The 144179-nt window shown below is 46.4% G+C and overlaps 1 protein-coding gene across 1 annotated transcript; it reads left to right on the plus strand.

Moving 5' to 3' along the window:
- The first annotated feature begins 13706 nt into the window (after positions 1-13706).
- On the plus strand, positions 13707-83669 carry LOC137429376 (tudor domain-containing protein 7B-like). Its single transcript, XM_078781021.1, has 16 exons — positions 13707-14366; positions 15011-15125; positions 38585-38816; positions 41147-41226; positions 48467-48675; positions 52818-53908; positions 54809-54992; positions 58534-58645; positions 59318-59520; positions 65145-65279; positions 66735-66818; positions 68738-68869; positions 74025-74132; positions 76080-76462; positions 77867-78027; positions 82668-83669. The coding sequence occupies exons 1-16, from the start codon at positions 14166-14168 to the stop codon at positions 82895-82897; spliced, it is 3660 nt and encodes a 1219-aa protein (XP_078637147.1). The 5' UTR covers positions 13707-14165; the 3' UTR covers positions 82898-83669.
- The last annotated feature ends 60510 nt before the right edge of the window (positions 83670-144179 follow it).

The raw sequence follows: 144179 nt of genomic DNA on the forward strand, positions 1-144179 counted from the left end.
CGCCCCCTGGCGCCGGGCCTGGGCAAACCCCCTGGGTTAATAGATATATATTGCTGACCGATAAACGGGTTTTCAGAGTGCCTGAGTGTTTGATTTCATTAAAGCAACTCGGATGAATTCTAGCTTTTTGTCGCGTCCATTCTTCCGATCGACGTGGGAGCCCCAGCTCCTTCATTGGTGACCTATCGACATGGACACGGCAGTCGCCCTTAAACTGCCTACCTTCTGGGAGGCTCACGCGGCGGTTTGGTTCGCACAGGCGGAGTCCCTTTTCGCCCTGCGAGGCATCACGGCCGACGACACCCGCTTCCACCATGTGGTAGCTGCGCTCGGGTCGGCTACCGCGGCCCGCGCCCTGAGCCTCCTCGAAAGCCCGCCAGCCGCTGACAAATACGGCGCGATTAGGAAGCTTCTCCTCGATGCTTTCGCCCTCCCATCGGCGGAACGCGCACGGCGCCTGCTCGATCTGCCTGAGTTCGGCGACACGCGCCCTTCCGTGCGAATGGACTACATGCTTTCACTGCTCGGCGAGCACTCTCCGGCATTCCTGTTCCGGGAGCTGTTCCTCCGTCATCTGCCTAACCCGGTACGCCTCGCCCTGGCAAGCACGACGATCACAGATCCCCGGGCCCTTGCCAGAGAAGCCGACAAGATCTCCGCCGCAGGACGGCGCATCGCAGCGGCGACATGGGACCCACCGCCGTCCGACGCAACAACCATGGCGCCCGAGCACCCGGCACGGTCGACGGCCGAACTGCCGACGCAATTGGCGGCCGCTCTACCGTGCCGACCACCTCCAGCACGACGACCGAGGCCTCCACCCGACCAAGCGTGGTGTTACTATCATGCCAGGTTCGGACAAAAGGCCCGGACATGCCGACCCCCGTGCACCTTCGGCAGGCCGGGAAACGGCCGGGCCGGCATTCATTACCAGCCATGAGCGCCGGCCACACGGGCAACTTACTGTTCATCACGGATAAAGCGTCCGGACGGTGCTTCCTGTGCGACACCGGCACCCAACTGAGCGTCATACCCGCCTCTGACCAGGACAGGCAATCCGCGGTTTGCGGCCCCTCCTTAGTTGCGGCCAACGGATCGACTATCCGCACCTTCGGCCCGCGCAACGTCACCCTCTGCTTCGGCGGCCAACGCTTTGCTTGGACGTTTGTAACCGCCAATGTGCCCGTGGCTCTGCTAGGCGCCGACTTCCTCTGCGCACACGGACTGCTGGTGGACGTCCAACGGCGTCGTTTAATCAACGCTGAAACCTTCAGCTCCCTGGTATGCACATTGAGCAGCTCCGCGCCGACCGAGCTGGCATGCACCGTCCCGGCGGCGAACGAGTTTGCTCGCCTGCTCACGGAGTTCCCGGCCCTCACGCGGCCGACGTTTTCGGCCGTCGCAGTACGGCATGGGATCGAGCACCACATACCAACCACGGGTCCGCCGGTCTACGCCAGGGCCCGCCGCCTCGACCCAGCCAAGCTCGCCGTAGCGAAGGCCGAATTCGACGCGTTGGAGCACCTCGGCATCGTGCGGCGCTCCGATAGCGCGTGGGCCTCGCCACTGCACATCGTGCCAAAGCCGGGGGGTGGATGGCGCCCATGTGGCGACTACCGCCGTCTGAATGACGCTACCACCCCCGACAGGTACCCGATCCCGCATATCCAAGACTTCTCCGCCCGTCTGGCGGGACGGGTCATTTTTTCGAAAATTGATCTCATACGGGGATATCACCAGGTACCTGTCAGGGCGGCCGACGTCCCTAAAACGGCAGTCATCACGCCGTTCGGCTTATTCGAATTCTTGCGGATGCCGTTTGGTCTCAAGAACGCGGCTCAGGCGTTCCAGCGCTTGATGGACGGCGTGCTGCGTGACCTGCCGTTCCTTTTCGTTTACCTGGACGACATCCTCGTCGCCAGCACGTCCCGGGCCGAGCACCTCCTCCACCTCCGAACACTGTTCGAGCGCCTCAGCGAGCACGGCCTCATCGTCAACCCGGCCAAATGCCACTTCGGCACGACGGCCGTTGATTTTTTGGGCCACCACATCACCAAGAACGGGGCCGTGCCGCTGCCAACCAAGGTCGAGGCCATCACCACGTTCCCGCGTCCCCGCACCATAAAGGCCCTGCAGGAATTCCTGGGAATGGTGAATTTTTATCACTGCTTCGTGCCCCGCGCTGCTCACCTCATGCGGCCCCTCTACGACGCCCTCCGGGGCAAGCCGGCCAAGCACGACATCGCCTGGTCCGCAGCAATGGATGCGGCCTTCCAACGCTCAAAGCGGGCCCTCGCCGACGCAACACTGCTCGCTCACCCGGTGCTCAACGCTCCCATCGCCCTCACCACGGATGCCTCCGACTACGCGGTGGGCGCCGTACATGAGCAATGGGTGAACGGGGTTTGGCAGCCACTCGCTTTTTTCAGCCGGCAGCTCCGGCCGAACGAGCTCAAATACAGCACGTTTGACCGGGAGCTCCTCGGTCTACACCTGGCCGTCTGCCATTTCCGCCACCTCCTGGAGGGCCGACCTTTCACGGCGTTCGTCGACCACAAGCCGTTGATTTACGCCATGGCCAAGGTCACGGAGCCATGGTCGGCCCGCCAACAGCGCCACCTCTCCGCCGTGTCGGAGTTTACCACGGACATCCGGCACGTCGCCGGCAAAAACAACGCCGTGGCCGACTGTCTTTCCCGGGCCAGCGCGAACGCGGTCCACCTGGGCGTGGATTTTGCGCTTATGGCGGCGGACCAAACCACCGACACCATGGTGCAAGCCCTCCGGGCGGCGGACACGGGCCTCCGCCTGGCCGACATCCCCTGCGCGGACACTGTCCTGCTCTGCGACGTCTCCCAAGGCCAGCCTCGCCCCATCGTGCCCGTCACCTGGCAACGCCGCATCTTCGCCTCCCTCCACGGCCTTTCCCACCCGGGCCGGAAAGCTTCCCAGAAGCTGGTGTCGGCGCGTTTCGTCTGGCACGGCCTTCGTCGGGACGTCCGCGATTGGACCAGCGCCTGCACGGCCTGCCAACGGGCCAAGGTCCACCGACACACCCAGGCCCCGCTGGCACCTTTCACCGTGCCCGAACGACGTTTCGACCACGTCAACGTGGATCTGGTGGGCCCCCTCCCCCCGTCACGGGGGTTCACACACCTGCTCACCATGGTGGACAGGACCACCAGGTGGCCGGAGGCCGTTCCCCTCGTCTCCACCACCACCGCCGACGTGGCGCAGTCTTTCATCGCCACCTGGGTTGCCCGCTTCGGTGCACCGGCGGACATCTCGTCAGACCGCGGACCACAGTTCACCTCCGAGCTGTGGGGCGCGGTCGCCCGCAACCTGGGGGTCAAGCTCCACCGTACTACGGCCTACCACCCCCAAGCAAACGGGTTGTGCGAGCGATTCCACCGCTCCATGAAGGCCGCGCTCATGGCCGGCCTTCAAGACGGCGGTTGGGCTGACCGGCTGCCGTGGGTCCTTTTGGGCCTTCGCACGGCCCCCAAGGAGGACCTCCAGGCATCCACCGCCGAGCTGGTCTATGGCCAGGTGCTACGCGTCCCGGGCGAATTCGTGCCCGACGCTACCAGTCCCTGGTCCGCAGCTCACCAGCGCTCGGACCTCCAGGAGGCCGCCCGACGGTTTGCCCCCGTGCCGACATCCCACCACGGTGACCCCCAGTCCTACGTCCCCCCAGCACTCCGCACAGCGGAGTATGTTTTTGTGCGTCACGACGCACATCGGTGGCCACTCCAGCCGCCGTACGACGGACCCTTCCGGGTGCTACAACGGGACGACAAGTCGTTCGTCATCGACATCGGCGGCAGGTCGGACCGGATTACAGTGGACCGCCTCAAGCCGGCGCACGTGGACGTCGACCACCCACCACGGGTGGCCCTTCCGCCGCGGCGAGGCCGCCCCCCGTCCACGGGGCCCCCCACTCGACCGCCCACCACCTCACCGGACCCCCTCCCACGACCCGCCAGGGGTCGCTTCGGCCGGGTCATCAGGACCCCCCTCAAGTTGACCCTGCCGGTGCAAGTGGATTCTGGGGGGACGTGTGTAGCGGCTGCCGCTGGGGTTTCACAATCGCCTTGCACCTATCAAGGACGCGGAGCGATCACCATGCCGGGCTCGTCCAGGACGCCCGGGCAGGCCCGCGCTCAACTTGCCAGGCCTCGGTCGGGACGCCCGGGCATGCCCGGGCATGCCCGGGCAGGCTCGCCCTCAACTTGCCAGGCCGCAGCCAGGATGCTGGGCCACGCCCCCTGGCGCCGGGCCTGGGCAAACCCCCTGGGTTAATAGATATATATTGCTGACCGATAAACGGGTTTTCAGAGTGCCTGAGTGTTTGATTTCATTAAAGCAACTCGGATGAATTCTAGCTTTTTGTCGCGTCCATTCTTCCGATCGACGTGGGAGCCCCAGCTCCTTCAATACATACATACATACATACATACATACATACACACAGAGATTACTGGAATTATAGATAGATAACCAAAGGACTAGGAGACGGATTTCTTCCAAGGGCAGTATGTTCCTCAATGCAGAACGAGAGTATTCAAAGCAGGTGCAGCACGCACCACGAGGGAAAAGCACCACCAACTCACCAAGGTCAGCCACACTTCCGTCTCCTCTTCGCGCCAAAAACCAACGACGGCAGTAACTCATCGTAAATGCGTAAATTCAAACGACCGTTAGTTGGCAGTGTTTGTTTATCAATAATAATAATAACTATTGTGCTTACACGTCCATGAATCGTAATCCCTTATGCAAACGGAGGTGGACACTTCGAGACCTGGGAACACAATGATAAATACATTAAGATGTCGGAAGAATCCACTGGTACAAGCACCACCCTCTGAAACCTGCATATGAAGATAACGACAACGACAACGACACTCACACACACACTACATACACACACTACATACACACACACACACACACACACACACACACACACACACACACACACACACACACACGCATAAACACATACTACATAAACACACACACACACATTACATACTACATACACTCACACATAAACTACATACACTCACACACACACTACATACACACACACACACAGACACACACACACACACACACACACACACACACACACACACACACACACACACACACACACACACACACACTCACGCATAAACACATACTACATACACTCACACACAAACTACATACACTCACACACACACTACACACACACACACACACACACACACACACACACACACACACACACACACACACACACACACACACACGCATAAACACATACTACTTAAACACACACACACATTACATACTACATACACTCACACACAAACTACATACACTCACACACACACTACATACACACATACATATACACACACACATATACATATACACACACACACACACACACACACACACACACACACACACACACACACACTACATACACTCACACACAAACTACATACACTCACACACACACACACACACACACACACACACACACACACTACATCACTACATACACTCACACAGTCACACACACACACACACACACACACTACATAGCCTACACACATACATACACGCACACACACACGAACGCTGGACATACATCCAATATATTAAAGCACGCGGTGCCACGCACGTGACTTGCTACCAAGGATGAAGCGGACAACGTGGTAAGTTTATACTTCTTTATTCCAAAGAGGTCACTGTAGCACTGGCCCGCTCTGGCTGCGCACCCGGTGTATATCCTGAGGCCACGCCTACCCCTCGGGCGTGGCCGCCGCCCACTTGGTTACCGGAATGATGTCACCACACCAGTGGGCTTTCGTGTACGCCACACGCGCCCCCCCAGAATTCCCGCGCACCTGGAGGGCCAGTTTGCGGGGCAAACGGATGACCCGGCCGAAGCGCCCTCTGGCGACCGGCGGCGTCTGGGGTGCAGGGATGCCAGGTGGGATGCCCCCGGCTGTACCCGGGATGGGTGCCGGACCGGGGGGCGGCGTGCCTGCGGTGCTGGGCGGTGCCGGGGGTCCGCCCGCAGGGGGGCGGCCCCGACGCGGGGGCCGAGCCACCGGCGGTGGGTGGTCCACGTCGAGGTGGGCCGGCTTGAAGCGGTCTATGGAGACCCGGTCAGGAGTGCCGCCGATGTCCAGGGTGAAATATTTCACCCTGGTCTCCAGCACGGGGAAAGGCCCGTCGTACGGGGGCCGCAGTGGTGTCCGGTGGGCGTTGTGCCGGACGAAGACGTACTCAGCGGTGCGAAGCTCCAGGGCAACGTGTGGAGGAGGGTGCCCGTGGTGCGCCGTCGGCACCGGGGTGAACCTCCGGGCGGTCTCCTGCAGCGCAGAACGCTCCTGCGCCGTGGACCAAGGTGCCGTGGGGTCGGGGAGGAACTCGCCCGGCACCCGCAGCGGTTGTCCAAAGACCAACTCCGCCGCGGTTGTGCGCAGGTCCTCCTTGGGCGCCGTCCGGAGGCCCAGCAGGACCCAGGGGAGCCTGTCGACCCAGCCACCGTCGCGGAGGGTGGCCCGGAGCGCGGCCTTCAATGAGCGGTGGAATCGCTCGCACAGGCCGTTGGCCTGGGGGTGGTAGGCCGTGGTTCGGTGCAGCTGGACCCCGAGCCCCCGCGCGACCGCGGCCCAGAGCTCCGAGGTGAACTGGGGGCCGCGGTCAGACGAGATGTCCGAGGGGGCGCCGAACCGGGCGACCCAGGTGGCGATGAACGCCTGCGCGACGTCTGCCGCCGTCGTCGCCGCCAAAGGCACGGCCTCCGGCCACCGGGTGGTGCGGTCCACCATGGTGAGGACATGGGTGAAACCCCGCGAGAGGGGCAGAGGTCCCACCAGGTCCACGTGAATGTGGTCGAACCGACGTTCCGGCACCGTAAACGGGGCCAAGGGGGTCTGGGTGTGTCGGTGCACCTTTGCGCGCTGGCACGCGAGGCACGTACTGGTCCAGCCGCGGACGGCCTTCCGGAGGCCATGCCAGACAAACTTGTCGGCGACCAACCGCTGGGAGGCCCTCGTGCCCGGGTGGGACAGGCCGTGGATGGCATCAAAAACCTGGCGCTGCCAGGCTGCGGGCACGATGGGGCGAGGCCGCCCGAGGGAGACGTCGCAAACGAGGGCCGTGCCCGCGCTGTCGAAGGGCACCTCGGTGACGCGGAGGCCCGTGACAGCGGTACGCAGGGCCTGGACCCCGGGGTCGGCGGCCTGGTCCGCTGCCATCTGGGCATAGTCGATGCCAAGGTGGACTGCGTGGGCGACGGCCCGGGAAAGGCAATCGGCCACCGGGTTGTCCTTTCCCGCGACGTGCCGGATGTCCGTCGTGTACTCGGACACGGCCTCGAGGTGACGCTGTTGCCGGGTCGACCACGGCTCGGAGGCCTTGCCCATCGCGAAAACCAGCGGCTTGTGGTCGACGAAGGCCGTGAACGCACGGGCCTCGAGCAGATGGCGGAAGTGCCTGACCGCCAGGTGAAGCCCAAGCAACTCGCGGTCGAAGGTGCTGTAATGGCGTTCGGGCGGGCGTAGCTGCCGGCTGAAGAACGCCAGCGGTTGCCAAGCTCCATGCACCCATTGCTTGTACACCGCGCCCACCGCGTAGTCCGAGGCGTCGGAGTTGAGGGCGATCGGTGCATCGAGCGCCGGGTGCGCGAGCATGGTGGCGTTGGCCAAGGCGAGCTTCGCGCCCGAGAACGCCGCGTCCATCTGCTCGGTCCAGGTAACGTCAGCTTTGCCCGGCTTCCCTCGAAGGGCCTCGTGTAAGGGGCGCAGGAGCTGGGCGATGCGGGGCAGGAACCAATGGTAAAAGTTTACCATGCCCAGGAACTCCTGGAGCCCCTTGATCGTGCGGGGGCGCGGAAACCCCTTCACCGCCTCCACCTTGGCCGGTAGGGAGACGGCCCCGTGCCTGGTGACGCGGTGCCCCAAAAAGTCAATTTCAGCGACACCGAACCGGCACTTGGCGGGGTTCACGATCAGGCCGTGCTGGCCCAGACGTTCGAAGAGCGTGCGGAGATGGTGAAGGTGCTCTTCGCGTTACGCGCTGGCGACGAGGATGTCGTCCAGGTATACGTACAAAAAATCCAAGCCGCGCAAGACGCTGTCCATGAGGCGCTGGAACGCCTGAGCCGCATTTTTCAAACAGAAGGGCATCCGAAGGAATTCGAAAAGCCCGAATGGCGTGATGACAGCCGTCTTCGGGATGTCCTCCGGCCTGACAGGGACCTGATGGTAGCCGCGTACGAGGTCCACCTTTGAAAAGAAGGATATCCCCGCCAACCGGGCGGAGAAGTCCTGGATGTGGGGGATGGGGTAGCGGTCGGGGGTGGTCGCGTCGTTGAGGCGCTGGTAGTCCCCGCACGGTCGCCATCCCCCGCCGGGCTTGGGCACGATGTGGAGCGGGGACGCCCACGTCCTCTCGGAGCGCCGCACGATGCCGAGCCGCTCCAGCGTAGCGAACCCCGCTTTAGCTCCGGCGAGCTTCGTCGGCTCGAGGCGGCGTGCCCGGGCGTAGACCGGTGGCCCGGCGGTGGGGATGTGGTGTTCCACCCCGTGCTTGACGGTCCCCGCCGAGAAGGTGGGCCGCGTGAGGGCCGGGAAACCCACGAGGAGGCGGGCGAATTCGTCCGCTGCCGGAAGCGTACAGATGAACCTGGCCGGAACGGAACCGCTCAGCAAGCCGCTCGGCGAGCCGCTCGGTGAGCCGCTCTGTGAGCTGCTCAACGAGGTGGGCAGCGCACACGCGAGCGAGCTGAACGTCTCAGCCTGGACCAGCCTTCTGCGCTTTACATCGACCAGTAATCCATTAGCACATAAGAAGTCCGCGCCCAGCAGTGCCATGGGCACGTCGGCCGTAACGAACGACCAACGGAAAACCTGACCTCCGAACCGCAGGGAGAGACAGCGTTTTCCGTACGTGCGTATAGACGTACCATTGGCCGCAAGCAGCGTGGCACCTCGGCCCTCACCTGCGCCTGCGCCGCCGTGTCGCACAGGTAACGACGCCCGGGCAAGGTGTCCGTTATGTATAGAAGGCTGTTTGAATTGCCGACGCTCACCGTTGCCACCGAGTGCCGGTTCGCCCGTTTCCCGACCTGCCGAATGAGCACGGCGGGCGACACTGCCGAGCCTCGTGGCCGAACTTGGCGTGGAAGAAACACCAGGCGGGCAGCTGCGGCGTCGGAGGCCGCGGTTTTCTTTGCGGCGGCGGCGGTGGTGGTGGGCGGGGCGTGGCGGCGGACACGAGGTGCGGTGCATCGGGGAAAGCCTCGGGAGCCTCGGGAGCGGCAACCGCGCCAAGACTCGCCTGCGTGTCCAAAGCCGCGTAGTATTTGTCGGCCTCAGCAGCGAGCGCACGGGGTTCCGTTAACGCGGAATCAGCCAAAGCGAGGCGGACTCGTGCTGGCAGCTGGCGTCGAAACAACGCCCGGAATAGAGCGTTCGGGGTTTCGTCGCCCATGAGCGCCAGCATATGGTCCATACGGACCGACGGTCACGTGTCCCCCATCTCGGGGAGGTCCAAGAGGCGATCGGCCCGTGCGTCCACCGTAAGGCCGAACGTGGCGAGGAGGAGACGCTTGACCGCCTCGTACTTGCCGTCGGCAGGTGGATCCCTTAGGACCGATACGATGCGGGTGGCCGTGCCGGGCCCGAGGGCGGCGACCACATGGCAGTACATGGTCTCGTCCACCGTGATGCCTCGAAGTCGGAACTGGGCTTCCGCCTGCAGGAACCAAACTTCGGCTTGTGACTCCCAGAATTTGGGGAGCTTGATGGAGACCGCGTTGGTAGCCATTGTTGCGGCGGTTTCGGGTAGTCAGCGACGGCTGACTCGAATGTCGGAGGTCACCAATAAAGCACGCGGTGCTACGCGCGTGACTTGCTACCAAGGAGGAAGCGGACAACGCGGTAAGTTATAGTTCTTTATTCCAAAGAGGTCACTGTAGCACTGGCCCGCTCCGGGCTGCGCGCCCGGTGTATACCCTGAGGCCACGCCTACCCCTCGGGCGTGGCTGCCGCCCACTTGGTGCGCGGAATGATGTCACCACGCCAGTGGGCTTTCGTGTACGCCACAATATTACATTAATAAATGAACAAATTAAACTCAAGAACACTAAACTTGATGAAGAAAATGGCGCGCGTTGTGAACGGTCGCACATCGACGGAAACGTTGTGTGAATTTAAATACAGATTACTGTTACTATAGCGACCCATGGGTCCCCCAAGCGAGACCAGCAGCAGAATCTCCTTGCTCCAGCTGGTGACGTCACCGGCGGACAACCTCGCGCCGGGGTGGCTGGTCACGTGACAACCAAAGCGTGCCGCGCGTGCTGTTGTAATCCTTTGCACCTGTCGGTCACGTGACCAAGGCGTGGCTTTCGGTTTCGGTTATGCTTTCTGGTTTTGGATATACTAGGGCATGCCCGTACTATATATATATCTAAAAGTATATTCCCCCCCCCTCTATTTACATGCAATGGTTTGGTCCAAAGCGAACGGCTTGCGAGTACGGTGACAATCCCCCCCCCCTCTATTTACATGAAATGGTTTGGTCCAAAGCGAACGGCTTGCGAGTACGGTGACAATCCCCCCCCCCCCTCTATTTACATGAAATGGTTTGGTCCAAAGCGAACGGCTTGCGAGTCCGGTGACAACCCCCCCCCTCTATTTACATGAAATGGTTTGGTCCAAAGCTAACGGCTTGCGGACGCGGAGTTTGGTAAAGAAATTGCGATCGCGTGCACAAATGCGCAGGAAAGCGAATGAATCGCAAATTAGTTTAAAAACATAGTTTAACGCCCGAGCGAGTTTAACGCAATCGCAAATCGCATCGCAAAGCGAAAGAATCGCAAATTAGTTGTAATTAGTTTTAAAACATAGTTTAATGCCAACATAGCGCCAACATAGTTTGCCGACGGGAAATAAATGAATACGCTCTCAAATGTGCCATCCGAGGCAGAGTGTGTTCGCCACGTTCGGCATACGCGATAGCTCGCTGCTCTCTGATTGGTTGAATCGTTTTTTGGACATAGCTCGGTAAGTAATTGTCCGATTAATATGAAACCTTGAAAAGGCACATCCTCGGGTCCCCAGCAATATACCTGGCAAGTTTCAAGTATATCGGACCGGTAGTTGTCGAGAAACAGCGGTCGCATACACACACACACACACACACACACACACACACACACACACACACACACACACACACACACACACAGACAGAGATTAGTGGAATTATAGATAGACTAGGGCATGCCCGTACTATATATAAGCTAGGACGTGCCCGTACGTGGGTGCCCGTTCCTTGCCAAAAAAAAAAAAAAAAAAAAATTTGTGTAGGGGTGTGTGTGTGTAAACATCCTAGGGCGTGCCCGTACGTGGGTGCAAAAAAACATGCGTGCAAACAACAACAACAAAAAAAAACTTTGAAACCACGTGGCAGTAACGACCACAGAACCCCCCCCCCCCTCTATTTACATGAATGGTTTGGTCCATTCGCAACGACCACAGAACCCCCCCCCCCTCTATTTACATGCAATGGTTTGGTCCATTCGCAACGCCAAAGCGAACGGCGAACGGCTAAATCGCCATAGGTCGGTAAGTACTTGTCCGATTAATTTCAAACCTTGAAAAGGCACATCCTCGGGTCCCCAGCAATATACCTGGCAAGTTTAAAGTATATCGGACCCGTGGTTGTCGAGAAACAGCGGTCACAGACAAACGTACAAACGTACAAACGTACAAACAAACACACAGAGATTACTGGAATTATAGATAGATTACTGTTACTATAGCGACCCATGGGTCCCCCAAGCGAGACCAGCAGCAGAATCTCCTTGCTCCAGCTGGTGACGTCACCGGCGGACAACCTCGCGCCGGGGTGGCTGGTCACGTGACAACCAAAGCGTGCCGCGCGTGCTGTTGTAATCCTTTGCACCTGTCGGTCACGTGACCAAGGCGTGGCTTTCGGTTTCGGTTATGCTTTCTGGTTTTGGATATACTAGGGCATGCCCGTACTATATATATATATTTAAAAGTATATTCCCCCCCCTCTATTTACATGCAATGGTTTGGTCCAAAGCGAACGGCTTGCGAGTACGGTGACAATCCCCCCCCTCTATTTACATGAAATGGTTTGGTCCAAAGCGAACGGCTTGCGAGTACGGTGACAATCCCCCCCCCCTCTCTATTTACATGAAATGGTTTGGTCCAAAGCGAACGGCTTGCGAGTACGGTGACAATCCCCCCCCCCCCTCTATTTACATGAAATGGTTTGGTCCAAAGCTAACGGCTTACGGACGCGGAGTTTGGTAAAGAAATCGCCATCGCGTGCACAAATGCGCAGGAAAGCGAATGAATCGCAAATTAGTTTAAAAACATAGTTTAACGCCCGAGCGAGTTTAACGCAATCGCAAATCGCATCGCAAAGCGAAAGAATCGCAAATTAGTTGTAATTAGTTTTAAAACATAGTTTAATGCCAACATAGCGCCAACATAGTTTGCCGACGGGAAATAAATGAATACGCTCTCAAATGTGCCATCCGAGGCAGAGTGTGTTCGCCACGTTCGGCACACGCGATAGCTCGCTGCTCTCTGATTGGTTGAATCGTTTTTTGGACATAGCTCGGTAAGTAATTGTCCGATTAATATGAAACCTTGAAAAGGCACATCCTCGGGTCCCCAGCAATATACCTGGCAAGTTTCAAGTATATCGGACCGGTAGTTGTCGAGAAACAGCGGTCGCATACACACACACACACACACACACACACACACACACACACACACACACACACACACACACACACACAGACAGAGATTAGTGGAATTATAGATAGATATGCAGCCCGATAAACGGGCTTTTTAGAGAGTTCCCGAGTTGGTTTTTACAATAAACATCTTCTCGGACGAGTTTGTGTCTTGCCCGTCACTTCGTCCGTCTCAAGCAAGAGCCCAGCTCTTCATTACTGTATTTAAAATATTTCCCGCTCTGATAAAAACACCAGATAATTGTTATTAAAATCGATGCTTTATTCCGATTAACAGTTTGGGTTGTTTAACGAACGTTTGTAAAGTGAAATCCCGTTACTGGTTTATCGTAACATACGATTCAAATACGAACACGTGATCTTTCACAAATTTGTCTCAACGGGACACGACATTTATCATGAACTTTTTAAAATCACATTTTCCACAAATACAGTGCAGTATTATCATTGTGTTGTGTTGTGTTGTGTGGCGAAACCTTGTGAAGAAGAAGAATTACAAAAAAATCGTAACCAACGTTTACCAGAAAAAAGTATTTAAAATTTTACATTCCAACATCGACCGGACTCCAACGTTAATTTAAAAATAATTTTGCGTTCTGTATGAGGTTAATTATAATTAGGTATAGAGGAAGGGGCGGGGAAAATTCGGATGGTTATATAAGGTGGATGCAGGGGCCGTTTGCGACTTTGCGTCCTTTTGCGTCATTCGTTCTTTGCGATTGTGGTATTTCGGTATCGTTCGTTTTTATTTGTTCTAGTCAGTACTTGTCCGCTCTTATTTGTTCTAGTCAGTTATTGTCCGCTCTTATTTGTTCTTGTCCGCTCTTATTTGTTCTTGTCCGTTCTTATTTGTTCGAGTCGTTTTTATTTGTTCGAGTTCGTTCTTGTCCGTTCTTATTTCATTTGTTCTTGTCCGTTCTTATTTGTTCTTGTCCGTTCTTATTTGTTCTAGTCAGTTCTTGTCCGCTCTTATTTGTTGTAGTCAGTTCTTGTCCGCTCTTATTTGTTCGAGTCAGTTCTTGTCCGCTCTTATTTGTTCTTGTCCGTTCTTATTTGTTCTTGTCCGTTCTTATTTGTTCTTGTCCGCTCTTATTTGTTCTTGTCCGCTCTTATTTGTTCTTGTCCGTTTTTATTTGTTCTTGTCCGTTCTTATTTGTTCTTGTCAGCTCTTATTTGTTCTTGTCCGCTCTTATTTGTTCTTGTCCGTTTTTATTTGTTCTTGTCCGTTCTTATTTGTTCTTGTCCGCTCTTATTTGTTCTTGTCCGCTCGTTCTCGTTCGTTCGGTTGTTGCGATTGGGCTATTTCGTTCCCGTTCGTTGCGATTTCTGAGGAGTGAGGTGGAAGAAAGACATGGAAGTCCAAGTCGTCAAACTCTTACAGACTGTCTTGGCTACAAATCCGCTGGGGGTCCTGCTGGACCAACTTCAGGAGGAGTACCACAAGTTGACGGCAAAATCCATCCCGTACAAGAGTCTGGGATTCGACAACCTGAGGGCTTTCTTGGAGACCCGGCCCGACGTGGTGTCCATTCGCTTGGACAAATACCGACAGGTTGGACTTCCATTACCGTACATTACTTATTTTATTACAATTGATTCCCAAATTTTGATTATTTTAGTTGTACTTTTGTAACGTTTTCTTTTTCGTCGATCGCGTTGTTTTATCGAACACCTTCGGTCTCATCTGACTGACCTTTTTTTCTTTTTTTCCGCCATTGCGACGCAACACTAACAGGTGCAACAAGCAACGTACTGTTTCGTTTGTGGAATTATTTGATTGTATAAATATAATACTTTATTATTTGTGTATGGAGGACTATATGCAATAAAGTTAACGTTTTGCCGCAAAAATAGCAAATTTTAAATTGCTTTGAATTTGTAACAAATTCGAATTTTATGAGCCTCGACTTTGTATACCAAGAAAGTCTGGTGTATTGCTCCAAAATGGCGCCTTTGAACGTTTGTGTATTGCGGTTGATTTGTCTTGTCGTTGTTCAGTGAGTGGGGCGAACAAGTCGGGCGGGAAAGGCAAATTCGGACATTCATTCATTTACCTCAGTCGATCTACGTTCGTTCGTTCATTCTCATTCATTTACTCGATGCAACTTTCGCATCACAAATTGTTATTGTTATTATTATTATTATTATATTCACTCTGATTTGGAATCAAAATTCGTGCTGCTGCTTTTGTTGCAGGTTAAATGTTACGGTGCCATGTCGGTGGAAACTCAACACCTGACAAACATGATGTTGAAGCAGAAGAAGGTTTCATTAAAACATGCTAGCAAAAGAATGCTCGTCGCCAATCGAGGTTTGTTGAAATTTTTTGATTCCTTTATTGTTAAATTTGAGATTGAGGTTATTTATACCCTGTTTGTGCTCAACATTGACCCAGAATAATTGATCAAGGTTTAATATTGTTTGAATGAACTGTTCAATTTTCACCTTTACAGAACACCACCACAAACCTATATTTCCTGCACCTGTAACATGTATACCTGTGCTGTGGTGTATTCACATGTAATGTGTAAACAGGTCATTTGCTCGCATGTGCAGTGTGGGCCCATGTATGTGCAGTGTGGACCCATGTTGATTCACATGTGCAGTGTGGACCCATGTTAGTGCAGTGTGGGCCCATGTTGCTTCACATGTGCCGTGTGAACCCATGTTGCTTCACATGTGCCGTGTGGACCCATGTTGCTTCACATGTGCCGTGTCGCCTGCTCGCGTGTACCGTTCTGTGTGCTGTGTGGCCTGTTCGCGTGTACCGTTCTGTGTGCTGTGTGGCCTGCTCGCGTGTACCGTTCTGTGTGCTGTGTGGCCTGCTCGTGTGTACCGTTCTGTGTGCTGTGTGGCCTGCTCGCGTGTACCGTTCTGTGTGCTGTGTGGCCTGCTCGCGTGTACCGTTCTGTGTGCTGTGTGGCCTGCTCGCGTGTACCGTTGTGTGTGCTGTGTGGCCTGCTCGTGTGTACCGTTCTGTGTGCCGTGTGGTCTGCTCGCGTGTACCGTTCTGTGTGCCGTGTCGCCTGCTCGCGTGTGCCGTTCTGTGTGCTGTGTGGCCTACTCGCGTGTACCGTTCTGTGTGCTGTGTGGCCTGCTCGCGTGTACCGTTCTGTGTGCCGTGTCGCCTGCTCGCGTGTGCCGTTCTGTGTGCTGTGTGGCCTGCTCGCGTGTGCCGTTCTGTGTGCTGTGTGGCCTGCTCACGTGTACCGTTCTGTGTGCCGTGTGGTCTGCTCGCGTGTACCGTTCTGTGTGCCGTGTGGTCTGCTCGCGTGTACCGTTCTGTGTGCCGTGTGGTCTGCTCGCGTGTACCGTTCTGTGTGCCGTGTGGTCTGCTCGCGTGTACCGTTCTGTGTGCCGTGGCGCCTGCTCGCGTGTACCGTTCTGTGTGCCGTGTGGTCTGCTCGCGTTTACCGTTCTGTGTGCCGTGTGGTCTGTTCGTGTGTGCTGTTCTGTGTGCCGTGTGGTCTGCTCGCGTGTACCGTTCTGTGTGCCGTGTGGTCTGTTCGTGTGTGCTGTTCTGTGTGCCGTGTGGTCTGCTCGCGTGTACCGTTCTGTGTGCCGTGTGGTCTGCGCGCGTGTGCCGTTCTGTGTGCCGTGTCGCCTGCTCGCGTGTACCGTTCTGTGTGCCGTGTGGTCTGCTCGCGTGTGCCGTGTGGTCTGCTCGCGTGTACCGTTCTGTGTGCCGTGTGGTCTGCTCGCGTGTACCGTTCTGTGTGCCGTGTGGTCTGCTCGCGTGTACCGTTCTGTGTGCTGTGTGGCCTGCTCGCGTGTGCCGTTCTGTGTGCCGTGTGGTCTGCTCGCGTGTACCGTTCTGTGTGCCGTGTGGTCTGCTCGCGTGTGCTGTGGTAATGAGAGCTTGCGCATGCTATCATGTTTAAACCTTTGCAACCTGCTTATTATCTGTATTTGGCTCACCCAAATACAACAAACGTCTTTATGGATATATCTGCCCCATTCAAGATGAATATACAAGCTACTGTACTGTAAAATACTCATTACAGTTACTGTACATTATCGTGCATTTAATCGAGTTTGTTGTTGTACACCGCTCCTTTCCTATGCCATCTCCAGGCATTGCAAATCGTCATTGCCGGGCACCAAAGGGGGCTCGGCAGTGACGCACGCTGAAAGAGAGTACTCAGTTTTCACTCTGGTTTCTTTCTTGTTGTACACCGCTCCTTTCCTATGCCATCTCCAGGCATTGCAAATCGTCATTGCCGGGCACCAAAGGGGGCTCGGCAGTGACGCACGCTGAAAGAGAGTACTCAGTTTTCACTCTGGTTTCTTGCTTTCTTGTTTTCTTGCTTTCTTGTTTGTTTGTCCGGACGATATCTCAGCCATCCTTTGAGCTAGGAAGCTGAAATTTCGGCACAATAGTGAGCAAGTCCGTTGTCAAAAACGGTATTTTTTTTTTGATTAATCAATAAATTGAGGAGTTATTTAATTATTAGCGATTAATTAAGTACTTATTTAATTAATCAAATTTCCTTTCTCTTCTGACCATTAACTCAGGCACCTTTTGAGTTAGGAAGCTGATATTTGGACATGCCAATGACCAGGTGATTTGGCTGCAAAGGATATTTTTGATTTATTAATGAATCACTTAATCGATAAATTATTTAATTATTCGATTAATTACAAATTTTTTTTTTTTTTTAAAGTTACAGATTCTGATGAAATAGTGGTAGTTTATGTGTTCTCTGACCAAATGGATTAATAATTTAATTTTTTTATGATTATTATTTATTTATTTTCATTATTAATCATTTATTTATTTTCTTTCTCATTTGGCCAATATCTCAGGCACCTTTTGAGTTGGGAAGCTAATATTTGGACATGAGTGACCAAGTGATGTGGCTATCAAGGATATTTTTGATTTATTGATTAATCATTTCATCTATTAATTATTTATTGATTAATCGATTAATTATTTATTGAGTAATCAATTAATTATTTAATTATTTATAAATGACTTTTTTAATTAAATTTCTAAAAGATACATCTTCGGATGAAGCACTAGTGGTTTAGTTATGCGATTAGCCAATTGATTATGAAAATATTTTGTGATAATCTTTTATTGATTTTAATTATACAATTAATCAATCAATTAGTGTACACCTCTCCCTCCCAATGCAGCCTCAATGAGCTGCACTGCGGTATTGCCGGGCGCCGGAGGCGTCCCGGCAATGCCGCGCTGCAGCATATTTAATTATTTGGCATGGGGCGGTGTGTACCTTGAATGTATTTGTACTTGTTTATTTACTTATTTGCTTTATTTTTCTCTATGTTCAACTTGAGTGTGAATGCAATTGGGTTTATTTATTTATTTTAAACAGTGTAGTCCGTCGTGCAAAGCCATCTAGAAAGAACAGTGTTTGTCTGTCTGCATGGATGTGTGTGTCCCTCTCAAATGTACACCAATCAGACCTGAGTATCTGGTCACATGCCGGGTGATGTGACGTGATTACATCTGTCATTACGGCGTGCGATGGCTGACTCCACACACTGCCCTTTCGATTTCTATGCCGTCAAGGCCGAACATATCCTTTAACCTGCCATGTATCACAATCACCATGCTCTACCTTTACGTTTTTCATTGTGAAACGCAAACGACGATTGTTAAAATGACCAACAAATATCGAAAGCATCGGCGTTACGGGTCTTCCAACAACGACACATGACGTATCAGCGACACATGACGTATCAGCGTTAGACCATGCCTTCAGGCCGCTTTAGACAAATTAGCCCAGATTTCCTAATACAGTCGTATTGTTTTCGTAATACTAATACTGTAGTATTGTTTTCATAATACTAATGCTGTAGTATTGTTTTCGTAATACTAATACTGTAGTATTGTTTTCGTAATACTAACATTGTTAATAATAATGTAGTAAATATATTCGTAACACTGCAATCCCTTTGTCATGACTAAGGTCACTGGATTGAAGTGGTGTATGGTTCGTTCATTGTTGGCTCGAAACATTTAGATTTAGAATAAACCAGTGTCTCGATGCAATCTCTTCACTTCCATGGTGACAAACAGCTTAGAGACTTGGAGTACTTTAAAAAAAAAATTAATCCTTATATTATATGCTAACAGGTACCTCCACTCAGGTCATACTATCCTCAACTAAAGTATCAAACAAGCCCGGCTATGACACTTTGACCTGTCTTGTTCCACACCGCTCCTTTCCTATGCCATCTCCAGGCGCTGCATAACGTCATTGCCGGGCACTGAAGGGGGCTCGGCAATGACGCGTGCTGAAAGGGAGTACAGTACTCAGTTTTCACTCTGGTTGTTTGTTGTACACCGCTCCTTTCCTATGCCATCTCCAGGCGCTGCATGACATCATTGCCGGGCACTGAAGGGGGCTCGGCAATGACGCGTGCTGAAAGGGAGTACAGTACTCAGTTTTCACTCTGGTTGTTTGTTGTACACCGCTCCCTTCCTATGCCATCTCCAGGCGCTGCATGACATCATTGCCGGGCACCGAAGGGGGCTCACCAATGACGCGTGCTGAAAGGGAGTACTCGGTTTTCACTTTGGTTTCTTGTTTGTTTGTTTGGGCGATATCTCAGCATCCTTTGAGTCAGGAAGCTGAAATTTCGGCACAATGGTGAACAGGTATTTGTCAAAAACTGTATTTTTTGTTTTTTGATTTATCAATTAATTGATTCGTTATTTAATTATTATCAATTAATTAAGTACTTATACATTTCCTTTCTCTTCTGGCCATTATCTCAGGCACCTTTTGAGCTCAGAAGCTAATATTTGGACATGAGTGACCAAGTGATGTGGCCATCAAGGATATTTTTCATTTATTGATTAATCAATTAATCGATTAATTATTTAATTATTCGATTAATTACTAAAAAAAATAAAATAATCAGTTACAGATTCTGATGAAATGGTGGTGGTTTATGTGTTCTGTGACCGAATTGATTAATACTTAAATTTTTTAATGATTGTTATTTATTTATTTTCATTATTAATCATTTATTTATTTTCTTTCTCATTTGGCCAATATCTCAGGCACCTTTTGAGCTGGGAAGCTCATATTTGGACATGACAGTGACCAAGTGATGTGGGTATCAAGGATATTTTTGATTTATTGATTAATCATTTAATCGATTTATTATTTATTGATTAATCGATTAATTATTTATTGATTAATCAATTAATTATTTAATTTTTTATTAATGACTTTTTAAATTAAATTTCTAAAAGATCCATCTTCGGATGAAGCACTAGTAGGCCTCAAGCTGACACCGTGTATCGTTCAATCCCGTTCCGAGGTCAGAGAAACTAAAAAATAATCACTGGTAATCTGAGTACGTGCCGAGTTGTAGCACATACAAAAAGTTTAACTAACAGATCCTGCCAGTTTGAAAGTTTTCCACGCGTTTATGTCGCACTACTTTGTCTTGCATCGAAGGCACTAATTTTGAATCTAGGCCTATCAGAACACTTGCTTGGGTCACATGACAAACAAAATGGTGGCGCCCATGTCGCGCTGAATGTTTAGTCATGGCCTCGGGAAAATCGCGTTTAAAGTGCTTCATGCACTTTGAACACGTCGTGAATGACATAACTTCGCCGTTTACGCCTCTTAGATGGAGTAAATATCGTGAATGCCTGCAGACGTGGCTGCAATTGGACGGTGAGTGTCACAATCTTGCCAACAGACACCAGCATCTGGTCAACATCGACTTCACCAACACCTCCACGAGTCTATGATACACCTCAAGGAGTATAGGATCTACCTCCACGAGTCGAGGATACACCTCCACGAGTCTAGGATCTACCTCCACGAGTCTAGGATCTACCTCCACGAGTCTAGGTTCTACCTACACTGCTAATTATACCCCAAGTTATTGTGCAGGGTGGGACGAAATGAGCTCTGTTGTACAATGTCTGCATCGGTGGGTGATATTGGATATGCGTCTGCCTGCGTTCAATGTCAACCCACTGTTTCCGTTTGATCTCGATTAAAGGTCACATGACAGAGGTAAAACCTCAGATGTTTCAAACTCGAGTTATGATCTGCAAAAATATTTTCAAAGGGCACATGTCCTGTTACACCCAAAAATTTAATCTGTCCATCTTTGCACGGCAGGCCATTGTGGTGTCAAATTTGGTTGTTGTTGTATCACTTCGGACAGTTCTCTCGAACAAGCCCGTGACACAAAGACAGCGGATCGATCTCCCAGAAACGACCCAGAGATCCCCCACATCTAGGATGGTGTGACCCACCTTCACGAAGTCAGGGCCACGTCAGAGTTGGAGAAAGAGAGAAACAGGGACAAGAGGGAGAGGGACGGTCCATGGGGACCAATCGGCACTCTGACCCTAATAAAGTGCTGACCTGACGAATCCGGGCAGCAGGACAGAATGGGGAAGATTTTGTCCCCGAATTGTATTGGGGGGAGGAGGGGGAAGGGTTCGACCACCATGAAGAAGCATCCGCGATATTTACTGTGAAGTTTGATTGAAATCCCTTCTCTCGTCCACAAGTTGTGGTAACCAAGATTTTAAATTAAAGGCCATGGTCACATGACCATGGTCCCTTTGACCTTTTCAACCCAAAATCTAACCAGTTCATCTTTGCATTACAGTTCATACCAATTTTGTTATCATACCAATTATTACAGTTCATACCAATAAGCCAATCCCATAAGCGGTTATTCTGGAAACGAAAGTCTGGTACGGACCGACAACCGGACGGACAACCGTCCTGCGGAGGCATAAAAACGTGCACTGTATACTAATTTTAATAATAAAATACTCACGATCGATCACCTTACTGTTCTACCTGAGCTAAATAATTGCTGATTAATTCTACCTGAGATTTTTCAAGTATATTGCTTGATCTTGTGCGTTATTCTGTCTGTTTGTCTGTCTGTTTTTCTGTCTGTCTGTTTTTCTGTCTGTCTGTTTTTCTGTCTGTTTGTTTGTCTGTCTGTCTGTCTGTCTGTCTGTTTGTCTGTCTGTCTGTCAGTCAGGTGCCTACAGGTCACAATTTTCAACCGATCTTCATGAAATTTCACCAAATGGTAGAGTTGATCATAAGCAAGAAGCTTATTGTTTTTGGGATCAAAAGGTCAATAGGTCAATAGGTCAACATAGGCCAAAGTAGTGCTGTTAGCTAGATTCAAAATCCCGTCTCGGAACCGTCTCGATAAATTTTCAATTTTCATAACGGGATCTCGGTTCGGCTCGGTTCCCGGCAAAGTAAAAAAAAAAAAAAAAAAAATAAATAAATAAATAATAAGGCTTCAAAAATAAGGGAATTTCATTACAATATATAAACAACAATGAAAAAAATTCATTTCTGATGTTGAGTACTTAAATTCCGACAGCTTCCATTTACCGGGATGAAATAAAATACACCGCCAACATGCACATGATCGGCCACCGACGGGACCGGGTTATCTCATTACAGTTTGTATTGTCGTGTAATTTCTTGCTCGGAATGTCAGAGAGAGGGAGAAAATGTTTCTGCCCAGGCATATTCGAGTCCCGGTTGGAGTTTCATTATCATTTTGTGAGTTGTGATCGCCAAGGGGCTCGCTCCCCCCCCCCCCCCCCCCCACCTCCTTATTTTGACTCTGTGACTAAAGTAAACGTAATCAACTTATCAGGCCTAAAGTGGAGATAAGATAACCAAAATACTTTCACATTCAAACCGTCATACCAAACCCCGAGGGATTCTTACAATTTATAGATTTAGCGTTGCAATTAAACATAAACGTTCATCAAAAACTCATTTCATAAAACTACATAATGTATTGTACTTGTATTAATACATTGTGTGTAGAATTATCCATTATAAACGTGTTTTTAATCTAAATAAACATCGTCCCTCCATTCACGGGGCTCGAGCGAGTCCCTCGATATTAATGTGCAAAAGACCCTAGCAACCACATTCCGTAACTCGTCTCCAAGGATTGACACGTGACCGCAGCGAGGCGGGGTGAGGCGGAGTGATACAGCGGAAGGATTCAACGGTTTAAATAAAGCAGCGACGCGGCGGATTTTCATTGGGACCCTTATCCTGATTTCGTTACTTCCGCCACCAAAGGTGGATGGAGGTTATGTTTTCACTCCTGTCTGTTTGTCCGTTTGTTTGTGAACACAATATCTCAAAAAGTTGTGGACGGATTCGGACGAAATTTTGTGGAGATGCAGCGTGTGTGACAAGGACGACATGATTAGATGTTGGTGAAGATCCGGATTCGGAATTCGCATTCGTTTGCAGTGCATTGTTTGTTGACGAGGGTAAAATCCTGGAACAGTGAGTTTACTTTATCTATCATCGTTTGTGTCAGTTCAGCTGCACTTGCGAAAAATGATGCTTGTGCAGAAGCAGAGTAATGAAAGCAAGGCTCAATAAATGCCTCTATTATGGAAAATATCTGCAAGAAGTTGGAATTTTAACCGGGATTTTTTTACCGAGAAATTGCGTCAGTCACTTTATCTCGGGACCGTCCCGAGACCGTCTCGAAAGCCGAAACCGCCGGGATTTCGTCCCAGTCTCGGCTCGGTTGACAGCCCTAGGCCAAAGTTCACCAACTTTGTCGAATTTCTAAAATCCTCAATTTTCATCCGATTGCCTTGAAATTTTAAGAAGATTTGTGCTACTTGAGCCCGTGGACATTCAGAATTTTCGCATACATCGAAGCCTGTATCTTTGTGTATTGGAATTGACACGACGGTGAATAAACTATCATGCGCTTTACTTCAGGTGTGTGCCTTATTATTATTTATGGATTGATACTTATTGTATCAATGGATTATCATGTATTCATCGGATTCATACCGCCGACCATAATACCAAGCTTCCCTACTCGACATTCACGATGCTATCCCTGGTCATCATGCGGTCCCCATATGCATCTGGAGGCATTTTTAGTGTCGCCCCCTTCATCCGTTGTTTTCCAGGCAACCACAAAACGTCGTCAATAAGCAGTATCCCTTCCATATGCCAAGCTTACCCATTTTCGAGAGGATATCTCTGATGGTTTCGAAAATATTTTGGGTTAATTTCGGAGAAATTCATTGAATTTTACAGTAGGTATGTACGACAAAAGTACATTTTTTACATTTCCGCTGTATGATGCATGCGTAAGTAAGAGCCTTCGAAACTGACAGGGCCACAGAACCATGGGAGGTCTGTGCCAAGCATAAATTCCTAGGCTGAATTATATGTACTAATGGAGATTCCACGCCGCAAAGTCGGCACCGCAACTAAAAATCCTCCTTTTTGACTCTACCTGACCTAGTTTGACGTGGCCGTTCACGGAAACTGGCAGGATTTCAGAGTTAAACTTTTAACACAAGGTCAGGCATGTTACATACAATAAGAAAATGCATGGAAATCGTAGTCCCACGATTTCGGAACGAAACTCATTTTTTTGGCACTATTTCAGGCCTTGAGGCCTATAGTGGTTTAGTTATGCTATTAGCCAATTGATTAAGAAAATATTTTGTGATAATCTTTTATTGATTTGAATTGTACACCGCTCCTTTCCTATGCCATCTCCAGGCATTGCAAATCGTCATTGCCGGGCACCAAAGGGGGCTCGGCAGTGACGCACGCTGAAAGAGAGTACTCAGTTTTCACTCTGGTTTCTTTCTTGTTTTCTTTCTTGCTTTCTTGCTTTCTTGCTTTCTTGCTTTCTTGTTTGTTTGTCCGGACGATATCTCAGCCATCCTTTAAGCTAGGAAGCTGAAATTTCGGCACAATAGTGAGCAAGTCCTTTGTCAAAAACGGTATTTTTTTTTTGGATTAATCAATAAATTGAGGAGTTATTTAATTATTAGCGATTAATTAAGATCTCGCGAGATCTCGATCGGGGCGGTCACGGATTTTCGAAGCTGTTCCACGATCTTCACGCACGCTCGAAGCTAAGTCATTGTCACATTTGTATTCTTGTCTAAACTGTTTATCTTCCGTGTGTGTACCTTTTAAGTGTCCCTCGGTAGTTTTATCGGGGTTAATCTTTCATACCTGTAAAAAATAGTCGAGTATCTCGTGCCGCGCGCGGCCACGCGGTCTAGTTGTTGAAGCTTCCGACCTGGAGGCTTGGTTTCTCTCCGGGCATCCAAAGTGGTTATTTTTTCATTCGTGTGTTTGTCAAATTTCAACTCGTTACTTTATCGTCCATGCTTTATTGTACACCGCTCCTTTCCTATGCCATCTCCAGGCATTGCAAATCGTCATTGCCGGGCACCAAAGGGGGCTCGGCAGTGACGCACGCTGAAAGAGAGTACTCAGTTTTCACTCTGGTTTCTTGTTTTCTTGTTTTCTTGTTTTTCTTTCTTGGTTGTCCGGACGATATCTCAGCCATCCTTTGAGCTAGAAAGCTGAAATTTCGGCACAAGAGTGAGCAAGTCCTTTGTCAAAAACGGTATTTTTTTTATTTTGATTAATCAATAAATTGAGGAGTTATTTAATTATTAGCGATTAATTCAGTACTTATTTAATTAATCAAATTTCCCTTCTCTTCTGACCATTAACTCAGGCACCTTTTGAGTTAGGAAGCTGATATTTGGACATGCCAATGACCAGGTGATTTGGCTGCAAAGGATATTTTTGATTTATTAGTTAATCAATTAATCGATAAATTATTTAATTATTCGATTAATGACAAAAAAGTTTTTTTTTAAAGTTACAGATTCTGATGAAATAGTGGTAGTTTATGTGTTCTCTGACCAAATTGATTAATAATTTAATGTTTTTATGATTATTATTTATTTATTTTAATTATTAATCATTTATTTATTTTCTTTCTCATTTGGCCAATATCTCAGGCACCTTTTGAGCTGGGAAGCTAATATTTGGACATGAGTGACCAAGTGATGTGGCTATCAAGGATATTTTTGATTTATTGATTAATCATTTCATCTATTAATTATTTATTGATTAATCGATTAATTATTTATTGAATAATCAATTAATTATTTAATTTTTTATAAATGACTTATTTAATTAAATTTCTAAAAGATACATCTTCAGATGAAGCACTAGTGGTTTAGTTATGCGATTAGCCAATTGATTATGAAAATATTTTTTGATAATCTTTTATTGATTTTAATTATACAATTAATCAATCAATTAGTGTACACCTCTCCCTCCCAATGCAGCCTCAATGAGCTGCACTGCTGTATTGCCGGGCGGCGGAGGCGCCCCGGCAATGCCGCGCTGCAGCATATTTAATTATTTGGCATGGGGCGGTGTACTTTGAATGTATGTGTACTTGTTGTTTGTTTATAGTTAGTTTTGGTTTGAATTTCCTGTAACTCGTAATTAATTAATCCTGTTCTGCGCCTCGTGTGCGGCCTTGTACCCCTGTCGGTGTTTGTTAACTTAAGTCCCCTACATCGTGTTTTGCTTGGCTCTCAGTTTTTCCCTTCTACACTGAACGTAATACTCTGTCTAACGTTTTAAATCCCCACCCCACCCCACCCCCCCCCCCAAAAAAAAACAAACAAAAAAACATTTATTTTTCCTTTCTCCACGTGTGCCGTTGTCTCATCCTGTACTTTCTGTCCAGGTGTATCGCGGTGCTTTTCGCCCCGCCCCCATTATCTCCTTGCCATCCACCTTTTGCCCTGTTCACGTGACTCGTGGTGGTCCCTCTCGGCCCTCCCCCCGTTGGTATTTTGTGCATATAAGATTGTTCACGGTTCTGTTTAAATATTATTTTAAATATGTTTAACCTTTCCCCTTCAGTGGTTTATTCAGTGGTATATTACAACACGCTGTTTTTCTTCCTATTTAAAAGGCTTTTCTCAATTTCCTCTCCAACTCATTCCACGTCAAAAAAAAGAAATTCAATATCTTATACGTCTCCCTCACTACATGGTCTAAATTCACATTCATTCCATCCCTCCTCCATCGTTCTGAATCGGATTGCTAACTTGAAAATCACAACAAACCCAATTTGTTATCAATGTTCATCTTTCATTAATCATCCACTTTCTAAACTCCCCTCTTGCCCCTCCCCTCTTGCCCCTCCCCTCCAAATCCCCCCCCTTGCACCTACACTCCTAAACTCCCCCCTTTCCCCCCCACTCTTAAACTCCCCCCTTGCCCCTTCACTCCTGAACTCCCCCCCTGCCCTTCCCCTCCTAAAGTCCCCCCTTGCCCCTCCCCTCCAAATCCCCCCCCTTGCCCCTCCACTCCTGAACTCCCCCCTTGCCCTTCCCCTCATAAACTCCTCCCTTGCCCCTCCCCTCCAAATCCCCCCCCTTGCCCCTACACTCCTAAACTCCCCCCTTGCCCCTCCACTACTAGACTCCCCCCTTGCCCCTCCCCTCCTAAACTCCCCCCTTGCCCCTCCCCTCCTAAACTCCCGCCTCACTCCTCCCCTTCAAAACTCCCCCCCAACTCCTCCCATTCAAATCTCCCCCCATACCATTCCTCTCAAATTCTCCCTCCTCCCCCCTCCTCAAAGTTGCCTCCTCCCCACCTCGTCTCCCTTCTATCTCATGCCTCCACCCCCCCCAACCTTCTACTGTCCCATGCCCCCCCTCAAACAACCCCTCACTCTGCCTCATCCCTTCACCACCAAACCTTTCATCCTCCTCATCCTTCCTTTTCTTGGAACTCTTCTGTAATCTCTGACACACTATCAACTGCTCTCCCTACCTCCCCCTCTCATCCTTCATCTTACCCTACTCCTCCCCTCCCCTGTCCTGTACCCGATGCTCCCCCTCTCTCTTCTTTAACGGTATGGACCTCAAACATCCGGGGCCTTCGCTCAAACCTGACTGATCTCTCCATACAGGTTGCTTCTGACAATCCAGACTTGATCTGCTTAACAGAGACTTTCCTCCTTCAAGATGTCTCTGATTCCTCAATATCTCTTCCTGGTTACTCCCTCTTCCGGTATGATAGACGTGAGCCTCGTCCTGGTGGTGGGGTGGCTATCTTTATCAAAAACTCTCTTCCTCATTCTCCTTGCACTGCCCTCTCTCCTCCTCACCCTCAGGAGTACCTCTGGCTACGGCTTCCTCTCCGCTCCCACCTTTTGTTCATATGTGTTCAGTACCATCCCCCAAACAGTGATGACTCAATTTACATTTCACTCTCTGACAACATGGACCAACTTCTATCCACTCATCCCAACTCTCTCTTCCTCATATGTGGTGACTTCAACTCTCATCATGCCACCTGGTTGGGTGTGGGTTCCTCTCTCACCAGTCATGGCACCTCAGCAAAGGACTTCTGTGACTCACTGGGATTGACACAATCTGTCAATTTCCCGACCCGGATCTCAGCCAATGGAGTTTCTTCTCTTCTAGACTTGGTTATGACAAACTTCCCTGCTAATGTCTGCTGCTCTTCTTCTGCTCCAATCGGTTCTTCTGATCATGTGCTTGTCAAAGTGGACATCTCTCTGGCCATTCTCAGAGAGCCTCCTCAGCGTCGAAGAGTCTGGCATTTCACTCAGGCCGACTGGGACGGGCTTCAAGCAGCCATCAATCGTCTGGATTGGTCTCCCATCTCCACTGCCTCTGACATCAATTCTTCCTGGGAATTCTTCCAAAGCAAACTGATCTCTCTCATGCACAGATTTATCCCATCTCGTCTTCAGTTGTCTTACCCTTCCTCCCGTCCATGGTACACCGAATCTTGTGGTGAGGCAGTTGCCCTGAAACAACTTGCCTTTGCCTCTTGGAAGGCTAATCCAACTGAAGGCAATCTCAGTTCCTTCCACCAAGCTCGGAACAAGTGTGTGTCTACCCTCAGGAGTGCCAGGAAGCACTATCTCTCCTCACTCAAGAACGAACTCTCAAACCTGTCTCCTTCCTCCAAATCCTGGTGGCGTCTGGTCAAATCCGTTTCTGGTGTTTGTTCCCCCTCCATCCCCTCCCTTACCTCAAATGGCCACACAGTTGACATCACACGTGACAAAGCCGAATGCCTCAACTCTGTGTTTGCCTCAAAATCTTTAGTCCCAAACCCATCTCTCTCTGTTCCCACCTTTCCCAGTCGAACCCAACTGCTCCTGGACTCTGTGTCCTTCTCTCCTGACAAGGTGGAGGAGTTTTTGTCTAACCTCGACTCTGATTCTGCAACTGGACCAGACGGCATCAGCCCACGGGTCCTAAAATCCTGCTCTGCCACTCTATCTCACCCTCTCTCTGTTCTTTTCACCCTATCTTTTGCTCAAGATCATCTGCCAGCATCCTGGAAATCAGCAAACATTACCGCTTTTCACAAAAAAGGTGCAAAAACAGATCCTTTTAACTACAGACCAATCAGCCTGCTCCCAATTATCAGCAAAGTCATGGAATCCATCATTGCTTCGGATATGAAATCTTTCCTCTTCTCCAATGGCTTGATCTCTGATCATCAATTTGGATTCAGACCAGGTCACTCTACTCTGGACATGCTGCTTCTCCTGTCTCAACAATGGATGGAGGTCCTCAATGCCAAACAGGAAATTAGAGCTGTCTCCCTCGACATATCACGTGCCTTCGATACGGTCTGGCACCCAGCTCTGCTCACCAAACTCTACTCCTATGGTATCCATGGAAATCTCCATGCATGGCTTGCGGACTTCCTCTCTGGTCGTAGTCAACGTGTGGCCCTGAATGGATTTCTCTCATCTCCCCTTCCTGTTCAGGCTGGAGTTCCCCAAGGCAGTGTGCTGGGCCCTGTGCTTTTTCTGGTCTTTATCAATGATCTCTCCCTGGTGTTGGGCTAGCGGCTAGGGTGTCAGCTTAGGATCCTAGGATCCTGGGTTCGAAACCCGGTCGATCGCTGAATTAACGCCAGGGGGGTTGACTCAGCCTGTCATCCTTCCGAGGTCGGCTAATTGAGTACCAGTTCACTGGTAATTCCCTGCTTGTCGTTAAAGGCGGCAAAAAGGGTTGGCGTCAGGAAGGGCATCCGGCCGTAAAACATTGCTTCAAAAAGGGGACCGAAAAACAACAACTACCACGGTTCCCGAAAAAGGCCAACCCCCGCTTGCGGGGAAAAATGGCCTCTAAAGGTGGTTTATTTTTTATTTTTATCAATGATCTCTCCAACTCTCTGGAAAATCCTCTCTATCTCTTTGCTGATGACTCCACTCTCTGCCGCTCCATTCCTCTTCCCTCAGATCGGCAGTCTGCAGCCTCCTCACTCTCTGAAGACCTGGACAAAATCACAGACTGGTCAAACAAGTGGAACATGTCTTTCAATCCTGACAAATCTCACACTCTTACTATGTCTCTCCGAAAAGATCGACTGGACAACCCTCCCATCTACTTTCTCAACAATCCTCTCCAAGAAGTTCTGTCGCTCAAGCTTTTGGGTCTCACTATCTGCCATGATCTTTCTTGGGAAAACCACATTTCCAAGCTGGCCTGCAAAGCCAGTCGCCGACTGGGCATCCTCCGTCGTGCGAAGTCCTTCCTAGGCACACCTGAGCTCCTCACCACATACAAGGCTTTCATCCGCAGCTCAATGGAATACTGTTCTCCCCTATGGGCTGGTGCTCCTGCCTCACACCTAGCTCGGCTTCACGCTGTTGAAACCAAAGCTTTCAGAATCATTGGAATCTCCCGCGATGAAGCTATCTCTGAGGGCCTTTCACTCACTCACCGCAGGCAGGTAGGTGGTCTTTCTGTCTTCTACCGACTCCTCTCCGGCCTTGCTCCCCCAGCTCTCTCTGTGCTCTGTCCCCCAAATATTCCTACAGGTCGCACAAGATCTGCCAGCAAGCCTCTGATGGTTAAACTGCCAAAATCTCGACTCTCTGCTCACCTTCACTCCTTCATTCCTCTTTTCTCCCACCTCTGGAACAAACTCCCACACTCCCTTCAATCCCACTCCTCCCTCCAGGTCTTTAAAACAGCTGTTCACCACCATCTCTTATCTTCCCCCATCCAAAACCTTGATCTTTTCTACCCCCGCTAATTCACCCCAGATCCACCTTGTTTGAAATTCCAACTTCTTTCCTGGAAGTCCTGGCAGTGTCCATATGTTTTATACCTCTCCCACCGCCCCCTTCCCATGCCCCCCCCCCCCAAAGCCCTCGCCCTCTCTCAGATCTCTCGATGTCTCCATGTCTCTCGGTCCCTGCTCTCAAATGTTGTGTTTGTGTCCTTCCCCCTCTCTCCCTATCTTGTCTACCGCTCCCGATGTTATATGTTTTATGTGTCAGTTTGTCTTTCTGTGTGATTAATGTTCGCTCTTTCACGAGCCTCGATCTTGTATACAAAAAAATAAATAAATAAAATAAAGTACTTATTTAATTAATCAAATTTCCTTTCTCTTCTGACCATTAACTCAGGCACCTTTTGAGTTAGGAAGCTGATATTTGGACATGCCAATGACCAGGTGATTTGGCTGCAAAGGATATTTTTGATTTATTAATTAATCAATTAATCGATTAATTATTTAATTATTTGATTAATGACCAAAATCTTCTTTTTTTTTTTTAAGTTACAGATTCTGATGAAATAGTGGTAGTTTATGTGTTCTGTGACCAAATTGATTAATAATTTAATTTTTTAATGATTATTATTTATTTATTTTCATTATTAATCATTTATTTATTTTCTTTCTCATTTGGCCAATATCTCAGGCACCTTTTGAGCTGGGAAGCTAATATTTGGACATGAGTGACCAAGTGATGTGGCTATCAAGGATATTTTTGATTTATTGATTAATCATTTCATCTATTAATTATTTATTGATTAATCGATTAATTATTTATTGAGTAATCAATTAATTATTGAATTTTTTATAAATGACTTATTTAATTAAATTTCTAAAAGATACATCTTCGGATGAAGCACTAGTGGTTTAGTTATGCGATTAGCCAATTGATTATGAAAATATTTTGTGATAATCTTTTATTGATTTTAATTATACAATTAATCAATCAATTAGTGTACACCTCTCCCTCCCAATGCAGCCTCTATGAGCTGCACTGCGGTATTGCCGGGCGCCAAAGGCCGCGCTGCAGCATATTTAATTATTTGGCATGGGGCGGTGTACTTTGAATGTATTTGTACTTGTTATACAATTAATCAATCAATTAGGGTACACCTCTCCCTCCCAATGCAGCCTCTATGAGCTGCACTGCGGTATTGCCGGGCGCCAAAGGCCGCGCTGTAGGATATTTAATTATTTGGCATGGGGGCGGTGTACTCTGAATGTATGTGCACTTGTTTTTTTTCTTGTTTGTTTGTTGTACACCGCACCTTTCCTATGCCATCTCCAGGCATTGCAAATCGTCATTGCCGGGCACCAAAGGGGGCTCGGCAGTGACGCGCGCTGAAAGGGAGTACTCAGTTTTCACTCTGGTTGTTTGTTTGTTTTCTTGCTTTCTTGTTTGTTTGTTTGTTTGTCCGGGCGATATCTCAGCCATCCTTTGAGATAGGAAGCTGAAATTTTGGCACAATAGTGAGCAAGTCCTTTGTCAAAAACGTTATTTTTTGTTTTTTGATCAATCAATAAATTGAGGAGTTATTTAATTATTAGCGATTAATTAAGTACTTATTTAATTAATCAAATTTCCTTTCTCTTCTGACCATTAACTCAGGCACCTTTTGAGTTAGGAAGCTGATATTTGGACATGCCAATGACCACGTGCTTTGGCTGCAAAGGCTATTTTTGATTTATTAATTAATCAATTAATCAATTAATGGATTAATTATTTAATTATTCGATTAATGACTAAATTTTTTTTTTTTTTAAAGTTACAGATTCTGATGAAATGGTGGTGGTTTGTGTGTTCTCTGACCGAATTGATTGATAATTTAATTTTTTTATGATTATTATTTATTTATTTTCATTATGAATCATTTATTTATTTTCTTTCTCATTTGGCCAATATCTCAGGCACCTTTTGAGCTGGGAAGCTAATATTTGGACATGACAGTGACCAAGTGATGTGGCTATCAAGGATATTTTTGATTTATTGATAAATCATTTAATCGATTAATTATTTATTGATTAATCGATTAATTATTTATTGATTAATCAATTAATTATTTCATTTTTTATTAATGACTTATTTAATTAAATTTCTAAAAGATACATCTTCGGATGAAGCACTCGTGGTTTAGTTATGCTATTAGCCAATTGATTATGAAAATATTTTGTGATAATCTTTTATTGATTTTAATTATACAATTAATCAATCAATTAGTGTACACCTCTCCCTCCCAATGCAGCCTCTATGAGCTGCACTGCGGTATTGCCGGGCGCCAGAGGCGCCCCGGCAATGCCGCGCTGTAGGATATTTAATTATTTGGCATGGGGGCGGTGTACTTTGAATGTATCTGTACTTGTTTGTTTGTTTGTTTGTCCGGGCGATATCTCAGCCATCCTTTGAGCTAGGAAGCTGAAATTCCAGCACAATAGTGGGCAAGTACTTTGTCAAAAACGGTATTTTTTTTTTTGATTAATCAATTAATTGAGGAGTTATTTAATTATTACTGATTAATTAAGTACTTATTTAATTAATTAAATTTCCTTTCTCTTCTGATCATTAACTCAGGTACCTTTTGAGTTAGGAAGCTTATAATTGGACACGCCCATGACCACGTGATTTGGCTGCAAAGGCTATTTTTGATTTATTAATTAATCGATTAATTATTCGATTAATTACTTTAAAAAAACATTTTTCCCAGTTACAGATTCTGATGAAATGGTGGTGGTTTTTGTATTCTGTGACCGAATTGATTAATAATTAAATTTTTAATGATTATTATTTATTTATTTTCATTATTAATCATTTATTTATTTTCTTTCTCATTTGGCCAATATCTCCGGCACCTTTTGAGCTGGGAAGCTAATATTTGGACATGACGGTGACCAAGTGATGTGGCTATCAAGGATATTTTTCATTTATTGATTAATCATTTAATCGATTAATTATTTATTTATTGATTAATTAATTTTTGTTTTTTTATTAATGACTTATTTAATTACATTTTTAAAAGATACATCTTCGGATGAAGCACTAGTGGTTTAGTTATGCTTTTAGCCAATTGATTAAGAAAATATTTTGTGATAATCTTTTATTGATTTTAATTATACAATTAATCAAGCAATTATTGTACACCTCTCCTTCCCAATGCAGTCTCTGAGCTGCACTGTAGGATATTTAATTATTTGGCATGGGGAGGTAGAGGTACTTTGAATGTATCTTTACTTGTTTTTTGTTTTTTTTGGCTGTCTGTGAACAAGATATCTCAAAGCTGTGGATGAAATTTGGCAGAGAGGTAGTGTGTGTGACAAGGACGAAAAGATTAGATTTTGGTGAAGATCCGGATTTGGATCCGGTTTGTAGAATTTTTAAAAGTTATTCTACAGCATTGGGAGATGGGGCCAAAAATGATTTTTAGCAAGATATCACAAAAAGTTAGACAGATGTGGACGAAACTTGGTGGAGAGGTTGGGTGTCTGACCAGGATTCGATTTTGGAGAAGATCTGAATATGGATTTGGATACGAGAATTATTTATTTTTCAAGTGATTCTTCACCATTGAGAGATGGGGTGAAAAGCGATATATGAACATGATGTAAAAAAGTTATGGACGAGTTATGACTAAACTTGGCGGACGAATTGGTTTGGTGACGAGAACAAGCCGATTAGATTTTGATTCAGGTCCGAATCCAGATCCGGCCTATCAGTGGGATAGAAACCATAATCTGTTCAGCCTGGCGGAGATATGCGCTCTACCGAGTGCCGTTCTAGTTCATGTATTTAATTATGTGTCTTTGGCTGAAGTATTTGTGCCTGATTGAGGGGAATTGCCCTGGATTCGCACAAATGAATCGCGTCAATGTATTGTCTGTTTTACAAATTGTAAACATTGCAATTATCCCTCAATTTCCAAATGTTCCTGGATAGCGAAACGTGAATCCAAAACTTTTCCCATCATTTTAAAGGTTAAAAAACGGATTTGTTCCTGGTCCAACCATTTTGGATCTCCTTAACGTAATCTTTTTCACTCTACGTAAGGTAATAAAAGTACCGTTAGAAATGAGAACAAAAACCTGAAGTAAATGACATTTACATTAAAAAATCCAACTTTACGCTAAATGAATAGAAAATCCTTTTACCTTTTCGAGATGTATGTACTCACCACAAATGTGCAATGACTGTGAGTTTCTCGACCTTTACATTACCCAGTGCTTGCAAACCAAAGAGTGGGGTTAAGCGATCAGTTTGCGTGGGTACGTATGGCATTCATATGTCTGCATTTTTAAATGATCGTTTTCATGGAAACCGTTTTCTGATTGACACAAAATTTTCGCCATAGTATGCATCTACTCATGTGGAATTGTTTTAGTGATGATCATCATGTCATAGGTCACTGGTATGGGCACCATCTTGTTTAAATTATTTTGATAATTTTCTCGACAACCGTTAGTGTGTTTGACACAATTTTCACCATAGTGTGTGTCCACTCATGTGGAATTTATTAGTTGTAATTATGACATCATAGGCCACATGGTACGGGTTCATCTTGGAAAAAATCGAAAAACTTTGCACCTCTATATCTCCAAAACTGCTCCATGCAAAAATGGAAACGTGGCTCATTGTTAAGAACTCCGCATGGGGAATAAGGGTTGTTAACGCTGACGTCATTGGTGCCTTCATTATGATGTCATAATTCAAGTTCAACACTTAATCTGACCAGATTGAAATTTCTTGTGTGATCTACTCTTGATTCATGTAAATTATGTAGTAAAAAGACAATCTTGTTGTTGTGAAAAATGTAAATTGAGGGATACCTGTATGCAAACTGTGAAAAGATCTGATCTCCCATCACCACTACCTTACCACCTTTTATCTAACTAGGGCGTGCCCGTATGTGGGTGCAAAAAAACATGCGTGCAAACAACAACAACAAAAAAAAACTTTGAAACCACGTGGCAGTAACGACCACAGAACCCCCCCCCTCTATTTACATGAAATGGTTTGGTCCATTCGCAAAGCCAAAGCGAACGGCTTGCGAGTACGGTAGAACCCCCCCCCTCTATTTACATGAAATGGTTTGGTCCATTCGCAAAGCCAAAGCGAACGGCTTGCGAGTACGGTGACCATACCTTGGGAACCACTTGTCCGATTAATTTCAAAACTTGAAAAGGCACATCCTCGGGTCCCCAGCAATATACCTGGCAAGTTTCAAGTATATCGGACCCGTGGTTGTCGAGAAACAGCGGTCACAGACAAACACACAGACACACAGAGATTACTGGAATTATAGATAGACGAGGGCGTGCCCGTACGTGGGTGCAAAAAAACATGCGTGCAAACAACAACAACAAAAAAAAACTTTGAAACCACGTGGCAGTAACGACCACAGAACCCCCCCCTCTATTTACATGAAATGGTTTGGTCCATTCGCAAAGCCAAAGCGAACGGCTTGCGAGTACGGTAGAACCCCCCCCTCTATTTACATGAAATGGTTTGGTCCATTCGCAAAGCCAAAGCGAACGGCTTGCGAGTACGGTGACCATACCTTGGGAACCACTTGTCCGATTAATTTCAAACCTTGAAAAGGCACATCCTCAGGTCCCCAGCAATATATCTGGCAAGTTTCAATTAGATCGGACCCGTGGTTGTCGAGAAACAGCGGTCACAGACAAACACACACACACACAGACACACAGAGATTACTGGAATTATAGATAGACTAGGGCGTGCCCGTACGTGGGTGCAAAAAAACATGCGTGCAAACAACAACAACAAAAAAAAACTTTGAAACCACGTGGCAGTAACGACCACAGAACCCCCCCCCCCTCTATTTACATGAAATGGTTTGGTCCATTCGCAAAGCCAAAGCGAACGGCTTGCGAGTACGGTAGAACCACCCCCCCTCTATTTACATGAAATGGTTTGGTCCATTCGCAAAGCCAAAGCGAACGGCTTGCGAGTACGGTGACCATACCTTGGGAACCACTTGTCCGATTAATTTCAAACCTTGAAAAGGCACATCCTCGGGTCCCCAGCAATATACCTGGCAAGTTTCAAGTATATCGGACCCGTGGTTGTCGAGAAACAGCGGTCACAGACAAACACACAGACACACACACATACAGAGATTACTGGAATTATAGATAGACCAGGGCGTGCCCGCACGTACGGGCACGCCCGTACGTGCTTGCCCGTACGTGCGTGCAAAAAAACATGCGTGCAAACAACAACAAAAAAAAACTTTGAAACCACGTGGCAGTAACGACCACAGAACCCCCCCCCCCTCTATTTACATGAAATGGTTTGGTCCATTCGCAACGACCACAGAACCCCCCCCCCCTCTATTTACATGAAATGGTTTGGTCCATTCGCAAAGCCAAAGCGAACGGCTTGCGTTACTTTTACTAATAGCTTGGTAACTACTTCTCCGATTAATATGAAACCTTGAAAAGGCACATCCTCAGGTCCCCAGCAATATACCTGGCAAGTTTCAAGTATATCGGACCCGTGGTTGTCGAGAAACAGCGGTCACAGACAAACAAACACACAGACACACACACAGACACACACACAGAGATTACTGGAATTATAGATAGACTAGGGCGTGCCCGTACGTGGGTGCAAAAAAACATGTGTGCAAACAACAACAACAAAAAAAAACTTTGAAACCACGTGGCAGTAACGACCACAGAACCCCCCCTCTATTTACATGAAATGGTTTGGTCCATTCGCAAAGCCAAAGTGAACGGCTTGCGAGTACGGTAGAACCCCCCCCCCCTCTATTTACATGAAATGGTTTGGTCCATTCGCAAAGCCAAAGCGAACGGCGAACGGCTAAATCGCCATAGCTCGGTAACTACTTCTCCGATTAATATGAAACCTTGAAAAGGCACATCCTCAGGTCCCCAGCAATATACCTGGCAAGTTTCAAGTATATCGGACCCGTGGTTGTCGAGAAACAGCGGTCACAGACAAACAAACACACACACACACAGACACACAGAGATTACTGGAATTATAGATAGACTAGGGCATGCCCGTACGTGGGTGCCCGTTCCTTGCCAAAAAAAAAAAAAAACGCTACCCGTACGCTCTACCCCGCCCGTACGCCCGTAAACAAAAAAAACAACGCTCTTCGCTTCCGCCCTTCGCTCTGACTGAATTGGGAGAAATAATGCGCATAAGAAATCGAGAAATTATTATTTTCTCCGGAAGAAATCGAATTACGAACCGTAATGGCGCACGCGCTCGGCTCGGCTCGCTCTCACATCGGCCACGCCTACGCAACAACGCGTTCTGTGATTGGCTGCCGGAAGTGCAGTCTTCACTGTCCGGAAGGTCGCATATCGCAGTTACGATGAATCGCAAATTAGTTTTAATTAGTTTTAAAACATAGTTGAACGCCAACATAGTTTGCCGACGTGAAATAAATGAATACGCTCTCAAATGTGCCGTCCGAGGCAGAGTCTGTTCGCCACGTTCGGCACACGTGATAGCTCGCTGCTCTCTGATTGGTTGAATCGTTTTTTGGACATAGCTCGGTAACTACTTCTCCGATTAATTTAAAACCTTGAAAAGGCACATCCTCGGGTCCCCAGCAATATACCTGGCAAGTTTCAAGTATATCGGACCCGTGGTTGTCGAGAAACAGCGGTCACAGACAAACACACAGACATACACACATACACACACACACACACACACACACACACACACACACAGAGATTACTGGAATTATAGATAGATTAACCCAAACCCATCCAACCCCTTTAACCACCTGTATCACAATCGTTTTAATCCCCCACCCCCCCCCTTCCCCCCCTTTAGGAAATTTCTTCCCAGTACAAAGGAGTCCACTTAACCTGCCGATGAAGCAAAATGTGCCTGCTTTTACCATTAAAGAAACAAGCAAACCAGTACTGGCCATAGCGGTTTCATCTTCCAGCTCACAACCATGCTCCAGTCATTCTTTGAAGAAAAATGTTGTAAGAAGGAGTTCTTCTGATAATTGGCGCTCTAAAGTCGATGAGCTCCATGCACAATGGAGACAGAAACCAGAGTGAGTTTGTTTGTGGCATAATTATGAAATTACCATGTTTTCCATGGTCTCTTGTATTTTTGTCATTTAAACAAAGTCGATTCTTGTTCATGTATCTTTACATTTATGAAATACAGTAAACTCTTAAATGTCGTGGTTTCGACCATTTGTGGATTACTTCTCAGCACTTAGTTATAGTTATTGGAGGGCCTGATTTCAACCATTTTTTTTTTTTTTTAAAGCAGATGTGAGTCATCGTTTGCCTCCACATGGGTGTTTAAATTGCACCCAAAGCCAATCATATTTTATTGTGCACTCACAGCTAATAATAAACGAATGTACTGTGGCTCTCTCACTCTCTTGCGCTCTTGCTCACTCTTTCTCTTGCCCTCTCGCTCTCGCGCTCGCTGTTGCTCTCGCCCCCGCGCTCGCTATCTCTCTCTCTCGCTCTCGCTCTCTCTCTCGCTCTCGCTCTCTCTCTCGCTCTCTCGTCACCCCTTGCTCTCTCTCTCGTCACCCCTTGCTCTCTCTCTCGTCACCCCTTGCTCTCTCTCTCGTCACCCCTTGCTCTCTCTCTCGTCACCCCTTGCTCTCTCTCTCGTCACCCCTTGCTCTCTCTCTCGTCACCCCTTGCTCTCTCTCTCGTCACCCCTTGCTCTCTCTCTCGTCACCCCTTGCTCTCTCTCTCGTCACCCCTTGCTCTCTCTCTCGTCACCCCTTGCTCTCTCTCTCGTCACCCCTTGCTCTCTCTCTCTCGTCACCCCTTGCTCTCTCTCTCGTCACCCCTTGCTCTCTCTCTCGTCACCCCTTGCTCTCTCTCTCGTCACCCCTTGCTCTCTCTCTCGTCACCCCTTGCTCTCTCTCTCGTCACCCCTTGCTCTCTCTCTCGTCACCCCTTGCTCTCGCTCTCGTCACCCCTTGCTCTCGCTCTCGTCACCCCTTGCTCTCGCTCTCGTCACCCCTTGCTCTCGCTCTCGTCACCCCTTGCTCTCGCTCTCGTCACCCCTTGCTCTCGCTCTCGTCACCCCTTGCTCTCGCTCTCGTCACCCCTTGCTCTCGCTCTCGTCACCCCTTGCTCTCGCTCTCGTCACCCCTTGCTCTCGCTCTCGTCACCCCTTGCTCTCGCTCTCGTCACCCCTTGCTCTCGCTCTCGTCACCCCTTGCTCTCGCTCTCGTCACCCCTTGCTCTCGCTCTCGTCACCCCTTGCTCTCGCTCTCGTCACCCCTTGCTCTCGCTCTCGTCACCCCTTGCTCTCGCTCTCGTCACCCCTTGCTCTCGCTCTCGTCACCCCTTGCTCTCGCTCTCGTCACCCCTTGCTCTCGCTCTCGTCACCCCTTGCTCTCGCTCTCGTCACCCCTTGCTCTCGCTCTCGTCACCCCTTGCTCTCGCTCTCGTCACCCCTTGCTCTCGCTCTCGTCACCCCTTGCTCTCGCTCTCGTCACCCCTTGCTCTCGCTCTCGTCACCCCTTGCTCTCGCTCTCGTCACCCCTTGCTCTCGCTCTCGTCACCCCTTGCTCTCGCTCTCGTCACCCCTTGCTCTCGCTCTCGTCACCCCTTGCTCTCGCTCTCGTCACCCCTTGCTCTCGCTCTCGTCACCCCTTGCTCTCGCTCTCGTCACCCCTTGCTCTCGCTCTCGTCACCCCTTGCTCTCGCTCTCGTCACCCCCTTGCTCTCGCTCTCGTCACCCCTTGCTCTCGCTCTCGTCACCCCTTGCTCTCGCTCTCGTCACCCCTTGCTCTCGCTCTCGTCACCCCTTGCTCTCGCTCTCGTCACCCCTTGCTCTCGCTCTCGTCACCCCTTGCTCTCGCTCTCGTCACCCCTTGCTCTCGCTCTCGTCACCCCTTGCTCTCGCTCTCGTCACCGCTTGCTCTCGCTCTCGTCACCCCTTGCTCTCGCTCTCGTCACCCCTTGCTCTCGCTCTCGTCACCCCTTGCTCTCGCTCTCGCCACCCCTTGCTCTCGCTCTCGTCACCCCTTGCTCTCGCTCTCGTCACCCCTTGCTCTCGCTCTCGTCACCCCTTGCTCTCGCTCTCGTCACCCCTTGCTCTCGCTCTCGTCACCCCTTGCTCTCGCTCTCGTCACCCCTTGCTCTCTCTCTCGTCACCCCTTGCTCTCTCTCTGGCTCTGGCTCTCTCTCTGGCTCTCTTTTGCTCTCTCTCTGGCTCTCTCTTGCTCTCTCTCTGGCTCTTTGGCTCTCTCTTGCTCTCTCTCTGGCTCTCTGGCTCTCTCTTGCTCTCTCTCTGGCTCTCTCTTGCTCTCTCTCTGGCTCTCTCTTGCTCTCTCTCTCTCTCTTTCTCACCCACACCCCCCACCCCACATTTGACATTGTCTATCTTTTCATTTTATTCAAGACTTAAAATGCCTCAAAGCATGGTGAAAGAGGATATTCCACCTGAAGGAAGACCATTGCCAGAAAAGACAAGGGATTTGGGTATGTTGATCTTTTTGCAGGGTTACCTTTGATATATGAAAATTTATTCGTGTTCATTTAGTCACCTCAGCCATCGAAGGTGGATGGAGGTTGTTTTTGTCTGTGAGAGGGATATCAAAGTTGTGGACTGGTTTGGACGAAATTTGGTGGACAGGTTGGGTGTGTGACAAGGATGGATTGATTCGATTTTCGTGAAGATCTGGATACAAGATTTTTTTTCGTGATTCTTCTGATGGCTGATGTGATGGCTGATGGAGGTTTCCGGTTTCTGGTTCCTCGGGCGAGTGAAGCGTACTTCGAGCTCTCCACGGCATCGAAGTTTAAGTGTTTTCCCATTCTTGTCTTTGTCAAATTTCCACTGGTTGTTTTGCTGTGCACGTGTTATTGTGTGTTTCTGGTTGGTATTGGTTTGTAATTCGTACAAACTTGTGTGTAGTTAATCGTTTTCTGAGTCGTACCTCGTGCGCAGCCTGGTAACTTGGGGCTTCCCTCCCCCCGTCGGTGTTTTGTCGGTTTGGGTTATTTCCTTCGCTGTATTGCTTGTTTCTTTTATTTTATTTTCTCCCCCTCACCTCACTTCCCTAGACAAAGAATTCTATATTGATTCTTTCTCTCCTCCCGGACACGTGCTTGTTCGCTCTCCTCCTCGTCTCGGCTTGTGCCCCGCCCCCTGTATCTCGTTTCTCTTCTGCCTCTGCTCCTTCCTTCTCAAATCCACGTTCTCGCTAGGGGACTTTTCCCAGATTGTTTTTCATGGTTTTCATGGTTCTGTTTGGATATTGTTGGAATATGTTTAAACCGCAGCCGTGATGCTGACGCCGCAACCCCCCCCCCCCCACCCCCGCCCCAGACTTTCCATGTTTTAAACGTTTCCCAGTGTGTACCCTGGTTAGAATAGGTACACCGTATCCCTGCGTGTCGTAAGAGACGACTAAGAGGGTTGGCGTCAGGAAGGGCATCCGGCCATAAAAACATTGCCTCAAAAAGAGAACCATGACAATTACAACTACATATTGGCAGGGTGCAGCCCGAAGTGGAGATCGGTTTCTGAGGTTTGGGACATGGAATGTAGGGACAATGACAGGGAAATCAGGAGAAGTGGTGGAAGTATTGGTCAGAAGAAGAGTGGACATATGTTGTGTGCAAGAGATGAGATGGAAGGGAAGTGGTGTGAGAATGGGGAAGGGTAGGCAGGGACAGAAATACAAGTTTGTGTGGCAAGGGTGCCCGGAGGGCGTGAATGGTGTTGGTGTCCTGTTTTCTGAGGAGTTTGTAGACAGTGTGGTAAGTGTGACTAGAGTGAGTGATAGGTTTATGATGGTGAAAATGATGATTGGAAAGCTCTTGGTGAACGTCATCTCGGGATATGCTCCGCAGGTTGGTCGAAGCAATGAAGAGAAGGACAAGTTCTGGTGTGCGATAGAGAAGCTGATGGAAAAGGTGAAAGATGAGGAAGTTGTTGTGGTGGGAGGAGACCTGAATGGACATGTGGGAAGGAGTATGGATGGTTTTGAGGGAGTTCATGGGGGTTACGGATATGGTGTGAGAAATGGAGAAGGTGAAAGGATTTTGGAGTTTGCTGATGGAGCTGATTTGCTGATTTGTAATACTCAGTTCCAGAAAGAGGATAATAAGCTTGTTACATACACGTCAGGTGGGTCGACGACAACCGTTGACTACCTGATGGTGCGTAGGCGAGATAGGGGGCACCTCCGGGACACAAAGGTGATCCCGGGGGAGGAGGCTGTTTCACAGCACCACTTGGTTGTGTGCGACATAAGGGTGAAAGGTGCGAGGAGAGCTCGGCGGGTGAAGTACCAACCAAGAATGAAGGTGTGGAGGTTGAAAGAGGTGACAGTAAGGGAGGCATTAAAAGAGAGGCTGAGTAGGGTAGAGGATGATGTGGTTGAGCTTGAAAGTGGTTGGATGTCAATGAAAGCTAGTCTGTTGGGAGCCGTTGGTGAGGTATGTAGATGGACAAAAAGACCACCGAGGCACTCGGAAACATGGTGGTGGGGTGATGAAGTTGGAAAGAGGATTGACGAGAAGAGGAAGAAGTTCAAGGAGTGGCAGAAGGCGAAGGGTACGGGAGCAGAAACAGCAGAGCATGAAAGTTATAAGGCAGCCAGGGAGGCTGTAAAGAAAGAGGTAGCAAAGGCGCAGGAGGCATGTAGGAAAATGTTCGGAGAACGCTTGGATTCGGAAGAGGGTCAGAAAGCAGTATTCAGGATTGCAAAGCACATAGCGAAAGAGAGGTGTGATGTGATGGGGGTGAGTTGCTTGAAGGATTAAGTGGGACAAATCGTTGTGGACCCAGATGGAATTAAAGGAAGATGGAAAAGATATATGGAAATGCTGTTGAATACAGAGAATGAATGGGATGGCAACATAGAGAGTAACCCAGTTTTAGGACCGGCAGAGAAGATAACTGAGAAGGAAGTTGAGGAAGCGATAAAAGCAATGAAGAGTGGAAAAGCGGGAGGGCCGACGGGAGTTGTGGGAGATATGTTGAAGGCAGCAGGAAGTTGGGGTGTGAAGAGAATGACAGAGATCTGTAATCTGGTGGTGAAAGAAGGCCGCATTCCAGTGGATTGGGAAATGAGTACCCTGGTCCCTCTATACAAGGGGAAAGGTGACCCTCTGGAGTGTGGCTCGTACCGAGCGATAAAGTTATTGGAGCATGGAATGAAGGTATTGGAAAGGGTGTTGGAGAGGAGGATAAGGAAGAAAGTGAAGATCGACGAAATGCAGTTTGGATTTATGCCAGGAAGAGGAACGACAGATGCGCTTTTCATTGTGAGGCAGTTGCAGGAGAAGTACATGGAGAAGAGGAAGAAGTTGTTTTTTGGGTTTGTTGATCTGGAGAAAGCATTCGATAGGGTTGCACGCAAAGTATTGACATGGGCATTGAGGAAGTTAGGAGTGGAGGAATGGTTGATCAGAGTAGTGATGGCAATGTACAAAAGAGCGCGCACAGCTGTAAGGACGAAGGACGGGAACAGTGGTGAGTTTGAGGTGAAGGTGGGAGTGCATCAGGGGTCGGTACTAAGTCCACTACTATTTGTAGCTGTGATGGAGGCGCTGGCTCAGAACGTAAAGGAGGGTTTACCGTAGGAGTTGTTGAATGCAGATGATCTGGTGTTGATTGCAGAAAGTATGAGTATGTATGAACTGAGTGGCAGAAAGTATGAACTGAGTGGCGTGCTGATGAGGAGGAGAGTGTCGCTGAAGCTGAAGGGAAAGGTGTATGCTGCATGTGTGAGAAGTGTTATGATTTATGGGAGCGAGACATGGGTAATGAACGTAGAGCAGCAATGAAGGCTGGAAAGGGTGGAAATGCGAATGGTTCGATGGATGTGCGGAGTATCGTTGAGAGAGGGGAAGACAAATGATGAATTGCGAAAGATGATGGGATATTGCCTGTGATTGATGCTGTGAAGAGGAACAGGCTGAGATGGTTTGGTCATGTGTTGAGGAAGGATGAAAGTGACTGGTTGAGAAGAGTGATGGAAATTGATGTAGAAGGAAGTAGAGGACGGGGAAGACCGAGAAAGACTTGGCTAAAGATGGTGGAAGAAGAAATGCGGGCAAGGGGGTTAACAAGGAGAGATGCAGAAAATAGGGCAAAATGGAGAAGATTGTCATGGGGACCGCAAGGCTAACCCCCGCTCTTGCAGGGAAAATGGCCTTTAAAATGCATGTTGTATTCTTCTCCATTGAGAGATAGGACCAAAAACGATATACAGTCGTTGCCAAAAATATTGGCACCCTTGCACTTTTTTCAAATAACTCACAATTTTCTCTAAAAATAAGTTGAAATTGACGAAAGTATTTGGTCTCCACAATTCTTTATTTCACTGTTAATATTACTTAACCTTTATTTTTGATTCAGAACTTGATATATCCTTTTAAATCAGTAAATAAAAGAAATGGCATTGACAAAATTATTCAAACCTGAGACTTAATATTTGATAGCACAGCCTTTGTACAATATAACTGCAGTCAAGTGCTTCCTATAGCCATGAATGAGTTTCCTACACCTCTATACTGGCAGTTTGGCCCACTCTTCTTGTGCGAACTGCTCCAGTTCTCCCAGATTTGAAACTGCTGTTTTCAGATCTCCCCACAGGTGTTCACTGGGGTTTAGATCTGGACTCATTGCTGGCCACTTCAGAACAGTCCAGCATTTTGTCTTGAACCATTCCTGGGATACTTTTTGAAGTGTTTGGGGTCATTGTCTTGTTGCAAGACCCATGACCTTTGACAGAGACCCAGCTTTCTGACAGGTTGAACATTGTGCTCCAAAATGCCTTAATAATCTCCTGATTTAATGATGTCATGCACACATACAAGGCATGCAGTGCCAGAGGCAGCACAGCAACCCCAAAACATCACTGAACCTCCTCCATGTTTGACTGTAGGGAAGGTGTTCTTTTCTTTGAAGGCTTCATTTTGTTTTCTGTAAACATAGAGATGATGTACTTTACCAAAAAGCTCTAATTTGGTCTCATCTCCACAAGACATTCTCCCAGAAGGGTTTTGGCTTTTTCAGGTGTGTTTTTGCAAACTCCAGTCAGGCTTTATTATGTCTCTCTCTCAGCAGTGGAGTCCTCATGGGTCTCCTACCATAGAACCCCCTTTCATTGAGTTGGTGACGGATGGTGCAAGTTGAAACTGTCGTACCTTGTGTCTGAAGGTCAACTTTAATCTGGCAGTTGATTGAGATGCTTTCTTTCTGGAGTGCCATGTCCAGCGAGCTCAAGGTTGAGGCCTTCTTTAAGTGGAGGATTATTGTTAGCCTTGGACATTCACTTTTTTTTTTTTTCTTTTTTTTTTTTGTATACAAGATCGAGGCTCGTGAAAGAGCGAACATTAATCACACAGAAAGACAAACCGACACATGAAACATATAACATCGGGAGCGGTAGACAAGATGGGGAGAGAGGAGGAAGGACACAAACACAACATTTGAGAGCAGGGACCGAGAGACATGGAGACATCGAGAGATCTGAGAGAGGGCAAGGGCTTTGGGGGGGGGGGGGGGGGCATGGGAAGGGGGCGGTGGGAGAGGTATAAAACATATGGACACTGCCAGGACTTCCAGGAAAGAAGTTGGAATTTCAAACAAGGTGGATCTGGGGTGAATTAGCGGGGGTAGAAAAGATCAAGGTTTTGGATGGGGGAAGATAAGAGATGGTGGTGAACAGCTGTTTTAAAGACCTGGAGGGAGGAGTGGGATTGAAGGGAGTGAGGGAGTTTGTTCCGGAGGCGGGAGAAAAGAGGAATGAAAGAGTGAAGGTGAGCAGAGAGCCGAGATTTCGGCAGTTTAACCATCAGAGGGTTGCTGGCAGATCTTGTGCGACCTGTAGGAATATTTGGGGGACAGAGCACAGAGAGAGCTGGGGGTGCAAGGCCGGAGAGGAGTCGGTAGAAGACGGAAAGACCACCTACCTGCCTGCGGTGAGTGAGTGAAAGGCCCTCAGAGATAGCTTCATCGCGGGAGATTCCAATAATTCTGAAAGCTTTGGTTTCAACAGCGTGAAGCCGAGCTAGGTGTGAGGCAGGAGCACCGGCCCATAGGGGAGAACAGTATTCCATTGAGCTGCGGATGAAAGCCTTGTATGTGGTGAGGAGCTCAGGTGTGCCGAGGAAGGACTTCGCACGACGGAGGATGCCCAGTCGGCGACTGGCTTTGGAGGCCAGCTTGGAAATGTGGTTTTCCCAAGAAAGATCATGGCAGATAGTGAGACCCAAAATCTTGAGCGACAGAACTTCTTGGAGAGGATTGTTGAGAAAGTAGATGGGAGGGTTGTCCAGTCGATCTTTTCGGAGAGACATAGTAAGAGTGTGAGATTTGTCAGGATTGAAAGACATGTTCCACTTGTTTGACCAGTCTGTGATTTTGGCCAGGTCTTCAGAGAGTGAGGAGGCAGCAGACTGCCGATCTGAGGGAAGAGGAATGGAGCGGCAGAGAGTGGAGTCATCAGCAAAGAGATAGAGAAGATTTTCGAGAGAGTCAGAGAGATCATTGATGAAGACCAGAAAAAGCACGGGGCCCAGAACACTACCTTGGGGAACTCCAGCCTGAACAGGAAGAGGAGATGAGAGAAACCCATTCAGGGCCACACGTTGACGTAACCCACTTGCTCAAAACCCACTTGCTCAAATAGAGGTGCGAGTTATCGTTTAATCGACTTTATTTCATTTTTGTCTTTACACGTCTGAGCAGATATCAAGCTGTTTTTGTTGAGTCCTTGTCTTTTGTAATACTAGCAACGGTACCCGCCCTATGGGCAGGGCTTCAATTGGGAGGCCCAAATGAAAAGGAAAAATATCAGAAATTGAAGGCTTTTTTATTTTTAACGATTCATATAAACATCTGTTGAATCATGTCACACACAAATCATCAAAATCTAAACAGTACATGGCACCCATTTTGAAAAAAGATTGAATTCTGCAAAATGGAAGCGGCCGCTACACGTCTTTCTCAGTCGCACGTTCATGTGTGAAGAGTGCGTGCCGAATCTAACACGGAAGCGGCCGCTACACCTGTTTCTCAGTCGCTTTGCACACGCTGCCGTTTAACTTCGGAGCTGCTGTTTAACTTTGGAGCCGCACATTTATATAGGAAGAGTTCGTCAGGAGTCGATCTACTCTCTCCTGGTACGTAGAATTTCAATAAAAGCCACATCACTGTTCATATTGGGAAATATTATTCCATAGTGTTTGGAAAAACTTGAAAATTGGAAAACTTGGAAAAATTGGAAAAACTATAAGGCCTATTTTGCTCGTGGGGGTCCTAGGATTACCCACCCAAAATATCCTTGCGATCAGTTCAGCCGTTTTTGCGGTACCTTCGAACGAACGAACGAACGGACAGACAGACAGACAGACAGACAGACGGACGGACATTTGGTGAATTATAGTGAGATTACCAGTTGGTTCAAGGAAGACAGGATTATTACAGCCAAACAACCTTTTTTATACCATGATTATGCAAGAATATTTTCTTTTTGGCGCAGATGGTAAAAAATGGAAGAACTTGACCGAAGAGGCACACAATATTTTGCTCCCTTTGTATATACAAAGGCAGTCGTTTTTTAAATAATGGCAGAAAAAGGTTATGCTTCATTTCTTTCATTGATCCCAAAATTGAAAAGTGAAAGTATTGCAAACTAAACTTATTTAATGAACTGAAAATTCTCGTAACTTTTTCACCCTCTTTTGTTGATTTGCACAGGCTCATCAAAGAACTGGAGGAGCACAATGAGAAAAAACGGCCCAGAGGTTCCCATGGAGGTTTTGCAGAAACGTTTGAGGGACATTGTGCAACACTATAATTCGGGCATTTGGAACACAGGTCTTCAGAAGATATACCACCAGATGTTTCAGGAGGATATGCCATCGGCCGTACTGCAGCACCTGCGCGACTGGTCGCACATTTGCTCGGTGTGACTCGTGACCAAACCGGAAATGCTAATATTGCTTGTTGAGCATTGTGATTATGGTTGTGATTTTGGGTTTTATGCTCGGAAATATTGCCTTTAATTTACGCTAAAACCAAAAGTGCCCGGGGGGGGGGGGGGGGGGGGGTTGGGGGGTGGGAATGGAGGAGCACTTGCTTTGGGTCACAGGAATGAAAACAACATTTGTTTTTTGTTTTTTAACTCTAAATTTTATATTGGGTTATTCCCAGTGGAATCCTTTGCCATCTTTCAACTTTGCTTTCGGTGGGAAGTGTGGGGATTTTAGATGTTGTCCATAAATGTTATTCCCTATAAACGTTTTTGGACAAACGTGTGATGGTTAGCCCAGTGTTGCTTTCACTTCATCATTTGGAAGGGGGAGGGGGAAAAAAAAAATCTCTCCCTCTCCCCCTCCGCCTTTTTATGCTTATCCCCTTGACTCCACACACCCCCGTTATAGGATAGGGGGAGGCTTGTAGCTGCTGTAGGGGTTGTTTCTATACAATTAGTGCCCCCAATTTTTAATAGTACCCCAGAGTTTGACCCCTAGAGTACGAAACCACCATTTAGGGTTATGCATTTTTTCCTGGCATTCCAAATTTCTGAAATTACCGAGCTGTATTTGAGCCGGATTAGACTTTCATTATGAAATTTTGCATCAATAATAGGAATACAATGTATGTGGTGTTGACGTTTTTGACCTTGCCCTAATTTTTAGCTCACCTGGAACGTAGTTCCGGGGAGCATATGAGTTGGCACGTTGTCGGTCCGTAAACACTTGCAACTTCTCCGAAACCGCTGATGGGATTGTGACCAAATTTGGCACAAATGATATTTGGTATGTTATGACTAAAGTTTGTTCACGGCATTAAAAAAGTCGGTGTTTAAGCTGGTCTGCCGGGGGTTGAAGTGGGTCCAGGTTTGACCCCTCCAAAATAGGTATTTGCTTTCTTCTCTGAAACTGCATATACAATTCCGATGTAACTTAACCTCAATCTTCATCACCTGTGAGGTACCAATGTTTGTTTCAAGGCATTCGAAAAATTGGGGTCTGAGGAGGGATACGGGAGTGGGTGGGGGAGGAGAGGTTGCCACCATAAATAGTTTTTTTTTGTTTGTTTAAAGTCTTATGATTACATTAGTATGATTGTACATGCTGCCCTGTCTTCTAGCAACCATTGAATTCGGTTCAAAATACCATAATACTGTTCAAAATATGTTTTAGTCAGTGTAGTATACTGCTTTATTCTACCAGGTGAGTGCCATGGGGTATTGCCCCTATTTTTTAAGTCATGACCTAATTGTACACATTTTAACATTTTTACCATAATTTGACTAGGATTTGGCTGATCAAATGAGATTGCTCTGAGTAAGGCAAATTTAGCATAATTTGCATCATTCCCCTTTGGGTTAAAGGTCAGGTCTTACACCCCTCAGGGTACATGATCACCATTTGGGTTTTTCTCCCTTTTTTTTTGCTGCCAAATGTCTGAGGACTTTTGGAATTTAATTTTACTTCAATAATGGGGATAAAAAGTCTGCCATATTGACTTTTTTTTTTAAACTTTGACCTTATTTTGGCCTTCCAAGATATTCTTGCATCATCATAGTGTATCCTCATCAAATCATTGACGAGAAGAGGAAGAAGTTCAAGGAGTGGCAGAAGGCGAAGGGTATGGGGGCAGAAAAGGCAGAGCATGAACGTTATAACGCAGCCAAGAAGGCTGCAAAGAAAGAGGTCGCAAAGGCGCAGGAGGCATGTAGGAAAATGTTCGGAGAACGCTTGGATTTGGAAGAGGGTCAGAGAGCGGTATTCAGGATTGCAAAGCAGATAGCGAAAGGTGTGATGTGATGTGGGTGAGTTGCTTGAAGGATGAAGTGGGACAAATCGTTGTGGACCCAGATGGAATTAAAGGAAGATGGAAGAGATATATGGAAATACTGTTGAATGCAGAGAATGAATGGGATGGCAACACAGAGAGTAACCCAGTTTTAGGACCGGCAGAGAAGATAACCGAGAAGGAAGTTGAAGAAGCGGTAAAAGCAATGAAGAGTAGAAAAGTGGGAGGGCCGACGGGAGTTGTGGGAGATATGTTGAAGGCAGCGGGAAATTGGGGTGTGAAGAGAATGACAGAGATCTGCAATCTGGTGGTGAAAGAAGGCCGCATTCCAGTGGATTGGGAACTGAGTACCCTCGTCCCTCTATACAAGGGGAAAGGTGACCCTCTGGACTGTGGCTCGTATCGAGCGATAAAGTTATTGGAGCATGGAATGAAGGTATTGGAAAGAGTGTTGGAGAGGAGGATAAGGAAGAAAGTGAAGATTGACAAAATGCAGTTTGGATTTATGCCAGGAAGCGGAACGACAGACGTGCTTTTAATTGTGAGGCAGTTGCAGGAGAAGTACATGGAGAAGAGGAAGAAGTTGTTTCTTGGGTTTGTTGATCTGGAGAAAGCATTCGATAGGGTTCCACGTGAAGTAGTGACATGGGCATTGAGGAAGTTAGGAGTGGAGGAATGGTTGATCAGAGTAGTGATGGCAATGTACAAAAGAGCGCGCACAGCTGTAAGGACGAAGGACGGGAACAGTGGTGAGTTTGAGGTGAAGGTGGGAGTGCATCAGGGGTCGGTACTAAGTCCACGACTATTTGTGGCTGTGATGGTGCTGGCTCGGAATGCAAAGGAGGGTTTACCATGGGAGTTGTTGTATGCAGATGATCTGGTGTTGATTTCAGAAAGTATGGATGGACTGAAGGAGAAGATGAACAAGTGGAAGGAATGTATGGAGACGAAAGGTCTGAAGGTGAATATCGGAAAAACGAAGGTGATGGCAAGTGGTAAAGCATGTGGTGAGGTGGAAAGAACTGGGAAGTGGCCGTGTGCTGTGTGCAGGAAGGGTGTCGGAGTGAATTCCATTCAATGTACAATGTGCGCTGAGTGCGTTCATCAAAAATGTAGTGGTTTTGAGAGTGTCATTAACCAGTGTGGCAGCGACATTCAAGTGTAAGGTGTGCACAGAGGGAGCTGCAGATGGAGGAAATGTTGAGTTGGATCTTGGAGATGGCGTGAAGCTGGAAGGTGTGAAAACATTTTGTTACCTAGGAGACATGCTGAATGGAGAAGGTGGACCAGACTCTGCAACGGTTGCTGGAGTGAGATGTGCATGGAAGAAGCTTCAGGAATTGAGTGGCATGCTGACGAGGAGGGGAGTGTCGTTGAAGCTGAAGGGAAAGGTGTATGCTGCATGTGTGAGAATTGTTATGATTTATGGGAGCGAGACATAGGGAATGAACGTAGAGCAGCAACGAAGGCTGGAAAGGGTGGAAATGTGAATGGTTCGGTGGATGTGTGGAGTATCGTTGAGAGAAGAGGAAGACAAATGATGAAATGCGAAGGATGATGGGAATAGAGCCTGTGATGGATGCTGTGAAGCGAAACAGTTTGAGACGGTTTGGTCATGTGTTGAGGAAGGATGAAAGTGACTGGTTGAGAAGAGTGATGGAAATGAATGTAGAAGGAAGTAGAGGACGGGGAAGACCGAGAAAGACTTGGCTGAAGGTGGTGGAAGAAGAAATGCGGGCAAGGCGGTTAACAAGGGGAGATGCAGAAAATAGGGGAAAATGGAGAAGATTTGTCATGTTGACCGCAAGGCTAACCCCCGCTCTTGAAGGGAAAATGGCCTTAAAATGCCTGTCATTGTATCATAGTGTACCTCCACTGAAGTGCACATTTTTTTGATCATAACCTGAATAATTTTCATCCAATTTTCATGATGAGTTTTATAGATAGATTGTAAATGGGGGCACTCTCTCAATATACACTTTATCCCGAAATGTTGAAGGTCAAGGTGACATGGCGGTGCAAAAAAAAAATGGCCACCATTCACTAGTGGGCCAATGTATGTCACGGGCGATCACCAAGGGTAAGCTGCAGGAGGCTTGCCTTGGCGATCGCAGATATGTAGGTAATTTATTATTACCGTGATGTCTGTCATTGCACAACTCTTAACCTCTCCATCTTTGAGTTTTAATGACCCTGAATTGATGTACATGTTTAGTTTACATACATTGCATGTTAAGTTCAAAATGATGTTTTGTCATCTTCATTTTATTTGTTTGCTTTTCAGGTGAAAATTTGTTCAGAAAGTCCTTTAAAGATGATTATTTATCCTCCAATCCCCAAATCAAGTCACTCGAAGCCACAAACAGCAGATCACAACACCATACTTCTGGACAAAGAAGCAAAGCCTGATTGCCCTATTGTCCAGGATTCAAATTCCATGGATTCGCTTAAGCAACATAAATGTCGCATTTCTCGACTGCTGGCGTCTTTCCCTCATGGTATCTGGGTTCACAGCCTGCCTGACATTTATAAAACCAGGTTCAACATGGACTTACCAGTATTAATTCTGAACAATGTGGATCTTGTTTCAGATGTTTGCTCAATTCTACATCCACTTCCTGAGAATCTCGAGACTGTAATTATTTACCCAAAGGAGTCGAGTAGTCATGAAGTTGTAACACCCACCATTGGTTTTGGTCAAACATCCCAAGCTGCCCCTATTGAACGCATCACAGTTCCTTCTCCAAAACTTCCAGATCCCGGATGGGTCTCTGCGAAGGTTTGCTCAGTGGATGCACGTGGCAATCTTTGTGTGCACTTTGAACAGGGAAGTGCCTTTGATAACCTTACGACTCAGCTGAAATCAGAAATTGCTCGGATAGGAGAGCGGTCGCTGCCAGAATGTAAAGTAGGTATGGCATGTGCATTGCTTCACAATGGCGTATGGACAAGGGGCTACATCAAAGATGTTGATAGCAGACGCCAGATCTCTTTTGTGTTTCTGGTTGACCATGGCATGCATTTATTGTTGCATTCTGAAGATCTCAAGATCTTGCCACCAAAATGTGCTCGGCTTCCTGCCCTCGCTGTGCCTTGCCAGCTGAGCACTGCGGATATGCCAAATGACTGGCCCTCTGAGAAGAATCTGGAAAAGCTTGTTGGCCAGGTTGTGCGTATGCGTGTTGAAAATGTCAAAGATGGCCGTTGCACAGTTTTCCTCAATTCTCTTCACGGGACCTCTTTAAACCAGAGACTGTTCAAATCTAGTCGTGATTCTATTCCTCAAAAAGAGCCACCAGTCCTTATTGGCCCAAAGGAAAAGTTCGAATTTGTTTCGGTGCTACAGGCCAGCAGCACACGCAGGGTTGCTTTCAGGTCAGTAAACTCTTTTCTTTTCTGGTTGAAAACGGATTTCCTTGCAAGTGGAGAAATGCATTTCAATATTTGTGCTATTGCAAAGGGAGCTGTGATTTAATTTCTTTAAAGGGACATAATCATGAGGTTTTTGAAAAGATGTTTTAGAGGATGATATCCCTGACCCATTAGCACAAAAAAATATATTAGGGAGACTAATAAGCCGGATAGTAGTGTTTTAAAATCGGACTATTTTCACTTCCGTTATGCAAATGAGCTACTTCAATCGATTTGTGTGATGTCATGGGCGCACAGCTCATTGACTGACTTGTACGTCTGTGTTTCATCACAAGTTATTCTAATGTTCATGATGCCCATGTGCCAAGCTTTTAACTGTTCCAATCGTCGAGAAATTTGCTCACAGAACCTGGAAGTTATTTTTTTTGCATCCTTGACCCCAAAAAAACTTCGTGAATGATCGTGTGATTTGTGGTTTAAAAAAAACCTAGGTACAACCAAATTCAACGTACCACTCTCACCTGCTCAAAGTTTTGATCCCTGGTTTTGAAAACCTTTAAGTTGGTTTTTCTTTTTCTCGGTTGAAAAAAAAAATCGATCTCAAAACACGGGAAATTGAGAGATCTCGCAGAGCTGCTCATTTTAACCTATATACGTATATTATAACCCACTTAATGCAAATCCAGTCAATGAAATGGTGCCCTCGGGGGCCTCGGTGCACTAAGTGGTTGATTGTCTTGAGACATTTAAATCAGACATTGATGCTAACAGTCATAACATAGACCATGTGAGTGTCGTTCATTATTGTCAGCTCATTTTATATTTACCTGTCTTCAAAGATTTTTAAGGGAGAATGAGAGAGTTTGATACTATCTTTTGCCTTCTGCTTTTTTTTTCTTGCAGATATTGTGGGAGTAACTACTCTGAGATGCTTCAAGAACTCGAAGAAGCCATGTTGAGGGAATACAACTGCCATGACCTTGAGCCATATTTCAGCACTTTTGAAGGGCAACTAGTTGCAGCTTTCGTTGACGGTTACTGGTATCGTGCACGGGTGATAAGCACCGATGATACTGCTCAGATCAATGTGAGTTTATTTTTTATTTGTCCTACCAACGAATCGACATTCAAAATCCATGGAGGCGTTGAAGGGTTTGCTGTCATCCTGGGTGTAACTGGTCTCAAGTGTGTTTCAGGAGTGTAAAAAGGAAACGTCTAACTTAATGGGTTACAAGGCAGGCCATCTATATATTATGTGTACATGGGCAAAAGTCTGACCATTTGTGTATTTAAGTGGGGTGCAGAAGTTCCTGGTTGGGTAGCGTGTGATAACTAATTATCCCTGTGGTTTTTGGGGAAAAAACGGGTGGAAATTGTAACCACCTCTGTCTGTCTACCCATCACACTATCTCATTCCAAATGGTTGTGCAGAAATTCACCAAGCATGTTGGTTATGATAATTATCACAGTAATGTGTGAAAGCAGTGTAATTGTTGGCCTTACCCCCTGGGGTGTGGTCAAAAGGTTATGTAAAAATATTACGGGCATGTTTTAAACATGGTTTAATTAAACCTTGTGTATGCAATCAACAATGGGGGATGCATGAAATATGTATGTTTTAGATTTGACCCCGGTTCATGCTCCAGAGGGGACTTGGGGTCACAGGGGTCGAAAGGGAAAACACTATTTGCTATTGGGTCATTCCTGGTGAAACTTTTTGCCATCTTTCGACATTGTTTTAGGTGGAAAGTGTGGGGATTTTGTGATGCTCGCACCATCGACTTTGTTTTCGTTTTTGTATTAACATTTTACCTGCAGGGTTTTTTTTCTTTATTCCAGATGTTTTAAATAATCATCAACTTTGGGATTTGAGTAGCTTAACAATGTCTAAGTCTCGCTTTGCAACAAGGCATAAATATGAAATAGATAATCTGCTCAACATTTGAGTGGGAGGTGTCCCCACTATAGGTTATGTAAGAAAATGTGCAAAGGTGCCTACTGTTTTGGATTGCAAAAAAATGTAGCCTTTATTTATATTCTCGACGAAAGTCTGCCTCTGTTGTCATGAACATAAACACCACGATTTCTTCAAATCAGGGAAAAGAACCATTCTCTTGGTTTGAAGAAAGGCTCTTTCTTCGAAATGTCGCTTCACCTTCTCTCCCTTGGTGCTTACCTTCCCTCTCTCAACATTTGGTTGGGGAAATTAATTGTCCCCCGTCACTCAGCGGAGCGAAAGGGGGACTATGGCTTTACCCTCCGTCCGTGTGTCCGTCCGTCCGTGTGTGCGTGCGGGCGTGTGTAAGCGAAGGACCGCATTCGAATTTGGTGTGTGGGTGCAACCCACGTCAAAATCCAAGATGGCCGCCGCCATGTATGTCTGATGCCATGTATGTCTGAACCTTGTAACCTGCATATCTTGAAAAATAAGCGAAGTACCAACTTCTAATCTGGTGTTTGGGTGTATCTAGGCACAAGCAAGAACGCTGTTTAAAATTGGGTCGCCACGTCAAAATCCAAGATGGCCACCACCATATATATGTCTGAACCTTGTGAGCGAAATATCTTGAAAAATAAGCGAAGTACCAACTTCTAATTTGGTGTGTGGGTGTATCTCGGCATAAGGACGAACGCTATTGAAGATTGGGTCGCCACGTCAAAATCCAAGATGGCCGCCACCATATATATGTCTGAAACTTGAGCGAAATATCTCGAAAAATAAGCGAAGTACCAACGTCTAATCTGGTGTGTGGGTGTATCTAGGCAGAAGGAAGAACGCTGTTTAAAATCGCATCGCCACGTCAAAAGCCAAGATGGCCACCGCCATGTATGTCTGAAACTTGAGATGAATATCTTGGAAAATAAGCGAAGTACCAACTTCTAATCTGGTGTGTGGGTGTATCTAGGCACAAGCAAGAACGCTGTTTAAAATTGGGTCGCCACGTCAAAATCCAAGATGGCCGCCGCGATGTATGTCCGAACCTTGTGAGATGAATATCTTGAAAAATAAGCGAAGTACGAACTTCTAATTTGGTGTGTGGGTGTATCTCGGCATAAGGAAGAACGCTATTGAAAATTGGGTCGCCACGTCAAAATCCAAGATAGCCGCCACCATATATATGTCTGAACCTTGAGCGAAATATCTTTAAAAATAAGCGAAGTACCAACTTCTAATCTGGTGTGTGGGTGTATCTCGGCATAAGGACGAACGCTATTGAAAATTGGGTCGCCACGTCAAAATCCAAGATGGCCGCCGCGATGTATGTCCGAACCTTGTGAGATGAATATCTTGAAAAATAAGCGAAGTACGAACTTCTAATTTGGTGTGTGGGTGTATCTCGGCATAAGGAAGAACGCTATTGAAAATTGGGTCGCCACGTCAAAATCCAAGATAGCCGCCACCATATATATGTCTGAACTTTGAGCGAAATATCTTTAAAAATAAGCGAAGTACCAACTTCTAATCTGGTGTGTGGGTGTATCTAGGCATAAGGAGGAACGCTATTGAAAATTGGGTCGCCATGTCAAAATCCAAGATGGCCTCCGCCATGTATATCCGAACCTTGTGAGATGAATATCTTGAAAAATAAGCGAAGTACCAACTTCTAATTTGGTGTGTGGGTGTATCTCGCGATAAGGAAGAACGCTATTGAAAATTGGGTCGCCACGTCAAAATCCAAGATGGCCGCCTTGCGTCTTCCACTTTGTCAACTCGCATCATTTCACCGACGGGGGACCTAGGCGTAACGCTTGTTACTGTTATGGAGAAGACACAGTCTTCTGAAATCAACTTTGTAATATTGAGCAACTGATCGAAAAATATATGGTGTGTGAAGGTGGAATATTCTCACATTTAGTGTATAATTGTTATCAGTCAAGGCTTTGTTTTAAAGCTTTTCTATTTGCTGAAGGAGAAGCATAAGAGGGTTTCAACTGATAAAGGTGGACAGGTGACAATGCAGATGTGAATTTCACAAATCAGAGGAAAAAAAAAAAGGAAGGGTTTTGGGCAGTTAAAAAAAAAATCCTTGTCCCAGTGGGGAGAGGACCCCAATTCTACGTGCATGTGTATTGATAGGCTGACCTCCAGTGGGGAAGGGTATTACAAGCCATCCCATCTAATTCTGGGGGAATTAACCCATCCCTAATGAAACAGAAAACCAAATACTGCATTGGAGTCATCAGAAGGAACCAAAAAAAGTAAAGAGCAAAGATGGAGTCATCAGGAGGAACCTGGATAGGATTCAGGTTTCAGCCGCAACTCCTCTGCCCTCAAACTCATCCAAGTGCAGCCAAGTGAGCCTTCCACAAAAAAAAATTCTCCAAGCATTCACTTCTCTGAAGACAGATAGATAGATTAAGAAAGAGAGAACTAAAGAAGCAAGAATGAGAATGAATAAAGATAAATATGTAAAAGTAGAAAGAAATGTGAAAGGAACAAAGATCCCTAACTTATAGCCCTAACTCCGAGCCATAACTCAAATCCCCCACCCCCTTAACCTCTGTATGAAATGCGCAAAGCGTGTTGATTGCAGGTGCACACTTAAAGGTAGCTCGGTAGCCCTTGCTTTCTCAGTATTCCCATTGATTTATTTCTGTTGTTTTCATATTTATTTATTCTCTTGCAGGTTATGTTTGTCGACTATGCTTCCACTGGCATTGTATATTGTTGGAATATAAGACGCCTGAGTGATCAGTTCCTCAACCTTCCACTACAAGCCACTTGGTGCCAACTTGCAGGTGCTCACCAACACTTAAACAGCTGTGACTTTTGGCCTCATTAGTGAATATCAAGTTTGCCTCAAGAGGACAATTTCTCCCTTTTTAGCAAGCTTAGCCATATTTTCAGACTTTTTTTTTTTTTTCCCCAACCCATCTCTCCATTTGTTGGCCCATTTGAGGAAAGGAGATGGGGATTTACATAAATCTCAAATCGGCAACTCTCATAATTTTACAGCTTGTAAAACTGCAGTCAAAACGTCACGAGAAACGACTAATTGAGGCAATACATTGTGCTTATGCCATCTCTCAGATTGAACCGGGAGTCTGTTGTAAATTATCATTGATATAATGACCCCTTGCAATATAGGCAGGAATTTGAAATTTTGGCCATGGTTCTGGCATTAACTTGCATTGGTCTACTTTGTTGAAAGACATTGTGAGATCTTTAACATCCACCAGCAATGGAATGCTGACACAGGTCCCCAGGTTAACTAAATGACGGTAAACTTTGTGATGTAATACCCTATTTGCAAAGCACCAAAAACATTCATATTTGTGTCATATAAACATTTGAAAGTTACAATTTTGGTTCAATGCCATCTTTGTTTGACAATAAATTGTTTACATAAGGAATTTAAACTTTTTTCCTGTTGCCATTTTGTCTTTTCCCATAAACCTATTCTTGCAAAGGTTTGGAGAATCTCTGCATCGATGCAGCAGTTCTTTCAAAGCTCTATTTCTTTGCAAAGGACAAGGCTTTGGTGATGGAGGTCATCAAGCATTCAGAGATACCAGAGGTCATTTTGTATGACACAAGTGATGAGGTGGATGTCAATATAAACCTGGCCTGCCTACAAGAGCTGGAGGACCCTTTACTTGCTGCACAGCCAGAGGTTTGCGTGGGACTGGGTATTGGGGATAATTTGATCAAAGGTGTGGGGATATAGAGGAGAGGTAATCAAGGACTTTAAAATTTTCCAATTTTCAAGTTAACACACAAAAATTTGGCTTAACCATAACCTGGTAGCAATGTAAGCGTGCAACGTAATCTTCAAAATTAAGGCCCGGATGCATAAAACTCCCTTGACTTCAATAAAAGATTTCCCTTCAGGTACGCTGTAATTCCTTTGCTGAGGATTTCATCAAGTGCTGTTGCATAAACAACCCTTCAGGATAAGGATCTCCTTAAAGTTAAGGAAATCCTGAGGAGCCATTGCTGTGCCAGGCAAGCAATCAGTTTTGAGATGGGAAGGGATGTCTGAAGAAGCATAAGCACATGATGAACCCCACACCCCCCTCCCCACCCTTAACCACGAACCTTTGCGTTTCCAAAAGACAATCTTCAATGGAATTGGTCAATAAAGACGACAATTGTCACGGCGACGCCAGAGACTGATGTACATTATTTCCGCAACTTTCACTTTTATGACATCCAGAATATTTTGCTTGTAGTTTCACACTCGTGTTTCACTTTTATAACGTCACACTTTCACTATTCTCCTCTAAAGGTTTCCAAACATTTACTGCACACATTTGCAATCAAATGGTGAATGAGAATCGAATAAATTTTACATAAGAACCATGTTATTCCCCCTTCATCCACAAGCATGTGTGTTCCCCATGCAGCAAGCATGTAACAAGCATCACTGAAAATCACGTGTTCTCCATGTAGAATATAACAAGGGTGTATGTGGCAATATAACAAACATCACTTAAAATCACATGTTCCCCATGCAGAATATAACAAGGGTGTATGTAGCAATATAACAAACATCACTTAAAATCACATGTTCCCCATGCAGAATATAACAAGGGTGTATGTAGCAATATAACAAGCGCTATTTAAAATCACATGTTCCCCATGCAGGATATAACAAGCGTGTATGTAGCAATATAACAAGGGTGTATGTAGCAATATAACAAGGGTGTATGTAGCAATATAACAAGCGCCATTTAAAATCACATGTTCCCCATGCAGGATATAATAAGCGTGTGTGTCGCAAAAAAACAAGCATCACTTAAAATCACGTGTTCTCCATGCAGAATATAACAAGGGTGGATAGCAATCTAACAAGCATCACTTAAAATCACATGTTCCCCATGCAGAATATACCAAGGGTGTATGTAGCAATATACCAACCACCGTTTAGGTGGCAATATAACAATTGTATGTAGCAATATAACAAGCGCTATTTAAAAGAATGTGTTCTCCATGCAGAATATAACAATCGCTATTTAAAAGAATGTGTTCTCCATGCAGAATATAACAATCGCTATTTAAAAGAATGTGTTCTCCATGCAGAATATAACAATCGCTATTTAAAATAATGTGTTCTCCATGCAGAATATAACAATCGCTATTTAAAATAATGTGTTCTCCATGCAGAATATAACAATCGCTATTTAAAATAATGTGTTCTCCATGCAGAATATAACAATCGCTTTTTAAAATAATGTGTTCTCCATGCAGAATATAACAATCGCTATTTAAAATAATGTGTTCTCCATGCAGAATATAACAATCGCTATTTAAAATAATGTGTTCTCCATGCAGAAAATAACAAGCGCTATTTAAAATAATGTGTTCTCCATGCAGAATATAACAATCGCTATTTAAAATAATCTGTTCTCCATGCAGAATATTACAATCGCTATTTAAAATAATGTGTTCTCCATGCAGAATATAACAAGCGCTATTTAAAATAAAGTGTTCTCCATGCAGAATATAACAAGCGCTATTTAAAATAATGTGTTCTCCATGCAGAATATACCAAAAACCACCTTTAGAGGCCATTTTTCCCCGCAAAGCGGGGGTTGGCCTTTTTCGGGAACCGTGGTTGTTGTTGTTTTTTGGTCCCCTTTTTGAAGCAATGTTTTACGGCCGGATGCCCTTCCTGACGCCAACCCTTTTTGCCGCCTTTAATGACAAACAGGGAATTACCAGTGAACTGGTACTCAATTAGCCGACCTCGGAAGGATGACAGGCTGAGTCAACCCCCCTGGCGTTAATTCAGCGATCGACCGGGATTCGAGCCCAGGATCCTAGGATCCTAAGCCGGCACCCTAGCCGCTAGCCCAACACCAGGGTCATGCAGAATATACCAAGCGCTATTTAAAATCACAGGTTTCCCATGCAGGATATAACAAGGGTGTATGTAGCAATATAACAAGCGCTATTTGAAATCACGTGTTCATGACTTATTCTTGCTTTTGGACGAAGCGCATAGCAACAGCATAGCAACGGATCCTGAGGATTTCCTTAACTTTAGAAAAATCCTCAGCTGGGGATTTCGAAAGGGTTGTTTATGCAACAGCACTTGAGGAAATCCTTAGCTAAGGGGTAAAAAAAATCTTCCTAAAGGGAAATCTTTCCTTAACCCATAAAGTGTGTCGAGCCACAATCATGGTCGTTCGGTACGTGTATGCAAATGGGTTTCAGCTGAATCAACCTCTTACAATGTATAATACCCGGGTGACTTATGAAAGCCTGCTTCAAATTGGTGGAGAAAAGCTGATGAAAGGTGGGTGGGGGGTAGCTCCCTCAACTTTAAGGAAAAAACCTAAGCATATTTGTATATGCAACCATCGTCAACTTGAGGATGTCATTAAAGGAAGTGTGAAAGAAATACTTAACAGGGTTCGAAATAAGCAGTGGCCCAGGTGTCAAATGCCACCAAAAACTCAGTTTGGCCCCCAAAGCCTGGTTCTTGGTGGCCTGTGTGGCCACGTGCAGGATTGTCCATCTATTTGGTTGTCACTTGTGCAATCCCAAGCAACTAAACTTGACAAGCGGACTGCGGGTCATACAGCAAAGGTTGTAGTGACTTCATTTTATCCCTTCGCCAGAAGTTCCAAAGGTAGGGTGATGCACATATCTGTCAACATTTACCACGTATCATATCGCCCCTTTGGGTGATGGTGGACGAGGGTATTACGAATAACGCTTCAGTACCCTCAATTGTATTATGAGTAAGAGGACTCCTTGTTATTTTCATATTCACTTTGCCCACATCGATTTAGACTTCACTTGACTGCAAAAAAAATCTGGAGGAATACCCTTTTTATTGCCTGTTCCCGCCTTTGGAAGGTGTATGTGTGTATATATATATATCGCCACTTTGGTGATTTATTTGTTAAAATAACCATGTCACTGATTGTCTGTCGCAGCAAGAAGTCAACAACAGGATTATATCACAGGTGGCGTGGCAAAATGTATGGACAGGTGCATTTGATGATTGGCTTCACAGTCGGGTATACAAGGGTTGTTGCGTTCTGTATTAGTGGAAAACAACTGCTGCACGTCTCCAAAAGTTATTGCCGCTTCCTCTGGAGATGGTCCGTCAACTCGACAACGCTGTTTGTCATGGAGTGGAGGCTTTACGAAATTACGGCATGAAACAGCGTGCTATTGCTCGGAAGTATGGCATCACTCAAGGTCAGGTGTCAAAGATCCTGAAACGAAATGCTCAGAGGGGTGTCACTACAATACCGAGGCCAGGATGTCCCCGCAGAACCACAAGGAGGGATGATCGCCAGCTGCACCGGTTAGTCCGCAATGGCCGTACCAAGTCAGCTAATCGGCTTAGGGCTGAGTGGCAGCAACTGACAAATGTGCCTGTATCCAGAAGGCTAGTCAACCAATGACTGGTTCAAGCAGGCTATCGTGCCAGGCGTCCCCTGAGAAAGCCACGCCCGACCAGACTACCGCCAGCGCCGATTGCAGTGGGCCAGAGAGCACCGTCAATGGCAGTCAGGACACTGGAATCACGTGATCTTCAGTGACGAGTCTAGATTTCTGGTCTATCGTCAAGATGGCCATGTCCGAGTGCGCAGACAAGTGCATGAAGCCTACAACAAAGATTGTATAGTGCCAAGAGTCCAAGCTGGAGGTGGTGGGGTGACCGTTTGGGCTGCTTTTCATGCAGGGGGCAAAACTGACCTGGTTGTTCTGAATGGAAACCTGAACCAGTTCAAGTACAGAGCCATTCTGGAAGAAACATTGCTTCCATTTGCTCTTGCAGCCTTTCGAGGAAACTTTGTCTTCCAAGATGACAATGCACGGCCTCATCGTGCTCGCATGATCCAACACTTTCTTGTTGACCGTAGTGTGTGTGTGTGTGTGTGTGTGTGTGTGTGTGTGTGTGTGTGTGTGTGTGTGTGTGTGTGTGTGTGTGTGTGTGTGTGTGTGTGTGTGTGTGTGTAAGCGAAGGACCGCATTCGAATTTGGTGTGGGTGCAACCCACGTCAAAATCCAAGATGGCCACCGCCATGTATGTCTGAACCTTGTGAGCGGAATATCTTGCAAAATAAGCGAAGTACCAACTTCTAATCTGGTGTGTGGGTGTATCTAGGCATAAGGAAGAACGCTATTGAAAATTGGGTCGCCACGTCAAAATCCAAGATGGCCACCTTGCGTCTTTCACTTTGTGAACTCATCACTTCACCGACAGGGGACCTAGGCGTAACGCTTGTAATAACAAAATTATCAAATCAATTTTTCTTCAGCAAACATTAAAATTGTCCAAGTATTATTTTGCTGTTAGTAGGTAGATGATTGAATAGCTGACGGGAGTGTTCTGTGATTACGAATTGCGAGGTTGTTGGGATGAAAAGCACTGAAATTTGATCTCCAGGTGTCGTGAGGAATAGTAATTTAAACGTGGATATTGATTTTTATGAAGTTTGATTCACCAGCGAATAATATATCGTCGGGCTGGTGGATCACAAAAAAAAATGCTTGACCCCTGCTTAAGTAAACCCTCAAATCTGTCCTTAAGGATGGTTTATGCAACCGGGCCAAAGTGATGAAAATGGTTTAGCCAGGTGAAGCAATGTTTTCAGTGTGCTGGTATCACATTATCAGTCATTATTTTCTGGCAGGTAATTACAAGTTAAGAAAATACACCATATATTGCAACTATAAATGATGTATGCACGGAATATGTTTGAACTGCAGAAATGGAAATCGGAGTCTTTTGTATGAGACGAGTCAGCAATATTATACGTAACAAAATGAACAAAAGCTGTGTGAGACCTTATTGTGCAATAAACACTTCAAACATCACGAACACTACTTTCACAAGATATTTCTCCAATCTAGATTTAAATGTAGTATTTCATAGGGAGATTCTTACGTTAAGGGTTATAGAGTTTCAGATATCTGGGCCAGTACATCTTCATTTGCATGCCAAGGCAGTTGTAGGATTAAACGATGCACGTTTGAATAATGAATATGTTCTTGCCTGGTATTTTTGAATGGCAGAATTTAACAGAAACGTTTGAACAAGTGAAACTGGTAACTTAGCACATTTTCTGGGATTTGGTGATTATGCTGCTGCATCTGTTTGTTTTTCTTTCCAAGGTGTTTTTTTATTCAGTGTAATTGATAATAATTCGTGCAGTCATGTTCCACTGTGCAGAATACTTTTATCTTTACCCCAATGCATTTATGAGTTTTCATTTCAGTGCAGCCGTTTGGCAGCATGTCATGTTTTTTTTATTAACATCTGCCTGGCAGGAAGGTGGTGTATACAGGGACGTCCAAGTAACGCACATCGAGTCTGATGGGACCATCTTCTGCTTGCTTAAGCACTTGACCAATGCAGTCCTCTCTGAATTGCTGGAGCGCATTGTTCAATACTTTGACGACCAAGTGAGAATTCAACTTTATCTTTTAACTGTCCTCGGATTTTGATTGGTCAATTCTCGTATAGATTTATTAAAGCGCAAGTGTTAAACTCAATATCACGATTATTCACCAGATGTGCTTCCCAATGCATGGGCAATTACTATTGCATAAGCATTTTATTGCTGGTGTACCCCGGTTTAGAATGGGTACACCGTATCTCTGTGCATCGTAAGAGGCGACTAAGGGTTGGCGCCAGGAAGGGCATCCGGCCATAAAAACATTGCCTCAAACAGGGAACCATGATTGTCATGGGGCCTGCAAGGCTAACCCTTCTCTAGCGGGGAAAATGGCCTTAAAACGATCATTCATTCATTCAAGCATTTTATTGCTGGGGCTGTGCTTTGTATTTGCAATTTTTTTCCCAGGTGGGGAAAAAGGTCATTCATTATTGCACAATCATGTTTATGATTTCAAAATAACTTTATGTAAGCTTGGTAGTTGTTCCACACAGGTGCAGGTTGGGGACCTCGTACCCCCTCTTCTATTGGTAAACTTCCCCTGCTTTCTCAACCCTCCATTCCTCCCCACAAACAACTCCAGGATGCCCGTGTTCTTATGGTACCCATATCCTGGTTAAACTTTCAAAAGCCTGCACGCCTCAACTCCACTTGGTTCCTCCCTTCTCTTCTATGCAACTGCCTTCCAGAGGCTATTAGGCTATTCTTTCCCACTCTTTCCTAAAGGGTTTCAAGCAGGTGGTGTACCCTCATCTCATGTTATTCCCCATTTTTCTCTCCAATTTCCACGCTTACCCCTTTCCCCCCACCTTCACACCTGTTCCTGCGTTTTGTCCTAATAGCGGCTCAGGCTCGGTAGTGAATTGGTTAGAGCATCTGCTCCGAGTCTGTCAGTAGTTCAAATCCTGGTTGTCGTACCAAAGACGTAATTTTTTTTTAAAGAAAAAAAGGGTATGCACTGCTTTCTTCCCACTCAGCATTTAAAAGGATACAGCATGGAAAAACGATGCTGAGAAGGCAATGGGGAGAACCACCCAGCATAACCCTTGCCAAAAAACTGCTTTGGCTGCACCAACGCTCTTTGTAGCGAATGGTATATCAAAATCGATCAAGAGTTACTCAACTGCCCTACTGTCAGTTCATAAACTTCGGTACTTTCTCCACGAGCCTCGATCTTGCAGAGAAATAAAGTAGGAATCCCTAAAGCAATCGATATAACTATAGAATAGAATGCTACAGGTGTAAAGCTCATAACTAAGCAGATTGATTACAGACAATAGCTCAGCATCATTCTGGGCACAGGGCCATTAGTTCTGATGTCAGGTGATACCATCCATTGGGAATGTAATATGATGGAAACGAACGGGAATGTTTTTCAAATGTAAAATGGTATTATGAGCGTTAACCAAACCTATATTTCCTCATTGCTTGATTCTCCTCCCCCACCCTTTCTGGTTTGCAGAGCGAAACTTTGTTTACTGTAACATTGCCTTATAATGGTCAACGCTGCCTGTTTAAATGGAGGGACCAGTGGAAAAGAGTGGAGGTTGGTAGAGTATGCTGCTCCTGCCCACTCCCCCTCTTCCCATTCCTTCCCTATTACTGCCTTAAATATGCGTTCCCTTTTACAAACACGAGGGCTGTGGCCTACACAAAAAAATGCGTTGCCAGTTATGTCTTCCTCTCACCCTCTCCTTTTTCATGTTTGTTAAATCTTGAATATTTTAAACTCAACTGGACTATGTCCAGCTGAGTTTTTGTCGACACCGTCCGTGTCTGTCGTCTGTCGTCTGTAAACAATTCGACGTCTCCGCTCTAAAAGTCACAAATATTGATGAAATTTGATGAAACTTGTTATGCAGCATCTTTAAGACATAAACTAGTTTGAGATTGCATTTGGGCGTTGCACGCCCAAAAATGGGCGCGGCACGGCGGCCATATTGAAAAATCAATTTTTGTCATATATTTTAGCACATATAATCTATATATACACAAAGAATTAAGTTAAGCACCCCCCCCCCCCCGTTTTTTTACAACCTCGCACATTACAAGTTTGTTGTCGTCAAAACAGTGTAATATACCCATGATATTGCTACATTTTCTGGAGAAGTGATATTATGGTCACATAAAAACATAACAATCATGCCGTTTTCAATATTTTATTCTGAATAATTTAAGGTGAAATTTTTTGGGAATTTTAGGCATATTTTCACCTCAATTTAAGTATGGAGCTATAGGTCCATCACGGACAGTGTGGATGACGTTTATGTTTTCTAACGTACAGTCATTGTTCTGAGAAGACCTCTAGCGATCTTTGCGTCAATAACGTGTGTAGGACCCACGTGATCGGATCACTGACTCAACCCTACGTCTCATAGACCCTGTAAGCCGTCGTATGCGTTGCTGTGGCAGGTTGTTCCATTCCCGATGTAATGCACATTCCAATTCATCCAGATTGGCTATTGGAGGGACCATCTTCGCAATTTGTCGTCCCAACATGTCCCAAACGTGCTCGAGGGGGTTCAGGTCAGGACTGTACGCAGGCCAGGGGATGGTTGTCACAGCACCTTGCTCCAGCAAGGCTCGGACGCATCTCGCACGGTGAGGCCTGGCGTTGTCATCCATGAAGATGGGTCTGCTGGCGAGGGTGTGGTCATCGAAGTGCGGGATTACGGTGGTATTCAGGATTTCCGAACAACGCCAGGCCTCACCGTGCGAGACGCGTCCGAGCCTTGCTGGAGCAAGGTGCTGTGACAACCATCCCCTGGCCTGCGTACAGTCCTGACCTGAACCCCCTCGAGCACGTTTGGGACATGTTGGGACGACAAATTGCGAAGATGGTCCCTCCAATAGCCAATCTGGATGAATTGGAACGTGCATTACATCGGGAATGGAACAACCTGCCACAGCAACGCATACGACGGCTTACAGGGTCTATGAGACGTAGGGTTGAGTCAGTGATCCGATCACGTGGGTCCTACACACGTTATTGACGCAAAGATCGCTAGAGGTCTTCTCAGAACAATGACTGTACGTTAGAAAACATAAACGTCATCCACACTGTCCGTGATGGACCTATAGCTCCATACTTAAATTGAGGTGAAAATATGCCTAAAATTCCCAAAAAATTTCACCTTAAATTATTCAGAATAAAATATTGAAAACGGCATGATTGTTATGTTTTTATGTGACCATAATATCACTTCTCCAGAAAATATAGCAATATCATGGGTATATTACACTGTTTTGACGACAACAAACTTGTAATGTGCGAGGTTGTAAAAAAACGGGGGGGGGGGTGCTTAACTTAATTCTTTGTGTATAGTTTGTGGTTCGATTATGCATGTTCTAAACATATTGATATAGACCAGTTGACTTCAGGCTCCCTGGAACCTCTCTAGTTTATTTTTACAGTATTGTTTAACTCTAAGTTGTTTTTTTTTGTTATATTGTGCTTTTGTGCAGGTGAGCAATATTCGAGACTCGGTGGTTTCTGTTCTGCTGTTGGATGTAGGCAAGACAATAACTTGTGACTACTCTGCTTTGTATGAAGTTCCAGCAATTTTTCTTCGGGATTTTGCCTCCATTCCAATTCAGGTATTGGTTCAATCCCGATGTTTGAAAGGTTAATTATTTATGCAAGCATTTTTGATCATCCTTTTCCAATATCTATACTTGCCAAATGATCTTTAGCCATCGTTTGGCAAGCACTATTATTTCATTTGGTAGTCACCTGTTTCACCACAATGCCCATTCGGCCAATGGCTTTTCAGGGCAGGTTTGAAATGGGTTGGAATGAAAGTTGAGGTTATTTTGATTTTTCACATTCTCAGGCAGGCCACCTAACCCCACAGGTCACCATCTGCTTACAACCCTGTCATCCACCTTCAGCCAATTTACTTCATCCTCTAACCCCCTCCCTACTTAACCACTTTTAACATGATTTTGGCACATGTCTTATTTGCATGTGGGTGCATTATTTGCATGTGGTGCATGTGCCTCCCTCCCTCCCCCCCAACCCCCCAACCTGCCCTTCCCCTCACTCCACTTCTCCATCTACTCAACTGAAACATCTGATTATTAGCCCCCGTTGGATGGACGGTCTCGACCTCAACGTCCATCCGTGCGTCTGAAACCATATCTCGGAGATGTATGGATTGATTTTGTTCATCCTTGGCTCAAAGACAATACATGACAGTATACATATGCACATTTTTTTTCTCACGATATGATCAAAGATGGCCAACTGGTGGCTATTTTAGTTGTAAAAAACAACAACCCGATGTTGACCACGTCCTCAATCATTTCTCAGACATGCATTTACCGATCTTGTTCAAATTTGCCACACCTATAACGAATGATGGGCCTACATATGCACGGCATTTTTTTTAAATCAGATCGAAGATGGCTGACTGGCAGCCATTTTGTTATTTAAACGTATCCCCATCCATTTCTCAGACATGCATGGACCAATTTTCTTCAGTTTTGGCACAAAGACAATACATGAGTATACATATGCAGAAGACTTTGTTTTGTCATCCAACCAAAGATGGCCGACTGACAGCCTTTAACTCCGTACAGCAAAATTACTAAAATTACGGTTGGGGCTGTGACATTTCATGTCTTTTTCTTCTTGTTGTATTATTGTTCTCAAAACATTATCCAGCATGCACCACTTTCTCTTATTCTTCCATGAAGGTAAAAGTAGTACTATCATTTTTCTTGCTCACCTGTGAGCCTGCAAGTGTGTAAGGTCTGAAAAAAAAAAATTCAACCTTTAGGCCGAAAAAAATATATTGCTGGTCTCTGGTCAGACCAAAGTTCCAGAATTGATGTGGCGATGCGGCTTTTTTTTTTTTTTTTTTTGAAAAGCATGGATTGCACATATAGAGGTGTTTTTTGTGTCCTCATGCCTTGCGGTCCTTGTCATCTGCTGTGGCGCCATCCAGAGAGAAATTAAAGACAGCCAATGGGACTTGTAGGCCTTTTTTTTTGTAAATAATGAACACAAGCTTAAGTTATTTTAAAATGTATTTATTCTGAAAATTATTAAGTTCTTCAAGCATATTATAGACTGCCATTTCGATCTCGAGATCGCCTCGCCGTACCGTTAAACATTCCAATGCGTCGATCGCGTCAACACTGCGCATGCGCAAGTGGTCTAACAGGCGGAAGGTCTCCCACGATCTCTTCTCCCTGTCCACCAGATTATCACAGACACTTACTACTTCATGACAAACGAGATAGGATCCAGGCCTAACTAACGAGACCACCCACAGCTCTCTAGGCCTTCTGGTTGCTTCACACGAACCCGACAAAGAACGTCTTCGTTTCAATAAATGACAATATCCAGCCGATAGAGGCCTTGCATCGCGTGGGCGTCGTCCATGGCAACCGGTTCCGGCCGCCATCTTGGGTGGCATAAACAACATGGCGGAAAAGCTGTCGTTTCGTCAGACGGACCTGTCAGTTTACGCCCGTAGCTTGCCTGTTGAGGCGTTTTCGCGGTATTGCGAGAAACCGAGGCTGTGTCATCTGCCTGTGGACCCGTGTGGACCCACAGGTACGCCACACGCACTCCACGGTCCACACACACTCCACACGTACGCCACTCCCTCTTTTTATATATTTTCTTTGTCTGGTTGATTTGTTTGTGAAGTAAATGTTAGCTCTTTCACGAGCCTCGATTCAGTATACAAATAAAACCAAAAAAAAAACCAAGTACGCCACACACACTCCACAAGTACGCCACAAGTACGCAACACACACTCCACACGTACGCCACACGTACGTCACACACACTCCACAGTCCACACATACGCCACAAGTACGCCACACACACTCCACAAGTACGCCACACGTACACCACACACACTCCACACGTACGCCATACACACTCCACATGTACGTAACCAAATGCCTAATCCTGCTTTTCACTTCGCGAGCGAAGGTAACAACCTCATGAGCCATATTCTCACCTGAGAGCTGCAGTCAAGGCAGCTATGAAACCGTTTTAGCGTTTTAGCGTCGTCCGGATGAAATCGGGCTGTACATCCGACAGCACAACAACTCTTTACCATCGTGTAGGGGGCAATTTATATGCGAGACGAGTTTCAAATTGCCGCCATGACGTATGGTGGCAGAAGCAATGTTTTGCCACCCAAGCGGTCACGTGACTAAGACGATGACATCACATGCAACTTCCCTATTGGATTCATGACATCACGGCACACAAAACTACTCATATCTTTGGAACGGCTGGTTGGATTTGGACAAACTAAACGCAGTTTTGTAGGGGAGAACCGTGCGCGAACGTCGATACCAAATTTGAAAAAACACATTATTGACGCGCAGGGTCAAAATCGATGCGCGCGCCGACCAGAGACTGGAAATATATTTTTCTCGGCCTTATTTCAGGAAAAAAAATATACTTGGTGTTTGAAATAATTAAGCATTGCTATTTACATCCAAGAATGCTTCGAGTGGCTTTGTCTGCCTTCAATGGAAAGTAAACGGTGTGACTATAGAAGAGAAAGGACTTCCAGATTTATTTAGTTTATCCCCATCATGACTGGTGGGACTGAACATCTGACAACTGAACATCTGAACAACTGACATCATGACTGAAGGATGAAGTGGGACAAATCGTTGTGGACCCAGATGGAATTAAAGGAAGATGGAAGAGATATATGGAAATACTGTTGAATGCAGAGAATGAATGGGATGGCAACATAGAGAGTAACCCAGTTTTAGGACCGGCAGAGAAGATAACCGGCAGAGACCGACAGAGATTGATAAGAGAGATAACCGGCAGAGATTGAGGAAGCGATAAAAGCAATGAAGAGTAGAAAAGCGGGAGGGCCGACGGGAGTTGTGGGAGATATGTTGAAGGCAGCGGGAAATTGGGGTGTTAAGAGAATGACAGAGATCTGCAATCTGGTGGTGAAAGAAGGCCGCATTCCAGTCGATTGGGAACTGAGTACCCTCGTCCCGCTAAACAAGGGGAAAGGTGACCCTCTGGACTGTGGCTCGTATCGAGCGATAAAGTTATTGGAACATGGAATGAAGGTATTGGAAAGGGTGTTGGAGAGGAGGATAAGGAAGAAAGTGAAGATTGACGAAATGCAGTTTGGATTTATGCCAGGAAGGGGAACGACAGACATGCTTTTTATTGTGAGGCAGTTGCAGGAGAAGTACATGGAGAAGAGGAAGAAGTTGTTTCTTGGGTTTGTTGATCTGGAGAAAGCATTCGATAGGGTTCCACGTGAAGTAGTGACATGGACATTGAGGAAGTTAGGAGTGGAGGAATGGTTGATCAGAGTAGTGAGGGCAATGTACAAAAGAGCACGCACAGCTGTAAGGACGTACTGGCTGGTGCTGGCTCGGAACGTAAAGGAGGGTTTACCGTGGGAGTTGTTGTATGCAGATGATCTGGTGTTGATTGCAGAAAGTATGGATGGACTGAAGGAGAAGATGAACAAGTGGAAGGAATGTATGGAGACAAAAGGTCTGAATGTGAATATCGGAAAAACGAAGGTGATGGCAAGTGGTAAAGCATGTGGTGAGGTGGAAAGAACTGGGAAGTGGCCGTGTGCTGTGTGCAGGAAGGGTGTCGGAGTGAATTCCATTCAATGTACAATGTGCGCTGAGTGGGTTCATCAAAAATGTAGTGGTTTGAGAGGGTCATTAACCAGTGTGGCAGCTACATTCAAATGTAAGGTGTGCACAGAGGGAGCTGCAGATGGAGGAAATGTTGAGTTGGATCTTGGAGGCGGTGTGAAGCTGGAAGGTGTGAAAACATTTTGCTACCTCGGAGACATGCTGAATGGAGAAGGTGGATCAGACTCGGCAACGGTTGCTAGAGTGAGATGTGCAATGGAAGAAGTTTCGGGAACTGAGTGGCGTGCTGATGAGGAGGGGAGGGGCGTTGAAGCTGAAGGGAAAGGTGTATGCTGCATGTGAGAAGTGTTATGATTTATGGGAGCGAGACATGGGCAATGAACGTAGAGCAGCAACGAAGGGTGGAAAGGGTGGAAATGCGAATGATTCGGTGGATGTGCGGAGTATCGTTGAGAGAGAGGAAGACAAATGATGAATTGCGAAAGATGATGGGAATGGAGCCTGTGATGGATGCTGTGAAGAGAAACAGTTTGAGATGGTTTGGTCATGTGTTGAGGAAGGATGAAAGTGACTGGTTGAGAAGAGTGATGGAAATGAATGTAGAAGGAAGTAGAGGACAGGGAAGACCGAGAAACGCTTGGCTAAAGATGGTCGAAGAAGAAATGCGGGCAAGGGGGTTAACAAGGGGAGATGCAGAAAATAGGGCAAAATGGAGGAGATTGTCATGGGGACCGCAAGGCTAACTCCCGCTCTTGCAGGGAAAATGGCCTTAAAATGCCTGTTGTTGTTTGTTGTATCCCCATCATGGCTGGTCTATGTCATGATGTTTTCACCTGTCGGATTTTAATGAATTTTGTCATGTTACTTTGTGATGAAGTAACACGTTTACATTTCAGCTTCCTCTCTCAACTGGTCTTTGATGGTGTTAAATTTACCTTCCTAAACCGAAACTGACCGGTTCTGTCTTTTCTTAAAAAATGAGCAAATGTGCTTCACAAGCTTTTTACAAGATCTTTGTGTTGAGAAGTACCTACATTATTCTTTGTTCATGAATTTTGGCTTTCAGATGACACTTGATAAACTATGTTAAAAAAGAAAAGAAATCTAGTGTGGTGTTGTTTACTGTGCACAGGTACTCAAGTGCCGCCTCGTAAACACAGAGTCGAGCCTGGATGTGCAGAACGTGAATGCCCTGGAGTTCTTATGGAAAACGTTGCTGAACAAATATTACATTCTGAAGGTTGTGCTGCATCTTATTATAGCTGCAAAGAAAAAGATCATTATTGCTGCTTCTTATACTAATCTTACTTTGCCGTTTGTTTACAGTGACATGACTGAAATACGTACATGTATAGATGAGTCGGTCTTTGCTTCGGTTTTTGGCATACATAAAACCAATGAGGATCTGTCGCAATAACTAGTCGTCCGTGGAATAAGATGGGCTGGGCGATTTAACCTATTGATGGCGTCCTAATAGGGTTGGTGTCAAACTTCCAATAGTCACGTGCTGAATGCGTGCCAGAGTTGTAATGCCAAATATATGAACTGCACACATCCAGCTCACAAATGGTGAGAACAACCCTCAACTCATAAATGGTTGTGTACTCGCTATTCCATGAGCCTCGACGATGCATACAAAAACAGAGGCAATACCCCTGGCGCTCACCTGGTGGAATAAACAGTATACTGCACCGACTAAGGGTATTTTAAACCAATTTCAATGGTTGCTGGAAGACAGGGCAGCATGTAGAATCGTACTAACATAATCATAACTTCAAACAAAAAAATACCGATTTTGGGGGGTCAACCCCTCCTCCCCCAACCCCATATACCTCCGAAGACCGCAATTTTTCTAATGCCTTTCATAATAATTTCTAAAAACATTGGCACATCATGGGTGATTAAAGTTGTGGCGAAGTCTTATCGAAATTGCGTGTGTAGTTTCTGAGAAGAAAGCAAATCTCTATTTAGGTTGGGGGGCAACCCCCCCCCCACGCCCCCCCTACTCCCGTAGAACCCTAAAGGGGCAAAAAAAATTCATGCCGTGAGCATACTTTGGTACTTCACGGGTGGTGAATGTTGTCAAGTTTCATCACAATAGTGTTTGTAGTTTCAGAGGAAACAGCAAATTCCTATTTTGGGGGGTCAAACCTGGATCCACATTGACCCCCGGTAAACCCCTCACACCCCGTGTTTTTTTTTGTTTTGTTTTTATGCCGTGAACAAACTTTAGTCACAACACAACAAATATAATTTGTGCCAAATTTAGTAGCAATCCATTCAGCAGTTTAGGAAAAGTTTCAAGTGTTGATGGATTGACGGACCGACAACGTGCCATCACATAAGCGCCCCTGAACTTCGTTCCAGGTGAGTTAAAAACACGTTTTGATTATATAATGAAAGCGTTGGGAGAACAAGGGAAGAGAAAGACGTGAATTACACTAATTATTTTATACACTACAATAATGCCCACAATAACTTGTTTGGCTTAAACTCGGTTATCTTAACTCATTCACTCAACACAGATATGGAACTAGAACGGGCACTCGGTAGAGCGCATACCTTCGCCGCAGCTACTGTTCTGTACTTGGCATGGGAGTGTAGGGAACAGAACAGTGAACAGTTTGGTGCTGATTTCATGCAAATCGGATAAGAATTGACCGAGTTATGACAAAAAACGCACATTTTGCAAGGTCGTGACCCCCCTGACCTTTGACCCCCAACCGCTAACAAGGGTAATGTCTTCACTGGGTCATGTCGTATATCACAAGATCGGGCATTGAATTCTGAACATTTTGGCATTAGTTGCATGCCAATTGGATAAACATTGACCGCGCTATGGTAAAAATACGATTTTGACCTTTTCGTGACCTTGACCTTGACCTTTGACCCGATTGCTCCCAAAATCTAATCAAATGTGTCCCGTATAATAACCAATCATCCCACCAAATTTCATGCAATTCGGTTGAATACTTTTTGAGTTATGCGAATAACATACACACACACACACACAGACATACAAATAAATACACAGCGATCAAAACATAACCTTCCGCTTTTGCGAAGGTAATGACAGGACAGAAATGTGTTACCTTCTTTCTCTTGCATGATGGCTTGTGCGAGGTATCAAAATAACCGTTAACCGTTTATGAACCGTTTGGTATCGACTGTTTCTCCCTTTGCACAGGTTGCAAGTGTGCAGGACAAACCTCAGCTCGTCCACATCCACCTCTTTACTTCCATGAACTTTGATGATTGCTCCCATAGTGTAAACAAGATGCTGGCTGCTCATTGTGCGAACATTGGCATGAAGGTGGGAAAACAGGTCTCACCAATCACCTGCCAGATCCTTCCTCCTCAGCAGCTCCCAGAGCGTGGAAAGCGGATGGATGTGTTCGTTTCAATCGCTTGCCACCCTGGCTTGTTTGCCCTCCAACCATGGCGCTGCCTAAGCGATCTCAATAAACTCACAGATAACATGATGAAGAGGTATGCCAAAGACGAAGAATGCTTGCAGTTGGAGGAAACTGTCGTTGAAAGTCTTGTGTACGCAGCCATGCTGGGTGACAAGTAAGTGTGCTTCTTGGAGTTTTGTGCTTCCCTGTTGGGGAATGGGGGGTTGAAGGAGAGAGAACAACTCATCTTTGTGCCACTAAGATTTGCAAATAAATTGGTTAAATTCATGTGGAGAGAAAGACTCGGAACATTTGAGTGCAAGTTTAACTGCATCAGCCATATTCTGCCTATTTGCAGGTTCTGGTTCCTTTGACTCTGCACTTCGATTCGCACCTTTCCTATTCATCTACACAAACAACCTTTATCCCTCAGCTCACCCAGCATTCCCACTGTTCTACTTCCTCTTGGTGTTTCCCTTCCATACCTTCGATTGCATTGCATCCTTTATCAATCCATCTTCCCGTAGATTTCCAATCCAATTCTTCCTTTCTTCTTCTGGCCACATTCACCAGTCCTTTTCTTGTCGACAGATGTAGGAACTTAATTTGTTTCGCCTTCCATCCAAATGACTATGTTCACATGCATCTCCAAAGCTACCAAACATCTGACTGTGTCCACATCTCAGCTACGTATCTACACTGCACACAACTATCGTACTAAAATACGTAACTTGGTGTCTGTCTGTCTGCGATGTATTCGGTCATTACCTATCATGGCTTAACCAAACACGCCAGTGGGACTAAGGGTCATATGACTGGGTTGTGGTACCTTCATCTTCATCTTGTATACAATCATCTTCATCTTGTATACAATCATCTTCATGTTGTATTTCCTTGCCGTTTCATTCAAACTGTTCTTCAGCATCTGTAAACTAACTTCCACTCTGGTTACCACACCTTGCTTCCTGAAACAGCTTCACACTTGACAATTGCATTTTGATTCTTCTATTACTTCCACTGTCATAGATTTCACATAGATCAAGAAGAGAACAGGAGAAAGTGAACTCCCCCACTGACCTCTGCAACCAATAACTCTGTGTTGTGAATCTCGTTCTATTCTTCCTGACCCATGTACAGTGTGGTTGGCAGACTTCTGTTACCAAACCAACTGAACATCTACATTTTTTTTTGGACCTTCCTTGTATATAAATTATATCTGAGGTTCCTGGTCACAATTTGTTCTCTGGCCCCTCTTGCTTCATGGAACATGGCCTGTACAAGGGTGACGTCGCTTGGGTTTCTTTCCCTTTATTTATTTCTTTATTTATTTTTGTCATATTTTCAGTTTTAAATTTCATTAATATTTTTGCAATTATGGCTGACCCAAGTTATAGTCTGACTTGTGCACACTGTCTTGTTTTTCTCATAAAAAAAAATATATATAAATATAATATCAAATTGGTGTTTCTTTGTAGTTATGTGCATTTTTAAAGAAACTGAATGTGCTTTTGGAAAATAGCAATTGTTGCGTTGCTTACCTGAAAACATGTTTTGTTGCATGTTTAACTCGTGGTGGAAGTTGGTACCGTGTGTTGGTGAAGTCCCTGGCGTCCCCAAATATGGCCATGGTGTATCAGCTGGACTATGGTCATTACACGATGGTCGACACCAAGTTTCTGCGCCAGCTTGACCAAAGCTTCTTGCAGCTACCTTTTCAGGCCATCTGGGCTGATTTGGAAGGTGTGTAAATGGCTTACTTTAACAGGTATCCACAGTGAGACAATGGGTGTATCTTTCATATCCTTTTTCTGCAGTGTTTGGGCCTTGTAAATTAATTACCATGTGTACTAGAATATAAGACCTCACGGGAATACCAATCTTAGAGATAGATTTTTATATGTATGCATGTGGCAAATTTTTGAGGTCACGTGGGTCTTCACCTCCTTGAAGCACCATATTGCATTAGTCTGCCATTCCTTGCATATGGAGAATACAGTGCAGAGGGGAAGATGGAAATTCTACCATTTTTGCTTACGTAATAGATAAATGCTATCGTGTTTTTTGACCAACAGGGTTTTGGAGAAAGTAAATAAAATAAACTTTCCCCCTTTAAAAACCATGCAAATGAATTGTTGACATATCAGCTGCTTTTTCATTTTCTCATGTATTGTGAGTAGAGCGTCTTGCTATGCGATGCCTTCAAAGTTAGCGTATAATCAGAAATTCTATTTGATGGGGCAATATGAATAAAATTTAAGTGTTGAAAGAAGAAGTATTGAAAATAGCAAGCGTTTTGTAAATCTAAACAGGAGAAACGGGATTGAATGAGACTCACCATTATTTATTATCAGTGAAGATCAAGGAGGGAGTTTTTGTTTTCATGTAAATTTAAACAGGCCCATCTTTCCTCACCATAATCAACTATATCGTACTGTTTGTAGATTGCCTCGCATGTGATTGATAAAAATATGGCGACCACAATTGGCGTATAAATCCCCTATTGCACAGTTGTTGAAGGCCAGAGGCATTGTTTTGGAGTTGTCGGACCAGCTCTGTCCGTTATCCGTTCTTGCTACTGCAAGAACTTGTGAACCACTGTAGTGGTGTTGACCAAACTTGTCAGAAGTATGGACTGTTATACAAAGATTAAGTGATTCAATTTTAGGTTCCAATGGGTCAAAAGTCAGGTGCCCTTTGAAAATCATTTTGTGGACCATTAACTAGAGGAGTTAGAAGATTTGTTTTGATAGTCTCCTACTTATCTTTTCCCTCTTGCACGCTCTATCTAATGTGAGGTTTAATTTTTAATGTGATCTTAAATTGAGATCAAACGTAATAGAAAGTTGACATCCAATGCTGGTGGGGGAATATCCATCAACTCATTTGTCGATTTCTATTTTCTAGTTGAAGATGATGTGGCCCTATAATATTTCCCTTCGAACAGAATGTGTGCATGAATGCCTGACAAGATAGTGCAAAGGTTCCTTACTTGACTTACTCACCTTTGAGCTGTCTATTCTGTGTTTGATTCCCTGCCCAACTATAAGCTTGAATGGATTGGTGCTTTACTGGTATTACATCATCGTGTGCCGTCCCTCAGATGGACTTTGATCTCGATGGCCCATTGGTGAGCATTATCTGGTGGATGTTAGATCCTATGGCTCCTTTTGCAAAAACTTGATGTTTTGCCAACACCCTGAACAAATCCCTGCCCAAATCTACTCCAGTTGAATGTCAGTCCTGGCCAAGTGGTTGTAAAACGACTTGGGCCAAATATCTGCTGTGGCCACCCCTACCCTCCTTCCCCCCACAAGGTGGGATTAAATGTGCCCTTCAAAATGCAGGTGTATGGAGATCGTCTTTGAAACAAGTTTAACAATGCTGAGCCTTGTTGGAGTATTCATCTTGGTGACCCCTTTCACACCCTGTGGTGCATGTCATAGTAAGCCAACCTGGGGGCACTATGTTAGTTTATTTGGTTGGCGACTTGCACATTTGCGTGCGCCCACACACACATGGATTCAAATAGCCCTCTCCCATCCCTTCAAACATGTGGTGAATGTAGTTTGAACAGCTTGTTATAGAGTAATAATACATTCGTAATGTTCTTTTGCCAGCCGCCTCTGCAAACATCACGATTGTAACGGTTAAAAATAACCACATTTAGAGGCCATTTTTTCCCCGCAAAGCGGGGGTTGGCCTTTTTCGGGGACCGTGGTTGTTGTTGTTTTTCGGTCCCCTTTTTGAAGCAATGTTTTACGGCCGGATGCACCTTCCTGCCGCCAACCCTTTTTGTCGCCTTTTACGACAAGCAGGGAATTACCAGTGAACTGGTACTCAATTAGCCGACCTCCGAAGAATGACAGGCTGAGTCACGTCAACCGCCTGGCGTTAATTCAGCGATCGACCGGGATTCGAACCCAGGATCCCTAGGATCCTAAGCCGGCACCCGAGCCGCTAGCCCAACACCAGGCTAACGATTGTAACGGTTAATGCAAATAAACGAATATGTATGCGCAGTATCAAGATGTCTATTTTGTGTTTGAAGACAGAATCCCAGCCTCGACACATGCACACACCATGCACGCACGCCTGCTTGTTCACACTCCATCACTCGCTCACTCACACTTAGAGGCGGATACTTTGAGACGTGATGGGGCTCTGTTGCACTTTCTGAAACATGCATATGGAGATGACAACCAACGACACACCTGTAGCACAAGTACAACTAATAGAGAGAGACAACAACTCATGAAGCCTTTAGGTTTAAGCTAACACCCAGAGGTTATAAAATTAGAGTAACATACTATAAATAGGAAACACTATAATTGAAATCAAGTTTATTTTTATTTATTTATTTATTTTTTAAGCATTGGACGATGGCCATCTTTTACCAACCAAACATAGTTTTTTTCTTACAACTGAGAATAGAAAGAAGAATGATGAAAATAATTATTAAAACAAATCATCCAGAACCTTATTTTTAATCGTTTCCACGGATATGACTACATGGGTGGTTAAATGTTATCGGATCAAGAAGGTAAGGGGGTGTTCTATCATTTTATTGATATGGCATGCGACCTTATGATGTCTATTGCACTACACTACCAAACTGTTAGTTACTGCCACCGAAGGTGGATGGAGGTTATGTTTTCACCCCTGTCTTTGTCAGTTTGTCTGTGAACAGGATATTTCAAAGTTGTGGACGGATTCGGACGAAATTTGGTGGACAGGTTAGGGTTGTGATGAGGTAGAATTTTCAATTCTGGTGAAGATCCGAATCTGGATACGAGAATTTTTTTAAAAATGTTTTAAAGTGATTCTTCACCTTTGAGTGATAATACCATGAATGAGATATTGCATGATATCTCAAAGTAGTGGATGACTTGTTAGAAAACTTGATGGATGAGGTGGGCAGGTGACGAGAACAAGCCAGTTAAATTTTGGTTCAGGTCCAAATCCGACCCGTTGGTGGGATACAAAACGTAAAGTGTTCAGCCTGGCGGAGGTATGCTCTCTACCGAGTGTCGTTCTAGTTCTCTTGGCATTTTGTTGGAAGTTGGAACATGCTCACAAACTTGCATTCCTTCATGATTTAACAATAATAACTGCACTATGATCACACCCTGAGACACAAAATATATACTTTTTGCCTCCGCCCACTCAACTCCCTCATCCTTTCTGTTGTTGGTATTGTACAATTCATCTGAGGGTTTTCACGGTTTGGTACAATATCAATTACGAGTCTCACGGGACAGTTGGGTCTGGCTTCAGGCAACTAGTGCACTCACTCCAAACATGAGCGGCATTAAGGGTTATGTTAGCCTCTATGTGGTACATAGATTACATTAGATCTAGGATCGGGCCTCAATCATGTCAGGTGTATTCATTTAGCAAGTTTCCGCCCTCCCGTGCTCCATGGTAATAAACCTTTTGGTCATAAAAACCTGTACATGGTCAATCGACGTATGACACTTTGTCATTAAGAGCAACGGAATTGGCTTTAAAAATCCGGCAACTATCTGATTGGGAAACGTGGGAAAAAATAATAATTCTGTAATGCTTTTTTCCTGGAGGCACATACGGGTTTGGTTAATCAAACATTAATTACTTAATAATCGGCCCAGTCAATGGAAATCTGATGCAACAAAGCCGGACAGTGTATAATCGGCCGATATAGGCTTTATGTGCTCGAACCCAGACACAAGATAGTGGCCATATAATTTTGTCAGCACTATGGTGGGTGGAGTCAAACGACAGCTGTGGGCGTGGTCTGGCAGCTGGCCGACAAATGGGTGCACATTTCAAAAATCGACCTCAACAACAACAGCAACGCAAAGCTCTTGTCGACCGATGACATGTCGCAGGTAAAACAAATTGGGCTAACAATGGGGAGCAAAATTATTTTCACCTGCATGATTATTTAGGCAAATGACCTTTTCACCCTACCCTAAATTAGATTAATTATGGAAGTTGTATGAGTATGTAATTATGGCCATCATTTCATATTCATTTTCACCAAAGATATGCTGATTGATGTCTGCTTAACTTGATAACTAGGTGCTAATCCTGTAACTATTGACGGTTTTAAACTTCCCGTACTACATTGCCATCGACCTTTTTCTCCTCTCACCCATTTTTGAAATCTTGGATTAGTTTATCTAAATTCTAATGTATCGGATACTTAAATTTTACATGAAATTGACGAAAAGTTTTTGTATCCACCTGGAATGAATTGTGCATTGTTTTTTTTATTATTATTGATTTTCCCATTTGAGGTGTACGCTCGGTCCAAGTTAATGGTCCAAGTTAATGTCCACCACATGTCACTGCAATTCTCTACTTTCATCATCATGCTCCTGATCTTTTCTTGTTTCCAGGTTTTGCGGACATGCACTGGCCAGCACAAGTAGCTGCGTCCTTTCGCTACCTGGTGGAGAATAAGCCGATGGTCGCTTGGGTGTGTGAGCTTGCAGGCAAGAGCAAATACCCTTGGGATCGCCAGCTTACGGTGACTCTCGTGGATACGTCCCGTCCCGATGTGGATTGCAACATCCATGATGTCGTCGAGGGATTTCTGACTAGTTTCTCAGCATGTTCTGCAGAGTAAAGTGCTTGCATGAGATTTTTCACATCTTTGATTACAATTTTGGCAATTAAATAATTTACCTTTTCTTGGTTGGAAGGGGTGGAAGTAATCTTTTTCTGAAGCATTTGGGCATGTTCTTTGATAAATGTTTAAATAACAAAAGTATGTAGCATATAAATGTTGTTGCTAAAAGCTAGAATTACTCAAGGGAGTGAACATTTTTATTATTTTATTTTTTCATTCTGCTTTGACAAACATTGAGCAGTTTTTGTGCCTCCTGTAGCTGAAGGCCGGAGGCATTGTTTTTGGGTTGTAAGTCCAACTGCCAGTGATCGTTTTTGAACCACTGAAGGGAATTCAACCAAACTTAGCATAAGTATGGACTGTTACACAAAGGTGAACAGTTTAAATGTTTGTTTCAAAATGCCATGGTCTAAGGCTCTTTGATATGTGTGTGGAAATCAGTAATTTTGGAAAGACCTTGATGGAGATTTTTGTATTTTTGTTTATATAAACATGTTGCGTTTTCGGGAGAATTTGAGTGCTATTACTACATCCAGATTTGTTTCCCAACCCATTTCATCTGGATAGGGTGTATCACCAACACTCCTCTTTTCCTGCATTGTTACCATGATTACGTAAATTGTTCCCATTGTGGTGGAGGGGGGGTTTATAAACATGGTACTTTTGCAGAACTTTTTGAATGTTTTTTTTTTTTGAACATGGTACTTTTTTGTATGGGAGCTTTCAAACGCAGTTACTGTGATCGGATGAGCCAGGAAGGGAACGTCGGTAAATACCGTCGGGCCATGGAACTTGCACCAATTGTAGGTTTTTTCCGGTTGTCCTCTCCTGCGATCTTCACAGAAAATACTGAAGTGCCGTGTTGACATTATATGAAGCAGATGCAATTCTGCTGCACACAAATACACCCTGACTGTCTGTTGGTCTCAGTGAAGGTTGACCACAGTGATGGGGTGCCAATACATCTTCACAAGCAATAACCAGGAACTTTGCAGAAGGCAGCCATTTGACCCACCATGCCTGCAGTGCACCAACACATTAAATAAATATGTCGAGCTCTTGACTCTGTTTCATTGGGTGGAGGGGTGGGGTGGAGAAGTCGGTTGGGATGAGAACAGTGTGGCAGGTATATGGGAATTTTAATCCACCGCAGAATGCTCGGTGCACATGTGCAGAAACTCACAAATAGCGGCATTTGGGGCACTGTGAAATATATTGTGTGTGAGATGAGGATTGTTACCTAAAATGGTTCACAAAGCTCTACAAGAAGCCAAAAATACTTCGTCCTGAAGAAATAATGGCCTCTGTGCACGAGTTTGAGAAGCTTAGCTCGCCGAATGGGCAGCTGCCCATACTGCCACCTCCTGACCATGTGAGTCAGTGCAAGGCCTGAGTGGACAGGCAGGTGCTACCCAAACCCCTGACGGACATTCCATAGCTTGTAGAAAATGCCAAACAATACAAAACTAGATGGTCTTCATGGAATACTTACCCTGCGCAGTCAGCTTGTTGCGAGCCAACTCTTCTGTTTTTGAACCTTTTTTTTTTTTCTTTGATCCAATATGGCTGCCAGACCACGTGAACGATGACATCATAAATGTATGTTCCCTAATATAATTGTTGCATAGATCATGCTCAATACATTTCAAACTGATCAGACTAAGCGGCTGACTCCGCACGTGAAAAAGCTGAATGCCTCAACTCTGTGTTTGCCTCTAAATCTTGTGTCCCAAACCCATCCCTCTCTGTACCCAGTCGTACCCAGCTGCTCCTGGACTCTGTGTCCTTTCCTCCTGACAAGGTGGAAAAGTTTCTGTCAACCCTCGACTCTGATTCTGCAACTGGTCCTGACGGCATCAGCCCACGGGTCCTAAAATCATGTTCTTCCGCTCTTTCACTCCCTCTTTCTGTTCTCTTCGCCCTCTCGTTTTCTCAAAGTCATCTGCCATCTGCTTGGAAATCAGCCAACATCACCGCTTTGCACAAAAAAGGTGCAAAAACAGATCCTAGCAACTACAGACCAATCAGCCTTCTCCCAATTATCAGCAAAGTCATGGAATCCATCATTGCTTCAGATATGAAATCTTTCCTCTTCTCCAATGGCTTGATCTCTGATCATCAATTTGGTTTCAGACCTGGTCACTCTACTCTGGACATGCTGCTTCTGCTTTCTCAACAATGGATGGAGGTCCTCAACGCCAAACAGGAAATTAGAGCTGTCTCCCTTGACATTTCACGTGCCTTCGATACGGTCTGGCACCCTGCTCTGCTCACCAAACTCTCCTCCTTTGGTATCCATGGAAATCTCCACTCATGGCTGGCGAACTTCCTCTCTGGTCGTAGTCAACGTGTGGCCCTGAATGGGTTTCTCTCATCTCTGCCTGTTCAGGCTGGAGTTCCCCAAGGTAGTGTTCTGGGCCCTGTGCTTTTTCTGGTCTTCATCAATGATCTCTCTGACTCTCTTGAAAATCCTCTCTATCTCTTTGCTGACGACTCGACTCTCTGTCCATTCCTCATCCCTCAGATCGGCAGTCTGCAGCCTCCTCACTCTGCAGACCTGGACAAAATCACAGACTGGGCAAACAAATGGAACATGTCTTTCAATCCTGATAAATCTCACACTCTTACGATGTCTCTCCGAAAAGACCGACTGGACAACCCTCCCATCCACTTTCTGAATAATCCTCTCCAAGAAGTTCTGTCACTCAAGCTTTTGGGTCTCACTATTTGCCATGATCTTTCCTGGGAAAACCACATTTCAAATCTGGCCTCCAAAGCCAGTCGCCGACTGGGCATCCTCCGTCGTGCGAAGTCCTTCCTTGGCACACCTGAGCTCCTCACCATATACAAGGCTTTCTTCCGCAGCTCTATGGAATACTGCTCTCCCCTCTGGTCTGGTGCTCCTGCCTCACACCTAGCTCGTCTTCACGCTGTTGAAACCAAAGCGTTCAGAATCATTGGAATCTCCCGTGATGAAGCTAACTCCGAGGGCCTTTCACTCACTCACCGCAGGCAGGTTGGTGGTCTTTCCGTCTTCTACCGACTCCTCTCTGGCCTTGCCCCCCAGCTCTCTCTGGGCTCTGTCCCCCAAATATTCCTACAGGTCCGCACAAGATCTGCCTGCAACCCTCTTATGGTTAAACTGCCAAAATCAAGACTTTCTGCTCACCTTCACTCCTTCATTCCTCTTTTCTCCCGCCTCTGGAACAAACTCCCTCACTCTCTTCAATCCCACTCCACCCTCCAGGTCTTTAAAACAGCTGTTCACCACCATCTCTTATCCTCCCCCATCCAAAACCTTGATCTTTTCTACCCCCACTAATTTCGGTCCCCTTGTGTTTTATACATCTCCCCCCCCCCCCCTTCCCATGCCTCCTCCCCCCAAGCCCTCTCCCTCCCACACTTCTCCATGCTCTCAAATGTTGTGGTTGTGTGCTTCCCCTTCTCTCCCCATCTTTTCTTCCGCTCCCTCTTTTTGTATATTTTGTTTGGTTGATTTGTTTGTGAAATAAATGTTAGCTCTTTCACGAGCCTCGATTCAGTATACAAAAAAAAGCGTTTTCCCTGTCGAATTATGACGTGGCGGACACGAAAGCTCACTGGCATGATGGCATCATGCCGCGCACCAACTGGGCGTTGGCCACGCCCGAGGGGTAGGCGTGGCCTCGGGATATACACGGGGCTCGCAGCCCCGAGCTCCTCAGTGCTACAGTGGAGCTCTTGCAATAAAGACTTAACTTACCGCATTGTCCGCTTCCTCCTTGCTAAACAAGTAGCGCGCGTAGCACCGCGCTTCATTGGTGACCCTCCGACGTTCTGGTCAGCTGTCGCTGACCACCCGAATCCGCCACAGCAATGGCAACCAACGCGGTCACAATCAAACTCCCCGAGTTCTGGGAGGCTCAAGCTGAAGTTTGGTTCCTGCAGGCAGAAGCCCAGTTCCGACTTCGAGGCATCACGGTGGACGAGACCATGTACTGCCACGTGGTCGCCTCCCTCGGGCCCGGCACGGCCGCCCGCGTCGTGTCGGTCCTGAGGAACCCACCGGCCGACGGCAGGTACGAGGCGATCAAGCGTCTCCGCCTCGCCACGTTCGGCCTCACGGTGGACGCACGGGCCGACCGCCTCCTGGACCTCCCCGAGCTCGGCGACACGCGACCGTCAGTCCGAATGGACCATATGCTGTCGCTGGTGGGCGACGAAACCCCGAATGCTCTATTCCGGGCGTTATTTCGACGCCAGCTGCCGGCACGAGTACAACACCAACACCTCGCGTTGGCCGGTTCTGCGGCGACGGAAGCCCGAGCTCTCGCTGCCGAAGCCGACAAGTTCTTCGCGGCTTTGGACACACAGGCGAGTTTTGGCGCGGCCGTCGCGCATCCCGAGGCTGATGCACACCTCGTGGCTGATGCTGATGCACACCTCGTGGCTGATGCTGATGCACACCTCGCGGCCGCCACCACGCCCCGCCCACCACCGCCGCCGCGGAGAAAACCGCCGCCTCCGCCGCCAACCTGGTGTTTTTTCCAGGCCCAGTTCGGCCACGAGGCTCGGCAATGTCGCCCGCTGTGCTCATTCGGCAGGTCGGGAAACGCCCGGGCCGGCCGTCGGTAGTGGCACTGAGCGTCGGCCGTTCAAACAGCCTACTGTTCATAACGGACACCTTATCCGGGCGCCGTTACCTGTGCGACACGGGAGCGCAGGTGAGTGTCGTTCCCGCCGGTACGTCCAACAAGCGGGCCGGGGCCCCGCGCTGCTTGCTGCCAACGGTACATCCATACGCACATGCGGAAAACGCTGCCTTTCTCTGCGGTTCGGAGGGCAGGTTTTCCGGTGGTCGTTCGTCACTGCCGACGTGCCTATGGCACTGCTTGGCGCGGACTTCCTATGTGCCAATGGCCTGTTGGTGGACGTAAAGCACAGAAGGCTCGTCCAGGCCGAGACGTTCAGCTCGCTCGCTTGCGCGCTGCCCGCCTCGTTGAGCAGCTCCCGGAGCGGCTTGCTGAGTGGTTCGGTTCCGGCCAGGTTGATCTGTACGCTTCCGGCAGCGGACGAATTCACCCCCCTCCTCGCCGGCTTCCCGGCCCTCACGCGGCCCACCTTCCCGGCGGGGGCCGTTAAGCACGGGGTGGAACACCACATCCCCACCGCCAGGCCACCGGTCTACGCCCGGGCACGCCGCCTCGAGCCGACGAAGCTCGCGGTAGCTAAAGCGGAGTTCGCTACGCTGGAGCGGCTCGGCATCGTGTGGCGCTCCGAGAGTGCTTGGGCGTTGCCGCTCCACATCGTGCCAAAGCCCGGCGGGGATGGCGACCGTGCGGTGACTACCAGCGCCTCAACGACGCCACCACCCCCGACCGCTACCCCGTCCCCCACATTCAGGACTTCTCCGCCTGGTTGGTGGGCATGTCCTTGTTTTCAAAGGTGGACCTCATACGCGGCTACCATCAGGTCCCCGTCAGGCCGGAGGACATCCCGAAGACGGCGGTCATCACGCCATTCGGACTTTTCGAATTTCTTCGGATGCCCTTCGGGTTGAAGAATGCGGCGCTGGCGTTCCAGCGACTAATGGACAGCGTCTTGCGCGACTTGGATTTTGTCTACGTCTACCTGGACGACTTCCTCGTCGCCAGCGCGTCCCGCGAAGAGCACCTCCACCTGGACGACTTCCTCGTCGCCAGCGTGTCCCGCGAAGACCACCTCCACCATCTCCGCACGCTCTTCGAATGCCTGGGCCAGCATGGCCTCATCGTGAACCCCGCCAAGTGCCGGTTCGGCGTCGCCGACATCGACATTTTGGGGCACCGCGTCACCAGGCACGGGGCCGTCCCCCTACCGACCAAGGTGGAGGCGGTGAAGGGGTTTCCGCGCCCCTGCACGATCAAGGGGCTCCAGGAGTTCCTGGGCATGGTAAACTTTTACCATTGGTTCCTGCCCCGCATCGCCCAGCTCCTGCGCCCCTTGCACGAGGCCCTCCGAGGGAAGCCGGGCAAAGGTGACGTTACCTGGACCGAGCAGATGGACGCGGCGTTCGCGAGCGGTGGGCGCGGTACACGAGCAATGGGTGCGTGGTGCCTGGCAACCGCTGGCGTTCTTCAGCCGGCAGCTTCGCCCGCCCGAACGCCGTTATAGTACCTTCGACCGCGAGTTGGTCGGGCTTCACCTGGCAGTCAGGCACTTCCGCCATCTGCTCGAGGGCCGTGCGTTCACGGCCATCGTCGATCACAAGCTACTGGTCTTCGCGATGGGCAAGGTCGCCGAGCCGTGGTCGGCCCGGCAGCAGCGTCACCTCTCGGCCATGTCCGAATATACGACGGACATCCGGCACGTCGTGGGGAAGGACCACCCGATGGCGGATTGCCTTTCCCGGTCCGTCGCCCACGCAGTCCACCTTGGCATCAACTATGCCCGGATGGCGGCGGACCAGGCCACCGAACCCGGCGTCCAGGCCTTGCGGACCGCCGTCACGGGCCTCCGCGTCACCGAGGTGCCCTTCGACGGCGCGGGCAAGGCCCTCTTGTGCGACGTCTCACTCGGCCGGCCTCGCCCCATCGTGCCCGCGGGCTGGCAGCGCCAGGTTTTTGACGCCATCCACGGCCTGTCCCACCCGGGCACGAAGGCCTCCCAGAGGTTGGTCGACGACAAGTTTGTCTGGCATGGCCTCCGGAAGGCCGTCCGCGGCTGGACCAGGACGTGCCTCGCGTGCCAGCGCGCGAAGTTGCACCGCCACACCCAGGCCCCGTTGGCCCCGTTTACGGTGCCGGAACGTAGGTTCGACCACGTTCACGTGGACCTGGTGAGACCTCTGCCCCCCTCGCGGGGTTTCACCCATGTCCTCACAATGGTGGACCGCATCACCCGGTGGCCGGAGGCCGTGCCTTTGGCGGCGACGACGGCGGCAGACGTCGCACAGGCGTTCATCGCCACCTGGATCGCCCGGTTCGGCGCCCCCTCGGACATCTCGTCCGACCGCGGCCCCCAGTTCACCTCGGAGCTCTGGGGGGCGGTCGCGCGGGGGCTCGGGGTCCAGCTGCACCGAACCACGGCCTACCACCCCCAGGCCAACGGCCTGTGCGAGCGGTTCTACCGCTCGTTGAAGGCCGCGCTCCGGGCCACCCTCCGCGACGGCGGCTTGGTCGACAGGCTCCCCTGGGTCATGCTGGGCCTCCGGACGGCGCTCAAGGACGACCTGCGCGCATCCGCGGCGGAGTTGGTCTTCGGACAGCTGCTGCGGGTGCCGGGCGAGTTCCCCCACGGCACCACGGCACCACGGCGCAGCAGTGCTCCGGGCTGCAGGGGACAGCCCGGAGGTTCGCCCCGGTGCCGACGGCGCACCACGGGCACCCGCCTATGCACGTCGCCCCGGAGCTTCGCACCGCGGAGTACGTCTTCGTCCGGCACGACGCCCACCGGACACCACTGCGGCCCCTGTACGACGGGCCTTTCCACGTGCTGGGGACCGGGGTGAAACATTTCACCTTGGATATCGGTGGTACTCCCGACCGCGTCTCAGTGGATCGCCTCAAGCCGGCCCACATCGACGTGGACCACCCACCGCCGGTGGCTCGGCCCCCGAGTTGGGGCCGCCCCCCTGCGGGCGGACCCCCGGTACCGCCCAGGTCCGCCGGCACGTCGCCCCCGGTCCTGCACCCATCCTGGGTGCAGCCGGAGGCATCCCAGCTGGCGTCCCTGCACCCCGGACGCCACCAGTCGCCAGAGGGCGCTTCGGCCGGGTCATCCGTTTGCCCCGCAAACTGGCCCTCCAGATGCGCGGGAATTCTGGGGGGGCGCGTGTGGCGGACACGAAAGCTCACTGGCGTGATGGCATCATTCCGTGCACCAAGTGGGCGTTGGCCACGCCCGAGGGGTAGGCGTGGCCTCGGGATATACACGGGGCTCGCAGCCCCGAGCTCCTCAGTGCTACAGTGGAGCTCTTGCAATAAAGACTCTTTTAACTTACCGCGTTGTCCGCTTCCTCCTTGCTAAACAAGTAGCGCGTGTAGCACCGCGCTTCAACGTCATAATTATGGCACCAATGACGTCATCGTTAACACCTATTCCCCATATGGAGTTCTTTACAATGAGCCATGTTTCAATTGTTTTTGAGATATAGAGGTGCAACATTTTTCGGTTTTTCCAAGATGGCGCCTGTACCGCATGACCTATGACGTCATGATTATCATTAAAATATTCTAAACGAGGAGGCGCTTCTATGGTGAAAATTACATGTTAATTGGACCAACCGTTGCCGAGAAAATGAATTTTTTAAAATGCAGATACGGCACACATACTCAACTGAATGCTTAACCGCAGTTTTCGTTTCGCGAACACAGGGTAACGATGGGTATTCAAAAAAAATCTCGTGTGCATGCTGCAAGACCCTTGTTCTGAGGAGGACCCAAGTAATGCTCCAGAAAAGTTCATATAAAGGGGTGCCAATTTGATGCATACAGCTGCATGAAGAAGGAAATGTATTTCATTTGCCACCTGTAGGGTGCCCCAGATGTATTTACCACATGCTGGGCAATGTGGGAGATAAGACCTGTGAACCGTCTGATTGACAGTTTGCAGTTGAGAATTAAAAGAAGATGGCTTAAAGGCTAAATTGCAGACTTGCAACTATTATGTATAACTAGGGCATGCCCGTACGTGGGTGCCCGTTCCTTGCCAAAAAAAAAAAAAAACGCTACCCGTACGCTCTACCCCGCCCGTACGCCCGTAAACAAAAAAAACAACGCTCTTCGCTTCCGCCCTTCGCTCTGACTGAATTGGGAGAAATAATGCGCATAAGAAATCGAGAAATTATTATTTTCTCCGGAAGAAATCGAATTACGAACCGTAATGGCGCACGCGCTCGGCTCGGCTCGCTCTCACATCGGCCACGCCTACGCAACAACGCGTTCTGTGATTGGCTGCCGGAAGTGCAGTCTTCACTGTCCGGAAGGTCGCATATCGCAGTTACGATGAATCGCAAATTAGTTTTAATTAGTTTTAAAACATAGTTGAACGCCAACATAGTTTGCCAACGTGAAATAAATGAATACGCTCTCAAATGTGCCGTCCGAGGCAGAGTCTGTTCGCCACGTTCAGCACACGTGATAGCTCGCTGCTCTCTGATTGGTTGAATAGTTTTTTGGACATAGCTCGGTAACTACTTCTCCGATTAATATGAAACCTTGAAAAGGCACATCCTCGGGTCCCCAGCAATATACCTGGCAAGTTTCAAGTATATCGGACCGGTAGTTGTCGAGAAACAGCGGTCACAGACAAACATACATACATACATACATACATACATACATACATACACACAGAGATTACTGGAATTATAGATAGACTAGGGCATGCCCGTACTATATATATATCTAAAATTATATCCCCCCCCTCTATTTACATGAAATGGTTTGGTCCAAAGCGAACGGCTTGCGAGTACGGTGACAATCCCCCCCCTCTATTTACATGAAATGGTTTGGTCCAAAGCGAACGGCTTGCGAGTACGGTGACAATCCCCCCCCTCTATTTACATGAAATGGTTTGGTCCAAAGCGAACGGCTTGCGGAGTTTGGTAAAGAAATCGCCATAGCTCGGTAACTACTTGTCCGATTAATATGAAACCTTGAAAAGGCACATCCTCAGGTCCCCAGCAATATACCTGGCAAGTTTCAAGTATATCGGACCCGTGGTTGTCGAGAAACAGCGGTCACAGACAAACATACAAACATACACACAGAGATTACTGGAATTATAGATAGACTAGGGCATGCCCGTACTATATATAAGCTAGGACGTGCCCGTACGTGGGTGCCCGTTCCTTGCCAAAAAAAAAAAAAAAAAACAATTTGTGTAGGGGTGTGTGTGTGTAAACATCCTAGGGCGTGCCCGTACGTGGGTGCAAAAAAACATGCGTGCAAACAACAACTACAAAAAAAAACTTTGAAACCACGTGGCAGTAACGACCACAGAACCCCCCCCTCTATTTACATGAATGGTTTGGTCCATTCGCAACGACCACAGAACCCCCCCCTCTATTTACATGAAATGGTTTGGTCCAAAGCGAACGGCTTGCGGTGTTTGGTAAAGAAATCGCCATAGCTCGGTAAGTACTTGTCCGATTAATTTCAAACCTTGAAAAGGCACATCCTCGGGCCCCCAGCAATATACCTGGCAAGTTTAAAGTATATCGGACCCGTGGTTGTCGAGAAACAGCGGTCACAGACAAACATACAAACACACATACACACATACACACATACACACAGAGATTAATGGAATTATAGATAGATGAATGGCCTCCACAATTTGATTCAGATGATTCACTTGCATATTTAATTTTCACCTCCAACCCCCTCCCCCCCATCGTCTTGTTTTACATGCCCTACAACAAGTACTTCATTGTTGAATGGTGTTCCTTGCAACTTTTTTTTCTTTTTTTTTTACATCAATAATATGTTTTTGCACAATCAGTCAGTAACATTATTTTGGTGTCTGCTGAATCTGGGAGGTCATTACAAAGAATATATATGTATGTACAGGCATTACCTACATAGTATGTACAATTTAACAATCTAGGTTTGACTCAGAAAGTGAAGTATTTGAATTGCTATCAGAGAGGAGTTTCATGTCAGAGTCTGCAGTGTGAAGCTGGTTGTTGTCTCCAACTTGACATTTGCTTGCCTTTCTGATATTTATGTTTGTGTGGTTTGTTGTAAATGCAGGAACTGGGAGCGCATGTCGTATCCTGGGGGTGAAGTTCCATCGCTCGATGCAGAATTTGCAGAAGGAACTTCCTTGCACAAAGGTGTCGTTGGCTTGGCATGTGCTTGAGGGATGGAGAGAGAGGGTATTACTAAAAATGCGTATAATTGATTTGCATTACACTGGAGACAGAACAGATTTATACACTTTTAAATGCACGACTTGCTCACCAAATCAATTCAAACTTTCCCCCCCCCCTTCCCACGCCTCCTGCCCCCAAGCCCTCTCCCTCCCACACTTCTCCCTGCTCTCAAATGTTGTGGTTTTGTGCTTCCCCTTCTCTCCCCATCTTGTCTTCCGCTCCCTCTTTTTGTATATTTTGTTTGTCTGGTTGATTTGTTTGTGAAATAAATGTTAGCTCTTTCACGAGCCTCGATTCAGTATACAAAAAAAAAAAAAAAAAAAAAATCCCCCAAAAAATATCCATCTCCTATAGTGCCTTTTTTCTACATTCCCTAAACTCTCCTGCACTCCATCCTCCATCCAGCGTCCTTAAACGTATTTTTAACTCGAAGGTCACAAGAAACTCATTTTGCAATAAATGTTCGTTTCCCATAAATCGTACACTTTCAAAAATCCAATCTCACCCCTCCCCTCCAAATCTTCCCCATAACCCCTCCCCTCCAAATCTTCCCCATCACCCCTCCCCTCCAAATCTTCCCCATCACCCATCCCTTTCAAATCTCCCCCCTTGCCCCCTCCCTCCTAAACTACCCCCTCACCACTCCCCGCCAAGACGCCCCCTCGCCCCTCCCCTCCTAGACTCCTGCCTCACCCCTACCCTCCAAATCTCCCCCATATCCCATCCCTTTCAAATCCCTCCCCTTGTCCCTTCCCTCCCAAACTCCCCCCTCACCCCTCCCCTTCAAATCTCCCCACCCTCATTGCTTCTCAATTTCCCCCCTCTCACTCCCCCTCCTCAAAGCGTCCTCCCCGCTTCTTCCCCCTTCAAACTCTCACCTCCATCTCCCCCAACCTTCTGCCTCGCTCTTCCCCCTCCTCAAATAACACCTCATTGTGGCTCACCCAATCACCATCAAACCTTTTGTCCGCCCCATCCTTCCCTTTCTCCGAGCTATTCTGAAATCTCTGACACACCTTCAACAGCTCTCCCTATCTCTTCCACCTCTTCCACATCTTACCCTACCCCTCCTCCCCCCTGTTCTGTATCTGATGCTCCCCCTTCCTCTTCATTAACGGTATGGACCTCAAACATCCGGGGCCTTCGTTCAAACTTAACTGATCTCTCCATACAGGTTGCTTCTGTCAAACCAGAGGTGATCTGCTTAACAGAAACTTTCCTCCTTTATGATGTCTCTGATTCCATAGTATCTCTCCCGGGCTACTCCCTCCTCCAGTATGATAGACCTGAGCCTCGTCCTGGAGGCGGGGTTGCTATCTTTATCAAAAACTCTCTTCCTCACTCGCCCTGCACTGCACTCTCTCCACCTCACCCCCAGGAATACCTCTGGCTACGGCTTCCCCTTCGCTCCCACCTCTTGTTCATATGTGTGTTGTACCGTCCACCAAACAGTGATGACTCCATCTACATCTCGCTGTCTGATGATATGGACCAACTTCTATCTACTCATCCCAACTCTCTCTTCCTCATATGTGGTGATTTCAATTGTCACCATGCCAGTTGGCTGGGTGTGGGTACCTCTCTCACCAGCCATGGCTCTTCAGCAAAGGACTTCTGCGACTCACTGGGACTGACACAATCTGTCAATTTCCCGACCCGGATCTCAGTCAACGGAACATCTTCTCTTCTGGACTTGGTTATGACTAACTTCCCTGAAAATGTCTGCTGCTCTTCTGCTCCGATCGGATCATCTGATCATGTCCTTGTTAAAGTGGACATCTCTGACCATCCTCAGGGAGCCTGCTCAGCGTCGACGAGTCTGGCATTTCACTCAGGCCAACTGGCACGGTCTTCAAGCAGCCATCAATCATCTGGACTGGTCTCCCATCTCTACCACCTCTGACATCAACTCATCCTGGGAATTCTTCCAAAGTAAATTGCTCTCTCTCATGCACAGATTTATCCCATCTCGTCTTCAGTTGTCATACCCTTCCTCCCGTCCATGGTACACGGAATCTTGTGGTGAGGCTGTTGCCCAGAAACAACTTGCCTTCGTCTCCTGGAAAGCAAATCCAACGGAAGGAAATCTCATTTCCTTTCACAAAGCCCGAAACAAGTGTGTGTCCACCCTCAGGAGAGCCAGGAAACAATATCTCTCCGTTCTCAAGACCGAACTCTCTTATCTGTCTCCCTCTTCCAAATCCTGGTGGCGTCTGGTCAAATCCGTTTCTGGTGTTTGTTCCCCCTCCATCCCCTCCCTTACCTCAAACGGCTACACAGCTGACTCCGCACGTGAAAAAGCTGAATGCCTCAACTCTGTGTTTGCCTCTAAATCTTGTGTCCCAAACCCATCCCTCTCTGTACCCACCATACCCAGTCGTACCCTGCTGCTCCTGGACTCCGTGTCCTTTCCTCCTGACAAGGTGGAAAAGTTTCTGTCAACCCTCGACTCTGATTCTGCAACTGGACCCGACGGCATCAGCCCACGGGTCCTAAAATCCTGCTCTGCTGCTCTATCTCACCCTCTCTCTGTTCTCTTCACCCTCTCTTTTGCTCAAGGTCAACTGCCATCTGCTTGGAAATCAGCCAACATCACCGCTTTGCACAAAAAAGGTGCAAAAACAGATCCTAGCAACTACAGACCAATCAGCCTTCTCCCAATTATCAGCAAAGTCATGGAATCCATCATTGCTTCGGATATGAAATCTTTCCTCTTCTCCAATGGCTTGATCTCTGATCATCAATTTGGTTTCAGACCAGGTCACTCTACTCTGGACATGCTGCTTCTGCTGTCTCAACAATGGATGGAGGTCCTCAATGCCAAACAGGAAATTAGAGCTGTCTCCCTCGACATATCACGTGCCTTCGACACGGTCTGGCACCCCGCTCTGCTCACCAAACTCTCCTCCTTTGGTATCCATGGAAATCTCCACGCATGGCTGGCGGACTTCCTCTCTAGTCGTCGTCAACGTGTGGCCCTGAATGGGTTTCTCTCATCTCCTCTTCCTGTTCAGGCTGGAGTTCCCCAAGGCAGTGTTCTGGGCCCCGTGCTTTTTCTGGTCTTCATCAATGATCTCTCTGACTCTCTCGAAAATCCTCTCTATCTCTTTGCTGATGACTCCACTCTCTGCCGATGCAATTCCTCTTCCCTCAGATCGGCAGTCTGCTGCCTCCTCACTCTCTGAAGACCTGGACAAAATCACAGACTGGTCAAACAAGTGGAACATGTCTTTCAATCCTGACAAATCTCACACTCTTACTATGTCTCTCCGAAAAGATCGACTGGACAACCCTCCCATCTACTTTCTCAACAATCCTCTCCAAGAAGTTCTGTCGCTCAAGATTTTGGGTCTCACTATCTGCCATGATCTTTCTTGGGAAAACCACATTTCCAAGCTGGCCTCCAAAGCCAGTCGCCGACTGGGCATCCTCCGTCGTGCGAAGTCCTTCCTCGGCACACCTGAGCTCCTCACCACATACAAGGCTTTCATCCGCAGCTCAATGGAATACTGTTCTCCCCTATGGGCCGGTGTTCCTGCCTCACACCTAGCTCGGCTTCACGCTGTTGAAACCAAAGCTTTCAGAATTATTGGAATCTCCCGCGATGAAGCTATCTCTGAGGGCCTTTCACTCACTCACCGCAGGCAGGTAGGTGGTCTTTCTGTCTTCTACCGACTCCTCTCCGGCCTTGCACCCCCAGCTCTCTCTGTGCTCTGTCCCCCAAATATTCCTACAGGTCGCACAAGATCTGCCAGCAACCCTCTGATGGTTAAACTGCCGAAATCTCGGCTCTCTGCTCACCTTCACTCTTTCATTCCTCTTTTCTCCCGCCTCTGGAACAAACTCCCTCACTCCCTTCAATCCCACTCCTCCCTCCAGGTCTTTAAAACAGCTGTTCACCACCATCTCTTATCTTCCCCCATCCAAAACCTTGATCTTTTCTACCCCCGCTAATTCACCCCAGATCCACCTTGTTTGAAATTCCAACTTCTTTCCTGGAAGTCCTGGCAGTGTCCATATGTTTTATACCTCTCCCACCGCCCCCTTCCCATGCCCCCCCCCCCCCCAAAGCCCTCGCCCTCTCTCAGATCTCTCGATGTCTCCATGTCTCTCGGTCCCTGCTCTCAAATGTTGTGTTTGTGTCCTTCCCCCTCTCTCCCCATCTTGTCTACCGCTCCCGATGTTATATGTTTTATGTGTCGGTTTGTCTTTCTGTGTGATTAATGTTCGCTCTTTCACGAGCCTCGATCTTGTATACAAAAAAAAAATAAAAAAAAATAAAAAAATTTGATAAATTCCCATTTAAAAAAAACAACCGTCTTGTGAAGAATGAGATGAAATCACGAAGATTTACATTGACAACTTTTTGATTCAAAAAGTGAAAAAAAAAAAGATGGTTGGTAGAGTTTGGGTGCATCTTATTCGAAAGAGTGGAGCAGAGAAGATCCCCGCTTCGGTACAAAGAAACATAGGGGCAATACGCCTGGCACTTACCTGGAAGAATAAACAGTATACTGCACTGATTAAAGGTATTTTAAACTAATTTCAATGCTTGCTAGAAGATAGGGCAGCATGTAGAATCATACCAACATAATCATAAGACTTTAAACAAACAACCTATTTTAGATCTTCATCTTCTCTTCTACGCATCTTCTCTTCTCGACTTGATCATGACAAACTTCCCTGCAAATGTCCGCTACCCTTCTTCTCCAATTGGTTCTTCTGACCATGTGCGTGTTAAAGTGGACATCTCTGGCCATTCTCAGAGAGCCTCCTCAGCATCGACGAGTCTGGCATTTCACTCAGGCCGATTGGCATGGTCTGCAAGCAGCCATCAATCATCTGGACTGGAATCCCATCTCTACTGCCTGACATCAATTCTTCCAAAGCAAACTGCTCTCTCATGCACAAATTTATCCCATCTCGTCTTCAGTTGTCATACCCTTCCTCCCGTCCATGGTACACTGAATCTTGTGGTGAGGCAGTTGCCCTGAAACAACTTGCCTTTGCCTCTTGAAAGGCTAATCCAACTGAAGGCAATCTCAGTTCCATCCACCAAGCTCGGAACAAGTGTGTGTCTCCCCTCAGGAGTGCCAGGAAGCACTATCTCTCCACACTCAAGAATGAACTCTCAAACCTGTCTCCTTCCTCCAAATCCTGGTGGTGTCTGGCAAATCTGTTTCTGGTGTTTGTTCCCCTCCCTTACCTCAAATGCCTACACAGTTGACACCGCACGTGACAAAGCCGAATGCCTCAACTCTGTGTTTGCCTCAAAATCTTGTGTCCCAAACCCATCTCTCTCTGCACCCACCATACCCAGTCGAATCCAGCTGCTCCTAGACACTGTCCTTCTCGCCTGACAAGGTGGACAATTTTTTGTCAAACCTCGACTCTGATTCTGCAACTGAACGAGACGGCATCAGCCCACGGGTCCTAAAATCCTGCTCTGCCGCTCTTTCTCACCCTCTCTCTGTTCCCTTCACCCTCTCTTTTGCTCAAGGTCGTCTGCCATCATCTTGGAAATCAGCAAACATTACCGCTATACACAAAAAGGTGCAAAAACAGATCCTTGCAACTGCAGACCAATCAGCCTGCTCCCAATTATCAGCAAAGTGAGGGAATCCATCATTGCTTCGGATATCAAATCCTTCCTTTTCTCTAATGGCTTGATCTCTGATCATCAGTTTGGATTCAGACCAGGTCATTCTCTGCACATGCTGCTTCTGCTGTCTCAACAGTGGATGGGGGTCCTCAATGCCAAACAGGAAATCAGAGCTGTCTCCCTTGACATATCACATGCCTTCAATACGGTCTGGCACCCCGCTTTGCCCTCAAAACTCTCCTCCTGTGGTATCCATGGAAATCTCCACGTCGTAGTCAACGTGTGGCCCTGAATGGTTTTCTCTCATCTCCCCTTACTGTTCAGGCTGGAGTTCCCCAAGGTAGTGTTCTAGGCCCTGTGCTTTTTCTGGTCTTCATCAATGATCTCTCCGACTTTCTGGAAAATCCTCTCTATCTCTTTGCTGATGACCACTCTCTGCTGCTCCATTCCTCATCCCTCAGATCCGCAGTCTGCAGCCTCCTCACTCTGCAGACCTGGACAAAATCACAGACTGGTCAAACAAGTGGAAACATGTCTTTCAATCCTGACAAATCTCACACTCTTACGATGTCTCTCTGAAAAGACCGACTGGACAACCCTCCCATCTACTTTCTCAACAATCCTCTCCAATAAGTTCTGTCCTTCAAGTTTTTGGGTCTGACTATCTGCCATGATCTTTCTTGGGAAAACCACATTGCTAAGCTGGCCTCCAAAGCCAGTCGCCGACTGGGCATCCTCCGTCGTGCGAAGTCCTTCCTTGGTCCACCTGAGCTCCTCACCACATACAAGGCTTTCATCAACAGCTCAATGGAATACTGCTCTCCCCTCTGGGCTGGTGCTCCTTCCTCACACCTAGCTCGTGCTGTTGAAACCAAAGCTTTCAAAATCATTGGAATCTCCCGTGATGAAGCTAACTCCGAGGGCCTTTCACTCGCTCACCGCAGGCAGGTCGGTGGTTTTCCCGTATTCTGCCGACTCCTCTCTGGCTCCCCCCCCAGCTCTCTCTGTGCTCTGTCCCCCAAATATTCCTGCAGGTCGCACAAGATCTGCCAGCAACCCTCTTCTGGTGAAACTGCCAAAATCAAGACTCTCTGCTCACCTTCACTCTTTCATTCCTCTTTACTCCCACCTCTGGAACAAACTCCCTCACTTCAATCCCTCTCCTCCTTCAATCCCTCTCCTCCATCCATGTCTTTAAAACAGCTGTTCACCACCATCTCTTATCTACCCCAATCCAAAACCTTGATCTTTTCTATCCCTGTTAATTTCACCCCAGATCCACTTTTTTGAAATACCAACTTCTTTCCTGGAAGTCCCGGCAGTGTCCTTGTGTTTTATACTTCTCCCACCCCCCCCCCTTCCCACGCCTCCTCCCCCCCAGCCCTCTCCCTCCCACAGATCTCCCGATGACCCTGCTCTTAAATGTTGTGTTTGTGTGCTTTCCCCCTCTCTCCCCATATTGTCTACCACTCCCCTTATTATATGTTTTACGTGTCTATTTGATTTTCTTTTGTGATTAATGTTAGTTATTTCACCAGCCTCGATCTTGTATACAAAAGGAAAAAAAAGAGAAGTGTTTCAGGTGTGTCGTGTCACAGCTCTAAAGGGATTTAAGGGGTGGAAAGGGTCTAAGGGGTGGAAGCGGTCTTACGGGGTGTAAAGGATCCAAGGAGAGTAAGGGGTCCACAGGGTCTAAAGGGTTAAAAAGGTGTTCTAAGGAGTGCAAAGGGTCTAAGGGGTGTATCGGGTCAAAGGGATCTGAGGGGGTTGAAGAATGAAGGGGTGTAAAGGGTCAAAATGTGTCTCAGGGGTGTAAAGGATCCAAGGAGAGTAAGGGGTCAAAAGGGGTGTATAGGGATCTAAGGGGGTGTAAAAGGTTAAAAGGGGTTTAAAGGGTCTAAGGTGTGTCGTTGAAGGGGTCTCCCACCCCTCGCTCTCTTCCTCCCCGGTGGTCTCTCTCTCCCACCCATCTCAAGCCAATGATGCCTTTGTCACCCCTGTGTGAAGCAGGGCCATCGCCGTGAAATACACAGGAAACGGTGCAATGTGCTGAGGCGAGATGGTCATGGTTAACCCTCGGCCAGGCAAAGATCTCCAGAGGGTTCAACAGCACGGTGAAGTTTGCATGTCAGTTGTGAATGTTGGTCTGGTGGGCATGGTCTTTCATGTCGCAGTTATTCTTTCATGTAGCACGATGCCACGTTTCTTCCTCAGTGTCGATATTGTAGGGTCGGGGCTCACCTGTCCAAACATCAATCTATAGGTCGCACTCAATTTGTGATGTGTGCTATCGTTAGAGCCCATAAGGCCAAGGTCCACTGCTGTCCCATCTTTTCCCTCACTCCTCCTTATTAATATTACCAGGACCATCATCCATCCTTGCATCTTGCTCACCTTTCCCATCGTTCTGCAAAAAATGTCTTCTGACAATATGTACCGAAAATTCACTCAATCTTACCTTTGTCCTTGATGGCTGTGAATGACACTCGAGGATCTTGATGAGGTCCCATTCACCGAGGTTGAGAAGCATTCAGCCGCCGGAAATTCTTCCCCAGCACCACAAGCCTTCCCTTCACTCCAAGACAATCCCACACATCTCCATTTTAAATGGCCTTGTTCCACAGTTCACAACTTCAAACCACACTGTACCTCTCTCTGTCCATATGTCTTCACCTTGATATTGTACACATCAATGCATAAAGTTTCCTTTTTAAAAACTCAATTTCCACCTTTGCCAGTTCATTGTGCGTCATGCAACAATCATTCATACATATCTAGCAATATGTACCAATAAAATAACATGTATGATCCTTTCTGTCAAATGAGACATGTTCGTGGATCGTTACCCACATCATAGGCCTTATTGAAGACTACCTAACTACCTCTGTAGTTTGGAATCATACATATATTTATCCTTGAGTGGGTTTTTCCAGTGTATGTCAATACAATATTTATTTAAATACTTCCAAGCCTCCCAGCCAGAACTACTGCAAAAAAAAAAAAAACCCGCTTCACCAATAAACCATTTACGGCTGTTGTCCTTCAGTTTATGAGACAGCCAGCCGGAGTGAAAATTTTAATTTCCTTCTCAATTTTAACTTTGTCGTTTCAAGAATGCTACGTTCAACAATCCATTGTGACAAAAAAATTCATTCAAATTATATTACCCTGAAAGTCCAGAAAGCCTGTGATATCATCCATACCCTATTGCTATTCCCTTCAATTCGGCCATTTAATCATGATTCTAAATATGTGTCTTCATAATTCCAAGATGTTATTATTTATCTGAAGAAAAACTTATCACACCTTTTCCCATTCAATAACATCAAATATCAACTTTGCATTTTCGTGAAGGAACTGCATAAAGTCTTGGATTTGGGAGGGGGTTGGGAAATAAAATTGAGGGAAGGGGAGAGAAAAAGGTGGCGAGAGGGACTTGAAAGAAAGAAAAGGGAGAAAAATAAGGCAGGAATGGAGGGATGGGGAAGGAAGGGGGGAAACTAGGGAAAGAGAGAGATCATACAGTTTGACCCCTCCCTCAGGAGTGAGTTGCTATTACTAATTTATAGCACTTGTGAGAACCGCTTTTTTAATAATAAAAACAAGAAAGCAATCAGAGATTGCAAACCCTCGCCAGGATGTGTTTTTAGTGGTTTTTAAGGCTTTTATGTTAAAACAAATATGGCGGCCGAACCACGTGACCGATGACGTCATCATTTTTTTTCTCCGGCAATTTATCCCTAGATTATGATCAAGAAATTTCATCTTGATCAGATGAAGTTTTGTACTTGTGGAATTATGACATCATGAAGACACCTATGACATAATTATTAACAGATGTTATTCCACATGGAGAGTTTTTTACAATGAGCCATGTCTATGTTTTTCTTTGCAGCGCTTTTGGAAATATGGAGGTGCAAAGTTTTTCGGTTTTTCCAAGATGGCGCCCGAATCACGTGACCGATGAGGTCATCATTTTTTTTTCCCACCAATTTATGCCGACATGATGCTCAATAAATTTCATCTTGATCGGATGAAGTTTTGTGCTTGTCGAATTATGACGTCATTATGGAGGCACTGATGACATCATCATTAACATATTTTATTCCCCATGGAGAGTTCTTTACAATGAGCCATGTCTCAATTTTTTATATTCAGCGCTTTCGGAGATATCGAGGTGAAAGTTTTTCGGTTTTTCCAAGATGGCGCCCGAACCACGTGACCGATGAGGTCATCATTTTTTTTTCCCACCAATTTATGCCGACATGATGCTCAATAAATTTCATCTTGATCGGATGAAGTTTTGTGCTTGTCGAATTATGACGTCATGATGGAGGCACTGATGACATCATCATTAACATATTTTATTCCCCATGGAGAGTTCTTTACAATGAGCCATGTCTCAATTTTGTATATTCAGCGCTTTCAGAGATATCGTGGTGAAAGTTTTTCGGTTTTTCCAATATGGCGGCCGAACCACGTCCACGGCCGTGGCGCCTACTTAACGTCCACGGGGCTACCCCCGTGAGGGCCACGTAATACGTGGCAATTATGGGGCGCGTACGTTATACTCGAGATATAGTGCAATGCCTCCAAAGCGAGCGATGCGAATCAAGTTCTTCAAAGCCCTCTTGATCAACAAGTCCTCTCACGTGCGCTCTCCCCTTGCGAGTCCTTTGGGTTCTCCAAGTTCTGCTGGTCAGTCCTCAATCAGTCCTGTGCATACGTCCTTTCAAGGGCTTTGTGCAATCACTTTTATAGGTACGCCCCGCGAACCTAGAACTCACCAGACGCGCCTCTCCACGCCCTCTCATGCCATGCCGTTCGAGCCCTGGTTGGCTGGTGGCCCTTACCGTCATCGCCTCTGACGCTCCGCCTTGACGCCGCCCCACCCGACCCCGCGCTCCTCCTTCTTAGGCCTACCTCGTGTTACTCGACTAGTGAGCAAGCAAAGGGCAGCAAATGCTGCGGGCAGCCAAAGCGTAACAAATGCTGCGTGGGTCAGCCAAATGGGGCGCCGGATCAATTATTCCCATAGAGGTGGAATTGGAGGGTGCCCGCAAAAATGAAGGGGACCTAAACTCATGTCTTTACAAAACGCAGGTATCAAGAGGGGAAATGGCCTATACTTACACATACTATGACATAACTAATACTACAGGTGGCCTACGTGTTGCTCGTGGACTAACTATGGGGGGAAACCCTTTAACCTTTAATGATCAATATGTGAAAATCTCAAAACCGTAGCACTGCCCCCCTCCCTTGCCAGACTCGTCCCCGAGTTGAACCCACACAGGTGAGAACGACCGGTTTTGAGAAAGGTTCGGGACTACTCTTTAATTATGTGGTTTCCCTCTACATTTATTCCCCCCCCCCCAAAGCCCTCGCCCTCTCTCAGATCTCTCGATGTCTCCATGTCTCTCGGTCCCTGCTCTCAAATGTTGTGTTTGTGTCCTTCCCCCTCTCTCCCCATCTTGTCTACCGCTCCCTATGTTATATGTTTTATGTGTCGGTTTGTCTTTCTGTGTAATTAATGTTCGCTCTTTCACGAGCCTCGATCTTGTATACAAAAAAAAAACAAAAAAAAAAAAAACACCCTGTATGTGACAGTTTTACATCACTAGATATGTCCCACCTACTGCGTTGTGTACTAACAGACTCACACCCACAGCTAACCGAATTGCGGAATGAATTCTCAAACTAAACATAAAGCCGGTGGGGAGCATGTTATTTACAACACTAGACTAATTATTTACATCTCTATAACCCAGGACCTGTTCTTTTGTGGAAAGAAATTTGGAGGGGAGAAACAACAATGCACCAATACACCAATACACAAAAATGCACAAAAATGCACAATCAAATGTCATAATCAAATGTCACATTTGCTGCTTGGCTGCATCTTCTTGCTTCCTGCTTCGTCTTCAGTGTGCCATAACAAAAACCTAAAGGTCTTCTTTCCTGACACACCAGAACAAAATGTACAAACCGTGTTCGTTTTTATCTGCCAGCAAGGCCAATCTTAGGTGGTCCGACTGCGTGACATCGACGCCACTTAGAACCATTGGTCCGCAGATGAAAGGTAACATTTGCAGCAAACATCTGCTCAGCAAAGATGCCAGGCCACAACGTGTGGTCCAAAAGGTGTATTGGTGCAGCAAAAGGTAGCAGGGGCACCGCACAAGTGTAGCCAGGTGCAGCTGCACAGTTCAGGGTTCCTGCACTCTCCCCTCCAAAATGGGTCCATGGGTGGGGAGGAAGACAAAGTACAGTTAGCCAAGAAAAGGACGCAAAGGTACACATAATACAAGGCAATGCAACATGAGGGGCGCGGGAGAGCGAGCAGAGAAAGCTCGTCCCTAACCGTTCGTACCCCCCATGTCAGCCTACACTACCCTTGCCCTTCCCTGAATGTACAATTTACAAATTCGTCACTACATCTTGTCTCCCATATCCCCCTCTGCCAAATTCGTCGTCCAATCCCTCCCAAGAGGGAAGAGATGGAATAACACACATTGTCAAATCACGTCGAGATGCGTCTCACCCACTCAAATCGTTCACAAAACCTGGTGTGGAGTTCGGTCTCCCTTGGTGAGTGGATGTGGATGGTGCAAAGAGATTCCTCATCCTAACTATACTCTAATAACATTAACTCAGTTACACGACCCAGGGTCTTGCCCTGCCAATTGGCATCGTTACACTATGTGGTTCTAAAAACCAATTCCCATTGACCCACCCTGTGGTGCCCTACGAATTTGGGTCTCACTCCCCAATTTTTCATACTGTGCCTTTGCACATTTTCGGGGCTGGGTTGTGTGGCTCCATCAGCAGGTCTACCTACCTGCGCACCTCTGCCACTGAAGTCGCCACCCGAGCTTACCATGATCCTTGCGACTACCCTAAATCGGGGAAGGCCCCTCCTGGCTCTCTCACCCCTCTGATGCCCTCTCTGGCATTGGGCTACCCGGGTCCTTTCCTAGGATCCTCGGGCCCCACTGAACAATACTCTGACTGGCTCCCAGAGCCTACCTGCGGCCTCACCTGGCCGACAGACGACCAGTGGCGGAGTGCCCCAATAACCATACGCACCAACAAAGCCCACACGCCCAGCCTTTTCCACAGACTCACGCACCCATCCAAGCACTTCCTTGCCACTACCTGCACCACAGGTGTCAATATCCAACAATTTAACTAAACCCTCTACCTAACTTTAAACTACCCTCCCCGGGTATTCGTGAAGGGGTCCATCTTCCCCCATTCACTCCTTCGCACCATGCATGCCACACCACTCATTCCACACCACTTATTCCACACACCTGTTCTCCACTTGCACCCCATGCAAGTCAATTCACTCAACAATTCCATTCGTCCTCAATACACCACTTATACACTACTACATACACACAGCATCATCTAACTAACTACTTCCCTCTAATACTCGTGCTCTCCCATCTTCCCTTACACTAAGCACTTCCCTCGTCATTATCATCCTTCTAATCTGACTACGTCCCCTCGACCTGTACAAAGTCACAACTTAAATCTCATGTCTCCTATTGTCATTTACTAAATCCCTAACAATTATCCTAGCCCGCCCTCGGCTAGTTTACACTGCCATCCCCATAATCTATAGCTCATGTGCCCCCTGTGAGGGATGGTAGATCTACCATCCCTCGACACCGGGCACCATTCCCCAACACGACTGCCATTTGGCCACTATACTTGAGCCTCTCGGTGCGGCAATACATTCTTGTCACAGCTAGGCTTCGAAAAGCCGAGCAATGCATACAGGTGGTTGGTCTCCTGTTGGTTAGGTCTGTCCGGCATTTTCGATTCAGGGGAGGAGGTTTTGTTGGGCCAAGGTTCCAGGCGCCATCTCTGGGCGGAGCCTTTCGGTCTCCGGCACGATGGCCCAGCCTCCCACGGTCGGGGCACTGCGCCCGCCAGGGGGCGCGGTTCCGACCTCGCCTTCCTCCCCTTGAACCGTGCCGTTTGCCTCTTTCGCCACGGTACGGCACCGACCATACAGGGCGGGGCCCGGCACGAATCGTGCACGCCGCCGCGGCAACGATCCCCGCCGGTCCCCGCAGCACACAAAGCACCCGACTCACCGAGGGCTCGCGTCGGCTATTCGTCGCGCTAAACGCTGCCCCAGTCCGCCTCGATGCCCGAGTCGCATTCTCACACCCACATGCGACCCGCTCCTCACTCGCACACTGAGGCGCTCCAACGCCTCCCATACACCCCCTGCATTCCGTTATTGCACTTTCTCTCCGTGCATTCTCTTTTCTTGCACACTCCGGTGTACACCACTCAGGCGCACTCATGCCGCTCGCACACTCCATCATCACACACCCTCGCGCACATCCTGGCGCACTCATACTACTCGCGAACTCCGTTACACACTTGGCCATCGCACACCCTCGTGCACACTCTCTTGTTACCCCCTCAGTAGGAACCACGGGTGTGCACTCTCCTGTCACACACCCAACCACGTGCTCTGGTGTGCCTTCTCGCACACTCTCTTCGGCCATCGCACACTCTGTGTCGCACTCTTCACACGTACACTCCGTTGTGCATTCACTCTCACTCTCGGTAACACACTCTCCCGTTACACACTCGCGCTTCGGTGCCGTTCGCACGCGCGCGCCATTCACCTTCACACATCGCACCACGGACCTTCCACCAGCGCCCGGGTTTCGTCTGGATCCCAAGCGCGTGAAAAATCTTTTTGCGCCAAACATTTTCGTGCCATACACGCTCATACTCACCTTCGGGACCCTTTTCTGCAGCAGCACCTGCAAAATTTCATTGGGGTTAGGCAGCACGGCATCACAATGCGAACAGGGACTTTGCACATATTCCATTTCTTTCTCCCGTGATTCATTTCCTAACTCTGCCATCTCTTCGGCCCCAATTTCCATTATAATTTTGTTGCGGTTCTGAGAAATGTACATATATTGATTAATAAAGGTTAAAGGTTTGCCCCCATAGTTTGTCCACATGCAACACATAGGCCACCTTGGAACGTTAGTTATTTCATAGTATATGTGAGATAAGGCCATTTCCAATAGTGATACCTGCGTTGTGTAAAATAAATAAATAAGAGTAGGCCCCGTTCATTTTACAGCCCACCCTCCAATTGACCTCGTTGGGCACCATCCAGTCTGCGCCCTATTGCCCCTCACATTAGGATGCTGAAACCAGCCAAATGCCACGAGGTAAGGCCTGGAAAAGGGGCGGAGCGCGAGGTCGGGGTGTGGCCACGTCAAGCAGACGTCAAGGGCGGAGCCAGTAAGACCCCAACAACCAACCAGGGCTCAGTGGGAATGGCATAAGGGGCGTGGTAAGTGCACGTCTGGCACATTCGAGAGGGTTCGCTGGGCGGCGCTATATAAACGCGCACGCAAAGCCCTTCCAGAGGACTGATGCGCTTGATCGAGAGGACTGACGGAGCGGCACTTTGAAAAGGACTGACGCAGCGGCACTCATTGCAGAGGACTGACGCAGCGGCACTCATTGCAGAGGACTGGCCAGAGGACTTGAGAGCATATGCGCTTTACCAAGAGGATTGTCACGTTTGGCATTGGTGAAAGGACTCGCTGGGGGAACTTTGATTGTGCAAGGACCCGTTGAGGATTTGGCTTTGGGCTTGCTGGGAGCGCATATAAAGCGCCAGTATTTCTATTACGTACGTGGCCGTGAGCCGCGAAGTAACCGCTAGCCCAGCTTACTGATCCCCCCAATATAATTGTCCGATCCGCACCAACGACACGCGGAGAGTTTGCCTGCCGTCTACCATCTTCTTTGTGGTACGAGTCGGGGACCAGAGCGAGCTGTGGACGCCATCTTTGGACCCTCAACCCGACCATCTACAACCCCCGTGTGAGTCTGAGTCTGAATGCGAACGGGCCCGTGTCCAGGAATAAGTTAAGACTGTATAAGGCTGCCCTGTGTATCTGCTTATTCTTCTTCACTGTACATTGCTTCTTCTTCTTCATTGTACTAAGTGTAAATAAATTGCTTGTTATTCCTTTTCCTCTTGATTCGACCGTTTTAGTGATTTCTCCATTGGGTAAACGTGGCACGATTAGAAACCACTCAAATCGGGTTAGTTCCTGTTAACGGTCCGAATCGCGGCTCGCTATCGCTCGGCATGTCCACTAAAACCGTGATTCTGGCGGGGTTATTTCCTTGCTTCCTGGGAGGCGCTGGTAATTAGGTAATAGGACTAATTCGGCCTACCACCCTCTTCAGCGCTGATCGGAAGGAACGTCATAGCCCCGGATCGCGTCGGCTAGATAAAAGACAAGGGGATTAATCCCCCCTTGGTAAGGGGAAAGGCCGACGTGTGGAGATCCGCAACAATTGGTGTCAGGGGAGTGGGATTTGACCTGAAGTGCGCTTAACGCACTCGAAATTACGAGCGACCCAAATTTGGTACTAACATCTAAATTTGAATCGTGCCATGGATAACCAAGGCGGTCGGATGCTGGTGGGGGTAAATGAGGAGATAGAGGAGGAAGTAGAAATAACCCAGGACCCCCGGGAAGAATGGGAAGAGGAGGAGAGAATTAATGAGGGTGCAGCAGCAGGGGTGGCAGGCGAAGAAAATGGCGGCGCCTCGCACACGGCGGCAGGAGCCGAGCCGGCGGTGGCAGCTGGGGCTGCTGTGCAAATCGGGTTTGACCTTAGACTATTCCTGACCCAACTGGATGCAAAAATGGATAAAATGGGGGGCCAAATGAAGGAAACGGGTGGCCAAATGAAAGATGGGTTAAATAATTTGGAAAACAAATGGGGGAGCAATTGGGAAATCAAATTGAGGGATTTGAAAGCAAATTGGGGGGCCAATTGAAGGACGTGGGTGGCCAAATGGGAGAAATGAACGAGTGGTTCGTGGGGTTGGAAAACAGGATGGGCACCCAAGAGAATCGAATGAAAGGGATGAAAGACGGGTTAAAAGGGTGTGGTAACAGAATAGGTGGCCAAATAAAAAAGATGGGGAAAGACATAGACCGCAGGTCGAGGGGGAAAGGCACATTGGTACGCGACAAGGTAGCGCGACTTGAGGAACGCAGGGAAAGTGAGGTTGAGCCAAGCACAGCTGGGTGGACCGGGGTAGAAATCGCGACATGGGGTGTGGAAAAGCCGACGGCCGCCGAATTAGAAAATTTTATTTTATTAGCACCGGCGGTCATCGAGGAAAAAGAAATTGAAATAAAAGAAATAGTGGAAATTGGGGCTGAAGAGACGGCAGATTTAGAAAATCAATCGCGGGAGGAAAAGATGGAATGTACCCAAAGTCTGCATTCGCATTGTGATGTCGTGCTTCCTCACCCCGATGAGAATTTGCAGGCCCGAAGGTAAGTAGGGCTGTGTATGGCGCGAAAATGTATGGCGCGAAAGTGTTTGGCGCGAAAAGATTTTTCGCGCACTTGGGATCGCAACGTCACCCTGCGCTTGTGGAAGGTCCGTGGTGAGGTGTACGAAGGCGAATGGCGCGTGTAACAGAAAAGCGTGAAACAGAGTGTGAAACTGAGAGTGAGTGCACAATGGAGTGTATGTGTGAAGAGTGCGACACAGAGTGTGAGTTGGCTGGAGAGAGTGTGCGAGAATGCACACCGGAGTGTGTTGTAGAGCGTGTGTGGGGTTGCACACCAGAGCGCGTGATTGGGTGTGCAGCAGGAGATTGCACACCCGTGGGTAGGTGTGCGCTGATTGGGTATGTGCAAGAGTGCACACCCATGATTGTTACAGAGTGTGTAACGGAGTGCGTAAGTGGTATGAATGCACCAGGAAGTGCGCGAGAGAAGTGTGTAATGGAGTGTGCGAGCAGCATGAGTGCGCCTGAGTGGTGTGCACCTGAGTGTGGAATGGAAGAGTGTGCACAGGAGAGTGCAATAACGGAGTGCATGAAATGTATGAGAGGTGCTGGAGCGCTGCGTTGTGTGTGTATGGAACGGGTCGTGTGTGGGTGTGAGAATGCGACTCGAGCATCGACGCAGACCGGGGGGTTAGCGTTTAGGCTGACGGATAGCCGACGCGAGCTCTCGGGGCGTGGTGTTCTTTGTGTGCTGCGGGAGCCGGCGGGGATCGTTGCTGCGGAGGCGTGCACGATTCGGGCCAGGCCCCGCCCTGTATGGTCGGTGCCGTGCCGTGGCGCAAGGGGCAAACGGCACGATTCCGGGGGAGGAAGTCCAGGTCAGACCTTCGCCCCCTGGCGGGCGCGGTGCTCCGGCCGGGGGAGGTTGGGTTATCATGGCGGAGACCGAAAGGCTTCGCGCCGAGATGGCGCCTGGAACCTCGGTCCGAGGATGCCTCCTCCCCAGAATCGAAAATGCTGGACGGACCCCACCAACAGCAGACTGACCATCCGCATGCATTGCTCGGCTTTGCGAAGTCGAGCTGTGAGAATGTATTTCTGCACCGAGAGGCTCGTAGTACAGTGGACCAATGGTAGCAGTGATGATGGCAAATGGTCGTGTACCATTCATTTGGGGCACATGAGCAGTAGTTTATGGGGTTTGGCAGTGCAAACTAGCCGAGGGCGGGTTAGGTAATTGTTAGGGATTTAGAGAAATGACAATAGGAGACTGAGAGTTAAGTAGTGACATTGATACCGGTAGAGGGGACGTAGTCAGATTAGGTGGATGATAATGACGAGGGATGTGCTTAGTGTAAAGGGAAGACGGGGAAAGCACCAGTATTAGAGGGAAGTAGTTAGTTAGATGATGCTGTGTGTGAATATGGGAAGGAACTTGGTGAAATGAGGCCTTTGTCGAGAATGGTTGTGTGTGTGAGAATCTAGTGAACTTGGTGAAATGAGGCATTGGTCTGGGATGACCGGAGAAAGTGTATGAATGGAGTATTGAGGATGTGTGTAAGTGTGTTGAGTGATTGACTTGCATGGCGTGCAAGTGAGAATACGTGGGGTGTGGAGTGAGTAGTGCAAGTGAATAAATGGTGTGGAATAAATGGTGTGGAGTAAATGGTGTGTGGAATGAGTGCATGGTGCGAAGGAGTGGATGGGGGAAGATGGACCCCTTCACGAATACCCGGGGAGGGTAGTTTAAGAGTTAGGTAGAGGGTATAGGTAAAGTGGTGGATATTGGCATCTGTGGTGCGTGTGGTAGAATGGTGTTTGGATGGGTGCATTGGTGACGTGGAAATGGCTGGGCGTGTGGCCTGTTAGTATAATACTGGTGAGGTCGCAGGTGGGCTCTGGGAGCCGGTAGAGTAGTTGTGGATGGGGCCTGTGAAGTGTAAATTTATGAAGCAAGCAATTTCTATGAGCCTCAACCCTCCATTCCTAGTCTGCAGGTGTCTTTTTTTGTGGTTTCCATGTCAATTTGCGATCCCCCTGCAGTTGGCAAGTTATCTCCGGCACTGCCCAGAATCGTGGCTCGAGAAGAGTAAATTGTCACTAATGACTGATGGAACATTATTACAAATAGGGGAATATGTAATACAAATGGGATGTGTTTTTGGGAAATAATGTGATGTTGGATCGAGTGTCTTATTGAATTATTTAAGCAAGTTGGAGAAAAGATATTGTTTTCTTGGTAAATAATTCAATAATACAACTGGTGCCACAATGTCTAACTAGATCATCAAGGTTTGCTTACCAATGTCCTCGGTAAGCAAGATTCCATTGTGACTGTGAGTAATCGACTCAGCATGAAGTCTGAACTAGATAAGTAAAGTACTTGGTAATTATTGCAAAGTCGAACAACGAAAGCGGATAAAACGCTCTGCGCTGAACGTTGTAACAACAGTTCAGCGGACGCTTTTTTCTTTCTTACTTGGAGTTATTTAATAAAAGTTTTATGAAATTGCCAGCGTTCTCAGAAAAAATCTCTCAACAAGAACGATAATTAAACACTGAATCAAAATAGCTTATTAGTATTTGATAAGGGTTAGTCTGAAATATGAAAAATCCTATAGAAAATCCATGGAGGCTAGCCCTCTCTGGCTCTCGGCTTCTCAGTAAAATCTTTTGTGGGATTGTAGTAGGATTTGGCTTATGAGGGAAAAGATGAGTTTGCAGATTGAAAAAGGATAGGGATTGCCATAGCTATTGAAGTGACTGTTTTATTTTGAAGTTTTAACATGACATCAAAAAACCCATGTTACTAGTGTGTTAATTCGTAATATTGTATAATACTAAGGATAATATTGTTTAAAAATGTGCATTGAAATAAAGTAAGTGGTCTTTGTTCTTGTTGTGTCAAAAATGAGTAAAAGATATATCCACTTCACTGAGAATGACCTTCAGATGTTCTTGAAGGGATTAGAGAGACAGGGCTCCAGATGTTTTGCAGGAGACAATGGAAAAGCAGAAATAATTTGGGATGCAACCCTGCTCTCAGCGGGAGGCAACCTCATCCTCGACACCTACTCCCTCCCACCCAGACTTTGCCCAACCAATCCTATTGCTCTCCTCCCCTCTCTTCGCTCCTCCCCCCTCCACTTGTCCCCTCCCACCCAAACTTTGCCCAACCAATCCTACTGCTCTCCTCCCCTCTCTTCGCTCCTCCCCCCTCCACTTGCTCCTCCCACTTGAAACTGTATAAAAAAATCAGAATGAATGACCAAATAGCCAGGATACTTCACTTGGCTGGTTGATTCTGTATGTTAACTGTATACTGTGCATGCTGGTGTTTAGTATGATATTTCTTTGTGCATCCCTACTGTACCAGGATTTTCACTCTGGACTTTGATCTAGGATTTGTTGTAAATCTTCCTTGTGTGTTTTTGTGAATTGTACCATGCTCCTTGGTTTGATAAGGGTCATTGTTTTCTTGCTGTGTATTTCTTGAAGACAGAAAGTGTTGTCCTCCTCAGGAATTAAAATTTGTGACTCTCTTCTGACATTGAATTTTTTGGTTCATCTATTACATACTACTGTTGGAAAATATCCCTAACAGGCCCGAGGATCCGGAGGACGGACCCGGGTAGCCCAGTGCCAGAGAGGGCACCGAGGGGGTAAGTGCCAGGGAGGGCCTTCCCCAATTAGATAGGTTAGGTTAAGGAGCAGGTAAGCTCGGAGGTAACTGCAGTGGCGGAGGTGTGCAGGTGAGCGGACCTGCTGGGAGAGCCACACGACTCAGCCCAGAAATTGTGCGAAGGCACAGGGAGTTGAATCGGGGGAGTGAGACCCCAAATTGATGAGCGCCACAGATGGTCAGTGGGAATTGGTTTTTAGAACCGCATAGAGTAAAATGGCCAATGGTTTTGCAGGGAAAGACCCCGGGTAGTGTAAAGTGTGTTAATGTCATTTAGGAAGTAGTTAGGATTAAGAATCTCCTCGCACCATCTACACCCACTCACCTGAGGTGATGACGGTGCTCCACACCATGTCATGGTTGTTGTTTTTGTTTTTTTGTGCAAATGTTTTGGGAGTGTAAGACGCATCATGACGTGGGTGGGACATTGTGCTTAACGTTCCATCTCTCCCTCCTTATGAGGATTGATGATGAATTGTGTGCTGGCAAATTTGGTTAGAGGGATTGTGGTAACGAATTTGGTATTAGGGGAGATATGGGGAAGACGTGACGAATTTGTAAATTGTTTTGTAAATACGGGGTGAGGGGCCAGGGTAGAGTAGGTGACAGGTGGGGTGGCGTACATTAGGGACGAGCTTTCTCCGCTCGCTCTCCAGACGTGCCTCACTCTGCATTACCTTGATTGATGTGTAACCTTGCGCCCTTGCCCTCGCTGACTCTGCTTTGTCTTCCTTCCCCCCCCACCCCCCATGGACCGTGCTCTCTGGGCAATGAGGGAGAGTGTGCGGGAGCCGCATTTGTGTGCCCGAGCCCCCGCTGCCAGCTGCCTGGATCGATGCACCACTTATGGACCGCACGTCTTGCGGCCATGCACCACCATATGGACCATGGTTCTGTGGCCGAGCACCACTTATGGACCACACGTTTGTGGCATGGCCCCTCTGCTGGGACCGGCCATGATGGCCCAGAAAGATCTTGCTTGTGGACCACGGAGAGGTGGCCCCCTTTTGCCCTACAGGTGGACCACCCATAGTTGGACCCTGTGGGCCATAAATAAAAATGAACACGTTTTGTGCTTTTTATTATTGTTATTATTGCAAATAGGCAGCAAGCCACAAGAGAGACAACATCAAGAGAGAACATCTGGAAGAGACAACGGCCAGCAGAGGTAGCAGCAAGGAACATCAAGACCATCAGTTGTTGTATTGGTGCTTTGACTGGTGCTTATGATTGGTGCTTTGATGCTTGCATGCTCGGGGATGCATTGCAATAAAATTCTGCATCCCTGGGCATATGAGGTGGTGTATCGATGCAGTGCATGCTCTTTCCTCCCTCCCACAGGATTCTTTTTGTTTCCAAGCAAATGACAGGTCCTGGGTTTGAGTGTAAATACAAATAGTGTCGTGTAAATAATGCTCCCCACCGTAAATGTTTAGCTTGAGAATTTATTCCGCAATTCGGTTAACTGTGGGTGTGAATCTGTTAGGTAGGATGCAACGTAGTAGCGGGACATATTTAATTGTGTTTAAAACTGTCGCACTCAGGGTAAGGTTAATAGTAGAGGGTATTACACCTGCGTGTCACATTAAGTTAAAGTTTTGTCGGCCCAAGACGTGCCGTGAGGAATGAGGGTGCTGTGTTGCGGTTTTTAGAACCTTCACATGTAAATTTAGTTGTAAATTTCCTTATAAATAACCCCTGTGTACATTTCCCCTTAATTGGCTGTTAAATGAAATAATTGCACCTTAGTTAGTCCACATTGCAACACATAGCAAATCATAGGCCCTTTCGTAGTTATATCATTATTATGTGTTTCAGGTAAGGCCATGTTTCCAATAGTTGAATCTGCGTTGCATCAAACAAATAAGATAGTTCCCCATTTCAATTTCCCCAAAGCGCCTCTGCCAGCCCCAGCCGCCTTAGCGCTCGCTCCAAAACTCCATTGCCCACGAGGCCAGGATCGGGGAAGAAGGGCGTGGCCCCACCTCGTCATACAAGGTGGAGCCAGGGAGCCCTCGTCATCAAAGGTGGAGTCAGCCAGCCCTTGCCGACCAACCAGGGCTCAGTGGGCATGGCTTGAGAGGGCGGGGGCAGAAAGATCGAGGAGGTTCGAGAGGGTTCCACGGGGGTGGCGATTTAACCCGTCGCGCGAAGCCCCCACCGCAGTTCTGTGTAGGGAGGCGCTTGAACAAGTTCGGAGTTCTGTGAAGTGGTGAGCGTGCAAGTGTTTATGAAAACGGTGCTTGAGTGTTGAGCAAGTTACGCGGCCTGAGAGGGACGCGCAACCTGCAGAGGTACGAGGGAGAGACGCCGCTTCAAACAGCCCCTGCCGCGTGAAGCTTTGACGCGCTGCCGTGAGCAACCCCACTGTGTGAACCAGAGTGCGGGGAGTCGGCGGCCAGTTGCCTCCAGCCCTGCCATTCTGCATGGACCTGAACCTCATCCTTCGGCCAGCCATTCCTGCCTGCAATTCCCCATTCGTGTACGTGAGTTTGTGCTGTCTGTCTTGTCTGGGATTCCATAAGTATGCTTGTATAAGGATTGCACTGTGTCTTCTCTTCTGTAAATTACCTTCGTTCTTCTTCTTCTTTAGTCTTGTATAGTAATTAATAAATATCTCTTCCTCCGCACTCTTCTGGTTTTCATTCTCATCCGATCGTCCTTGTCTTTTTCATGATTGAATACCTGTGGCACGATTTTGGCAGAACCACTTACAATCGGGTTAGTCAATTGCTAACAGCTCGGATTCCGGATTGCTAAACCGCTCGGCAAATACCATCTTGTCCGGGGTTCGAGCGGTACTTGTCTCCCTGTTCTACGGAGGGACTGATAAAGGTATTCGGGATAAACCCTGGACCAATAACCCTGATCAGTCCCCTCCGCAGAGGAGCGTTACAGGTACCAGGAACGAAGATGGCCAGCTTAACAAGACAAGGGGTTAACCCCCCCGTACTCCGAGTGCCGTACTCCGATTCCGTAACAATATATATATATATATATATATATATATATATATATATATATATATATATATATATATATATATATATATATATATATATATATATATATATATATATATATATACATACACATACAGTTTGTACAATGGATATGTGCTGCGCAGGTACTTGTTTTTACTTGTGAAAATCGAAGATCTTTCAAGTACAGACTTGGCATATAATATGGAATATTTTTTTGTGGGGGTGAACTTACTTTTCAAGATGACTTAGAACCAAAAGTTCATTAGAATTATGTTGAAATTATTCTAGATTTTGTTTATGTGACGTTTAAAAGAAACATAAACCACATTTGACATTTTGAAATAAATAAATTGATCCTTGAAAGTGATGTAAACTGATATAGAACTCAATTCACGGACAGTACTGTGTTAAACCTCTGTACGTTTTCCAGAAGTATCTCTTTATTTTTCACATTAGCCAAAAAAAATTTCAACAAAAACAAAAGTTAAATTATGACTGGGATTACGGACCGTAAAATTACAGTTCAGTACTTCGTGTAACCTCCACGAGCATTCAGGAGAGCACGTACACGTCGAGGCATGCTGTTCACGAGATTTGCCAAGGTTTGGACAGGAATCGCTTGCCATGCAGTGAAAATAGCCTGCTGCAATTCATGCACAGAGGTCAGCTGCTGGTCCAAGTTGTCGATTTGACGGGTTAATTCTGCCCACAAGTTCTCTATCAGATTCATATCCGGTGACATGGCAGGCCACTCCATATGCTCGACACCACGGTCAGCAAGAAAATGTTGGATCATGCGAGCACGACGAGGCCGTGCATTGTCATCTTGGAAGACAAAGTTTCCTCGAAAGGCTGCACGAGCAAATGGAAGCAATGTTTCTTCCAGAATGGCCCTGTACTTAAACTGGTTCAGGTTTCCATTCAGAACAACCAGGTCAGTTTTGCCCCCTGCATGAAAAGCAGCCCAAACGGTCACCCCACCACCTCCAGCTTGGACTCTTGGCACAATACAATCTTCGTTGTAGGCTTCATGCACTTGTCTGCGCACTTGGTTGCGGCCATCTTGACGATAGACCAGAAATCTAGACTCGTCACTGAAGGTCACGTGATTCCAGTGTCCTGGCTGCCATTGACGGTGCTCTCTGGCCCACTGCAATCGACACTGGCAGTGTTGTCTGGTCAGGCTTGGCTTTCTCAGGGGACGCCTGGCACGATAGCCTGCTTGAACCAGTCGTTGGTTGACTAGCCTTCTGGATACAGGCACATTTGTCAGTTGCTGCCACTCAATCCGAAGCCGATTAGCTGCCTTGGTACGGCCATTGCAGACTAACCGGTGCAGCTGGCGATCATCTCTCCTTGTGGTTCTGTGGGGACGTCCTGGCCTCGGTATTGGAGTAGGGACACCCCTCTGAGCATTTCGTTTCAGGATCTTTGACACCTGACCTTGAGTGATGCCATACTGCCGAGCAATAGCACGCTGTTTCATGCCAGAATTTCATAAAGCCACCACTCCATGACAAACAGCATTGTCGAGTTGACGGACCATCTCCAGAGGAAGCGGCAATAACTTTTGTAGACGTGCAGCAGTTGTTTTCCACTCATACAGAACGTAACAACCCTTATATACACGATTGTGAAGCCAATCATCAAATGTACCTGTCCTTACATTTTGTCTCGATATATATATATATATAACGTATATATATATATATATATATCCATAAACTACCTAGGTCTCCCACACGCTTTCAAAAAGTTTAGGACCGCCTTGCACAAACAAGGATGCTTCTGGTTTAAATGACCAAATATGATGGGCAGGTCGGACCCACCGACCGTCTCCTCTCTAATGATTTAAAATAGGAGCAAGCTCGGTCCGTCGTATTGGCGGCATACCAGAAATAAGTGGGATAAATCTTCGGGTTCCCTCAAGGCGTCGCAAGTCCCGGAAGGGTGACACCCTATCACGTGAAGATATGCGTAAAGGCGACAGTTCCCCAGTCTAAGCCTGGAGAGAGCCACCTAGTCTCTGTAGGACAACTGAGGTAGCCGACAAGGGGGGTCACATCTGGATTCACCCCGTAGCAGAATCCACCCTTCGTGGTGGTGTCCCACTGGGATTGCCATTTTTTAACGATCTTGTCCCTGGCCACATTCACAATTTCAGACGGTCCCAAAGGGATTTGGGTGACACATTCGGATGAGTGGACACTTGGCTGCAAGATCGCAGGCCTCGTTCCCTCCGATGCCCACATGAGCGGGATCCAGCACAGATTGACCACATCTCCTCTCCAACTAGCAATGTTGATCAGGTGCAGTACTTCGAGCACCAGGTCAAATCTGCATCCCTCCTGTAGAGACTCTAGAGCAGGGGCGGGCAACCTTTTCAGAGTGAGGGCCAGATGAGACTTTTGGAAGGAGATCGCGGGCCGGAGTGAAAAACGAAATCTCAGAATTACTATATTTTGTTTACATGAATAGATTGTACAAAAATTGCATTGAACACTCTACAAATCAATGAGACTGCTGGTGCTGTTTGCCATGAAGAAGTATTTCCATGTCTGGCTCGATGGTTGAGGTAGACAACAGAAGAATGTCATTGAGGTGGCGGTCCGAGAGTTGGGAGCGAAGGTGAGACTTCGTGTACTTCATTTTCGAGAAGAGCTGTTCACAGCAGTAGGTGCTGCCGAACATGGCCACAATGCGTTGGACATGGGCAATGTATTTTTGAAAATTGTTAGAAGGGAGAACGGTGTCGCGGAAGAAGGACAATGGAGAAGAGGTGCGGAACTTCGCCTTCATTTCATCGTTGCACTGCAGCTCCACCAACTCCATCTGTAAGGAGGCAGGGGCGTCTTCCACGGGGAAGTCAAAGGGAGCAGTGAAAAGCTTGAAGTCCGCAGCCAGCACCCTGACTCCTGCAAAACGGGAAGCAAATTCCTCACGTAGAGAGTTGACGACACTAACGCAAGTGCCCAGGTCCACATCGTCAGGGGCACATGCAGCAAGGCGAGGAAAATGCACAAACTGACCAGAAGCCAATTGAGCCTCCCACAAGCGCAGTTTAACCTCGAAGGCAGTGATGTGCGCGTACATGTCTGTCACGAGAATGTCTTTGCCTTGCAGCTTTATGTTGAGGGTGTTCAGGTGCGCCGTGATGTCCGTGAGCAGGGCCAGGCGAGCTAGCCACCGCGGATCAGAGAATTGATCAGCGTGGGGAAGGTTCTTCTGACGTAGAAAGGTGGCAATCTCCTGCTGTAGGTCGCACACCCGAGACAGCATGGCCCCACGACTCAGCCAGCGTACCTCACAGAAGTAGAGCAGGTCATTGTAGTGCACGTTCACCTCGTCCATCAGTGCCTGGAACTGACGATGGTTAAGGCTGCGGGAGAGGATGGAGTTGACGACCTTCACCACGACAGACATGACACCAACGAGGTTGGCAGACTTAGCGCACAGGGACTCTTGGTGGATGATGCAGTGCATCTTGTTAATGGGCTGAGTGTATCCGGCGGCTGCACAGTGACGCACTAGCAGCGAAGCGGCGCCCTTCTTCTCACCAACCATCGCCGGGGCACCGTCGGTCGTCACACACACAAGACGGGAGAGGTCCAGGGAGTGCTGATCAACACACAGAAGCACGGCGTCGCAGATGTCTTTCCCAGTGGTGGTGTCGCGCAGCGGGACAAGCTGGAGGAATTCCTCACACACTTGAAAGTCAGCGGTGACGCCACGGATGAAAACGGACAGCTGGGCCGTGTCCTTTGTGTCGGTGCTCTCATCCAGAGCGAGGGAAAAGGCGACGAAATTTGAGCTGCGTGTTTTGAGTGAGTCGTGCACGTTTTCCGACATATCCTCGATGCGGCGACGAACGGTGCGGGACGAAAGGCTCACGGTCTCAAAGGCGGAACGCTGCTCTGGACAGACGGAGTCCACTACAGCGAGGAGGCATTCCTTGATGAAGTCCCCATCCGCGAATGGCTTCATTCGGCGAGCAAGGATGCGGGAGACTTCTTAACTGGCGCGCGTCACCTTTTCGGCCTCAGTATTCTGCTTGCGGAAGAGTGAAGTTTGTTTCTCCAAGTTGCCTGATAGTCTAACCATGGCGTCCTTCCTTTCGGTGGCAGACACCGACGCGAAGTTTGACGAGCGGTGCTCTGTCTCCCAGTGGCGGCGCACGTTGTACTCTTTTAGGACAGCCAAAGTCTTCAAGCATATGAGGCACTGGGCCTGTCCAAAGCGCTCGATGAAGAAGTACTTCTCCCACTCAGGGTTGAAGATCCGACGCTCGAGGTCCACTTTCCTCTTCTTAACACGCTGGGTCGCAGACATGATGAGCTGAAAAGGAAAAAAATTAGGTATATCAGCAATGAATAAATGATGTAACAGCAAGCAATCTGGGGCACAAAAAATCTCGGAAGACGAATTGTACAGATGAATGTATTTATTTTGCACGCACGTGGCCAACGCTGAATATGACACAGTTTCACCGTAAAACTGAAATACAGGAAATGAATCAGTCTGCATACTTTTTTTTTTAAAGAGTTCGTTTTCCTTTTAAACAAAAGTTCGTCAATTTCGTTTTCCTTTTAAACAAAAGTTCGTCAATTTCTTTTTTCTTTTACAAACAGAAAGTTCGTTATATATTTTTTTTCTTTACAAATAGAAAGTTCGTCATATTTTTATTTTTACAAATAAAAAGGGAGAATAAAATTATTTAAACGCAGCAAATGAAAGATAATAACATGTTCTAACAAACAAAACAAAGCAAATTGAAAGAAAGTGAAAATTGAAATAGGTTTAGAGAACTCTGCGTCGCTTACCTCTTTGTTGCAAGTTATTTGTCCCAGACACCAACGTTTGTCGCAAGCTGACTGAATCGGAAGGACGTCCGTATCACATGCCGGCTGATTTGAAAAGACCGCCTATCAGCAAGCAGGCGGTGTCTAGGCAAGACAGTTCCCCGTGCGCATGTCTTCCGGAAGAGGACGGTGCGGAAGACAAAATGTCCCTTTCTTGAATTCAGACCGGCTAAATATAAACTCTTACATTTACAAATGATATGAGTTTTACTGGGAGGTCCGCGGGCCGGATTGCAATAATAAAGCCTAGCAGGGTGGCGGGCCGGACGCTAAGCCTTCGCGGGCCGGATGTGGCCCGCGGGCCGGGGGTTGCCCGCCCCTGCTCTAGAGCCTTAAGTGCAGAAACTCTAGAGCCCTTTTACTCTGGACCTATAGGGTTATGTCGTCTGCAAACAGCAGCATCTTGCCGTGGATCCCTGAGAGGTAGGCGATATCACTTATCATAATGTTGAAAAGTGTAGGGCTTAAGCAGCTGCACTGGGAGACTCCTTCTTTCAGATGAAAGTAGGAAGAGAGGGTTTGCCCCACTCTCACTTGAAAAGATCTAGTGGCCAGAAAATCCTGGATCCACCAAAACATTTTGCCTCTGACACCGAGATGGTGCAGCTTGAAGAGCAGGCCTTCCTGCCAGACTGTCGTAGGCTTTGTGAATGTCCAGGAAGGCACAATGAAGCGCCCCCTGACTATTGAGGGATTTTCTCACCTCATCAGCCAATAAAACAATGTTGTCGACAGCTGAACGCCCCCTTCGGAATCCGCTCTGGGATTCACTCAACAGGTTTGTTGTAAAAAACAGATCTACAACATTGTCCCAATAGTAGGTTTAATTCAGTTTCGATCTCTAGCAACACCTGTAAGAAATTGTATAAATTGATTGTATAAATATAATACTTTATTATTTGTGTATGGAGGACTATATGCAATAAAGTTAACGTTTTGCCGCAAAAATAGCAAATTTTAAATTGCTTTGAATTTGTAACAAATTCTAATTTTATGAGCCTCGACATTGTATACCAAGTAAGTCTGGTGTATTGCTCCAAAATGGCGCCTTTGAACGTTTGTGTATTGCGGTTGATTTGTCTTGTCATTGTTCAGTGAGTGGGGCGAACAAGTCGGGCGGGAAAGGCAAATTCGGACATTCATTCATTTACCTCAGTCGATCGACGTTCGTTCGTTCATTCTCATTCATTTACTCGATGCAACTTTCGCATCACAAATTGTTATTGTTATTATTATTACTAGGACGTGCCCGTACGTGGGTGCCCGTTCCTTGCCAAAAAAAAAAAAAATGTGTGTAGGGGTGTGTGTGTGTAAACATCCTAGGGCGTGCCCGTACGTGGGTGCAAAAAAACATGCGTGCAAACAACAACAACAAAAAAAAACTTTGAAACCACGTGGCAGTAACGACCACAGAACCCCCCCCCCCTCTATTTACATGAATGGTTTGGTCCATTCGCAACGACCACAGAACCCCCCCCCCCCCCCCTCTATTTACATGAAATGGTTTGGTCCAAAGCGAACGGCTTGCGGAGTTTGGTAAAGAAATCGCCATAGCTCGGTAACTACTTGTCCGATTAATATGAAACCTTGAAAAGGCACATCCTCGGGTCCCCAGCAATATACCTGGCAAGTTTCAAGTATATCGGACCCGTGGTTGTCGAGAAACAGCGGTCACAGACAAACACACAAACACACAAACACACAGACACACAGACACACAGAGATTACTGGAATTATAGATAGATTATTATTATTATTATTATTATTATTATTATCATTATTATTTTCACTCTGATTTAGAATTAAAATTCGTGCTGCTGCTTTTGTTGCAGGTTAAATGTTACGGTGCCATGTCGGTGGAAACTCAACACCTGACAAACATGATGTTGAAGCAGAAGAAGGTTTCATTAAAACATGCGAGCAAAAGAATAGTCAAGGGGCCAATACTGATATTTTAACAAATTGGTACCACCCAAGGTCAGGAAACAATCTTGGTATTTTTGTCTTCCTACATGTCTCTAGTTTATATTTTGGTATGATAACCCTGCCTACCTAGTAACTTAATGATAGTTATCACTCTGTGAACAACCCCACCCCCATGTAATCTGGAAGTTGAATTTTAGGGGAGAGGGGTAGCATATTTGCTTATAACTTCAGTTCTACTGAACATATTTTGACAAATCATGATTCATTGTGAAGCTACATCATATATCTACACAACTGTAATCCAATTTACACCTTTAATTATCAGGTGACTTCCTCGGAGGTCAAAAGGTCATGTTTCATTTGCAAAATCGAAAATTTAGCGTGTTTTTCTTTTCAACTGATCTGATTACTATTTCGTGATATGTGGATGCTGAAATTATTTCACAATGTATATATAGGACATTGTAGATCATTTAAAATAACATATCATCACCAAACTTCAACAATTAACTTCATATTAACCCTTTTTATGCAAGCATTGTTTCTTCGATTTCCGAAAAATGTAGTCATTGCCTGTAAACAAACCCACCGCCATATAAAATGACTATATATCATATATTATGACTTCTACACGATATTTTTGGAAAACCAATGAATATGTTTCCAATGTGTTTTATCATTCATACCCGCAAGCGTTGGTATAAAGTTACACATTTATAAGAACATAAGCAGAAAAAACAATCATCAGAAAAGAAATAAATAAGTTTTATTATCTCTGTTTCAATAATGTACAAAAATATTCAAATTGTCTAATAGGCCATTGTACTTGTTGTGAACACCATCTAGGTAATGCTCATACATTATAATCTTGTTATTTGAAGTGCGTTTAGACTACAAACAGTTTCTTTCATGTCATTGGGACAAACTTAGTCTGTGTCACAATCGTCCACATCACTATCATTCAGCTCTATTTGTTCTAGTTCATTTGCTTGGTTGCTGCAGGTTTGCAGTTTTTTTTTTTTTTTTTTTTTTTTTTTTTTTTTGTATACAAGATCGAGGCTCGTGAAAGAGCGAACATTAATCACACAGAAAGACAAACCGACACATAAAACATATAACATCGGGAGCGGTAGACAAGATGGGGAGAGAGGGGGAAGGACACGAACACAACATTTGAGAGCAGGGACCGAGAGACATGGAGACATCGAGAGATCTGAGAGAGGGCGAGGGCTTTGGGGGGGGGGGGGGCATGGGAAGGGGGCGGTGGGAGAGGTATAAAACATATGGACACTGCCAGGACTTCCAGGAAAGAAGTTGGAATTTCAAACAAGGTGGATCTGGGGTGAATTAGCGGGGGTAGAAAAGATCAAGGTTTTGGATGGGGGAAGATAAGAGATGGTGGTGAACAGCTGTTTTAAAGACCTGGAGGGAGGAGTGGGATTGAAGGGAGTGAGGGAGTTTGTTCCAGAGGCGGGAGAAAAGAGGAATGAAAGAGTGAAGGTGAGCAGAGAGCCGAGATTTCGGCAGTTTAACCATCAGAGGGTTGCTGGCAGATCTTGTGCGACCTGTAGGAATATTTGGGGGACAGAGCACAGAGAGAGCTGGGGGTGCAAGGCCGGAGAGGAGTCGGTAGAAGACAGAAAGACCACCTACCTGCCTGCGGTGAGTGAGTGAAAGGCCCTCAGAGATAGCTTCATCGCGGGAGATTCCAATAATTCTGAAAGCTTTGGTTTCAACAGCGTGAAGCCGAGCTAGGTGTGAGGCAGGAGCACCGGCCCATAGGGGAGAACAGTATTCCATTGAGCTGCGGATGAAAGCCTTGTATGTGGTGAGGAGCTCAGGTGTGCCGAGGAAGGACTTGGCACGACGGAGGATGCCCAGTCGGCGACTGGCTTTGGAGGCCAGCTTGGAAATGTGGTTTTCCCAAGAAAGATCATGGCAGATAGTGAGACCCAAAATCTTGAGCGACAGAACTTCTTGGAGAGGATTGTTGAGAAAGTAGATGGGAGGGTTGTCCAGTCGATCTTTTCGGAGAGACATAGTAAGAGTGTGAGATTTGTCAGGATTGAAAGACATGTTCCACTTGTTTGACCAGTCTGTGATTTTGTCCAGGTCTTCAGAGAGTGAGGAGGCAGCAGACTGCCGATCTGAGGGAAGAGGAATGGAGCGGCAGAGAGTGGAGTCATCAGCAAAGAGATAGAGAGGATTTTCGAGAGAGTCAGAGAGATCATTGATGAAGACCAGAAAAAGCACGGGGCCCAGAACACTGCCTTGGGGAACTCCAGCCTGAACAGGAAGAGGAGATGAGAGAAACCCATTCAGGGCCACACGTTGACGACGACTAGAGAGGAAGTCCGCCAGCCATGCGTGGAGATTTCCATGGATACCAAAGGAGGAGAGTTTGGTGAGCAGAGCAGGGTGCCAGACCGTGTCGAAGGCACGTGATATGTCGAGGGAGACAGCTCTAATTTCCTGTTTGGCATTGAGGACCTCCATCCATTGTTGAGACAGCAGAAGCAGCATGTCCAGAGTAGAGTGACCTGGTCTGAAACCAAATTGATGATCAGAGATCAAGCCATTGGAGAAGAGGAAGCTTACACATGTCTGTGCATTTCAGACCATTTCCAAGGCATGTGCAGATTGGTAATTTGCATGATCGTACACATGAGCAGGATAGCAGGTCCAACACAGCCTCTGGTGCAGGTGTACCTCGCATCCACTCAATGGCCAGATCCCAATCATGTATCTTCCATACATGAGCCATTGGATAGGGTACACGAGGATTGCACTCCAAATACCTCTGCCAGATTGCAGCCTGATAGTTTGCTCGTAAGGCATGCATGAAGAGACAATCTTCACAAGGGGGAAGCTGACTGGAGTCGACTTCTCCACGCCTTGCACAAAACAGCTGGTAGCGAAGCTTGTTGACTTGAGTTGTGTTTGTGGAAGGCAAATACATCCGACATGTTACTTCTTGAAGCTTTCCAAATACAGACTTGGCATTTAATATGGAATTTTTTTTTTGTGGGGGTGAACTTACTTTTCAAGATGTCTTAGAACCAAAAGTTCATTGGAATTATGTTGAAATTATTCTAGATTTTGTTAATGTGACCTTAACAAAAACCACATTTGACATTTCGAAACAAATAAATTGATCCTTGAAAGTGATGTAAACTGATATCGAACTCAATTCATGGACAGTACTGTGTTAAACTTCTGTACGTTTTCCAGAAGAATCTCTTTGTTTTGCACATTAGCCAATTTTTTTTGAACAAAAACAAAAGTTAAATTACGACTGGGATTACGGACAGTAAAATTACAGTTCAGTACTTCGTGTAACCCCCACGAGCATTCAGGAGAGCACGTACATGTTGAGGCATGCTGTTCACGAGATTTGCCAAGGTTTGGACAGGAATCGCTTGCCATGCAGTGACAATAGCCTGCTGCAATTCATGCACAGAGGTCGGCTGCTGGTCCAAGTGGTCGATTTGACGCGTTAATTCTGCCCACAAGGTCTCTATCAGATTCATATCCGGGGACATGGCAGGCCACTCCATATGCTCTACACCACGGTCAGCAAGAAAGTGTTGCATCATGTGAACACGATGAGGCTGTGTATTGTCATCTTGGAAGACAAAGTTTCCTCGAAAGGCTGCACGAGCAAATGGAAGCAATGTTTCTTCCAGAATGGCCCTGTACTTGAACTGGTTCAGGTTTCCATTCAAAACAACCAGGTCAGTTTTTCCCCCTGCATGAAAAGCAGCCCAAACGGTCACCCCACCACCTCCAGCTTGGACTCTTGGCACTATACAATCTTTGTTGTAGGCTTCATGCACTTGTCTGCGCACTCGGACGCGGCCATCTTGACGATAGACCAGAAATCTAGACTCGTCACTGAAGATCACGTGATTCCAGTGTCCTGGCTGCCATTGACGGTGCTCTCTGGCCCACTGCAATCGGCGCTGGCGGTGTTGTCTGGTCAGGCATGGCTTTCTCAGGGGATGCCTGGCACGATAGCCTGCTTGAACCAGTCATTGGTTGACTAGCCTTCTGGATACAGGCACATTTGTCAGTTGCTGCCACTCAGCCTTAAGCCGATTAGCTGACTTGGTATGGCCATTGCAGACTAACCGGTGCAGCTGGCGATCATCCCTCCTTGTGGTTCTGCGGGGACGTCCTGGCCTCGGTATTGGAGTAGGGACACCCCTCTGAGCATTTCGTTTCAGGATCTTTAACACCTGACCTTGAGTGATGCCATACTGCCGAGCAATAGCACGCTGTTTCATGCCGTAATTTCGTAAAGCCACCACTCCATGACAAACAGCATTATCGAGTTGACGGACCATCTCCAGAGGAAGCGGCAATAACTTTTGGAGATGTGCAGCAGTTGTTTTCCACTAATACAGAACGCAACAACCCTTGTATACCCGACTGTGAAGCCAATCATCAAATACACCTGTCCATACATTTTGCCACGCCACCTGTGATATAATCCTGTTGTTGACTTCTTGCTGCTACAGACAATCGGTGACATGGTTCTTTTAACAAATAAATCACCATAGTGTAAAAGAAACTCACCAGATTGATATACTGAGTTAAGAAAGTAAACCCAAGTCAAGAAAAAGAAAAAAATTCCATATTAAATGCCAAGTCTGTAGTTCATCAGAGACCTCCCAGGACCTGAGGACCTGATGTACCACCACTACTGAGTGTCTCTTCAAGTCTGTCTATGTTATCCCATGCAACAGTTGTAAAAACATGGGGATGAGCATTTGGAAGAATTGTATTTTCATCTGCAAGTTCTAGCTTCTGAAGACACAATGCTGTGTCAACCTCCTCCAGGTGCGAGTAAGACACACTGTGGCCAAGTCTATTCATGATCTGTATCAGTTCCTTGTTTCCTGTCAAAGACTTAATGGCAAAAGGGAGAAGAACATGCTTAGGCGGCTTTGTCCTGCCATTTGTGACAGCAAATACCAGATCACTGCCAAATGAAGTTACCAGGCGTTGGACTCTTGGTGATAGATTATCACAATTATTCTCGCCAGTCAGCAGTGTCTCCAGGAATGTAGTAACTGGTTCAGGAATAATGCATTTTTCTGTGTCAGGTGGCCATGTTTGGGGTGCATCTTGCTTCTTGATGCTCTTTCTGAACACCATGGCCGCTTTTGTGATGACATCCTCTTCTGTGACAGCTCTTGCTGTCTGGAGATCCTGTTTTAACTTGTGGGCTTGTTTGACAAGAGCTCCAATTGATATACTGTCTGCATAGACAAGAACCTTACCCTTCTCATCAGAGACAAAGTGGAGTGATCCAGTGAAAGTACTCCAACTTTCGGCGGATGTGTTTTTTGGTCGATGGCTTAATTTGTGCAATGCCAAGAGATTTCAGGGATTCTTCAAGCTTTGATGTGAGGTCCGTCAATGGAAAAACATCAGGATGTGGCCAAAGGTCATTCCTGATGTACACGATGAGCTGCTCATATGCTTGTTCCACCGCTTTCTCATACTCTTGTTCTTCAAGGTCTTCACTCATCCTAAATGTGGCTGTAGTCTCTTCTTTTGTGTACAATCTATAGCAAGAGTTGTGGTATTGTCCCTCTGCTGCAACAAGGTCTCGACTCACTGCTGCAAGAACTTTTTCATCAAATTTCCTAGTAGCTGCTTCACGAACTTTGGCATCAGTTCTTAGCTCCAAACACTGTGTGAGGCGTTCTCGTGTACGTGTTCCTGGCAGGTATTTGCTTGAGCTGTTACAGAAGATACAAAGCCTTTCGTATACTCTTGAAGTACTTGGTGCATCTCTAGATGATTTTCTTGTACCAGTATCTTTAGCCTTAACATCAGCACCTTGGTTCTGGATACCACGGTTTGTGATGGCTTCAAGAAGCTTTTTCGTAGTGAATACACTGCGACATTTGCGATGATACTGAATCTGTGGTACTTCACTTTCTTCTAGGCCCTTGGCTATCTCCAAGAGTGGAGTGCGTTTTCTTATTTCTGCTGCTCTAAGCAGGGTTTTCCAGGATTCAAGACCTTGCAGCGTTGCTAGCTCCGAATCATCGTCAGTGCAATGAATGATGCAGCTCATTTTTGCACGTTTCTGCGGTGTCGGATCCTGGTCACAAGTTGCTAGATCCATTGTAGATATCTTAGTTCCTCACCAATCTACTGCATACATACACACACCTCTGCAAGGAAAGCAAGGCATAAGACATATTTCATTTAGCATTTACTAGTCACAATATTCTTTCAGTATCACAATGCTCTATTTAAAGCAGGTTTCACATCTGTACAGACAATGACAAAAATTTTCGGAAATCGAAGAAATAATGCTTGCATAAAAAGGGTTAACATAGGGTTAATTGTTGAAGTTTTGTGAACGATATGTTATTTTAAATCATCTACAATGTCCTATATATACATTATGAAATCATTTCAGCATCTACATATCACGAAATAGAAATCAGATCAGCTGAAAATAAAAATACTTAATTTTCGATTTTGCAATTGAAACATGACCTTTTGACCTCTGAGGAAGTCACCTGATAACTAAAGATGAAAATATAATACAGTTGTGTAGATATATGATGTAGCTTCACAATGAATTATGATTTGTTAAAGTATGTTCAGTAGAACTGAAGTTATAAGCAAAAATGCTACCCCTCTCCCCGCTAATTCAACTTCCAGATTACATGGGGGTGGGGTTGTTCACAGAGTGATAACTATCATTAAGCTACCAGGTAGGCAGGGTTATCATACCAAAATATAAACTAGAGACATGTAGAAAGACAAAAATACCAAAATTGTTTGCTGACCTTGGGTGGTACCAAAATCTGTATTGGCCCCTGGACTAGAAGGCTCGTCGCTTATCGAGGTTTGTTGAAAAATTTGATTCCTTTATTGTTAACTTTGAGATTGAGGTTATTTATACCCTGTTTGTGCTCAACATTGACCCAGAATAATTGATCAAGGTTTAATATTGTTTGAATGAACTGTTGTTCAACTTTCGCCTTTACAGTACACCACCACAAACCTATATTTCCTTCACCTGTAACAGGGTCCGACGAATTACCCAAATGAAAGCACAATGTACCCAAATGTAAGTCGTACTATGTAAAGGAAGGTTATTTTATGCAGTAAAACGTTAGTGTGCTTCTTGACATCCAAGAAAACGAACCCTAACAACCCTAACCCTAACCCTAACCCTAACCCTAATTCTGTTCGCATTGTTACATTTGGGTACATTGTGCTTTCATTTGGGTAAATTCACTTACATTTGGGTAATTCGTCGGAATTATGTCCCCTTGACCAAAACCGAGTGATGTCCCCCTGGCCTAAAATGGCTGCCACCGATCGGGCCGGTAAAATTTGTAAAATTATGTTGGCATTCGTTTTCTTGGACGTCAAGAAGCACACCGTAACGTTTTACTGCATAAAATAACCTTCCTTTACGTAGTACGACTTACATTTGGGTACATTGTGCTTTCATTTAGGTAAATTCACTTATGTTTGGGTCCATTTGGGTAATTCGTCGGACCGCCTGTAACATGTATACCTGTGGTGTATTCACATGTAATGTGTAAACAGGTCATTTTCTCGCATGTGCAGTGTGGGCCCATGTTGATTCACACGTGCAGTGTGGACCCATGTTGCTTCACATGTGCAGTGTGGACCCATGTTGCTTTGAATGTGCAGTGTGGACCCGTGTTGCTTCACATGTGCCGTGTGGATCCATGTTGCTTCGAATGTGCAGTGTGGGCCCACGTTGCTTCACATGTGCAGTGTGGGCCCACGTTGCTTCACATGTGCAGTGTGGGCCCCCGTTGCTTCACATGTGCAGTATGGGCCCATGTTGCTTCACATGTGCAGTGTGGGCCCACGTTGCTTCACATGTGCAGTGTGGACCCATGTTGCTTCCCATGTGCAGTGTGGACCCATGTTGCTTCACATGTGCAGTGTGGGCCCATGTTGCTTCACATGTGCAGTATGGGCCCATGTTGCTTCACATGTGCAGTGTGGGCCCATGTTGCTTCGAATGTGCAGTGTGGACCCATGTTGCTTCACATGTGCAGTGTGGACCCATGTTGCTTCACATGTGCCATGTGGTCTGCTCGCGTGTGCCGTGGTAATGAGAGCATCATGTTTAAACCTTTGCAACCTGCTTATTATCTGTATTTGGCTCACCCAAATACAACAAACGTCTTTATGGATATATCTGCCCCATTCAATATGAATATACAAGCTACTGTACTGTAAAATACTCATTACAGGTACTGTACATTATCGTGCATTTAATCGAGTTTGTTGTTTATTTACCTATTTGCTTTCTTTTTCTCTATGTTCAACTTGAGTGTGAATGCAATTTGGTTTATTTATTTATTTTAAACAGTGTAGTCCGTCGTGCAAAGCCATCTAGAAAGAACAGTGTTTGTCTGTCTGCATGGATGTATGTGTCCCTCTCAAATGTACACCAATCAGACCTGAGTATCTGGTCACATGACGGGTGATGTGACGTGTTACATCTGTCATTACGGCGTGCGATGGCTGACTCCACACACTGCCCTTTCGATTTCTATGCCGTCAAGGCCGAACATATCCTTTAACCTGCCATGTATCACAATCACCATGCTCTACCTTCACGTTTTTCATTGTGAAACGCAAACGACGATTGTTAAAATGACCAACAAATATCGAAAGCATCGGCGTTACGGGTCTTCCAATAACGACACATGACGTATCAGCGACACATGACGTATCAGCGACACATGACGTATCAGCGACACATGACGTATCAGCGTTAGACTTCATGCCTTCAGGCCGCTTTAGACAAATTAGCCCAGATTTCCTAATACTGTAGTATTGTTTTCGTGATACTAACATTGTTAATAATAATATAGTAAATTTAATCGTAACACTGCAATCCCTTTGTCATGACTAAGGTCACTGGATTGAAGTGGTGTATGGTTCGTTCATTGTTGGCTCGAAACATTTAGATTTAGAATAAACCAGTGTCTCGATGCAATCTCTTCACTTCCATGGCGACAAACAGCTTAGAGACTTGGAGTACTTCAAAAAAAAATTAATACTTATATTATATGCTAACAGGTATCTCCACTCAGGTCATACTATCCTCAACTAAGTATCAAACAAGCTCGGCTACGACACTTAGACTTTCAGTCTTGTTCCACACAGCTCCTTTCCTATGCCATCTCCAGGCGCTGCATGACATCATTGCCGGGCACCGAAGGGGGCTCGGCAATGACGCGCGCTGAAAGGGAGTACTCGGTTTTCACTTTGGTTTCTTGCTTGCTTGTTTGTTTGCTTGCTTGCTTGTTTGTTTGTTTGTTTGCTTGCTTGCTTGTTTGTTTGTTTGTTTGCTTGCTTGTTTGTTTGCTTGCTTGCTTGTTTGTTTGCTTGCTTGCTTGCTTGCTTGTTTGTTTGCTTGCTTGCTTGCTTGCTTGTTTGTTTGCTTGCTTGCTTGCTTGTTTGTTTGTTTGCTTGCTTGTTTGTTTGTTTGCTTGCTTGCTTGCTTGTTTGTTTGCTTGCTTGCTTGTTTGTTTGCTTGCTTGCTTGCTTGTTTGTTTGTTTGTTTGTTTGCTTGCTTGCTTGCTTGCTTGTTTGTTTGTTTGCTTGCTTGCTTGTTTGTTTGCTTGCTTGTTTGTTTGCTTGCTTGCTTGCTTGTTTGTTTGTTTGCTTGCTTGTTTGTTTGTTTGTTTGCTTGCTTGCTTGTTTGTTTGCTTGCTTGTTTGTTTGTTTGCTTGCTTGTTTGTTTGTTTGCTTGCTTGTTTGTTTGTTTGCTTGCTTGTTTGTTTGTTTGTTTGCTTGCTTGCTTGTTTGTTTGTTTGCTTGCTTGTTTTTTGTTTGTTTGCTTGTTTGCTTGTTTGTTTGCTTGCTTGCTTGCTTGTTTGTTTGTTTGCTTGCTTGCTTGTTTGTTTGTTTGTTTGCTTGCTTGTTTGTTTGTTTGCTTGCTTGTTTGTTTGTTTGCTTGTTTGTTTGTTTGCTTGCTTGCTTGTTTGTTTGTTTGTTTGCTTGCTTGTTTGTTTGTTTGTTTGCTTGCTTGTTTGTTTGTTTGCTTGCTTGTGTGTTTGTTTGTTTGCTTGCTTGCTTGTTTGTTTGTTTGTTTGCTTGTTTGTTTGTTTGTTTGCTTGCTTGCTTGTTTGTTTGTTTGCTTGCTTGCTTGCTTGTTTGTTTGCTTGCTTGCTTGCTTGCTTGCTTGTTTGTTTGTTTGTTTGCTTGCTTGTTTGTTTGTTTGCTTGCTTGCTTGTTTGTTTGCTTGTTTGTTTGTTTGCTTGCTTGCTTGCTTGTTTGTTTGCTTGCTTGCTTGTTTGTTTGTTTGCTTGCTTGCTTGTTTGCTTGCTTGCTTGTTTGTTTGTTTGTTTACTTGCTTGCTTGTTTGTTTGTTTGCTTGTTTGTTTGTTTGCTTGCTTGCTTGTTTGTTTGTTTGTTTGCTTGTTTGCTTGCTTGCTTGCTTGTTTGTTTGTTTGCTTGCTTGCTTGCTTGCTTGTTTGTTTGTTTGCTTGCTTGCTTGTTTGTTTGTTTGCTTGTTTGTTTGCTTGCTTGCTTGCTTGTTTGTTTGTTTGTTTGCTTGTTTGCTTGCTTGCTTGCTTGTTTGTTTGCTTGCTTGCTTGTTTGTTTGTTTGCTTGCTTGTTTGTTTGTTTGCTTGCTTGCTTGCTTGTTTGTTTGTTTGCTTGCTTGCTTGTTTGCTTGTTTGTTTGTTTGCTTGCTTGCTTGTTTGTTTGTTTGTTTGTTTGCTTGTTTGTTTGTTTGCTTGCTTGTTTGTTTGTTTGCTTGCTTGTTTGTTTGTTTGCTTGCTTGCTTGTTTGTTTGTTTGCTTGCTTGCTTGTTTGTTTGTTTGCTTGCTTGCTTGTTTGTTTGCTTGCTTGCTTGCTTGTTTGTTTGCTTGCCTGCTTGTTTGTTTGCTTGCTTGCTTGCTTGTTTGTTTGCTTGCTTGCTTGTTTGTTTGTCCGGGCGATATCTCAGCCATGCTTTGAGCCAGGAAGCTGAAATTTCGGCACAATTGTGAGGAAGTGCTTTGTCAAAAACGTTATTTTTTGTTTTTTGATTTATCAATTACTTTATTAGTTATTTCATTATTATCGATCCATTAAGTACTTACACATTTCCTTTCTCTTCTGGCCATTATCTCAGGCACCTTTTGAGCTAGGAAGCTGATGTTTGGCCATGACTGACCAAGTGATTTGGCTGCAAGGACTATTTTTGATTTCTTGATTAATCAAATAATCGAAGAATTATTTAATTATTCAGTTAATGACGAAATAAATTACTTTTTTTAAAGTTGGATTCGGATGAAATGGTGGTGGTTTATGTGTTCTATTAGCCAATTGATTAGTTATTAATTTTTTTATGATTATTATTTATTTATTTTCTTTCTCATCTGGGCAATATCTCAGGCACCTTTTGAGCTCGGAAGCTGATATTTAGACATGACAGTGACCAAGTGATGTGGCTCCAAAGGATATTTTTGATTTCTTGATTAATTATTTGATCGATTAATTATTTATTGATTAATCAGTTAATTTTTTTGTTTGTTTAATGACTCATTTAATTTATTTTCAAAAAGTTACAGCTTCGGATGAAGCACTGGTGGTTTCGGTATGCTATTAGCCAATTGATTAGGAAAATATTTTATGATCATTATTGTCCCCCGTCGCACCGCGGAGTGAAAGGGGGACTATGGTTTTCCCCTCCGTCCGTGTGTGCGTGTGTGTGTGTGTGTGTATGTGTGTGTGTGTGCGTGCTTAAGCGAAGGACCGAATTCTAATTTGGTGTGTGGGTGCAACTAGGCATATGGAAGAACCCTATTGAAAATGAGGTCGCCACTTCAAAATCCATGATGGCTGTTACCATATCTAAACCTTGTGAGCGCGATATCTTGAAAAGTAAATGTCTGAACCTTGTGAGCGAAATATCTTGAAAAATAAGCAAAGTACGAACTTCTAATCTGGTGTGTGGGTGTATCTAGGCATAAGGAAGAACGCCATTGAAAATTGGGTCGCCACGTCAAAATCCAAGATGGCCGCCTTGCGTCTTCCACTTTGTCAACTCATCACTTCACCGACGGGGGACCTAGGCGTAACGCTTGTTGATTTTAACTATGCAATTAATCAAATCAATTTATTGAACACCTCTCCCTCCCGATAGTCTCCATGAGCTGCACGGCAGTATCGCCGGGCGTCTAAGGCACCCCGGCAATGCCGCGCTGGAGGATATTTATTTATCTGGCACGTGCAGGGGCAGTGTACTTTGTATCTTTCTGTGCTCATTTTATTTATTTATTATTTTTTGGCCTGTGTCTATTGCTGTGGTATCTATATAACATGTGACTTCTAATAATGAAGGTGGACTGCACGATAGCTGTGATTTAGGATATGTTGTCCAAGATTACGTTTTCTTTGTTTCGTACCTTTCCAAGTGTTTTGCTCAATGGGATTGATGTAGATGTGCAAAATTGGTGAATGGGATAAGTTTCCAAAACTCATTTGTTTTAAAAAACATAATTGAAATGATACGACTTGTTTGACAGCAAATTTGACAAATATTGACAATTAAATTACATACAACCAAAGTAAAGTATACCTGTCAAATGAGGGCTCGGTGGTTGTACATTTGGAGGGGAAAACCATATCTCACACTTTACCGTTGAATGTTATTCGTCCCCTACCGGTGTACACCGGAGGGGACTATAGGTTTGCACGCCGTCCGTCCGTCCGTCAGTCAGTCTGTCTGTCAGTCTGTCAGTCCGTCAGTCCGTCACGCAAAGAACAGTTTTCCGGACTTTTTTTTCTAAACGCTGAATGCTAATGATTTCAAACTTGGCATATCGTTTCCTCATGATAGGTTACAGATCAAGTTCGAACTTCACGACGTTTCGATCATTTTTGACAAAGTTATGGCACTTTGAACTTTGGGAATTCTGATAATTCTGATGATCCTTAACTCAGTGCCATTTTAAGTTTTAATTTCCTTTAAAAAAGATTGTCTCTGCAATAATAGGACCGATTGAGATAAAATTTTCACCATAGGAGGGACTCGGTCTGTAGAATATTTTAATGGTAATTATGACGTCACAGGTCACGTGGTTCGGGCGCCATATTGCTTTTCGTGAAAACACGAAAACCCCTTTTTCTCTGCAACGGCTGAACAGATCGAGGCCAAACTTTGCAGGCAGAATCGCATACCCATGGCGAACAAAAAAGTCAGCGAGCATGACGTCATGCGTCACATGGTTTCAGAGTTATGACGTTTTAAAGCATGAACCTTTAAAACCGAGCCCCTCCCTCATTTTTGATCCAATCGAGGGGAAACTTCAAAGATCTGTTCCGCATGTCAGTCTACTAAAATGTCCTTTTGGAATTTGCGATAGCTCACGTGGTTTGGCAGATATCGTTAATTAAACGAAAATATTTAAAAAATGGATATCTCTTGAATCGCTCTATTGATCAACATGAAACTTCACACTATAGTAGACGTCATGAAGAGTAACAAGTGTGCAAAATTTCAAGATGATTGGATGTACGGTCTGGAAGATAGAAGTTGTTATTGCATGAAGAAGAAGAGGCATCAAGTGTGCGGATTTAATTATTTATCACATGTACAGACTGAAAGCATCGTTGGACACGACCTGTCGCGGTCATTTTAACCTCAAATAAAATTCTAATTTAAGATTTGTCAATAGCTGAGGTATATTAACAAACGAATAAAACAGATTTGGTCAAATTCTGACTTTTTTTAACTCGATCGCATTTGACAGAGTTGTGACAAGCTGAGGAAGAAGAAACCTCGCATTGGCTTCTCCAATGTGCCATAAAAAAATGGATATCTCTTGAATCGCTAGTACCTCAGACCGTGAGTTGGTAATAATTTATGTAATTCACACAGTACGCTCTATTGGCACATTGTTTGGCACATTGGCACATTGGCGCATTGGCACACACATCTATTGGCACATTTTTCGGTTTTTACACAGTGCAATACGTGCAGGCCGCTCCGCGGAGCGACCTTGCGGGCTTATCAACGAGGCGAGGCGTGACACACGTGTCTCAGCATACCTCAGATCAAGTTTGAAAACCAGCATCAACCGTGCATAAATTTGCATATTCGATCATTTTTGACAAAGTTATGGCACTTTGAACTTTGGTAGGGGACATGTATTGCAGCGCAATACTCAGAATGCTTGTTTTTATTATTTTTACTACTAAAGGTGGATGGAGGTTATGTTTTCACCCCTGTCTGTCTGTTCTTTTTTTCTTCTTTTTTTTTGTCTGTCTGTGAACAAGATATTTCAAAGCTGTGGGTGAAATTTGGCAGAGAGGTAGTGTGTGTGACAAGGACGAAAAGATTCGATTTTGGTGAAGATCCGGATTTGGATCCGGTTTGTAGAATATTTTAAAGCTATTCTTCAGCATTGGGAGATGGGGCCAAAAATGATTTATAGCAAGATATCACAAAAAGTTAGACAGATGTGGACGAAACTTGGTGGAGAGGTTGGGTGTCTGACCAGGATTCGATTTTGGCGAAGATCTGAACATGGATTTGGATACGAGAATTATTTATTAGTCCCCTCCCGGTGGTGTACACCGGAGGGGACTATAGGTTTTCACGCCGTCCCTCCGTCCGTCAGTCCGTCACGCAAAGAACAGTTTTCCGGACTTTTTTTTCTAAACGCTTAATGCAAATGATTTCAAACTTGGCACATTGTTTCCTCATGATAAGTTACAGGTCAAGTTCGAAGTTCACGACGTTTCGACCATTTTTGACAAAGTTATGGCACTTTGAACTTTGGGAATTCTGATAATTCTGATGATCCTTAACTCAGTGCCGTTTGAAGTTTTAATTTCCTTTAGAAAAGATTTTCTCTGCAATAATTGGACCGATTGAGATCAAATTTTCACCATATGAGGGACTCGGTCTGTAGAATATTTTAATGGTAATTATGACGTCACGGGTCACGTGGTGCGGCCGCCATATTGTTTTTCGTGAAAACACGAAAACCCCTTTTTCTCTGCAACGGCTGAACAGATCGAGGCCAAACTTTGCAGGCAGAATCGCATACCCATGACGAACAAAAAAGTCAGCGAGCATGACGTCATGCGTCACATGGTTTCAGAGTTATGACGTTTTTAAGCATGAAACTTTAAAACCGAGATCCTCCCTCATTTTTGATCCAATAAAGGGGAAACTTCACAGATCTGTTCAGCATGTCAATCTACTAAAATGTCTTTTTGGAATTTGCGATAGGGCGTGTGGTTTGGCAGATATTGTTAATTAAACGAAAATATTTTAAAAATGGATATCTCTTGTTTATTCTCGAGTTCTCCTCAAGCCGCACCGCGCACCCTCAGCCTAGTCTCGCGAACGTCAACAGCGCGACACAGCGCGCGCTTTCGGGAGGGGCGGAGCCAAGCCGAACAACATATATATACACATCGATCATTGATCGTGAACCAGAAAATATAATAAATTACTGATATTTAGCGACTCGAAAGGTTCTTTATCAACAACTTATTTTCTCGTGCTTCTGCTGACCTGTCTGCAAGGTGTATAAATCGAAGTCCCAAGTGCGAATCACAGGTGAGTCCGTCCTGAGGTAATTAGCGATTGGGAACAGTCCGATTGGGTGAGCCCGTCTTTGGGAATTGGGAATTCCGAATTGGGAATTAGCGATTGGGTGAGCCCGTCCTGAGGTTTGACCCCTCCAAAATAGGGATTTCCGAACAGGTGAGCCCGTCCTGAGGTAATTAGCGATTGGGAACAGTCCGATTGGGTGAGCCCGTCTTTGGGAATTGGGAAGTCCGAATTGGGAATTAGCGATTGGGTGAGCCCGTCCTGAGGTTTGACCCCTCCAAAATAGGTATTTGCTTTCTTCTCTGAAACTGCATAATATACAATTCCGATGAAACTTGACCCCAATCTTCATCACCTGTGAGGGACCAATGTTTGTTTCAAGGCATTATAAAAATTGGGGTCTGAGGAGGGATACGGGAGGGGGTGGGGGAGGAGAGGTTGCCACCATAATTTTTTTTGTTTGTTTGTTTAAAGTCTTATGCTTACATTAGTATGATTGTACATGCTGCCCTGTCTTCTAGCAACCATTGAATTAGGTTCAAAATACCATGATACTGTTTACAATGCTTTATTATTTATTCTACTTTATTTATTTATTCGAAACCTGCTTTATTCTACCAGGTGAGTGCCATGGGGTATTGCCCCTATTTTTAAAGTCATGACCTAATTGTACATATTTTAACATTTTCACCATAATTTGACTAGGATTTGGCTGATAAAATGAGATTGCTCTGAGTAAGGCAAATTTAGCATAATTTGCATCATTCCCCTTTGGGTTAAAGGTCAGGTCTTACACCCCTCAGGGTACATAATCACCATTTGGGTTTTTCTCCCTTTTTTTTGCTGCCAAATGTCTGAGGACTTTTGGAATTTAATTTTACTTCAATAATGGGGATAAAAAGTCTGCCATGTTGACATTTTTTTTAAACTTTGACCTTATTTTGGCCTTCCAAGATATTCCTGCATCATCGTAGTGTATCCTCATCAAATCATTGACGAGCAGAGGAAGAAGTTCAAGGAGTGCCAGAAGGCGAAGGGTATGGGGGCAGAAAAGGCAGAGCATGAAAGTTATAAGGCAGCCAGGAAGGCTGCAAAGAAAGAGGTAGCAAAGGCGCAGGAGGCATGTCGGAAAATGTTTGGAGAACGCTTGGATTTGGAAGAGGGTCAGAGAGCGGTATTCAGGATTGAAAAGCAGATAGCGAAAGAGGTGTGATGTGATGGGGGTGAGTTGCTTGAAGGATGAAGTGGGACAAATCATTGTGGACCCAGATGGAATTAAAGGAAGATGGAATAGATATATGGAAATGCTGTTGAATGCAGAGAATGAATGGGATGGCAACATAGAGAGTAACCCAGTTTTACGACCGGCAGAGAAGATAACCGAGAAGGAAGTTGAAGCGATAAAAGCAATGAAGAGTAGAAAAGCAAGAGGGCCGACGGGAGTTGTGGGAGATATGTTGAAGGCAGCGGGAAATTGGGGTGTGAAGAGAATGACAGAGATCTGCAATCTGGTGGTGTAAGAAGGCCGCATTCCAGTGGATTGGGAAATGAGTACCCTCGTCCCTCTATACGAGGGGAAAGGTGACCCTCTGGACTGTGGCTCGTATCGAGCGACAAAGTTATTGGAGCATGGAATGAAGGTATTGGAAAGAGTGTTGGAGAGGAGGGAGGATAAGGAAGAAAGTGAAGATTGACGAAATGCAGTTTGGATTTGTGTCAGGAAGAGGAATGACAGACGTGCTTTTTATTGTGAGGCAGTTGCCGGAGAAGTACATGGAGAAGAGGAAGAAGTTGTTTCTTGGGTTTGTTGATCTGGAGAAAGCATTCGATAGGGTTCCACGTGAAGTAGTGACATGGGCACTGAGGAAGGTAGCAGTGGAGGAATGGTTGATCAGAGTAGTGATGGAAATGTACAAAAGAGCGTGCACAGCTGTAAGGACGAAGGACAGGAACAGTGATGAGTTTGAGGTGAAGGTGGGAGTGCATCAGGGGTCGGTACTAAGTTCACTACTATTTGTAGCTGTGATGGAGGTGCTGGCTCGGAACGTAAAGGAGGGTTTACCATGGGAGTTGTATGCAGATGATGTGGTGTTGATTGCAGAAATTATGGATCGACTGAAGGAGAAGATGAACAAGTGTAAGGAATGTATGGAGACAAAAGGTCTGAAGGTGAATATCGGAAAAACGAAGGTGATGGCAAGTGGTAAAGCATGTGGTGAGGTGGAAAGAACTGGGAAGTGGCCGTGTGCTGTGTGCAGGAAGGGTGTCGGAGTGAATTCCATTCAATGTACAATATGCGCTGAGAGGGTTCATCAAAAATGTAGTGGTCTGAGAGGGTCATTTACCAGTGTGGCAGCTACATTCAAGTGTAAGGTGTGCACAGAGGGAGCTGCAGATGGAGGAAATGTTGAGTTGGATCTTGGAGACGGCGTGAAGCTGAAAGGTGCGAAAACATTTTGTTACCTAGGAGACATGCTGAATGGAGAAGGTGGATCAGACTCGGCAACGGTTGCTCGAGTGAGATGTGCATGGAAGAAGTTTCGGGAACTGAGTGGCGTGCTGATGAGGAGGGGAGTGTCGTTGAAGCTGAAGGGAAAGGTGTATGCTGCATGTGGGAGAAGTGTTGTGATTTATGGGAGCGAAACATGGGTGGTGAGCGTGGGGCAGCGGCGAAGGCTGGAAAGTGTGGAAATGTGAATGATTTGGTGGATGTGTGGAGTGTTGCTGAGAGATAGGAAGACAAATGATGAATTGCGAAAGATGATGGGAATGGAGCCTGTGATGGATGCTGTGAAGGGAGGCAGTTTGAGATGGTTTGGTCATGTGTTGAGGAGGGATGAGGGTGACTGGTTGAGAGGAGTGATGGGGATGAGTGTGGAGGGCGGGGAGGACCGAGAAAGACTTGGCTGGGGATTGTCGAGGAAGAGGTGCGGTTAGGGGGTTAACAACGGGAGATGCAGAAAATAGTGCAAAATGGAGAAGATTGTCATGGGGACCGCAAGGCTAACCCCCGCTCTTGCAGGGAAAATGGCCTTAAAATGCCTGTTGTTGTTGTTGTTGTTGTTGTTTAGGGTCATTGTGATGTTGCAAGGTCCATCTTCGGTTGAACTTCAACTTTCCTACAGATGGCCTCACATTATGCTCAAGCACCCTCTGGTACAATGAAGAATTCATAGTGGATTATAAGATGGTGAGCTGCCCAGGCCCTGATGCAGCAAAGCTGCCCCAAACCATAATATTTCCACCACCATGCTTTACAGTTGGTTGGTATCAGGTTTTTGTGGTCAAATGCTGTCTTTGGTTTTCGCCAAACATGTCTTCTGGTACTGTGGCCAAATAGCTCTACCTTTGACTCATCTGTCCAGAGCACATTGTTCCAGAAGTGCTGGTCTTTGCCTAGGTGTTCATTGGCAAACTTTCGTCTTGCCCTGATGTTCTTTCTGCAATCAGTGCCCCCAGTTTTAATGGTAAACACTTGGTACTGAGGTGCTTGCCAATGGGGAGAGAGTGGGGGGTTGATATTAGTACTAGTCACAACTTTCAATGAATAAATAATGATACTTATTTGACCAAGATATCCTTATCTAAACGGTGTAATGGGGGTGAGGTTGCAGTGTTATAAAGGGGTTGATGGGGGTCTAATGTAATTAATGCAACTACTCACATTCTGTGCAGACAAACAGACCCAAATCCGATACCCTCTCCTCTGTCGAGAATAAAAAGTATTCCTCACTAAAAAAAAAGATAACGCAATCAGAGAAGATATTTGACGATTTTCACTTTTCTTCACAGTGATTTCAAAGAGAATAAAGAAGAAGTTGCAATTAAAAAATTACAAATAATCCGGTTATATGCACCTTAATTTTTTTGCAGCGATTCACAGAGAATAAAGATCAACTTGTAATAAATATATCAAAGCAAATAATCCGGTTAAATACACAAAAATCGTCACAATGCCATTCAAAATAAAAACAAAATAATTCACCACCTGCACAAGGTTTGTACAACAACTGCACAAGGTTTGTACAACAACTGCACATTCATCACCTGTACAAAATGTAACCACAGCAACCCTTGCAAGAAACATTGACTACTCTTTAGAAACACATCAATTGGCTTCTCAACAGAATGTTTTGCATATTTAATGCGGAGAAATGTGCAAAACACTGAAAATAGATAACGTGCAAGAACTCTCACTGGTGGTAAATGTTTATGTGCGTAAATAAACCCGATCGCGGACGAAAAAACTTTAAAAACAAAGAACACTTGTGCGGCATCTCTCCCGTGTGAATTAGTTTGTGTGTATTTAAATTTGATGAATGACGAAAAACCTTTGAACACACAGAACACTTGTACGGTTTCTCCCCCGTGTGAATTAGTTTGTGTATATTTAAAGTTGATGACTGACGAAAAACCTTTGAACACACAGAACACTTGAACGGTTTCTCCCCCGTGTGAATTAGTTTGTGTATATTTA

Source organism: Myxine glutinosa, chromosome 6, assembly GCF_964187855.1.
Source record: "Myxine glutinosa chromosome 6, kmMyxGlut1.1, whole genome shotgun sequence".
Classification (NCBI taxonomy): domain Eukaryota; kingdom Metazoa; phylum Chordata; class Myxini; order Myxiniformes; family Myxinidae; genus Myxine; species Myxine glutinosa.

Excerpts from the sequence above, each read along its gene's own strand:
- LOC137429376 (XM_078781021.1), top strand. The coding sequence starts at position 14,166 with ATGGAAGTCCAAGTCGTCAAACTCTTACAGACTGTCTTGGCTACAAAT. Across the intron at positions 58,646-59,317 it reads CACTTGGTGCCAACTTGCAG|GTTTGGAGAATCTCTGCATC; the intron begins GTGCTCACCAAC and ends ATTCTTGCAAAG. Across the intron at positions 65,280-66,734 it reads TTCAATACTTTGACGACCAA|AGCGAAACTTTGTTTACTGT; the intron begins GTGAGAATTCAA and ends TCTGGTTTGCAG.